Below are 111,915 nucleotides of genomic sequence, written 5' to 3'. Positions count from 1 at the left end.
CCTGGATATTACCATAATATCCAGCGGGTAACTCTATGATTGTAGAATATACTACTCTACCATTACTCACGAGTATAAGCGAGCATGTCCTACTCAAATTATCCCAAGTGTGCGGGTAGCTAATTTCCGCTAAGCCTACTTCGTAAAAACCCTGTAATTTTACGGGTTCGGGGAGGTACGTCCTGAAGTTACTTCTCGTATTGTCGGGGAAATACCTCATCGACGAGTCAGAAGGTAAAGTGATGTAAAAGATCATACTATATCTATTTCCTGAACCCATCTGTCAAAAGACGGAGAGTATCCTTTCCAACGTACTAGCTTCTCTAGCGTCCCGTCGGGTCTGCGACGTTTCCTCAATATCTTTTCTATTTTAAACACGCTAGAATTTAGGTCTTTACCCACTTTCTGTAATTGTTCCTTGTAAGAAATACCAGTAATTGGTTCCGAATTAAAATCCTGGATCCTATACACCGGTGGACCACGAGGTAATCTCTCCACCACTTTGAAAAGTCCCTCCGACCACGTGGGCAAGTAACCCTTCTCGAAAATATTCTTATGTTTACTTATCTGGACTATGTCACCAATATCGAAAGGAAACTTTAATGGTGGAAAGAAGTCTATATCGCCGTAAAGGTTTTCCCATACCCGTCTCGATGTTTCGGGTGTGACTTCAAAAGGTTTACACTTTATGGATCGATGATAATTGTTATTATAAGCTTGAACCATGTCTTTAAGAGCGTCAATGTACTTATAGGTATTGTTTTCCGTGAAATACCGATACATGCGACTTTTTAAAGTTCTGTTGAACCTTTCAACTATCGTAGCTTTCTGTTAGGAATCCGGAGCAAAGAACTCAATCCCCCTTCTTTTCAACTCTCTCTGAACATCCCTGCATATGAATTCATTACCGTGGTCACTTTGCACTCGCTTCGGTGAGCGACCAGACTCGAGAATAGCCTTAAAAGCCCTAAGGATGGTTGGTTCTTTCTTGTCCTTGGTAGCCGCCACAAAGGCGTATTTACTGAAAACGTCAATGCAGCACAGGAGGTATCTGAACCCTTTATTGTGACGAGTTAGGTTCTTCAAATCGGCTAAATCAATCTGCCACTGCTCATCGATCCCATAAACTATTGTCCTATTTCTCTTAAAGTTTTTTCTAGCATTCCTGTGTAATATATACGTATCTTGGGTTTTTAAAAATGTCTCCACGTCTTTAACCCGACCTCTTTAGCTGCTCGGTATAATCCGAGAACACTTCCATATGAATCTGGGTCAGAAACATTAGAATAAATCTCTTTTAGTCTATCCATTAAGGGTACAGTTGGTTACACTATGATGTCTGAAGGAAAAATCGCTAACCTCTATAATTAGGAATATGGTAATTACTAAAACCACAGTTAAAATTTTAGGAGATTTAAAAAATGTGTCTACTAGGTTGGCTAACACCACAACAGTACCCACCTGATTATCACAACCTTACATATCGGAATACTTAAAATGAATGAAACGTGGAATGTAAATGAATCGTATTTTATTAACAACAAGTGCTACAAGTTTATCCAATTTCCGAAACCTTCACCAGTCTGAGCGGGGAAATAATAATCCCCCTTCACTTCTTCTTCTTTCTCCACTTTTTCTTTCTTCGCTTCACTTTTTTCAGGCGGGGGTAGGTCTGTTTTTCTAATTTTAATTAATGATCTTGGTACATTAACCGTATACAAAAGTTGGTAAATCTGTGGGGCGCCAATGACGGACGACCGTTTTTTAGAACTCGTCGCAGTATAAGCTAATAAATCAATTATATTTGAACCGATGATTTTACGGTTCTCATATATTAACTCTCCCGCGTGTGTCCATCTTATTTTTGATATACGGTCAATCCATTTGTACAAGTTCAAACAATCAGCTGCGCTATAGGAAGGAACCGAAGAGACTATTTCAGGACTCCAATTCCGGTTTTTCGCAGGTTTTGCTTTCACCCTTTTCACCGTTTTATTAATTTCCCTCGAAAGTACGTGGTTATATCTTAATAATTTATCGGTATCGTTTAATTTAGCATCGTTTATGATGGATTTCAACTTGTCTTCCTTATCCAACTCCATTGAAGTGTCGACTTTTAAACCACTATTTGAATTTAACCTATTATACGTTTCTTCGGAAATTAATAACATTTTTCGCGCCATTTTTACTTTATAGCTCGACTTATAGCCGCTCCTGCTACTGAACTAATGATAGATAGTAACGGACCGAGAAGTAAAGGGATGAAACCTCCGTTTTGAATTAATAGTTTCCTTTTCTTTGAAGGGCGGATGTTAGACGAAACTCTTCTTATAACGTGTCGATGTTTCTTCAAATGCTCCTTCTCCTCCTCTGAAAGAGGGACATTGCCCCGTAGGATATTTATACAACACTCGACAATAGATTTAATCGCATCTTAATTGGCAAATTTTATTGCGGCATTTCTTTGGCAAGAGTTACAATTTGAAATATATTTTAAAAAATTTAAATGATCGTCGACTCGTTTTGACGGAGCCATTCCGCTAGTTTGGACGCCTTCACCAGGGTACAGTTGTTGCTGTCCCTATGAAATGTACAGGCCCTGGGGGTATCGCACTCGATACTTGATAATCTCGGGCAACCGTAGTCTTCGGCGTTGATAACTTCGCACCCCAAGAACTTTGATAGGGTTTCGGCCTTCTCCGCTCCTTTCGTCACGTATGACGATGCTCTTGCTCGGATGTAGTCGGCGGCCTTCTGCGTCGTTTCGTATGGGTAATCGCCCTCCTCGAATGCCAGATCGCAAGTGTTCCGTGAGAGCCACCTGCACTGTCTTTTATCCTTGGTGGATAACTCTGAGAACTTGCATGGGGATTGGAAGATCCAGACTTCGTGGACGTCGGTCTCCTTCAGGATCATCGTCAGCTCTTTGATTATCCATTGCCCCTTAATCCGGAAAAAGTTCGCTTCAAGGATGGCCGTCATTTCGGTATGAACAGTGCTGCTTGTTGACCTGGAAGTATACCTGTTCTTAGACGGTGGTTATCTAGGGTGTTAGCCTTAAGGTCTACAAATAGATAGCCGTAAGGTTCCAACGTCGCCTGTCTAAAGGAGTCTACCACGTATTTACTATTTCCCGGCGAAATTTCTTTCGCAAGATGGATAATGGCAGACTGATCACGTGGTGTTTTAAATATAACCAAGTAATGGGCATTTAAGTTTAAGGTACGAATTTCCTTCCCGGGGTAATAAAGATTCTGCATTAAAATTAAAACTGAGGTGTTCCTATGGTGCGAGCCCCTAATGAAAAGATTCGTCACGTCCTTATTATTCGCTATTTCACATAGTAAGTCGTCTAATATAACGAAGTTCCTCACACTAGCATCTAGGGTGTTAACATCTAATAAGCCCTCGTGAAATTCTACACTCGGAGTATGGGATAGTATAGCACCGTATAGTTTCGACTGATACTCCGTGTAACACCAAATTATTCTTTCGGGGGTGGGTGAAATACATATATCCTTATGCTTAATTAATTCTCCTACGAAAACATTTTTCCCACAGCCGGTGACTCCGGCTACTAGTCCGGTAAAGGGGTGTTGCATACTTAAATCGATATCGATAAATGCTGGAGGAATTAACTACCATAAACTTATATTTAAAGAAATTTATACTTACATTTTTCGGATCTGGATCGGTACTTCAAGGAAGGATGTAGAATGTCTTATCTTTAAACCGTCCTCGTCTTTTATACTTTAATGTCACGTGACTTTCTGACCATGTAAACATGGCGCTCTTTTTAGACCAATCACGTTCTTATAGTGAACACGACGTGTATGACAGGGGCTATTTACCACTGTTGACGCTTAAGCCTAACATTGACGCCATGATTGATTCACTGACACCATACACGTCATGTACGTCACAACAAGATTGGGTGAAAAAGGTTTGATTCGCTGGCGCCATAAGAAGAAAAATGATGTGGGCGCCCATTGACGCCATATTTACCGGTGCCATCTGGCACTGTCTGACGCCAGTGGGCCAGCTCGCACACTTTCTATCTACTAAAGGCGACCTGTAATGTAGGACAATATGACGTAAGATAGGAGTGTACCTTTCCTAGTACGTAAATCGTGCGCTAGCGTCTAGTTCGCAATTGCATGTGGAAGGTACGGTCCAGTGGGGGCCGAATAGGTTTACCGCATTCTATGGGTTTAGGTTTGACCATCGGGGTTACCCGATCCACTTGGTCACGCTCATTGTAGAGCTTAAGTTCCCGTAAGTGGAATGTCCCTTTTAAAACCACGCTACTACCCTGTGGGCGGAGAGTGTAGGAATAGGGTGATAATTTGGAGCTTATTATAAACGGACCTTCCCAGGATGGTGCTAACTTGGCGGAAAACCTATTCCCAGCGGATGATTGGTAGGGTTTTCTTTAAAACTAAATCTCCCTCTACAAATTCGAACTCTCGCTTCTTTTCATCATAAATAGCCTTATTCCTTTGCTGGCTATTTACTAAATTAGCCTGGGCTTTTTTATGGCGCTACTAATTAATTCTGCCTTACGAAGGGGTTATCTCTCTACCAAAATTTAAAAACGAAGGTGAAAATCCTGTTGATTCGTTTTTCGACGCGCGCAATGCCATGACGAACTGTTGAAGGCCTTCATCCCAATATTGGTGGCTTTCTTTGACGTAGCATTTTATCATAATTCCTAAGGTTTTATTAGCTCGCTCGGTTTGATTACTTTGAGGGCTATAGAATGATGTGAATCTCTGCTTGATGTTAAAGAGACTACAAACCTCGCGCATTAGGTTTGACACAAATTGTGACCCATTGTCTGAGACTATTCTTTTCGGAACGCCAAATCGAGAAAATACTTGATTCACCAGGATGTTAGCTATGTTTTTCGTTGTTGCTTTTTTTTAAAGCAAAAGCTTCAACCCACTTGGTGGAATAGTCTACTACTACTAAAATATGAGTGTTCCCCTTCTTACTTAAGATTGGGGATTGATGCTGTTCAACAAACTACCGAGGAAACTACGACCGACAAATGCACCACTCCAAACCCCAATGATAAATCAGGGTTGCCACGGGTCAGGGAGAACCTGGAAAAGTCAGGGAATTTGAAAATGGTCCAAAAAGGTCAGGGAAAAGTTAGGAAATTTATTTTAGTAGGTAAAATTTCTGGGGATAAGTCATTATTGAAAGAGTAATGAAAGTTTCTCATCCTCTCATAACACAGAAAACTCTAGAGCAATCCTAAAAAATGTCTAGAATTGTTTTTGTAAAGTTAATGCTCTCTAAAGAAATCTACCAGACTGTTATTTATAGTTAAAATGTTTCTTAATCATTTTGGTGAAAAATGTTTCTTAATCGTTTTGGTGTGAAAAATACATTGGAAAACTTAAATGTAGAGACTTTATTTAATTATAAGCACTTAAAACGTGCTGTAAACATTTACACTTTCGGCCTAAAAGGTCAGGGAAAATCTCAGAAAAAGGTCACGGAAAACCTGGAAAAGTCAGGGAATTTGGTTTTGAATATTCCGTGGCAACCCTGTAAATGCATTATGGTCAACACCTTGGAAAATCATACATGTTATGTTAATGCTTCTAATGGAATATTGAATGCCACCTCTATAATTTCATTAACAGGATTACAAAGTACTGGTCTATTTGATGCGATCATTAAAAATATTAACAGTAAATTCATACCCCTTTTTCATGGACAAATAATGTAGAGAGGGCCAAGAATGGGGGAAACTACGAGTCTCGAGATAGGGTATTTTTGACACTAAAACTTGGCATTTCATTCACCGCACTATCAGCTTTGTTTGGAATAAGTAAAGTTCAGACCTCAAATCATTTTAAATTAACTCTTACGCAGTTCCCAAGCTTGTTAAAACCCGTTAAAAAAATGCAAATAAATAATGAACCAAGACTCCTGACATTTTGTAAAACAATTTTATTTAAAAAATTTATAAGATTCTATCACATTTTAAGAAACTTAGAAATATCTCTTCAGCCTTATTTGCGCCATTACATTCCGTACTTTTTATTCCATTTCAAATAATTTGGAATGTAGTAATTAAAATAAGTAATTTATAATCTTGGTAAAAGATTGTTAATAAATTTTTGGTCTTTAGGCACATAAATAACAAAACAGTCATCTTCCAGTTCAGAATAAATTCCAAAATGACAACTTTGAAGTCCTAAAGGGCCCAAACTAAGTTGCACTTGCCCATAATACATTTGTTAGGGTTTCAAAGAAAATGTTCTGTCCTTCTTGATTACGTAAGGAGTTTTCTTGAGGACTGTTTCTAAGTTTCCTTTTTCACCAATGACTGGACACTTCATTTCGACCAAATTATCGTTGACTAGACCGTCAGGGGAACACCCCAAGAATGGATAACAAGGGTTGACTTCAAAGCCAATCTTCGGTACAGACTGTTAAATAAGTCTTTGCGCGTTGCAGTTTTCGCTCATATTTTACTATATTTCTAAAACTATTCAAGCTAATGCTCTGGAATAAAGTGCGTTATAGAAGTTTTGCATTTATCTTTCATATTTTACCCGTTTCACAGTTATCCTTTGCATACTTATACCGGAAACCGGAAATGTCAAAATTATCAACTTTGAAAATATTGGATTCTCGAGGATATAAATGCGATTTTCGGATTCCTTGGGGTCGATTCATATTTGAAAAATTTTCACCAAATTCAATTCGGATGAATAGGTCACGAGTAATCAGCCTTTATTCAAAATCTGGCAACTTCGATTTAAATGGCGATAATTCATAATCGGGAATCGAATCTTTGTCGTAATAATGCTTGTTAGATGTTATGGCGCTTTATGCATATATATATGATTGGTCTTGTGGCGCGATACTTTGGAACACTTCAGACGCTCATTAAAGAGATGGTGAAGTTGAAAATTAAGTAATTTTTTACTGATTCTTCTATAAGACCAATCTGCATAGTGAATTATCCAAGAAATAACACCGAAGGATTTTTATACGTCAATTAGTTTGAAATTTCATGGATAATTTTAAATAAGGATCTCCGACCAATCACGTAGAGCCCTGTCCTTTTATAAACAATTTTCTCGTGGCACGTTCCGTGTTGAATCAATTTATCGCGAGATTTGAAAAAATTTGCGTGATGTGACAATTGTGGCGCGAGACATGGAGCGTGCCACGATAATTTTGTTAACAAAAAGGCACGGCGTTACGCGATTGGTCGGAGGTCCTTATTTAAAATTATTCTTAAAATCTTAGCCTAATTTGAATATTAAAATCAATGGGAGGTATTTCCTAAATTTTTCATTATGCAGACTGGTCTTATAAGAACCGATAAAAAATCACTTTAATTTCCACTTCCCCCTCCCTTTAAGAGAAAACTCGCGTCTTTTGAAGAGGAGAAGCGGTTTGAAAATATTGTTATTTGGGCCATGATATCATAATATTTAGAACTCATATTAATTACGTCTAGGTGTTCAGCCCGACTCATTGCAGCCTAGTGAAAATCTCATTCATGATGGCATATGCCCTTCACGAGATCCTTTCAAATAGACATATTCGACTATTCCATTTAAGAAACAACATCAGAGGAGATGGCTTCTATGCCAGGAAGGTTGGCTACGCGATTGAGCTTCGCTAAACGGAGCCTGGGGTTGCTTATAGCCTCCCGCGCATAGAGCAAATGTCGGGCCATTGAAAGATTTTATTTTAGAGGTAGGAATAGGGAACAGAGTAATCTAGGCGCGCGTCAAAGTCCCGGACCCCCTTCCTCGAGACGGTGGGATATGAAAGAAGAGGCGTGTCATAGCGACAGAGGTAAATAGGAATTACGTATTTTTCGCCGTCCCAGTCAGTAACGTCATAAAAACCTAGTTTAAGTGAGCCAATCTGAAATTTTAAACTTTTAATTACGTGTTGGAGGGAGGGGCTCTATACTGGGCTATGAGTCGGACTGAATTAAACACTAACCGTTCTCTATTCCTACTTCTAAAATTAAATATATCTCTGGTAAGGCTTAATAATAAAGCCGACCACAACCAAAGCATGGGAAAGGCGTATTTCACAACTGACATTCAAAGCTACCGATGGAAAAGCCTAAAAATTAAATGAAAAGAATTAAAGCCGGTAACAATGATCACAACTAAAAATAACAGCTAACAGCTAAACCGAGCCCGAACGGTAAATCTTGAAGTTAGTCTCTGCGCTGCTGGTCTGCTACTCCTTTTGTTTATTTTCTATGGCAAAAACACTAACTTAGGGAGGTATTGGGATATTAGGGCATTTTGTGTTTTAAAAAATTTATTGTGAAGGAAAGAAAACAAGCCTGTTTAAAGATATTTCGAATAACTTTTAATATCTTTAAAAGTCGAAAAATATCTGTAAAATTATTTGGACGAAAATTTTCAAATAACAAGACTTCCTTCGAGTTTCAAATTGAAGAATGTTCGTGTGCTTTATTGAACTTTTTTTTACAAACAAGGCAGTCACTTTCAGTTTTAATTGTTGCTCTATTTTTTATTGGACCTCCCCTAGTCTTTAAATGGAGGATTTAGAGCGGGCAACGGAAATTTTGTTAACAGGAAGGCAGGGTGTTAAGCGATTGGTCAGACTTGCTTATTTCCAATTATCTATAAAATCTGAGCCTAATTTGTATTTTAAAATCATTCGGAGACATTATTTCCTGGAAGTTTCACTATGCAAAATGGACTTATAATTAGAAGAAGAATCGGTAAAAAATCACTTTATTTTCCTCTTCATCCTCCATTTAAAGACTAGGGGAGGTCCAATGAAAAATAGAGCAACAATTAAAACTGAAAGTGACTGCCTTGTTTGTAAAAAAAAGTTCAATAAAGCACACGAACATTCTTCAATTTGAAACTCGAAGGAAGTCTTGTTATTTGAAAATTTTCGTCCAAATAATTTTACAGATATTTTTCGACTTTTAAAGATATTAAAAGTTATTCGAAATATCTTTAAACAGGCTTGTTTTCTTTCCTTCACAATAAATTTTTTAAAACACAAAATGCCTTAATATCCCAATACCTCCCTAAGTTAGTGTTTTTGCCATAGAAAATAAACAAAAGGAGTAGCAGACCAGCAGCGCAGAGACTAACTTCAAGATTTACCGTTCGGGCTCGGTTTAGCTGTTAGCTGTTATTTTTAGTTGTGATCATTGTTACCGGCTTTAATTCTTTTCATTTAATTTTTAGGCTTTTCCATCGGTAGCTTTGAATGTCAGTTGTGAAATACGCCTTTCCCATGCTTTGGTTGTGGTCGGCTTTATTATTAAGCCTTACCAGAGATATATTTAATTTTAGAAGTAGGAATAGAGAACGGTTAGTGTTTAATTCAGTCCGACTCATAGCCCAGTATAGAGCCCCTCCCTCCAACACGTAATTAAAAGTTTAAAATTTCAGATTGGCTCACTTAAACTAGGTTTTTATGACGTTACTGACTGGGACGGCGAAAAATACGTAATTCCTATTTACCTCTGTCGCTATGACACGCCTCTTCTTTCATATCCCACCGTCTCGAGGAAGGGGGTCCGGGACTTTGACGCGCGCCTAGATTACTCTGTTCCCTATTCCTACCTCTAAAATAAAATCTTTCAATGGCCCGACATTTGCTCTATGCGCGGGAGGCTATAAGCAACCCCAGGCTCCGTTTAGCGAAGCTCAATCGCGTAGCCAACCTTCCTGGCATAGAAGCCATCTCCTCTGATGTTGTTTCTTAAATGGAATAGTCGAATATGTCTATTTGAAAGGATCTCGTGAAGGGCATATGCCATCATGAATGAGATTTTCACTAGGCTGCAATGAGTCGGGCTGAACACCTAGACGTAATTAATATGAGTTCTAAATATTATGATATCATGGCCCAAATAACAATATTTTCAAACCGCTTCTCCTCTTCAAAAGACGCGAGTTTTCTCTTAAAGGGAGGGGGAAGTGGAAATTAAAGTGATTTTTTATCGGTTCTTATAAGACCAGTCTGCATAATGAAAAATTTAGGAAATACCTCCCATTGATTTTAATATTCAAATTAGGCTAAGATTTTAAGAATAATTTTAAATAAGGACCTCCGACCAATCGCGTAACGCCGTGCCTTTTGGTTAACAAAATTATCGTGGCACGCTCCATGTCTCGCGCCACAATTGTCACATCACGCAAATTTTTTCAAATCTCGCGATAAATTGATTCAACACGGAACGTGCCACGAGAAAATTGTTTATAAAAGGACAGGGCTCTACGTGATTGGTCGGAGATCCTTATTTAAAATTATCCATGAAATTTCAAACTAATTGACGTATAAAAATCCTTCGGTGTTATTTCTTGGATAATTCACTATGCAGATTGGTCTTATAGAAGAATCAGTAAAAAATTACTTAATTTTCAACTTCACCATCTCTTTAATGAGCGTCTGAAGTGTTCCAAAGTATCGCGCCACAAGACCAATCATATATATATGCATAAAGCGCCATAACATCTAACAAGCATTATTACGACAAAGATTCGATTCCCGATTATGAATTATCGCCATTTAAATCGAAGTTGCCAGATTTTGAATAAAGGCTGATTACTCGTGACCTATTCATCCGAATTGAATTTGGTGAAAATTTTTCAAATATGAATCGACCCCAAGGAATCCGAAAATCGCATTTATATCCTCGAGAATCCAATATTTTCAAAGTTGATAATTTTGACATTTCCGGTTTCCGGTATAAGTATGAAAAGGACAACTGTGGAACGGGTAAAATATGAAAGAGAAATGCAAAACTTTTATAACGCACTTTATTCCAGAGCGCTAGCTTGAATAGTTTTTGAAATATAGTAAAATATGTGCGAAAAACGCAACGCGCAAAGACTTTTTTAACAGTCTGTACAAGTAGAGATCATCGTTAAAATAAATCCTTTTAGACTAAAACCGCGAAATGGTGATACCGTGGGTTGAACCCGGGACTTCTCACATGCAAAGCGAGCGCTCTTCCACTGAGCTATATCCCCTTCGGATATACAAGTAGAGGTCATCGTAAAAATAAATACTCTTAGACTATAACCGCGAAATGGAGATACCGGGATCGAACCCGGGACATCTCACATGTAAAGCGAGCGCTCTTCCACTGAGCTATATCCCCTTCGGATGTACGAGTGGAGATTTTCAGAAAAGAATACATATTTTGTTAAAACCGCGAAATGGAGAAACCGGGGGTTGAACCCTGGACTTCTCACATGCAAAGCCAGCGCTCTTCCACTGAGCTCTATCCCCTTCGGATGGATGAGTGGAGATTTTCAGAAAAGAATACATATCTTGTTAAAACCGCGAATTGGAGATACCGGGGGTTGAACCCTGGACTTCTCACATGCAAAGCAAGCGCTCTTCCACTGAGCTATATCCCCTTCGGATGTACAAGTAGAGATCATCTCAAAAATTCAATTCAATTCAATCAAGTGTTTTGTAATTCAAATAAATACTTTTAGACTAAAACCGCGCAATGGAGATACCGGGGGTTGATCCCGGGACTTCTCACTTGCAAAGCGCGCGCTCTTCCACTGAGCTATATCCCCTTCGGATGTACAAGTAGAGATCATCGTTAAAATAAATCCTTTTAGACTAAAACCGCGAAATGGTGATACCGGGGGTTGAACCCGTGACTTCTCACATGCAAAGCGAGCGCTCTTCCACTGAGCTATATCCCCTTCGGATGTACAAGTAGAGATCATCGTAAAAATAAATACTCTTAGACTAAAACCGCGAAATGGAGATACCAGGGTCGAACCCTGGACTTCTCACATGCAAAGCGAGCGCTCATCCACTGAGCTATATCCCCTTCGGATGGATGAGTGGAGATTTTCAGAAAAGAATACATATTTTGTTAAAACCGCGAAATGGAGATACCGGGGGTTGGACCCTGGACTTCTCACATGCATAGCGAGCGCTCATCCACTGAGCTATATCCCCTTCGGATGTACAAGTAGAGATCATCTTAAAAATTCAATTCAATTCAATCAAGTGTTTTGTAATTCAAATAAATACTTTTAGACTAAAACCGCGAAATGGAGATACCGGGGGTTCATCCCGGGACTTCTCACATGCAAAGCAAGCGCTCTTCCACTTAGCTATATCCCTTTCGGATGTACAAGTAGAGATCATCGTTAAAATAAATCCTTTTAGACTAAAACCGCGAAATGGTGATACCGGGGATTGAACCCGTGACTTCTCACATGCAAAGCGAGCGCTCTTCCACTGAGCTATATCCCCTTCGGATGTACAAGTAGAGATCATCGTAAAAATAAATACTCTTAGACTAAAACCGCGAAATGGAGATACCAGGGTCGAACCCGGGACTTCTCACATGCAAAGCGAGCACTCATCCACTGAGCTATATCCCCTTCGGCGGGATCAGTGGAGATTTTCAGAAAAGAATACATATTTTGTTAAAATCGCGAAATGGAGATACCAGGGTTGAACCCGGGACTTCTCACATGCAAAGCGAGCGCTCATCCACTGAGCTATATCCCCTTCGGATGGATGTGTGGAGATTTTCAGAAAAGAATACATATTTGGTTAAAACCGCGAAATGGAGATACCGGGGGTTGAACCCGTGACTTCTCACATGCAAAGCGAGCGCTCTTCCACTGAGCTATATCCCCTTCGGATGCATGAGTGGAGATTTTCAGAAAAGAATACATATTTTGTTAAAACCGCGAAATGGAGATACCGTGGGTTGAACCCGGGACTTCTCACATGCAAAGCGAGCGCTCTTCCACTGAGCTATATCCCCTTCGGATATACAAGTAGAGGTCATCGTAAAAATAAATACTCTTAGACTAAAACCGCGAAATGGAGATACCGGGGGTTGAACCCGGGACTTCTCACATGCAAAGCGAGCGCTCTTCCACTGAGCTATATCCCCTTCGGATATACAAGTAGAGATCATCGTAAAAATAAATACTCTTAGACTAAAACCGCGAAATGGAGATACCAGGGTCGAACCCGGGACTTCTCACATGCAAAGCGAGCGCTCATCCACTGAGCTATATCCCCTTCGGATGGATGAGTGGAGATTTTCAGAAAAGAATACATATTTTGTTAAAACCGCGAAATGGAGATACCGGGGGTTGAACCCTGGACTTCTCACATGCAAAGCCAGCGCTCTTCCACTGAGCTCTATCCCCTTCGGATGGATGAGTGGAGATTTTCAGAAAAGAATACATATTTTGTTAAAACCGCGAAATGGAGATACCGGGGGTTGAACCCTGGACTTCTCACATGCAAAGCAAGCGCTCTTCCACTGAGCTATATCCCCTTCGGATGTACAAGTAGAGATCATCTTAAAAATTCAATTCAATTCAATCAAGTGTTTTGTAATTCAAATAAATACTTTTAGACTAAAACCGCGAAATGGAGATACCGGGGGTTGAACCCTGGACTTCTTACATGCAAAGCAAGCGCTCTTCCACTTAGCTATATCCCCTTCGGATGTACAAGTAGAGATCATCGTTAAAATAAATCCTTTTAGACTAAAACCGCGAAATGGTGATACCGCGATCGAACCCGGGACATCTCACATGTAAAGCGAGCGCTCTTCCACTGAGCTATATCCCCTTCGGATGTACAAGTAGAGATCATCGTTAAAATAAATCCTTTTAGACTAAAACCGCGAAATGGTGATACCGGGGGTTGAACCCGTGACTTCTCACATGCAAAGCGAGCGCTCATCCACTGAGCTATATCCCCTTCGGATGCATGAGTGGAGATTTTCAGAAAAGAATACATATTTTGTTAAAACCGCGAAATGGAGATACCGTGGGTTGAACCCGGGACTTCTCACATGCAAAGCGAGCGCTCTTCCACTGAGCTATATCCCCTTCGGATATACAAGTAGAGGTCATAGTAAAAATAAATACTCTTAGACTATAACCGCGAAATGGAGATACCGGGATCGAACCCGGGACATCTCACATGTAAAGCGAGCGCTCTTCCACTGAGCTATATCCCCTTCGGATGTACGAGTGGAGATTTTCAGAAAAGAATACATATTTTGTTAAAACCGCGAAATGGAGAAACCGGGGGTTGAACCCTGGACTTCTCACATGCAAAGCCAGCGCTCTTCCACTGAGCTCTATCCCCTTCGGATGGATGAGTGGACATTTTCAGGAAAGAATACATATCTTGTTAAAACCGCGAATTGGAGATACCGGGGGTTGAACCATGGACTTCTCACATGCAAAGCAAGCGCTCTTCCACTGAGCTATATCCCCTTCGGATGTACAAGTAGAGATCATCTCAAAAATTCAATTCAATTCAATCAAGTGTTTTGTAATTCAAATAAATACTTTTAGACTAAAACCGCGCAATGGAGATACCGGGGGTTGATCCCGGGACTTCTCACTTGCAAAGCGCGCGCTCTTCCACTGAGCTATATCCCCTTCGGATGTACAAGTAGAGATCATCGTTAAAATAAATCCTTTTAGACTAAAACCGCGAAATGGTGATACCGGGGGTTGAACCCGTGACTTCTCACATGCAAAGCGAGCGCTCTTCCACTGAGCTATATCCCCTTCGGATGTACAAGTAGAGATCATCGTAAAAATAAATACTCTTAGACTAAAACCGCGAAATGGAGATACCAGGGTCGAACCCGGGACTTCTCACATGCAAAGCGAGCACTCATCCACTGAGCTATATCCCCTTCGGCGGGATCAGTGGAGATTTTCAGAAAAGAATACATATTTTGTTAAAACCGCGAAATGGAGATACCGGGGGTTGAACCCATGACTTCTCACATGCAAAGCAAGCGCTCTTCCACTGAGCTATATCCCCTTCGAATGCATGAGTGGAGATTTTCAGAAAAGAATACATATTTTGTTAAAACCGCGAAATGGAGATACCGTGGGTTGAACCCGGGACTTCTCACATGCAAAGCGAGCGCTCTTCCACTGAGCTATATCCCCTTCGGATATACAAGTAGAGGTCATCGTAAAAATAAATACTCTTAGACTAAAACCGCGAAATGGAGATACCGGGGGTTGAACCCGGGACTTCTCACATGCAAAGCGAGCGCTCTTCCACTGAGCTATATCCCCTTCGGATATACAAGTAGAGATCATCGTAAAAATAAATACTCTTAGACTAAAACCGCGAAATGGAGATACCAGGGTCGAACCCGGGACTTCTCACATGCAAAGCGAGCGCTCATCCACTGAGCTATATCCCCTTCGGATGGATGAGTGGAGATTTTCAGAAAAGAATACATATTTTGTTAAAACCGCGAAATGGAGATACCGGGGGTTGAACCCGTGACTTCTCACATGCAAAGCGAGCGCTCTTCCACTGAGCTATATCCCCTTCGGATGCATGAGTGGAGATTTTCAGAAAAGAATACATATTTTGTTAAAACCGCGAAATGGAGATACCGTGGGTTGAACCCGGGACTTCTCACATGCAAAGCGAGCGCTCTTCCACTGAGCTATATCCCCTTCGGATATACAAGTAGAGGTCATCGTAAAAATAAATACTCTTAGACTATAACCGCGAAATGGAGATACCGGGATCGAACCCGGGACATCTCACATGTAAAGCGAGCGCTCTTCCACTGAGCTATATCCCCTTCGGATGTACGAGTGGAGATTTTCAGAAAAGAATACATATTTTGTTAAAACCGCGAAATGGAGAAACCGGGGGTTGAACCCTGGACTTCTCACATGCAAAGCCAGCGCTCTTCCACTGAGCTCTATCCCCTTCGGATGGATGAGTGGACATTTTCAGGAAAGAATACATATCTTGTTAAAACCGCGAATTGGAGATACCGGTGGTTGAACCCTGGACTTCTCACATGCAAAGCAAGCGCTCTTCCACTGAGCTATATCCCCTTCGGATGTACAAGTAGAGATCATCTCAAAAATTCAATTCAATTCAATCAAGTGTTTTGTAATTCAAATAAATACTTTTAGACTAAAACCGCGCAATGGAGATACCGGGGGTTGATCCCGGGACTTCTCACTTGCAAAGCGCGCGCTCTTCCACTGAGCTATATCCCCTTCGGATGTACAAGTAGAGATCATCGTTAAAATAAATCCTTTTAGACTAAAACCGCGAAATGGTGATACCGGGGGTTGAACCCGTGACTTCTCACATGCAAAGCGAGCGCTCTTCCACTGAGCTATATCCCCTTCGGATGTACAAGTAGAGATCATCGTAAAAATAAATACTCTTAGACTAAAACCGCGAAATGGAGATACCAGGGTCGAACCCGGGACTTCTCACATGCAAAGCGAGCACTCATCCACTGAGCTATATCCCCTTCGGCGGGATCAGTGGAGATTTTCAGAAAAGAATACATATTTTGTTAAAACCGCGAAATGGAGATACCGGGGGTTGAACCCATGACTTCTCACATGCAAAGCAAGCGCTCTTCCACTGAGCTATATCCCCTTCGAATGCATGAGTGGAGATTTTCAGAAAAGAATACATATTTTGTTAAAACCGCGAAATGGAGATACCGTGGGTTGAACCCGGGACTTCTCACATGCAAAGCGAGCGCTCTTCCACTGAGCTATATCCCCTTCGGATATACAAGTAGAGGTCATCGTAAAAATAAATACTCTTAGACTAAAACCGCGAAATGGAGATACCGGGGGTTGAACCCGGGACTTCTCACATGCAAAGCGAGCGCTCTTCCACTGAGCTATATCCCCTTCGGATATACAAGTAGAGATCATCGTAAAAATAAATACTCTTAGACTAAAACCGCGAAATGGAGATACCAGGGTCGAACCCGGGACTGCTCACATGCAAAGCGAGCGCTCATCCACTGAGCTATATCCCCTTCGGATGGATGAGTGGAGATTTTCAGAAAAGAATACATATTTTGTTAAAACCGCGAAATGGAGATACCGGGGGTTGAACCCGTGACTTCTCACATGCAAAGCGAGCGCTCTTCCACTGAGCTATATCCCCTTCGGATGCATGAGTGGAGATTTTCAGAAAAGAATACATATTTTGTTAAAACCGCGAAATGGAGATACCGTGGGTTGAACCCGGGACTTCTCACATGCAAAGCGAGCGCTCTTCCACTTAGCTATATCCCCTTCGGATATACAAGTAGAGGTCATCGTAAAAATAAATACTCTTAGACTAAAACCGCGAAATGGAGATACCAGGGTCGAACCCGGGACTTCTCACATGCAAAGCGAGCGCTCATCCACTGAGCTATATCCCCTTCGGATGGATGAGTGGAGATTTTCAGAAAAGAATACATATTTTGTTAAAACCGCGAAATGGAGATACCGGGGGTTGAACCCGTGACTTCTCACATGCAAAGCGAGCGCTCTTCCACTGAGCTATATCCCCTTCGGATGCATGAGTGGAGATTTTCAGAAAAGAATACATATTTTGTTAAAACCGCGAAATGGAGAAACCGGGGGTTGAACCCTGGACTTCTCACATGCAAAGCCAGCGCTCTTCCACTGAGCTCTATCCCCTTCGGATGGATGAGTGGAGATTTTCAGGAAAGAATACATATCTTGTTAAAACCGCGAATTGGAGATACCGGGGTTGAACCCTGGACTTCTCACATGCAAAGCAAGCGCTCTTCCACTGAGCTATATCCCCTTCGGATATACAAGTAGAGGTCATCGTAAAAATAAATACTCTTAGACTATAACCGCGAAATGGAGATACCGGGATCGAACCCGGGACATCTCACATGTAAAGCGAGCGCTCTTCCACTGAGCTATATCCCCTTCGGATGTACGAGTGGAGATTTTCAGAAAAGAATACATATTTTGTTAAAACCGCGAAATGGAGAAACCGGGGGTTGAACCCTGGACTTCTCACATGCAAAGCCAGCGCTCTTCCACTGAGCTCTATCCCCTTCGGATGGATGAGTGGACATTTTCAGGAAAGAATACATATCTTGTTAAAACCGCGAATTGGAGATACCGGGGGTTGAACCCTGGACTTCTCACATGCAAAGCAAGCGCTCTTCCACTGAGCTATATCCCCTTCGGATGTACAAGTAGAGATCATCTCAAAAATTCAATTCAATTCAATCAAGTGTTTTGTAATTCAAATAAATACTTTTAGACTAAAACCGCGCAATGGAGATACCGGGGGTTGATCCCGGGACTTCTCACTTGCAAAGCGCGCGCTCTTCCACTGAGCTATATCCCCTTCGGATGTACAAGTAGAGATCATCGTTAAAATAAATCCTTTTAGACTAAAACCGCGAAATGGTGATACCGGGGGTTGAACCCGTGACTTCTCACATGCAAAGCGAGCGCTCTTCCACTGAGCTATATCCCCTTCGGATGTACAAGTAGAGATCATCGTAAAAATAAATACTCTTAGACTAAAACCGCGAAATGGAGATACCAGGGTCGAACCCGGGACTTCTCACATGCAAAGCGAGCACTCATCCACTGAGCTATATCCCCTTCGGCGGGATCAGTGGAGATTTTCAGAAAAGAATACATATTTTGTTAAAACCGCGAAATGGAGATACCGGGGGTTGAACCCATGACTTCTCACATGCAAAGCAAGCGCTCTTCCACTGAGCTATATCCCCTTCGAATGCATGAGTGGAGATTTTCAGAAAAGAATACATATTTTGTTAAAACCGCGAAATGGAGATACCGTGGGTTGAACCCGGGACTTCTCACATGCAAAGCGAGCGCTCTTCCACTGAGCTATATCCCCTTCGGATATACAAGTAGAGGTCATCGTAAAAATAAATACTCTTAGACTAAAACCGCGAAATGGAGATACCGGGGGTTGAACCCGGGACTTCTCACATGCAAAGCGAGCGCTCTTCCACTGAGCTATATCCCCTTCGGATATACAAGTAGAGATCATCGTAAAAATAAATACTCTTAGACTAAAACCGCGAAATGGAGATACCAGGGTCGAACCCGGGACTTCTCACATGCAAAGCGAGCGCTCATCCACTGAGCTATATCCCCTTCGGATGGATGAGTGGAGATTTTCAGAAAAGAATACATATTTTGTTAAAACCGCGAAATGGAGATACCGGGGGTTGAACCCGTGACTTCTCACATGCAAAGCGAGCGCTCTTCCACTGAGCTATATCCCCTTCGGATGCATGAGTGGAGATTTTCAGAAAAGAATACATATTTTGTTAAAACCGCGAAATGGAGATACCGTGGGTTGAACCCGGGACTTCTCACATGCAAAGCGAGCGCTCTTCCACTTAGCTATATCCCCTTCGGATATACAAGTAGAGGTCATCGTAAAAATAAATACTCTTAGACTAAAACCGCGAAATGGAGATACCAGGGTCGAACCCGGGACTTCTCACATGCAAAGCGAGCGCTCATCCACTGAGCTATATCCCCTTCGGATGGATGAGTGGAGATTTTCAGAAAAGAATACATATTTTGTTAAAACCGCGAAATGGAGATACCGGGGGTTGAACCCGTGACTTCTCACATGCAAAGCGAGCGCTCTTCCACTGAGCTATATCCCCTTCGGATGCATGAGTGGAGATTTTCAGAAAAGAATACATATTTTGTTAAAACCGCGAAATGGAGATACCGTGGGTTGAACCCGGGACTTCTCACATGCAAAGCGAGCGCTCTTCCACTGAGCTATATCCCCTTCGGATGTACGAGTGGAGATTTTCAGAAAAGAATACATATTTTGTTAAAACCGCGAAATGGAGAAACCGGGGGTTGAACCCTGGACTTCTCACATGCAAAGCCAGCGCTCTTCCACTGAGCTCTATCCCCTTCGGATGGATGAGTGGAGATTTTCAGGAAAGAATACATATCTTGTTAAAACCGCGAATTGGAGATACCGGGGTTGAACCCTGGACTTCTCACATGCAAAGCAAGCGCTCTTCCACTGAGCTATATCCCCTTCGGATGTACAAGTAGAGATCATCTCAAAAATTCAATTCAATTCAATCAAGTGTTTTGTAATTCAAATAAATACTTTTAGACTAAAACCGCGCAATGGAGATACCGGGGGTTGATCCCGGGACTTCTCACTTGCAAAGCGCGCGCTCTTCCACTGAGCTATATCCCCTTCGGATGTACAAGTAGAGATCATCGTAAAAATAAATACTCTTAGACTAAAACCGCGAAATGGAGATACCAGGGTCGCACCCGGGACTTCTCACATGCAAAGCGAGCACTCATCCACTGAGCTATATCCCCTTCGGCGGGATCAGTGGAGATTTTCAGAAAAGAATACATATTTTGTTAAAACCGCGAAATGGAGATACCGGGGGTTGAACCCATGACTTCTCACATGCAAAGCAAGCGCTCTTAAACTGAGCTATATCCCCTTCGAATGCATGAGTGGAGATTTTCAGAAAAGAATACATATTTTGTTAAAACCGCGAAATGGAGATACCGTGGGTTGAACCCGGGACTTCTCACATGCAAAGCGAGCGCTCTTCCACTGAGCTATATCCCCTTCGGATATACAAGTAGAGGTCATCGTAAAAATAAATACTCTTAGACTAAAACCGCGAAATGGAGATACCGGGGGTTGAACCCGGGACTTCTCACATGCAAAGCGAGCGCTCTTCCACTGAGCTATATCCCCTTCGGATATACAAGTAGAGATCATAGTAAAAATAAATACTCTTAGACTAAAACCGCGAAATGGAGATACCAGGGTCGAACCCGGGACTTCTCACATGCAAAGCGAGCGCTCATCCACTGAGCTATATCCCTTTCGGATGGATGAGTGGAGATTTTCAGAAAAGAATACATATTTTGTTAAAACCGCGAAATGGAGATACCGGGGGTTGAACCCGTGACTTCTCACATGCAAAGCGAGCGCTCTTCCACTGAGCTATATCCCCTTCGGATGTACAAGTAGAGATCATCTTAAAAATTCAATTCAATTCAATCAAGTGTTTTGTAATTCAAATAAATACTTTTAGACTAAAACCGCGAAATGGAGATACCGGGGGTTGATCCCGGGACTTCTCACATGCAAAGCGAGCGCTCTTCCACTGAGCTATATCCCCTTCGGATATACAAGTAGAGGTCATCGTAAAAATAAATACTCTTAGACTAAAACCGCGAAATGGAGATACCGGGGGTTGAACCCGGGACTTCTCACATGCAAAGCGAGCGCTCTTCCACTGAGCTATATCCCCTTCGGATATACAAGTAGAGATCATCGTAAAAATAAATACTCTTAGACTAAAACCGCGAAATGGAGATACCAGGGTCGAACCCGGGACTTCTCACATGCAAAGCGAGCGCTCATCCACTGAGCTATATCCCTTTCGGATGGATGAGTGGAGATTTTCAGAAAAGAATACATATTTTGTTAAAACCGCGAAATGGAGATACCGGGGGTTGAACCCGTGACTTCTCACATGCAAAGCGAGCGCTCTTCCACTGAGCTATATCCCCTTCGGATGCATGAGTGGAGATTTTCAGAAAAGAATACATATTTTGTTAAAACCGCGAAATGGAGATACCGTGGGTTGAACCCGGGACTTCTCACATGCAAAGCGAGCGCTCTTCCACTGAGCTATATCCCCTTCGGATATACAAGTAGAGGTCATCGTAAAAATAAATACTCTTAGACTAAAACCGCGAAATGGAGATACCGGGGGTTGAACCCGGGACTTCTCACATGCAAAGCGAGCGCTCTTCCACTGAGCTATATCCCCTTCGGATATACAAGTAGAGATCATCGTAAAAATAAATACTCTTAGACTAAAACCGCGAAATGGAGATACCAGGGTCGAACCCGGGACTTCTCACATGCAAAGCGAGCGCTCATCCACTGAGCTATATCCCCTTCGGATGGATGAGTGGAGATTTTCAGAAAAGATTACATATTTTGTTAAAACCGCGAAATGGAGATACCGGGGGTTGAACCCGTGACTTCTCACATGCAAAGCGAGCGCTCTTCCACTGAGCTATATCCCCTTCGGATGCATGAGTGGAGATTTTAAGAAAAGAATACATATTTTGTTAAAACCGCGAAATGGAGATACCGGGGGTTGAACCCTGGACTTCTCACATGCAAAGCAAGCGCTCTTCCACTGAGCTATATCCCCTCCGGATGCATGAGTGGAGATTTTCAGAAAAGAATACATATTTTGTTAAAACCGCGAAATGGAGATACCGTGGGTTGAACCCGGGACTTCTCACATGCAAAGCGAGCGCTCTTCCACTGAGTTATATCCCCTTCGGATATACAAGTAGAGGTCATCGTAAAAATAAATACTCTTAGACTAAAACCGCGAAATGGAGATACCGGGGGTTGAACCCGGGACTTCTCACATGCAAAGCGAGCGCTCTTCCACTGAGCTATATCCCCTTCGGATATACAAGTAGAGATCATCGTAAAAATAAATACTCTTAGACTAAAACCGCGAAATGGAGACACCAGGGTCGAACCCGGGACTTCTCACATGCAAAGCGAGCGCTCATCCACTGAGCTATATCCCCTTCGGATGGATGAGTGGAGATTTTCAGAAAAGAATACATATTTTGTTAAAACCGCGAAATGGAGATACCGGGGGTTGAACCCGTGACTTCTCACATGCAAAGCGAGCGCTCTTCCACTGAGCTATATCCCCTTCGGATGCATGAGTGGAGATTTTAAGAAAAGAATACATATTTTGTTAAAACCGCGAAATGGAGATACCGGGGGTTGAACCCTGGACTTCTCACATGCAAAGCAAGCGCTCTTCCACTGAGCTATATCCCCTTCGGATGTACAAGTAGAGATCATCTTAAAAATTCAATTCAATTCAATCAAGTGTTTTGTAATTCAAATAAATACTTTTAGACTAAAACCGCGAAATGGAGATACCGGGGGTTGATCCCGGGACTTCTCACATGCAAAGCAAGCGCTCTTCCACTTAGCTATATCCCCTTCGGATGTACAAGTAGAGATCATCGTTAAAATAAATCCTTTTAGACTAAAACCGCGAAATGGTGATACCGGGATCGAACCCGGGACATCTCACATGTAAAGCGAGCGCTCTTCCACTGAGCTATATCCCCTTCGGATGTACAAGTAGAGATCATCGTTAAAATAAATCCTTTTAGACTAAAACCGCGAAACGGAGATACCGTGGGTTGAACCCGGGAATTCTCACATGCAAAGCGAGCGCTCTTCCACTGAGCTATATCCCCTTCGGATATACAAGTAGAGGTCATCGTAAAAATAAATACTCTTAGACTATAACCGCGAAATGGAGATACCGGGATCGAACCCGGGACATCTCACATGTAAAGCGAGCGCTCTTCCACTGAGCTATATCCCCTTCGGATGTACGAGTGGAGATTTTCAGAAAAGAATACATATTTTGTTAAAACCGCGAAATGGAGAAACCGGGGGTTGAACCCTGGACTTCTCACATGCAAAGCCAGCGCTCTTCCACTGAGCTCTATCCCCTTCGGATGGATGAGTGGAGATTTTCAGAAAAGAATACATATCTTGTTAAAACCGCGAATTGGAGATACCGGGGGTTGAACCCTGGACTTCTCACATGCAAAGCAAGCGCTCTTCCACTGAGCTATATCCCCTTCGGATGTACAAGTAGAGATCATCTCAAAAATTCAATTCAATTCAATCAAGTGTTTTGTAATTCAAATAAATACTTTTAGACTAAAACCGCGCAATGGAGATACCGGGGGTTGATCCCGGGACTTCTCACTTGCAAAGCGCGCGCTCTTCCACTGAGCTATATCCCCTTCGGATGTACAAGTAGAGATCATCGTTAAAATAAATCCTTTTAGACTAAAACCGCGAAATGGTGATACCGGGGGTTGAACCCGTGACTTCTCACATGCAAAGCGAGCGCTCATCCACTGAGCTATATCCCCTTCGGATGCATGAGTGGAGATTTTCAGAAAAGAATACATATTTTGTTAAAACCGCGAAATGGAGATACCGTGGGTTGAACCCGGGACTTCTCACATGCAAAGCGAGCGCTCTTCCACTGAGCTATATCCCCTTCGGATATACAAGTAGAGGTCATCGTAAAAATAAATACTCTTAGACTATAACCGCGAAATGGAGATACCGGGATCGAACCCGGGACTTCTCACATGCAAAGCGAGCGCTCATCCACTGAGCTATATCCCCTTCGGATGGATGTGTGGAGATTTTCAGAAAAGAATACATATTTTGTTAAAACCGCGAAATGGAGATACCAGGGTCGAACCCGGGACTTCCCACATGCAAAGCGAGCGCTCATCCACTGAGCTATATCCCCTTCGGATGGATGAGTGGAGATTTTCAGAAAAGAATACATATTTTGTTAAAACCGCGAAATGGAGATACCGTGGGTTGAACCCGGGACTTCTCACATGCAAAGCGAGCGCTTTTCCACTGAGCTATATCCCCTTCGGATATGCAAGTAGAGGTCATCGTAAAAATAAATACTCTTAGACTAAAACCGCGAAATGGAGATACCGGGGGTTGAACCCGGGACTTCTCACATGCAAAGCGAGCGCTCTTCCACTGAGCTATATCCCCTTCGGATATACAAGTAGAGATCATCGTAAAAATAAATACTCTTAGACTAAAACCGCGAAATGGAGATACCAGGGTCGAACCCGGGACTTCTCACATGCAAAGCGAGCGCTCATCCACTGAGCTATATCCCCTTCGGATGGATGAGTGGAGATTTTCAGAAAAGAATACATATTTTGTTAAAACCGCGAAATGGAGATACCGGGGGTTGAACCCGTGACTTCTCACATGCAAAGCGAGCGCTCTTCCACTGAGCTATATCCCCTTCGGATGCATGAGTGGAGATTTTCAGAAAAGAATACATATTTTGTTAAAACCGCGAAATGGAGATACCGTGGGTTGAACCCGGGACTTCTCACATGCAAAGCGAGCGCTCTTCCACTGAGCTATATCCCCTTCGGATGTACGAGTGGAGATTTTCAGAAAAGAATACATATTTTGTTAAAACCGCGAAATGGAGAAAGCGGGGGTTGAACCCTGGACTTCTCACATGCAAAGCCAGCGCTCTTCCACTGAGCTCTATCCCCTTCGGATGGATGAGTGGAGATTTTCAGGAAAGAATACATATCTTGTTAAAACCGCGAATTGGAGATACCGGGGGTTGAACCCTGGACTTCTCACATGCAAAGCAAGCGCTCTTCCACTGAGCTATATCCCCTTCGGATGTACAAGTAGAGATCATCTCAAAAATTCAATTCAATTCAATCAAGTGTTTTGTAATTCAAATAAATACTTTTAGACTAAAACCGCGCAATGGAGATACCGGGGGTTGATCCCGGGACTTCTCACTTGCAAAGCGCGCGCTCTTCCACTGAGCTATATCCCCTTCGGATGTACAAGTAGAGATCATCGTAAAAATAAATACTCTTAGACTAAAACCGCGAAATGGAGATACCAGGGTCGAACCCGGGACTTCTCACATGCAAAGCGAGCACTCATCCACTGAGCTATATCCCCTTCGGCGGGATCAGTGGAGATTTTCAGAAAAGAATACATATTTTGTTAAAACCGCGAAATGGAGATACCGGGGGTTGAACCCATGACTTCTCACATGCAAAGCAAGCGCTCTTCCACTGAGCTATATCCCCTTCGAATGCATGAGTGGAGATTTTCAGAAAAGAATACATATTTTGTTAAAACCGCGAAATGGAGATACCGTGGGTTGAACCCGGGACTTCTCACATGCAAAGCGAGCGCTCTTCCACTTAGCTATATCCCCTTCGGATATACAAGTAGAGGTCATCGTAAAAATAAATACTCTTAGACTAAAACCGCGAAATGGAGATACCAGGGTCGAACCCGGGACTTCTCACATGCAAAGCGAGCGCTCATCCACTGAGCTATATCCCCTTCGGATGGATGAGTGGAGATTTTCAGAAAAGAATACATATTTTGTTAAAACCGCGAAATGGAGATACCGGGGGTTGAACCCGTGACTTCTCACATGCAAAGCGAGCGCTCTTCCACTGAGCTATATCCCCTTCGGATGCATGAGTGGAGATTTTCAGAAAAGAATACATATTTTGTTAAAACCGCGAAATGGAGATACCGTGGGTTGAACCCGGGACTTCTCACATGCAAAGCGAGCGCTCTTCCACTGAGCTATATCCCCTTCGGATATACAAGTAGAGATCATCGTAAAAATAAATACTCTTAGACTAAAACCGCGAAATGGAGATACCAGGGTCGAACCCGGGACTTCTCACATGCAAAGCGAGCGCTCATCCACTGAGCTATATCCCCTTCGGATGGATGAGTGGAGATTTTCAGAAAAGAATACATATTTTGTTAAAACCGCGAAATGGAGATACCGGGGGTTGAACCCGTGACTTCTCACATGCAAAGCGAGCGCTCTTCCACTGAGCTATATCCCCTTCGGATGCATGAGTGGAGATTTTCAGAAAAGAATACATATTTTGTTAAAACCGCGAAATGGAGATACCGTGGGTTGAACCCGGGACTTCTCACATGCAAAGCGAGCGCTCTTCCACTGAGCTATATCCCCTTCGGATGTACGAGTGGAGATTTTCAGAAAAGAATACATATTTTGTTAAAACCGCGAAATGGAGAAACCGGGGGTTGAACCCTGGACTTCTCACATGCAAAGCCAGCGCTCTTCCACTGAGCTCTATCCCCTTCGGATGGATGAGTGGAGATTTTCAGGAAAGAATACATATCTTGTTAAAACCGCGAATTGGAGATACCGGGGTTGAACCCTGGACTTCTCACATGCAAAGCAAGCGCTCTTCCACTGAGCTATATCCCCTTCGGATGTACAAGTAGAGATCATCTCAAAAATTCAATTCAATTCAATCAAGTGTTTTGTAATTCAAATAAATACTTTTAGACTAAAACCGCGCAATGGAGATACCGGGGGTTGATCCCGGGACTTCTCACTTGCAAAGCGCGCGCTCTTCCACTGAGCTATATCCCCTTCGGATGTACAAGTAGAGATCATCGTAAAAATAAATACTCTTAGACTAAATCCGCGAAATGGAGATACCAGGGTCGAACCCGGGACTTCTCACATGCAAAGCGAGCACTCATCCACTGAGCTATATCCCCTTCGGCGGGATCAGTGGAGATTTTCAGAAAAGAATACATATTTTGTTAAAACCGCGAAATGGAGATACCGGGGGTTGAACCCATGACTTCTCACATGCAAAGCAAGCGCTCTTCCACTGAGCTATATCCCCTTCGAATGCATGAGTGGAGATTTTCAGAAAAGAATACATATTTTGTTAAAACCGCGAAATGGAGATACCGTGGGTTGAACACGGGACTTCTCACATGCAAAGCGAGCGCTCTTCCACTGAGCTATATCCCCTTCGGATATACAAGTAGAGGTCATCGTAAAAATAAATACTCTTAGACTAAAACCGCGAAATGGAGATACCGGGGGTTGAACCCGGGACTTCTCACATGCAAAGCGAGCGCTCTTCCACTGAGCTATATCCCCTTCGGATATACAAGTAGAGATCATCGAAAAAATAAATACTCTTAGACTAAAACCGCGAAATGGAGATACCAGGGTCGAACCCGGGACTTCTCACATGCAAAGCGAGCGCTCATCCACTGAGCTATATCCCTTTCGGATGGATGAGTGGAGATTTTCAGAAAAGAATACATATTTTGTTAAAACCGCGAAATGGAGATACCGGGGGTTGAACCCGTGACTTCTCACATGCAAAGCGAGCGCTCTTCCACTGAGCTTTATCCCCTTCGGATGCATGAGTGGAGATTTTCAGAAAAGAATACATATTTTGTTAAAACCGCGAAATGGAGATACCGTGGGTTGAACCCGGGACTTCTCACATGCAAAGCGAGCGCTCTTCCACTGAGCTATATCCCCTTCGGATATACAAGTAGAGGTCATCGTAAAAATAAATACTCTTAGACTAAAACCGCGAAATGGAGATACCGGGGGTTGAACCCGGGACTTCTCACATGCAAAGCGAGCGCTCTTCCACTGAGCTATATCCCCTTCGGATATACAAGTAGAGATCATCGTAAAAATAAATACTCTTAGACTAAAACCGCGAAATGGAGATACCAGGGTCGAACCCGGGACTTCTCACATGCAAAGCGAGCGCTCATCCACTGAGCTATATCCCCTTCGGATGGATGAGTGGAGATTTTCAGAAAAGATTACATATTTTGTTAAAACCGCGAAATGGAGATACCGGGGGTTGAACCCGTGACTTCTCACATGCAAAGCGAGCGCTCTTCCACTGAGCTATATCCCCTTCGGATGCATGAGTGGAGATTTTAAGAAAAGAATACATATTTTGTTAAAACCGCGAAATGGAGATACCGGGGGTTGAACCCTGGACTTCTCACATGCAAAGCAAGCGCTCTTCCACTGAGCTATATCCCCTTCGGATGCATGAGTGGAGATTTTCAGAAAAGAATACATATTTTGTTAAAACCGCGAAATGGAGATACCGTGGGTTGAACCCGGGACTTCTCACATGCAAAGCGAGCGCTCTTCCACTGAGCTATATCCCCTTCGGATATACAAGTAGAGGTCATCGTAAAAATAAATACTCTTAGACTAAAACCGCGAAATGGAGATACCGGGGGTTGAACCCGGGACTTCTCACATGCAAAGCGAGCGCTCTTCCACTGAGCTATATCCCCTTCGGATATAAAAGTAGAGATCATCGTAAAAATAAATACTCTTAGACTAAAACCGCGAAATGGAGATACCAGGGTCGAACCCGGGACTTCTCACATGCAAAGCGAGCGCTCATCCACTGAGCTATATCCCCTTCGGATGGATGAGTGGAGATTTTCAGAAAAGAATACATATTTTGTTAAAACCGCGAAATGGAGATACCGGGGGTTGAACCCGTGACTTCTCACATGCAAAGCGAGCGCTCTTCCACTGAGCTATATCCCCTTCGGATGCATGAGTGGAGATTTTAAGAAAAGAATACATATTTTGTTAAAACCGCGAAATGGAGATACCGGGGGTTGAACCCTGGACTTCTCACATGCAAAGCAAGCGCTCTTCCACTGAGCTATATCCCCTTCGGATGTACAAGTAGAGATCATCTTAAAAATTCAATTCAATTCAATCAAGTGTTTTGTAATTCAAATAAATACTTTTAGACTAAAACCGCGAAATGGAGATACCGGGGGTTGATCCCGGGACTTCTCACATGCAAAGCAAGCGCTCTTCCACTTAGCTATATCCCCTTCGGATGTACAAGTAGAGATCATCGTTAAAATAAATCCTTTTAGACTAAAACCGCGAAATGGTGATACCGGGATCGAACCCGGGACATCTCACATGTAAAGCGAGCGCTCTTCCACTGAGCTATATCCCCTTCGGATGTACAAGTAGAGATCATCGTTAAAATAAATCCTTTTAGACTAAAACCGCGAAATGGTGATACCGGGGGTTGAACCCGTGACTTCTCACATGCAAAGCGAGCGCTCATCCACTGAGCTATATCCCCTTCGGATGCATGAGTGGAGATTTTCAGAAAAGAATACATATTTTGTTAAAACCGCGAAATGGAGATACCGTGGGTTGAACCCGGGACTTCTCACATGCAAGTAGTGAACCACCTAAAATATGGAGAGTTAATTAGGTCATTTAAGTGTGCCGCCAGCCTTCTAGCGCGCTAGACTCGCGCGTGTATACTCGCGTGAGTTTAAAATGGGGGAACACCGTTTTTTTATCCGGGGGGGTTTCTCTGAGTTCGTTTATTGGTCGAGAGTGGGGGTCGCCAATTGATCAGGTCTTTGTTAATTGGTTAAGGGCGGGAACTTCTTTAGTCGTGACGTAATGGCCAGACTTTGATAAGAGGGTGTTAGCTTATGCGACGTATGTTAGACATCTGTTAACGTCTCGAATTTCACTGGAGACGGTTTTCTTTACGCCTACATGTTATCCGCTACTCGGTCATTGCGCTAGAAAGATATTACTATCAGAAAAGTGACTAAACAAGATGTCGCGAATACGTTTCATGGTATTGACAGCGCTGTGTTGAAGAGATTTTTAGGACGTGTCTATACTTGTCTTTAGTCGTGACGTAATTGCTAGACAGAGTTTTGTCTGATAAGAGAATGCTCTCTTTATCTCGCTTATTCGCCTTGAAGAGAGCATTGATTTCTAATGGAGATCTTCTTACACAGTATGCGTTATATAGTGACGTATCAACGATTCAAAATCTGTTAACGTCTCGAATTTCACTCGAGACGATTTTATTTACGCCTACATACTATCCGCTACTCGGTCATTGCGCTAGAAAGATATTACTATCAGAAAATTGACTAAACAAGATGTCGCGAATACGTTTAATGGTATTAACAGCGCTGTGTTGAAGAGAATCCCTATTCATCATATATAATAACGTAAATAAAGGTCTTTGTCGGCGATAGGACAAGTTAGTTATAAATTAACAAAATTTAGCCCTATGGTTATAAATGAACAAGTTGGATAAAATAAAACAGATGTGGTTGAAGACTTTAAAAGATGAAATTTAATATCACTGTATATGTACAGATATAATGATGAAAAAATAAAGGCGTTCATCGGCAATGGGAAAATTTTATGAATTGTTTATAACTAAGTTTAATCTTGACCCAAGGTTTCACTCGAACTAGTTGGATAAAACTAAAGAGAAGCAGATGTGGTTGAAGGTTTAAAAAAATTAATATTATTGAATCCATACACATAGTAACGATAATAAGTAATATGACTCCGCTTAAGTGTAATCAGAAAGAGCTATTCATACCCTTACATTAAAGGATAGATATCTTTGACTTAAAGCTAGAAAAGAAAACGCTCATTTAGTATAAAGATCAGACTTAAAGGACGAGATTCATTCGTACCGAAAAAATACTTTACTAACAATTTGCGATAACACATTTCTATAAAAAGGTGAGTACTTTGTACTTTTCAAATGGACTGGAAAATTTAGTAAAAGGGAAATAGTTATTTTATACAGCGAATCAAAGTAAGAGACCGAAATGGAAGAAGAAAATATAATAGAATCCCCGAGAAAAAAACAAAAAATAGAAGACGTTAAAGTAACATCTTTACAAGATATAGCTATAAATAATTTAATGCATGTTTTTAAATATAAGTTTCATAATGAAAGATATTTTAATTTTAACGATGTAAAAAATTTCATACCGAAAACCTTTTGGGGACACATAGAATCAGTCTTTTTTAAAGCCGCCGAAGTAGATAAACATCGAGCACCTGGAACTTTCGAAGATTTGGATATAAGTATATCAAAATCGTCTATAGAGAGAGAAATAGTGTTCGACGAATTCAGTCCCTTAACGTTCGAAGAATTTGAACTAGTGCATCGGAACCGGATAGAAACGCCACCATTTATCTTATCAAATGAACAAAATCATTTACATTACCAATATTACGTAAAAATATGCTATTGTGGTTGCCCGCAAAATTATAGACGAATATGTCCCGCTTGCTATTTTCATCATAGTTTAAACGATTGTTTAAACGCTAAATATGAACAAGTATCTGATCACTATCAGGTTAATAGTAAAGACGTGCTACGCAATTATATCTGGAACTATAATAAAAGCTGGTGTTCCAACTGCATTTTACAACCATTATTCTCATTAAAAGATGCTGACGATTGCGAACAAACTACTGATTGGCATAGTCCCTCAAATAATTATCCCTTCGAACACGGTTTTATCGGGGAAGACATTAACCGTAACACTGTTCCAAGACCTACAATAGAAGATGCGTTCTAACAGTTAATCACTCCAACATGGTGCTATTTAAATATCTTAACAATGGATTCATTTTTACGGTTCGAGCCTCGTAACCAGAAAAGGTTCCATTGAGGAGAAGGAAAAGGCCTGGGTTTTATTATTGGTTAGTAACGCCCATGCCTTTTCCTTTTCCCATACGGTTCTATAATCATCTCTTCGAAAACGGTTTTATCGGGGAAGATATTAATCGTAACATTGTTCCAAGATCTAAATAGAAGGTGAGTTCTAACGGTTAAAATATATAAAAGCACGGCATTAACGGATGAAATTCATTCGTGTCGAAATAACGATACTATCAACTAGTTTTTAAGATTGGTGAGTACTAAATATTTATCATTGGATCATTAAATTTCTGGGAAAATTGGTATTCATTTGCTTTCGGAAAGAAATATAGATTTGAAGTTTTTTCCCGCTAAAAAATGTCGGACACTTCATCGTCGGACACTTCAGGGTCAGACGATGAGGTTAAACCAGTCGATTTAGCTACTAAATTTCGACCAGAGCTATATTATACGATAGATAAAACATCAAACCGTGTATCTAGGAAATATAGATGCGTTACAACCGAATATAACGTTAAATTCCGCAACTTAGAAGAACTTAAATTAATAAATATTCACGATCAAATTTCCCAAATTTTGAGTTCTCTCATAACTCATGTTACGCGAAATGCTGAAGAATATAATTTAATAAGATTCGCCCTGAGCTCTGACGCTTTAGAGAACCCTATCAATTTAAGATTCATGGCTATAAATGAATTAACTTCTGATCGGTTACTAGCTAGTATTGAAAAGGTGGCGCAGTCTAAGCGTAATCTTATACTTGAGGGTACCCTAAAAATTGATGTTATTCTTCTAAAATGTAAAGTTCCAATGGCAAGTACCTTCCTTATCTAGTTTTTGGGCTTATATGTTAAAGATATTTAAATCATCAAGACCCGTCTGCCACGTCAAATGAGAAAACGGACCACTAAACATCGGGTCACGTTTTCCCACCTTGTTAAAGTGAGAGTGATACCGTACGAAGATCGAGTCAACTACGAATTCATAGACGATATTAGAGAACGTTTTAAAAATGGAGAACGGGTTAGAGTATCGCCTCCGCTTAGAAACACCGATGACCATTTTACTGGCTGGTCCAAGTAGCTCGGGGAAAACAACGTGGGTAATAAATTTACTCAAATATAAAGACATTATCATGGACAAACCTCCTGATAGAATAGTCTATTGCTATAGCGTTTATCAGGACATTTTTGATGAACTGAAACTCTTTTTACCTATTGAATTCCACGAAGGACTAATTCCTAATGATCCTGATTTTTTTGATAAACGAATAAATAATCTTTTAATCCTAGACGATCTAGCTAACACCTGTACCAAACAGGAGTTTATAAGTAATCTTTTTTGTGTCGGGAGTCATCATTTATCTTTAAGCATCGTGCTGCTGTCTCAAAATGTCTTTAACCCAGGTAAATATTCTAGAAATATATCATTGAACTGTTCTTATATCGTTATGTTTAAAAATCCTAGGGATAATAACCAGGTTCGCTATTTAAGTCGTCAGCTTTTTCCTACAGACACCAAACGCCTAACGGAAGCGTACGAAGAGTGTACCGAAAAAGCGTATTCTTATATCTTAATAGATCTAAAACAAAGTACCGATAATAGTTTAAGACTTAGGTCCAATATATTCCCCAATGAAGGACCGATGGTAATCTACGTTAGAAAATAATAATCCATAAAATATAAATCTCAATTTATTTAACCTCATTTCGAGACATGCCTTTACCCGTGTCGGTTAGGAACCAATTACCCTTTTTAAATCTCTTGCGTAAAAGCGGTGTGAAACAAAGAAAACTTTTAATATCAAAGTGTACGCGACCCCAATTGGATTGTATAAGCGGTATTTGTTATAATTTGAAGAACGGCGGTATTCCATTGAATCGTCATAAAAAGAAAAGACTTCAACGTTACAAAAACGTAATAAGGTATTTATCCAAGAGAGGTTTAAGCGACAAAAAGAGGCGACAGGTGTTAATTAAACAGGTAGGAGGATTCTGGCCGGCGTTGCTTTCAATGTTAATACCGACAATAGCTTCGGTCTTTACTAGATAATGAAAAAGTGCGTTTTAGTACCAGCGGCTTTACTGACGGACAATCAAAAGGAAGTTAACAGTTTAGACAACGCCATTAAAGAGGTACTGAGAAAGCCTGGTTCTGCCGAGGAAAAATTGAAGGAGTACCTTTTAACTCTTCAAAAATATTTATCTTTAAAGAGTTTAGCGGAGCCACCAAGCGTTACTATCTTGCCACCTACAACGAGTTCGTCTTTTCCAGCACCCGGAGTGTCGAGTAAAATACAGCCTCTAAGTCCTTCATCCTCGTCTTGGATTCCTCCATCGTGGCCTACCCCTATCCAGAATATACCTATTAATATCTCTACCCCCTCCCAAATTGTCCCTACTAATGTCGCTACCCCTCCCCAAAGTATCCCTTTTAATATCTCCTCGAGTCTGACTACCCCACAGCCTATAATGAGTAGTACAGCAATGGGTCAAACACCGGCGATGTCGTTTACTACGCCAGCGTCTCTCTCTCGAACGACCAGTATGCCTATTTTAACACCCATGGGACCCGTGGTACCGAAACAGCCCGGGACGTCTCAAACGCCTAGTATACCAGTTTTAACACCCATGGTACCGAATCAGCCCGTGACGTCTCAACAGGCCTTATCAACGAAGGGCGCTTCTGGTTCAAAGTTCCGGAAACTTAACCCTAACGATGAGACTTCGCCGAAAAAAAGACTCGCGAAAATTCCATCTACGAAACCAAAACCGTACCCTACACAAGCCAAAATAAAAAAAGATCGCGAAGCTAGCTTGAAAGAGCTTCAAAAGCCCGAATCTAAGATCGAATGGGTAACTTATAGAAAGGCAAAAAAATAACCTTAATAATGATTATTACATTAAAAGCATCTAACTCATTATATTGAAAAACACGTATCTGATTATATAAAAGCATGTATTTGAGTATATATAAAAGCATGATAATTACAATTTATATAAAAGCATGATAATTACAATTTATATAAAAAATTATAATCGAATAATAAATATTTTTATTCTCGCATTCAATACAAGTGTATCTGATTATTAAACATTACAACTTTAATATTTTATTGGTTACATTTTTCATATCTATGTCTTAACAAGTGAAGGCAGATATTCCATAAAGATAAGGCGTCGTTAATTTCCGTTTTATTTTCATACATTTTCAGAACTCTATGAAACGAATTTCCTAGACATCTTTGAATAAGGAAGAATATACAATGAGGTCCGCAACAAAGGGAGAACATATCTTGAATTAATTTATCGTTATAGATCCATCTGGACGCGTATTTGGCCAGGTTAATTTTATACGTCTCCGGGCTCTGCCCGTAGCTGCAGAAAAAATTACCTTCATTGTTTTCAACGTAAATGGCTACCCAATGAAGTCCAGGATCCTCGGCTCTCTCCGTGTTCAGAACAAAACAAAATTTCTTCTTTCTAGGTTTCCTGGGAAGCATGTCTCTAGGAAAAGTACCTAGGTAGTAGGGTTTTGTCCTCTGGTCGCATGATAATATTTGATTTATTTGTAACGTATTCATATCACTTTAGATAGTTCGTATTCGTAAAACGTTCCTTTAATTATCTCGTTATTTTTGTCTTTAACGACGTATACTGGAGGATTACGGTATAAAACCTTATCAATAATAAAGATCTCTTTTGTAAAGTAGCCTTTATATCCCTTTGAAAAGGTTTTTTCAAATTTACTCAACCTTACTAAATCACCTTCTTTTAGCTTTGGTTTTGTCCCAGGTTTAATGGTACCGAAAAGACGGTACCACACCTTATGCTCATTTTGTAGATTAACATTGACTGGCGCGATACCAGTTGAGCGGTGTATCGAGTGATTGTAAGCCTTAACTATTTTTGGTAACGCACTCAGATAGCTACGAGTATCAGCGCTAGTTATGAATTTGTGTATTTTCTCTTGAACCGTTCTGTTAAATCTCTCGCAGATCGCAATTTTTTTATTCCCGTAAGCTACGTAGTGGTGAATACCTTTCTCTTTAAAATATTGCTGAACTGGTTTAGCTAAAAATTCAGAGCCAGCGTCCGTATTTATATTCGTGGGTACAACATCTTTATGTATTATTTTAAAAGCTCTTATAACTTCCGCGGAAGTCTTGTTTTTAATAGGTATAACGTAGGCGTATTTACTCAAAACATCTATATTACTTAACAAATATTTCATACCCTTGTTGTATCTGGAAAGTTTATCTAAAACTATTAAATCAGCCTGATGAGTCTCATCCATAGATGTCACTGTAATTTTATTGCGAGGAAACTTTAATCGACGATAACGATGAATAGTATAAGTGGGTTGTTTTAATAGAAAACTCTCAACTTCTTTCCTCGAAGACTGAGGAACTCCTTTCGTTAATTTATCCAATCCGGAAAAAGAGGAGGGATTTTCGGGGTCGTAGTACGCGTTTGAGAGAGACATTTTTTCTAAACAAGATCGAAAATGATATCTGATAATATAACGTAGTTGTAGGGTATTATATAAGAGGGAGAGATACAATTTTCTGGAATATTTTCTAAATAAGGAAAAAAATTGATATATAACGTAGGTATAGGAAACGCAACAATAAGAGTAATTTATATTTTATTCGGTTACTTAAAAATTAACAATACATTGTTTTTAGACCGACAAAATTTCCAAGAATATATTTTAAATAGATACGTCATTAAACACTGGATCATTTAGGACATTAGCTTCGGTAGTGGTTGTTCTCTGGCGAATATCTCCTGGTCCCTTGGCACCGTTTATCGAGTAATTTCGATATTAAATTCATTTTGCTCTTCTCCGAGGTAACGCATTCCAACGATTTCAAATCCTCTCGGAATATTTTCAGACGCCTTAGAGTAATCCATGACCCAATACACGCGAGATAAGAGTGACATATATTTTAACCGTACATTAGTTCAGTTTTTAGACCGACAAAGTTTCCGAGAATATCGTTAAATAAAATTGAGACGTCGTCTTCGTAATCTCCGTATTCCTCGACAAAGGATTCTAGAATTCTTTCATAGTTAAGCAACGGAATAGCTCTAATTAGGTTTTTCTCCACTCTCTCGCTCCAATTAGTATCCGTGGGTAAACAAGTGATATCGTGGGCGATTTCGTTGTGACAGCTGATATTTTCGCACGAATCAGTGAAATTAAATAAAATATTGGTCAAACTGTCCAAGATAATTTTCTTCATTATTTCTCTGGCCTCTTCTTTTCGCTTTAATTCGCTACCAATAACATTTTTCAAGTTCTTTAACCTTAACCAACTGTCTTTATTTAATGAAAATCCTTTCGATGTTGAGAATAGAATATTATATCTATTATTCGATCCTCTAATATATTGACGAATATCAACTATTTTTCCTCTCTGACATACGAAGCATTCTAGCTTAACTCTCTGAGTACCGTCAACTAACCAAGTCAGAAATCGTCCCGTTATTCCGTTAAAGAAAGCGTCAATATCCGCTTCGAAAGTCCATATACTATTCCAAATACAACTGTCGAAAGACGCTTCGGTTTTAGTATCGAGTCGTTTGACATTGAAGACGGGAAGAATTCCGCTTCCAACGTAAATGTTTTGCTTCTCCGATAGGTAGTGTACTTGATTCATCTCTAACCGGTTATGAGAGAATGCTTCTTAAATCAGAGGTTATATAGAGCCTTTTTACTCGGGATTAAATAACACCGAGCGATCCCTAGTTATCATGATAGAATTTTCAAATTCGGAATAAATTATGCACGTGACATTGTGTGGTAAATTGTTTTTAAATTTCGTATTGATACGTAGATTTCCTTGTCGGGGCAAAGAAAGATGACTAGCCCCCGCATTTTCATCCGGGCTTAAATCTAGGCAATACAAAGCGTAACCTTTTTTGTACTCTTCGTACGTGATAAAATTTCCCTTGTTTTTTCTGTATGTGTTTAGAGAGGTGAATAACGACATGTACTCTCGAGTGTATAGATTGTTTTCGTAATCAGGCGTAAAGGCTTCCGAAGGATAGGTATCGGTACCGACGTTGACGGATAGGTAATTAAGATCAAAGGTTTCAAAATTAAAGGGGTTTAAAGAATGATTACCATTAAAGGCCGAGGTTCGAACTAGACCTATGATTACTCTTTGAGGTATTTTACCTAAGAAGACGTTTTCTCGATTAACGTCGTTCATTCCAGCTGGAATTGAAAAGGTTTTCACGACTGTTTGATTCAAAGGATAGATGGCGCTGGTTTGCTCTAATACCGTAGCGTGGGCTAACATTATTTCGGGATTTATTTTTAGTCTTTTAACGTACAATGAGGCATTATCGATAACCACTTTATATTTCTTATCAGCGGCTTCTTTCGATATTACGCAAAACTCTGGTTTAGATCGAATAAGCCTAAATCTAACGTCTACATTATTCAATAGGAAACGATTTAAGCGACAAATATCAACGTGTAACGGGGCGTATAAATCTATCGTACTCGATACCTTGGCTCTCTCGGCTCTTCTTAATATCCCATTGGTAGTAAGATTTTTATTGGCTGCCACCCAGGCGGTATCGGGATCGATCGGATTATCCTTATAATACAACCCTAGATTTAGTTGGCTTTCTTTAGCATCTATACCGTAATTTAATAAATTCTCGAGATAAGCGATATAAGGGGCTCCTTGGTTAGGGGACTGAACGCTCGTGTTTCCTAAAAAGACGTCTATTTGGGAAAAGAGGGCGGCGTGTAAAAGATTAACCGGAGCTACTTTGGTTTCAGCGGCTGGTACTTCGGTGCCGTCCAAATGAAGCACCCTGACCTTCAGCCTTAACCTAGTTTTAGAAAGGTCGACATAATGTTCGCTCGTGCCAGGGACAAAAAATTCCAAAGGTCCACTATCCGTTACGGAACTTAAAGGTTGATAACTTTCGTCGCTACTAGTTATAATATTAGCGTTCAAAGGGGGTGTCGCGAATAGGTCTAATTCCCCCATCATCCCTTCGAATTGGGCCATCTTGTTTTATGATAAAAAATCGGCCTTTGATCTACTTTTCTTCTTGCGTATCTTCTGACGTTTCCGTCGAATACCAGACCCGTACTGAGAATTAGCCAGACTATCACCCGCTTTATGAATTAAATTTGAGCCGGCTATTTTTAGATTCCTTTTGAACGCTCTCTTGGGTTCTTCTCCAGCGCTTAAATCTTGAATAAACCTACCACCGAGTCCTAAAGCTTCTTTACCCACGCTCTTAGCTATCGGTTTCGCTAGAGGAGTTAACATTCTCATCAAAGCTTTAAAAATTCCGCCCAACCCAGATCCCTTTTGCACTAATACACCTGGTGGAGATCCGAGGAACTGTTCCTGATAGTAGGACACGTACCTATTAGGTCGAGACATGTCGTCTAAAGTGAATTTTGATAATGATGCGATCCGATATAAAGGATATAGGAGCGTCGGCCTCGTCTCTAATATCAATTTTGATAGTTTCTATTTCGTTGGATCTTATAGGATAATAGTCTATAGTATCGTATGTGATAATTTTCTCCGACGTATCGTTTTTAGTGGGAATGACGCGTAGAAGAGGTTTGAAACCAGAGCCTATAAACTGGGGGTATATCAGATCAGTGTAAACGTATAAATATTGACTGACTAAATCCGGTTTGAAGTTGGCGTTTGCAGACCCTAATAGACGATTAGTTTGGTCACCGAATCCTAACATAGAACCTAATTTGTTACGAACGCCTCTAAAAAGCACGGTGCACTCCTTATCAGTCGTTATTCGAACGGTACCGTTATCGTTTAATGAGAAATTAAACCGAGATTGATGAGCTTCGGGTATCGCTCTATTCATAGCTTCCAATAGGGCGTCGACGCTATAGGGTCCCTCAGGAATCTTTACCGTTACCATACGATTTTGAAGTTTTAAAGTTTTTTTCAATTTTATCTCGATATAATTATTGGTGTAGTTTATCGTAATATTTCTAGCTTGTTGAGACAATGGAATGGGACAAATGTATTCCCCAGTAATGTACTCGTCCGTTTCGAATCCTAAAACCTGAGCCAGAGGGCCAGGAGCTAGCCTGGCCTGGTGACCGGCATCGACTGATAATTTAACTCTCTTGATAGGAGGCCCAGTCGGGACTGACATATCTATAACCTGTATTTTCACGGGAAAATTCTGTTTTTCAAGCTGAACGGTTAAGTCACGCACCAGTTTATTCTGCATTGAAAAAAATACGGCGTTTCCATTTTTATCTTTCGAACCTTCGTACTTTTGCGGTATTAACTCCACTCTTCTAACGTCCCAGCCATCATTCGTTAAATATCGTTCAGGTACCTGTATTTCGAAAGAGTTACAGGTATTGTCTATTACGGTTGAAATTTTCGGTGTTAATATTTCCGATAAACCAATTTCCCATTCGTTTGAAAGAATAATTGGTTTACCTAATTTGACCGTGAAAGACGATTGTGAATTATCGGGATATTCATCAGTTTTATCACTTAACAGAGTAACGAAAAAAGAATTGACCGACATAATTGATATTTTATTTAAAAATGAATGAGGATTTACACGTTATCCAATTTTATTTAGAAATAAAAGGTTGAACTCGATGTGATGGTTAGAGCGGGGTTCGATCTCGCGATCTATTGATTGGCGAACAAACGCGCTAACCACTACACCGAGAGCAACCTTAATCGCTTCCTACGTTTTAGAGAAGATTACATTAACATATACTTGGAAATAAAACGGGTAAATGTTCATGATAAAAACTATCGGGAGTACCGAATTTACTCATTTGTTCCTGTATGTATTTTATAAAGTCATTTCCGTAAAATTCAGCTTTTTCTTCTAAACACAATGGCGCCGGTGAATCCGTTTCCGGGGCTTTGGCTCTTGGTTGATTTATACCGTGACCCAATCGGGTAAATAACAGTCCGTCATCTAATTCCTCCAAAATAATGGTACTCCTAGGTAATATGAATCGTTTCAAAATTTCCGTCTGATTCTGGTACTCGATATCTTTTTCTTGAGGCTCTCTATCTTTAAACATCGGGCATTTCTTCGTAACACGAGCGATTTTTCCATTTTCAGATACTCGGTGTTCGAAACATATTGTATACATAGCGCATTGATCTAAAAGATACGCGACCATATATTGGAAATCCTCGCGCCCTTTGAATCGTTGATACGTCACTATATAACGCATTTTGTAAGATCTCCCTCGGAAGTCACTGCTCTCTTCAAGGCGTTCGTCGAATAACCGAGATAAAGAGAGATCGCTCTCTTATCAAACAAACTCTTATTTAAGTCTGGCGATTACGTCACGACTAAAGACAAGTACAGACACGTCCAAAAACCGTTTAAGCATATAGAGGGGAACTTTTTAAAATTATTTCCAAATTTTTGGATTCATTATCGCAGAATTTAACCATGATGTAATCAGTACATTGTTTTTAACATTTTATTTCAAAATTTGATTGGTTTTTTACACCATTGACATATTCGTTTGTTTATATATATGTCAGGAAATAGTGAATATGGTAAAATCAAAGGATAGAGACCAAAAAGCGCAACTACTGGGTTCATCGTCAACATTCCCAAAATAATTCCTACAGGTACAGTTATAGGAAGTAGAATAATATATGTTCCAGCTATAAAAGAATATTTGATTCCAACCTGTATAACCCGCAATATACAACATCTATTATTACAATATTCTTTAGTCTTGGGTTTGTTTGCACTTGAAACGTATTTCTCCGTTACTGACACATCTCTCCCAGACTCGTCGTTAGAACAATTTATAGGTATATTACATGTTGAAAACCCTTTAACAAGCGGACATTCCGGGGAATATTTTCGATGCTCCTTATTCTCCATTAGAAGTCACTGCTCTCTTCAAGGCGAATAACCGAGATAAAGAGAGTAATGTCTTATCAGACAAACTCTAACTGACGATTACGTCACGACTAAACAAGTTCACGCCCTTAACCAGTTAAAAAAGACCTAATCAATTGGCGAACCCACTCTCGACCAATAAACGAACTCAGAGAAACCCCCCCGGATAAAAAACCGGTGTTCCCCCATTCTAAACTCACGCGAGTATACACGCGCGAGTCTAGCGCGCTAGAAGGCTGGCGACCCAATTAAATGACCTAATTAACTCTCCATATTTTAGGTGGTTCACTACTCATGCAAAGCGAGCGCTCTTCCACTGAGCTATATACCCTTCGGATATACAAGTAGAGGTCATCGTAAAAATAAATACTCTTAGACTATAACCGCGAAATGGAGATACCGGGATCGAACCCGGGACATCTCACATGTAAAGCGAGCGCTCTTCCACTGAGCTATATCCCCTTCGGATGTACGAGTGGAGATTTTCAGAAAAGAATACATATTTTGTTAAAACCGCGAAATGGAGAAACCGGGGGTTGAACCCTGGACTTCTCACATGCAAAGCCAGCGCTCTTCCACTGAGCTCTATCCCCTTCGGATGGATGAGTGGAGATTTTCAGAAAAGAATACATATCTTGTTAAAACCGCGAATTGTAGATACCGGGGGTTGAACCCTGGACTTCTCACATGCAAAGCAAGCGCTCTTCCACTGAGCTATATCCCCTTCGGATGTACAAGTAGAGATCATCTCAAAAATTCAATTCAATTCAATCAAGTGTTTTGTAATTCAAATAAATACTTTTAGACTAAAACCGCGCAATGGAGATACCGGGGGTTGATCCCGGGACTTCTCACTTGCAAAGCGCGCGCTCTTCCACTGAGCTATATCCCCTTCGGATGTACAAGTAGAGATCATCGTTAAAATAAATCCTTTTAGACTAAAACCGCGAAATGGTGATACCGGGGGTTGAACCCGTGACTTCTCACATGCAAAGCGAGCGCTCATCCACTGAGCTATATCCCCTTCGGATGCATGAGTGGAGATTTTCAGAAAAGAATACATATTTTGTTAAAACCGCGAAATGGAGATACCGTGGGTTGAACCCGGGACTTCTCACATGCAAAGCGAGCGCTCTTCCACTGAGCTATATCCCCTTCGGATATACAAGTAGAGGTCATCGTAAAAATAAATACTCTTAGACTATAACCGCGAAATGGAGATACCGGGATCGAACCCGGGACTTCTCACATGCAAAGCGAGCGCTCATCCACTGAGCTATATCCCCTTCGGATGGATGTGTGGAGATTTTCAGAAAAGAATACATATTTTGTTAAAACCGCGAAATGGAGATACCAGGGTCGAACCCGGGACTTCCCACATGCAAAGCGAGCGCTCATCCACTGAGCTATATCCCCTTCGGATGGATGAGTGGAGATTTTCAGAAAAGAATACATATTTTGTTAAAACCGCGAAATGGAGATACCGGGGGTTGAACCCTGGACTTCTCACATGCAAAGCAAGCGCTCTTCCACTGAGCTATATCCCCTTCGGATGTACAAGTAGAGATCATCTTAAAAATTCAATTCAATTCAATCAAGTGTTTTGTAATTCAAATAAATTATTTTAGACTAAAACCGCGAAATGGAGATACCGGGGGTTGATCCCGAAACTTCTCACATGCAAAGCAAGCGCTCTTCCACTGATCTATATCCCCTTCGGATGTACAAGTAGAGATCATCGTAAAAATAAATACTCTTAGACTAAAACCGCGAATTGGAGATACCAGGGTCGAACCCGGGACTTCTCACATGCAAAGCGAGCGCTCATCCACTGAGCTATATCCCCTTCGGCGGGATCAGTGGAGATTTTCAGAAAAGAATACATAGTTTGTTAAAACCGCGAAATGGAGATACCGGGGGTTGAACCCAGGACTTCTCACATGCAAAGCAAGCGCTCTTCCACTGAGCTATATCCCCTTCGAATGCATGAGTGGAGATTTTCAGAAAAGAATACATATTTTGTTAAAACCGCGAAACGGAGATACCGTGGGTTGAACCCGGGACTTCTCACATGCAAAGCGAGCGCTCTTCCACTGAGCTATATCCCCTTCGGATATACAAGAAGAGGTCATCGTAAAAATAAATACTCTTAGACTAAAACCGCGAAATGGAGATACCGGGGGTTGAACCCGGGACTTCTCACATGCAAAGCGAGCGCTCTTCCACTGAGCTATATCCCCTTCGGATATACAAGAAGAGGTCATCGTAAAAATAAATACTCTTAGACTAAAACCGCGAAATGGAGACACCGGGGGTTGAACCCGGGACTTCTCACATGCAAAGCGAGCGCTCTTCCACTGAGCTATATCCCCTTCGGATATACAAGTAGAGATCATCGTAAAAATAAATACTCTTAGACTAAAACCGCGAATTGGAGATACCAAGGTCGAACCCGGCACTTCTCACATGCAAAGTGAGCGCTCATCCACTGAGCTATATCCCCTTCGGATGGATGAGTGGAGATTTTCAGAAAAAAATACATATTTTGTTAAAACCGCGAAATGGAGATACCGGGGGTTGATCCCGGGACTTCTCACATGCAAAGCAAGCGCTCTTCCACTGAGCTATATCCCCTTCGGATGGATGAGTGGAGATTTTCAGAAAAGAATACATATTTTGTTAAAACAGCGAAATGGAGATACCGGGGGTTGAACCCTGGACTTCTCACATGCAAAGCAAGCGCTCTTCCACTGAGCTATATCCCCTTCGGATGTACCAGTAGAGATCATCTTAAAAATTCAATTCAATTCAATCAAGTGTTTTGTAATTCAAATTAATACTTTTAGACTAAAACCGCGAATTGGAGATACCGGGGGTTGATCCCGGGACTTCTCACATGCAAAGCAAGCGCTCTTCCACTTAGCTATATCCCCTTCGGATGTACAAGTAGAGATCATCGTTAAAATAAATCCTTTTAGACTAAAACCGCGAAATGGTGATACCGGGGGTTGAACCCGTGACTTCTCACATGCAAAGCGAGCGCTCTTCCACTGAGCTATATCCCCTTCGGATGTACAAGTAGAGATCATCGTAAAAATAAATACTCTTAGACTAAAACCGCGAAATGGAGAAACCAGGGTCGAACCCGGGACATCTCACATGCAAAGCGAGCGCTCATCCACTGAGCTATATCCCCTTCGGCTGGATCAGTGGAGATTTTCAGAAAAGAATACATATTTTGTTAAAACCGCGAAATGGAGATACCGGGGGTTGAACCCAGGACTTCTCACATTCAAAGCAAGCGCTCTTCCACTGAGCTATATCCCCTTCGGATGCATGAGTGAAGATTTTCAGAAAAGAATACATATTTTGTTAAAACCGCGAAATGGAGATACCGGGGGTTGAACCCTGGACTTCTCACATGCAAAGCAAGCGCTCTTCCACTGAGCTATATCCCCTTCGGATATACAAGTAGAGATCATCGTAAAAATAAATACTCTTAGACAAAAACCGCGAAATGGAGACACCGGGGGTTGAACCCGGGACTTCTCACATGCAAAGCGAGCGCTCTTCCACTGAGCTATATCCCCTTCGGATATACAAGTAGAGATCATCGTAAAAATAAATACTCTTAGACAAAAACCGCGAAATGGAGACACCAAGGTCGAACCCGGCACTTCTCACATGCAAAGTGAGCGCTCATCCACTGAGCTATATCCCCTTCGGATGGATGAGTGGAGATTTTCAGAAAAAAATACATATTTTGTTAAAACCGCGAAATGGAGACACCGGGGGTTGAACCCGGGACTTCTCACATGCAAAGCGAGCGCTCTTCCACTGAGCTATATCCCCTTCGGATATACAAGTAGAGATCATCGTAAAAATAAATACTCTTAGACAAAAACCGCGAAATGGAGACACCAAGGTCGAACCCGGCACTTCTCACATGCAAAGTGAGCGCTCATCCACTGAGCTATATCCCCTTCGGATGGATGAGTGGAGATTTTCAGAAAAGAATACATATTTTGTTAAAACAGCGAAATGGAGATACCGGGGGTTGAACCCTGGACTTCTCACATGCAAAGCAAGCGCTCTTCCACTGAGCTATATCCCCTTCGGATGTACCAGTAGAGATCATCTTAAAAATTCAATTCAATTCAATCAAGTGTTTTGTAATTCAAATAAATTATTTTAGACTAAAACCGCGAAATGGAGATACCGGGGGTTGATCCCGGGACTTCTCTCATGCAAAGCAAGCGCTCTTCCACTGAGCTATATCCCCTTCGGATGTACAAGTAGAGATCATCGTAAAAATAAATACTCTTAGACTAAAACCGCGAATTGGAGATACCAGGGTCGAACCCGGGACTTCTCACATGCAAAGCGAGCGCTCATCCACTGAGCTATATCCCCTTCGGCGGGATCAGTGGAGATTTTCAGAAAAGAATACATATTTTGTTAAAACCGCGAAATGGAGATACCGGGGGTTGAACCCAGGACTTCTCACATGCAAAGCAAGCGCTCTTCCACTGAGCTATATCCCCTTCGAATGCATGAGTGGAGATTTTCAGAAAAGAATACATATTTTGTTAAAACCGCGAAACGGAGATACCGTGGGTTGAACCCGGGACTTCTCACATGCAAAGCGAGCGCTCTTCCACTGAGCTATATCCCCTTCGGATATACAAGTAGAGGTCATCGTAAAAATAAATACTCTTAGACTAAAACCGCGAAATGGAGATACCGGGGGTTGAACCCGGGACTTCTCACATGCAAAGCGAGCGCTCTTCCACTGAGCTATATCCCCTTCGGATATACAAGTAGAGATCATCGTAAAAATAAATACTCTTAGACTAAAACCGCGAAATGGAGACACCAAGGTCGAACCCGGCACTTCTCACATGCAAAGCGAGCGCTCATCCACTGAGCTATATCCCCTTCGGATGGATGAGTGGAGATTTTCAGAAAAAAATACATATTTTGTTAAAACCGCGAAATGGAGATACCGGGGGTTGATCCCGGGACTTCTCACATGCAAAGCGAGCGCTCATCCACTGAGCTATATCCCCTTCGGATGGATGAGTGGAGATTTTCAGAAAAGAATACATATTTTGTTAAAACCGCGAAATGGAGATACCGGGGGTTGAACCCTGGACTTCTGACATGCAAAGCAAGCGCTCTTCCACTGAGCTATATCCACTTCGAATGCATGAGTGGAGATTTTCAGAAAAGAATACATATTTTGTTAAGACCGCGAAATGGAGATACCGTGGGTTGAACCCGGGACTTCTCACATGCAAAGCGAGCGCTCTTCCACTGAGCTATATCCCCTTCGGATATACAAGTAGAGGTCATCGTAAAAATAAATACTCTTAGACTAAAACCGTGAAATGGAGATACCGGGGGTTGAACCCGGGACTTCTCACATGCAAAGCGAGCGCTCTTCCACTGAGCTATATCCCCTTCGGATATACAAGTAGAGATCATCTTAAAAATTCAATTCAATTCAATCAAGTGTTTTGTAATTCAAATAAATTATTTTAGACTAAAACCGCGAAATGGAGATACCGGGGGTTGATCCCGGGACTTCTCACATGCAAAGCAAGCGCTCTTCCACTGAGCTATATCCCCTTCGGATGTACAAGTAGAGATCATCGTAAAAATAAATACTCTTAGACTAAAACCGCGAATTGGAGATACCAGGGTCGAACCCGGGACTTCTCACATGCAAAGCGAGCGCTCTTCCACTGAGCTATATCCCCTTCGGATGCATGAGTGGAGATTTTCAGAAAAGAATACATATTTTGTTAAAACCGCGAAATGGAGATACCGTGGGTTGAACCCGGGACTTCTCACATGCAAAGCGAGCGCTCTTCCACTGAGCTATATCCCCTTCGGATATACAAGTAGAGATCATCGTAAAAATAAATACTCTTAGACTAAAACCGCGAAATGGAGATACCAGGGTCGAACCCGGGACTTCTCACATGCAAAGCGAGCGCTCATCCACTGAGCTATATCCCCTTCGGATGGATGAGTGGAGATTTTCAGAAAAGAATACATATTTTGTTAAAACCGCGAAATGGAGATACCGGGGGTTGAACCCGTGACTTCTCACATGCAAAGCGAGCGCTCTTCCACTGAGCTATATCCCCTTCGGATGCATGAGTGGAGATTTTCAGAAAAGAATACATATTTTGTTAAAACCGCGAAATGGAGATACCGTGGGTTGAACCCGGGACTTCTCACATGCAAAGCGAGCGCTCTTCCACTGAGCTATATCCCCTTCGGATGTACGAGTGGAGATTTTCAGAAAAGAATACATATTTTGTTAAAACCGCGAAATGGAGAAACCGGGGGTTGAACCCTGGACTTCTCACATGCAAAGCCAGCGCTCTTCCACTGAGCTCTATCCCCTTCGGATGGATGAGTGGAGATTTTCAGGAAAGAATACATATCTTGTTAAAACCGCGAATTGGAGATACCGGGGTTGAACCCTGGACTTCTCACATGCAAAGCAAGCGCTCTTCCACTGAGCTATATCCCCTTCGGATGTACAAGTAGAGATCATCTCAAAAATTCAATTCAATTCAATCAAGTGTTTTGTAATTCAAATAAATACTTTTAGACTAAAACCGCGCAATGGAGATACCGGGGGTTGATCCCGGGACTTCTCACTTGCAAAGCGCGCGCTCTTCCACTGAGCTATATCCCCTTCGGATGTACAAGTAGAGATCATCGTAAAAATAAATACTCTTAGACTAAATCCGCGAAATGGAGATACCAGGGTCGAACCCGGGACTTCTCACATGCAAAGCGAGCACTCATCCACTGAGCTATATCCCCTTCGGCGGGATCAGTGGAGATTTTCAGAAAAGAATACATATTTTGTTAAAACCGCGAAATGGAGATACCGGGGGTTGAACCCATGACTTCTCACATGCAAAGCAAGCGCTCTTCCACTGAGCTATATCCCCTTCGAATGCATGAGTGGAGATTTTCAGAAAAGAATACATATTTTGTTAAAACCGCGAAATGGAGATACCGTGGGTTGAACACGGGACTTCTCACATGCAAAGCGAGCGCTCTTCCACTGAGCTATATCCCCTTCGGATATACAAGTAGAGGTCATCGTAAAAATAAATACTCTTAGACTAAAACCGCGAAATGGAGATACCGGGGGTTGAACCCGGGACTTCTCACATGCAAAGCGAGCGCTCTTCCACTGAGCTATATCCCCTTCGGATATACAAGTAGAGATCATCGAAAAAATAAATACTCTTAGACTAAAACCGCGAAATGGAGATACCAGGGTCGAACCCGGGACTTCTCACATGCAAAGCGAGCGCTCATCCACTGAGCTATATCCCTTTCGGATGGATGAGTGGAGATTTTCAGAAAAGAATACATATTTTGTTAAAACCGCGAAATGGAGATACCGGGGGTTGAACCCGTGACTTCTCACATGCAAAGCGAGCGCTCTTCCACTGAGCTTTATCCCCTTCGGATGCATGAGTGGAGATTTTCAGAAAAGAATACATATTTTGTTAAAACCGCGAAATGGAGATACCGTGGGTTGAACCCGGGACTTCTCACATGCAAAGCGAGCGCTCTTCCACTGAGCTATATCCCCTTCGGATATACAAGTAGAGGTCATCGTAAAAATAAATACTCTTAGACTAAAACCGCGAAATGGAGATACCGGGGGTTGAACCCGGGACTTCTCACATGCAAAGCGAGCGCTCTTCCACTGAGCTATATCCCCTTCGGATATACAAGTAGAGATCATCGTAAAAATAAATACTCTTAGACTAAAACCGCGAAATGGAGATACCAGGGTCGAACCCGGGACTTCTCACATGCAAAGCGAGCGCTCATCCACTGAGCTATATCCCCTTCGGATGGATGAGTGGAGATTTTCAGAAAAGATTACATATTTTGTTAAAACCGCGAAATGGAGATACCGGGGGTTGAACCCGTGACTTCTCACATGCAAAGCGAGCGCTCTTCCACTGAGCTATATCCCCTTCGGATGCATGAGTGGAGATTTTAAGAAAAGAATACATATTTTGTTAAAACCGCGAAATGGAGATACCGGGGGTTGAACCCTGGACTTCTCACATGCAAAGCAAGCGCTCTTCCACTGAGCTATATCCCCTTCGGATGCATGAGTGGAGATTTTCAGAAAAGAATACATATTTTGTTAAAACCGCGAAATGGAGATACCGTGGGTTGAACCCGGGACTTCTCACATGCAAAGCGAGCGCTCTTCCACTGAGCTATATCCCCTTCGGATATACAAGTAGAGGTCATCGTAAAAATAAATACTCTTAGACTAAAACCGCGAAATGGAGATACCGGGGGTTGAACCCGGGACTTCTCACATGCAAAGCGAGCGCTCTTCCACTGAGCTATATCCCCTTCGGATATACAAGTAGAGATCATCGTAAAAATAAATACTCTTAGACTAAAACCGCGAAATGGAGATACCAGGGTCGAACCCGGGACTTCTCACATGCAAAGCGAGCGCTCATCCACTGAGCTATATCCCCTTCGGATGGATGAGTGGAGATTTTCAGAAAAGAATACATATTTTGTTAAAACCGCGAAATGGAGATACCGGGGGTTGAACCCGTGACTTCTCACATGCAAAGCGAGCGCTCTTCCACTGAGCTATATCCCCTTCGGATGCATGAGTGGAGATTTTAAGAAAAGAATACATATTTTGTTAAAACCGCGAAATGGAGATACCGGGGGTTGAACCCTGGACTTCTCACATGCAAAGCAAGCGCTCTTCCACTGAGCTATATCCCCTTCGGATGTACAAGTAGAGATCATCTTAAAAATTCAATTCAATTCAATCAAGTGTTTTGTAATTCAAATAAATACTTTTAGACTAAAACCGCGAAATGGAGATACCGGGGGTTGATCCCGGGACTTCTCACATGCAAAGCAAGCGCTCTTCCACTTAGCTATATCCCCTTCGGATGTACAAGTAGAGATCATCGTTAAAATAAATCCTTTTAGACTAAAACCGCGAAATGGTGATACCGGGATCGAACCCGGGACATCTCACATGTAAAGCGAGCGCTCTTCCACTGAGCTATATCCCCTTCGGATGTACAAGTAGAGATCATCGTTAAAATAAATCCTTTTAGACTAAAACCGCGAAATGGTGATACCGGGGGTTGAACCCGTGACTTCTCACATGCAAAGCGAGCGCTCATCCACTGAGCTATATCCCCTTCGGATGCATGAGTGGAGATTTTCAGAAAAGAATACATATTTTGTTAAAACCGCGAAATGGAGATACCGTGGGTTGAACCCGGGACTTCTCACATGCAAAGCGAGCGCTCTTCCACTGAGCTATATACCCTTCGGATATACAAGTAGAGGTCATCGTAAAAATAAATACTCTTAGACTATAACCGCGAAATGGAGATACCGGGATCGAACCCGGGACATCTCACATGTAAAGCGAGCGCTCTTCCACTGAGCTATATCCCCTTCGGATGTACGAGTGGAGATTTTCAGAAAAGAATACATATTTTGTTAAAACCGCGAAATGGAGAAACCGGGGGTTGAACCCTGGACTTCTCACATGCAAAGCCAGCGCTCTTCCACTGAGCTCTATCCCCTTCGGATGGATGAGTGGAGATTTTCAGAAAAGAATACATATCTTGTTAAAACCGCGAATTGTAGATACCGGGGGTTGAACCCTGGACTTCTCACATGCAAAGCAAGCGCTCTTCCACTGAGCTATATCCCCTTCGGATGTACAAGTAGAGATCATCTCAAAAATTCAATTCAATTCAATCAAGTGTTTTGTAATTCAAATAAATACTTTTAGACTAAAACCGCGCAATGGAGATACCGGGGGTTGATCCCGGGACTTCTCACTTGCAAAGCGCGCGCTCTTCCACTGAGCTATATCCCCTTCGGATGTACAAGTAGAGATCATCGTTAAAATAAATCCTTTTAGACTAAAACCGCGAAATGGTGATACCGGGGGTTGAACCCGTGACTTCTCACATGCAAAGCGAGCGCTCATCCACTGAGCTATATCCCCTTCGGATGCATGAGTGGAGATTTTCAGAAAAGAATACATATTTTGTTAAAACCGCGAAATGGAGATACCGTGGGTTGAACCCGGGACTTCTCACATGCAAAGCGAGCGCTCTTCCACTGAGCTATATCCCCTTCGGATATACAAGTAGAGGTCATCGTAAAAATAAATACTCTTAGACTATAACCGCGAAATGGAGATACCGGGATCGAACCCGGGACTTCTCACATGCAAAGCGAGCGCTCATCCACTGAGCTATATCCCCTTCGGATGGATGTGTGGAGATTTTCAGAAAAGAATACATATTTTGTTAAAACCGCGAAATGGAGATACCAGGGTCGAACCCGGGACTTCCCACATGCAAAGCGAGCGCTCATCCACTGAGCTATATCCCCTTCGGATGGATGAGTGGAGATTTTCAGAAAAGAATACATATTTTGTTAAAACCGCGAAATGGAGATACCGGGGGTTGAACCCTGGACTTCTCACATGCAAAGCAAGCGCTCTTCCACTGAGCTATATCCCCTTCGGATGTACAAGTAGAGATCATCTTAAAAATTCAATTCAATTCAATCAAGTGTTTTGTAATTCAAATAAATTATTTTAGACTAAAACCGCGAAATGGAGATACCGGGGGTTGATCCCGAAACTTCTCACATGCAAAGCAAGCGCTCTTCCACTGATCTATATCCCCTTCGGATGTACAAGTAGAGATCATCGTAAAAATAAATACTCTTAGACTAAAACCGCGAATTGGAGATACCAGGGTCGAACCCGGGACTTCTCACATGCAAAGCGAGCGCTCATCCACTGAGCTATATCCCCTTCGGCGGGATCAGTGGAGATTTTCAGAAAAGAATACATAGTTTGTTAAAACCGCGAAATGGAGATACCGGGGGTTGAACCCAGGACTTCTCACATGCAAAGCAAGCGCTCTTCCACTGAGCTATATCCCCTTCGAATGCATGAGTGGAGATTTTCAGAAAAGAATACATATTTTGTTAAAACCGCGAAACGGAGATACCGTGGGTTGAACCCGGGACTTCTCACATGCAAAGCGAGCGCTCTTCCACTGAGCTATATCCCCTTCGGATATACAAGAAGAGGTCATCATAAAAATAAATACTCTTAGACTAAAACCGCGAAATGGAGATACCGGGGGTTGAACCCGGGACTTCTCACATGCAAAGCGAGCGCTCTTCCACTGAGCTATATCCCCTTCGGATATACAAGAAGAGGTCATCGTAAAAATAAATACTCTTAGACTAAAACCGCGAAATGGAGACACCGGGGGTTGAACCCGGGACTTCTCACATGCAAAGCGAGCGCTCTTCCACTGAGCTATATCCCCTTCGGATATACAAGTAGAGATCATCGTAAAAATAAATACTCTTAGACTAAAACCGCGAATTGGAGATACCAAGGTCGAACCCGGCACTTCTCACATGCAAAGTGAGCGCTCATCCACTGAGCTATATCCCCTTCGGATGGATGAGTGGAGATTTTCAGAAAAAAATACATATTTTGTTAAAACCGCGAAATGGAGATACCGGGGGTTGATCCCGGGACTTCTCACATGCAAAGCAAGCGCTCTTCCACTGAGCTATATCCCCTTCGGATGGATGAGTGGAGATTTTCAGAAAAGAATACATATTTTGTTAAAACAGCGAAATGGAGATACCGGGGGTTGAACCCTGGACTTCTCACATGCAAAGCAAGCGCTCTTCCACTGAGCTATATCCCCTTCGGATGTACCAGTAGAGATCATCTTAAAAATTCAATTCAATTCAATCAAGTGTTTTGTAATTCAAATTAATACTTTTAGACTAAAACCGCGAATTGGAGATACCGGGGGTTGATCCCGGGACTTCTCACATGCAAAGCAAGCGCTCTTCCACTTAGCTATATCCCCTTCGGATGTACAAGTAGAGATCATCGTTAAAATAAATCCTTTTAGACTAAAACCGCGAAATGGTGATACCGGGGGTTGAACCCGTGACTTCTCACATGCAAAGCGAGCGCTCTTCCACTGAGCTATATCCCCTTCGGATGTACAAGTAGAGATCATCGTAAAAATAAATACTCTTAGACTAAAACCGCGAAATGGAGAAACCAGGGTCGAACCCGGGACATCTCACATGCAAAGCGAGCGCTCATCCACTGAGCTATATCCCCTTCGGCTGGATCAGTGGAGATTTTCAGAAAAGAATACATATTTTGTTAAAACCGCGAAATGGAGATACCGGGGGTTGAACCCAGGACTTCTCACATTCAAAGCAAGCGCTCTTCCACTGAGCTATATCCCCTTCGGATGCATGAGTGAAGATTTTCAGAAAAGAATACATATTTTGTTAAAACCGCGAAATGGAGATACCGGGGGTTGAACCCTGGACTTCTCACATGCAAAGCAAGCGCTCTTCCACTGAGCTATATCCCCTTCGGATATACAAGTAGAGATCATCGTAAAAATAAATACTCTTAGACAAAAACCGCGAAATGGAGACACCGGGGGTTGAACCCGGGACTTCTCACATGCAAAGCGAGCGCTCTTCCACTGAGCTATATCCCCTTCGGATATACAAGTAGAGATCATCGTAAAAATAAATACTCTTAGACAAAAACCGCGAAATGGAGACACCAAGGTCGAACCCGGCACTTCTCACATGCAAAGTGAGCGCTCATCCACTGAGCTATATCCCCTTCGGATGGATGAGTGGAGATTTTCAGAAAAAAATACATATTTTGTTAAAACCGCGAAATGGAGACACCGGGGGTTGAACCCGGGACTTCTCACATGCAAAGCGAGCGCTCTTCCACTGAGCTATATCCCCTTCGGATATACAAGTAGAGATCATCGTAAAAATAAATACTCTTAGACAAAAACCGCGAAATGGAGACACCAAGGTCGAACCCGGCACTTCTCACATGCAAAGTGAGCGCTCATCCACTGAGCTATATCCCCTTCGGATGGATGAGTGGAGATTTTCAGAAAAGAATACATATTTTGTTAAAACAGCGAAATGGAGATACCGGGGGTTGAACCCTGGACTTCTCACATGCAAAGCAAGCGCTCTTCCACTGAGCTATATCCCCTTCGGATGTACCAGTAGAGATCATCTTAAAAATTCAATTCAATTCAATCAAGTGTTTTGTAATTCAAATAAATTATTTTAGACTAAAACCGCGAAATGGAGATACCGGGGGTTGATCCCGGGACTTCTCTCATGCAAAGCAAGCGCTCTTCCACTGAGCTATATCCCCTTCGGATGTACAAGTAGAGATCATCGTAAAAATAAATACTCTTAGACTAAAACCGCGAATTGGAGATACCAGGGTCGAACCCGGGACTTCTCACATGCAAAGCGAGCGCTCATCCACTGAGCTATATCCCCTTCGGCGGGATCAGTGGAGATTTTCAGAAAAGAATACATATTTTGTTAAAACCGCGAAATGGAGATACCGGGGGTTGAACCCAGGACTTCTCACATGCAAAGCAAGCGCTCTTCCACTGAGCTATATCCCCTTCGAATGCATGAGTGGAGATTTTCAGAAAAGAATACATATTTTGTTAAAACCGCGAAACGGAGATACCGTGGGTTGAACCCGGGACTTCTCACATGCAAAGCGAGCGCTCTTCCACTGAGCTATATCCCCTTCGGATATACAAGTAGAGGTCATCGTAAAAATAAATACTCTTAGACTAAAACCGCGAAATGGAGATACCGGGGGTTGAACCCGGGACTTCTCACATGCAAAGCGAGCGCTCTTCCACTGAGCTATATCCCCTTCGGATATACAAGTAGAGATCATCGTAAAAATAAATACTCTTAGACTAAAACCGCGAAATGGAGACACCAAGGTCGAACCCGGCACTTCTCACATGCAAAGCGAGCGCTCATCCACTGAGCTATATCCCCTTCGGATGGATGAGTGGAGATTTTCAGAAAAAAATACATATTTTGTTAAAACCGCGAAATGGAGATACCGGGGGTTGATCCCGGGACTTCTCACATGCAAAGCGAGCGCTCATCCACTGAGCTATATCCCCTTCGGATGGATGAGTGGAGATTTTCAGAAAAGAATACATATTTTGTTAAAACCGCGAAATGGAGATACCGGGGGTTGAACCCTGGACTTCTGACATGCAAAGCAAGCGCTCTTCCACTGAGCTATATCCACTTCGAATGCATGAGTGGAGATTTTCAGAAAAGAATACATATTTTGTTAAGACCGCGAAATGGAGATACCGTGGGTTGAACCCGGGACTTCTCACATGCAAAGCGAGCGCTCTTCCACTGAGCTATATCCCCTTCGGATATACAAGTAGAGGTCATCGTAAAAATAAATACTCTTAGACTAAAACCGTGAAATGGAGATACCGGGGTTGAACCCGGGACTTCTCACATGCAAAGCGAGCGCTCTTCCACTGAGCTATATCCCCTTCGGATATACAAGTAGAGATCATCTTAAAAATTCAATTCAATTCAATCAAGTGTTTTGTAATTCAAATAAATTATTTTAGACTAAAACCGCGAAATGGAGATACCGGGGGTTGATCCCGGGACTTCTCACATGCAAAGCAAGCGCTCTTCCACTGAGCTATATCCCCTTCGGATGTACAAGTAGAGATCATCGTAAAAATAAATACTCTTAGACTAAAACCGCGAATTGGAGATACCAGGGTCGAACCCGGGACTTCTCACATGCAAAGCGAGCGCTCTTCCACTGAGCTATATCCCCTTCGGATGCATGAGTGGAGATTTTCAGAAAAGAATACATATTTTGTTAAAACCGCGAAATGGAGATACCGTGGGTTGAACCCGGGACTTCTCACATGCAAAGCGAGCGCTCTTCCACTGAGCTATATCCCCTTCGGATATACAAGTAGAGATCATCGTAAAAATAAATACTCTTAGACTAAAACCGCGAAATGGAGATACCAGGGTCGAACCCGGGACTTCTCACATGCAAAGCGAGCGCTCATCCACTGAGCTATATCCCCTTCGGATGGATGAGTGGAGATTTTCAGAAAAGAATACATATTTTGTTAAAACCGCGAAATGGAGATACCGGGGGTTGAACCCGTGACTTCTCACATGCAAAGCGAGCGCTCTTCCACTGAGCTATATCCCCTTCGGATGCATGAGTGGAGATTTTCAGAAAAGAATACATATTTTGTTAAAACCGCGAAATGGAGATACCGTGGGTTGAACCCGGGACTTCTCACATGCAAAGCGAGCGCTCTTCCACTGAGCTATATCCCCTTCGGATGTACGAGTGGAGATTTTCAGAAAAGAATACATATTTTGTTAAAACCGCGAAATGGAGAAACCGGGGGTTGAACCCTGGACTTCTCACATGCAAAGCCAGCGCTCTTCCACTGAGCTCTATCCCCTTCGGATGGATGAGTGGAGATTTTCAGGAAAGAATACATATCTTGTTAAAACCGCGAATTGGAGATACCGGGGTTGAACCCTGGACTTCTCACATGCAAAGCAAGCGCTCTTCCACTGAGCTATATCCCCTTCGGATGTACAAGTAGAGATCATCTCAAAAATTCAATTCAATTCAATCAAGTGTTTTGTAATTCAAATAAATACTTTTAGACTAAAACCGCGCAATGGAGATACCGGGGGTTGATCCCGGGACTTCTCACTTGCAAAGCGCGCGCTCTTCCACTGAGCTATATCCCCTTCGGATGTACAAGTAGAGATCATCGTAAAAATAAATACTCTTAGACTAAATCCGCGAAATGGAGATACCAGGGTCGAACCCGGGACTTCTCACATGCAAAGCGAGCACTCATCCACTGAGCTATATCCCCTTCGGCGGGATCAGTGGAGATTTTCAGAAAAGAATACATATTTTGTTAAAACCGCGAAATGGAGATACCGGGGGTTGAACCCATGACTTCTCACATGCAAAGCAAGCGCTCTTCCACTGAGCTATATCCCCTTCGAATGCATGAGTGGAGATTTTCAGAAAAGAATACATATTTTGTTAAAACCGCGAAATGGAGATACCGTGGGTTGAACACGGGACTTCTCACATGCAAAGCGAGCGCTCTTCCACTGAGCTATATCCCCTTCGGATATACAAGTAGAGGTCATCGTAAAAATAAATACTCTTAGACTAAAACCGCGAAATGGAGATACCGGGGGTTGAACCCGGGACTTCTCACATGCAAAGCGAGCGCTCTTCCACTGAGCTATATCCCCTTCGGATATACAAGTAGAGATCATCGAAAAAATAAATACTCTTAGACTAAAACCGCGAAATGGAGATACCAGGGTCGAACCCGGGACTTCTCACATGCAAAGCGAGCGCTCATCCACTGAGCTATATCCCTTTCGGATGGATGAGTGGAGATTTTCAGAAAAGAATACATATTTTGTTAAAACCGCGAAATGGAGATACCGGGGGTTGAACCCGTGACTTCTCACATGCAAAGCGAGCGCTCTTCCACTGAGCTTTATCCCCTTCGGATGCATGAGTGGAGATTTTCAGAAAAGAATACATATTTTGTTAAAACCGCGAAATGGAGATACCGTGGGTTGAACCCGGGACTTCTCACATGCAAAGCGAGCGCTCTTCCACTGAGCTATATCCCCTTCGGATATACAAGTAGAGGTCATCGTAAAAATAAATACTCTTAGACTAAAACCGCGAAATGGAGATACCGGGGGTTGAACCCGGGACTTCTCACATGCAAAGCGAGCGCTCTTCCACTGAGCTATATCCCCTTCGGATATACAAGTAGAGATCATCGTAAAAATAAATACTCTTAGACTAAAACCGCGAAATGGAGATACCAGGGTCGAACCCGGGACTTCTCACATGCAAAGCGAGCGCTCATCCACTGAGCTATATCCCCTTCGGATGGATGAGTGGAGATTTTCAGAAAAGATTACATATTTTGTTAAAACCGCGAAATGGAGATACCGGGGGTTGAACCCGTGACTTCTCACATGCAAAGCGAGCGCTCTTCCACTGAGCTATATCCCCTTCGGATGCATGAGTGGAGATTTTAAGAAAAGAATACATATTTTGTTAAAACCGCGAAATGGAGATACCGGGGGTTGAACCCTGGACTTCTCACATGCAAAGCAAGCGCTCTTCCACTGAGCTATATCCCCTTCGGATGCATGAGTGGAGATTTTCAGAAAAGAATACATATTTTGTTAAAACCGCGAAATGGAGATACCGTGGGTTGAACCCGGGACTTCTCACATGCAAAGCGAGCGCTCTTCCACTGAGCTATATCCCCTTCGGATATACAAGTAGAGGTCATCGTAAAAATAAATACTCTTAGACTAAAACCGCGAAATGGAGATACCGGGGGTTGAACCCGGGACTTCTCACATGCAAAGCGAGCGCTCTTCCACTGAGCTATATCCCCTTCGGATATACAAGTAGAGATCATCGTAAAAATAAATACTCTTAGACTAAAACCGCGAAATGGAGATACCAGGGTCGAACCCGGGACTTCTCACATGCAAAGCGAGCGCTCATCCACTGAGCTATATCCCCTTCGGATGGATGAGTGGAGATTTTCAGAAAAGAATACATATTTTGTTAAAACCGCGAAATGGAGATACCGGGGGTTGAACCCGTGACTTCTCACATGCAAAGCGAGCGCTCTTCCACTGAGCTATATCCCCTTCGGATGCATGAGTGGAGATTTTAAGAAAAGAATACATATTTTGTTAAAACCGCGAAATGGAGATACCGGGGGTTGAACCCTGGACTTCTCACATGCAAAGCAAGCGCTCTTCCACTGAGCTATATCCCCTTCGGATGTACAAGTAGAGATCATCTTAAAAATTCAATTCAATTCAATCAAGTGTTTTGTAATTCAAATAAATACTTTTAGACTAAAACCGCGAAATGGAGATACCGGGGGTTGATCCCGGGACTTCTCACATGCAAAGCAAGCGCTCTTCCACTTAGCTATATCCCCTTCGGATGTACAAGTAGAGATCATCGTTAAAATAAATCCTTTTAGACTAAAACCGCGAAATGGTGATACCGGGATCGAACCCGGGACATCTCACATGTAAAGCGAGCGCTCTTCCACTGAGCTATATCCCCTTCGGATGTACAAGTAGAGATCATCGTTAAAATAAATCCTTTTAGACTAAAACCGCGAAATGGTGATACCGGGGGTTGAACCCGTGACTTCTCACATGCAAAGCGAGCGCTCATCCACTGAGCTATATCCCCTTCGGATGCATGAGTGGAGATTTTCAGAAAAGAATACATATTTTGTTAAAACCGCGAAATGGAGATACCGTGGGTTGAACCCGGGACTTCTCACATGCAAAGCGAGCGCTCTTCCACTGAGCTATATACCCTTCGGATATACAAGTAGAGGTCATCGTAAAAATAAATACTCTTAGACTATAACCGCGAAATGGAGATACCGGGATCGAACCCGGGACATCTCACATGTAAAGCGAGCGCTCTTCCACTGAGCTATATCCCCTTCGTATGTACGAGTGGAGATTTTCAGAAAAGAATACATATTTTGTTAAAACCGCGAAATGGAGAAACCGGGGGTTGAACCCTGGACTTCTCACATGCAAAGCCAGCGCTCTTCCACTGAGCTCTATCCCCTTCGGATGGATGAGTGGAGATTTTCAGAAAAGAATACATATCTTGTTAAAACCGCGAATTGTAGATACCGGGGGTTGAACCCTGGACTTCTCACATGCAAAGCAAGCGCTCTTCCACTGAGCTATATCCCCTTCGGATGTACAAGTAGAGATCATCTCAAAAATTCAATTCAATTCAATCAAGTGTTTTGTAATTCAAATAAATACTTTTAGACTAAAACCGCGCAATGGAGATACCGGGGGTTGATCCCGGGACTTCTCACTTGCAAAGCGCGCGCTCTTCCACTGAGCTATATCCCCTTCGGATGTACAAGTAGAGATCATCGTTAAAATAAATCCTTTTAGACTAAAACCGCGAAATGGTGATACCGGGGGTTGAACCCGTGACTTCTCACATGCAAAGCGAGCGCTCATCCACTGAGCTATATCCCCTTCGGATGCATGAGTGGAGATTTTCAGAAAAGAATACATATTTTGTTAAAACCGCGAAATGGAGATACCGTGGGTTGAACCCGGGACTTCTCACATGCAAAGCGAGCGCTCTTCCACTGAGCTATATCCCCTTCGGATATACAAGTAGAGGTCATCGTAAAAATAAATACTCTTAGACTATAACCGCGAAATGGAGATACCGGGATCGAACCCGGGACTTCTCACATGCAAAGCGAGCGCTCATCCACTGAGCTATATCCCCTTCGGATGGATGTGTGGAGATTTTCAGAAAAGATTACATATTTTGTTAAAACCGCGAAATGGAGATACCGGGGGTTGAACCCGTGACTTCTCACATGCAAAGCGAGCGCTCTTCCACTGAGCTATATCCCCTTCGGATGCATGAGTGGAGATTTTAAGAAAAGAATACATATTTTGTTAAAACCGCGAAATGGAGATACCGGGGGTTGAACCCTGGACTTCTCACATGCAAAGCAAGCGCTCTTCCACTGAGCTATATCCCCTTCGGATGCATGAGTGGAGATTTTCAGAAAAGAATACATATTTTGTTAAAACCGCGAAATGGAGATACCGTGGGTTGAACCCGGGACTTCTCACATGCAAAGCGAGCGCTCTTCCACTGAGCTATATCCCCTTCGGATATACAAGTAGAGGTCATCGTAAAAATAAATACTCTTAGACTAAAACCGCGAAATGGAGATACCGGGGGTTGAACCCGGGACTTCTCACATGCAAAGCGAGCGCTCTTCCACTGAGCTATATCCCCTTCGGATATACAAGTAGAGATCATCGTAAAAATAAATACTCTTAGACTAAAACCGCGAAATGGAGATACCAGGGTCGAACCCGGGACTTCTCACATGCAAAGCGAGCGCTCATCCACTGAGCTATATCCCCTTCGGATGGATGAGTGGAGATTTTCAGAAAAGAATACATATTTTGTTAAAACCGCGAAATGGAGATACCGGGGGTTGAACCCGTGACTTCTCACATGCAAAGCGAGCGCTCTTCCACTGAGCTATATCCCCTTCGGATGCATGAGTGGAGATTTTAAGAAAAGAATACATATTTTGTTAAAACCGCGAAATGGAGATACCGGGGGTTGAACCCTGGACTTCTCACATGCAAAGCAAGCGCTCTTCCACTGAGCTATATCCCCTTCGGATGTACAAGTAGAGATCATCTTAAAAATTCAATTCAATTCAATCAAGTGTTTTGTAATTCAAATAAATACTTTTAGACTAAAACCGCGAAATGGAGATACCGGGGGTTGATCCCGGGACTTCTCACATGCAAAGCAAGCGCTCTTCCACTTAGCTATATCCCCTTCGGATGTACAAGTAGAGATCATCGTTAAAATAAATCCTTTTAGACTAAAACCGCGAAATGGTGATACCGGGATCGAACCCGGGACATCTCACATGTAAAGCGAGCGCTCTTCCACTGAGCTATATCCCCTTCGGATGTACAAGTAGAGATCATCGTTAAAATAAATCCTTTTAGACTAAAACCGCGAAATGGTGATACCGGGGGTTGAACCCGTGACTTCTCACATGCAAAGCGAGCGCTCATCCACTGAGCTATATCCCCTTCGGATGCATGAGTGGAGATTTTCAGAAAAGAATACATATTTTGTTAAAACCGCGAAATGGAGATACCGTGGGTTGAACCCGGGACTTCTCACATGCAAAGCGAGCGCTCTTCCACTGAGCTATATACCCTTCGGATATACAAGTAGAGGTCATCGTAAAAATAAATACTCTTAGACTATAACCGCGAAATGGAGATACCGGGATCGAACCCGGGACATCTCACATGTAAAGCGAGCGCTCTTCCACTGAGCTATATCCCCTTCGTATGTACGAGTGGAGATTTTCAGAAAAGAATACATATTTTGTTAAAACCGCGAAATGGAGAAACCGGGGGTTGAACCCTGGACTTCTCACATGCAAAGCCAGCGCTCTTCCACTGAGCTCTATCCCCTTCGGATGGATGAGTGGAGATTTTCAGAAAAGAATACATATCTTGTTAAAACCGCGAATTGTAGATACCGGGGGTTGAACCCTGGACTTCTCACATGCAAAGCAAGCGCTCTTCCACTGAGCTATATCCCCTTCGGATGTACAAGTAGAGATCATCTCAAAAATTCAATTCAATTCAATCAAGTGTTTTGTAATTCAAATAAATACTTTTAGACTAAAACCGCGCAATGGAGATACCGGGGGTTGATCCCGGGACTTCTCACTTGCAAAGCGCGCGCTCTTCCACTGAGCTATATCCCCTTCGGATGTACAAGTAGAGATCATCGTTAAAATAAATCCTTTTAGACTAAAACCGCGAAATGGTGATACCGGGGGTTGAACCCGTGACTTCTCACATGCAAAGCGAGCGCTCATCCACTGAGCTATATCCCCTTCGGATGCATGAGTGGAGATTTTCAGAAAAGAATACATATTTTGTTAAAACCGCGAAATGGAGATACCGTGGGTTGAACCCGGGACTTCTCACATGCAAAGCGAGCGCTCTTCCACTGAGCTATATCCCCTTCGGATATACAAGTAGAGGTCATCGTAAAAATAAATACTCTTAGACTATAACCGCGAAATGGAGATACCGGGATCGAACCCGGGACTTCTCACATGCAAAGCGAGCGCTCATCCACTGAGCTATATCCCCTTCGGATGGATGTGTGGAGATTTTCAGAAAAGAATACATATTTTGTTAAAACCGCGAAATGGAGATACCAGGGTCGAACCCGGGACTTCCCACATGCAAAGCGAGCGCTCATCCACTGAGCTATATCCCCTTCGGATGGATGAGTGGAGATTTTCAGAAAAGAATACATATTTTGTTAAAACCGCGAAATGGAGATACCGGGGGTTGAACCCTGGACTTCTCACATGCAAAGCAAGCGCTCTTCCACTGAGCTATATCCCCTTCGGATGTACAAGTAGAGATCATCTTAAAAATTCAATTCAATTCAATCAAGTGTTTTGTAATTCAAATAAATTATTTTAGACTAAAACCGCGAAATGGAGATACCGGGGGTTGATCCCGAAACTTCTCACATGCAAAGCAAGCGCTCTTCCACTGATCTATATCCCCTTCGGATGTACAAGTAGAGATCATCGTAAAAATAAATACTCTTAGACTAAAACCGCGAATTGGAGATACCAGGGTCGAACCCGGGACTTCTCACATGCAAAGCGAGCGCTCATCCACTGAGCTATATCCCCTTCGGCGGGATCAGTGGAGATTTTCAGAAAAGAATACATAGTTTGTTAAAACCGCGAAATGGAGATACCGGGGGTTGAACCCAGGACTTCTCACATGCAAAGCAAGCGCTCTTCCACTGAGCTATATCCCCTTCGAATGCATGAGTGGAGATTTTCAGAAAAGAATACATATTTTGTTAAAACCGCGAAACGGAGATACCGTGGGTTGAACCCGGGACTTCTCACATGCAAAGCGAGCGCTCTTCCACTGAGCTATATCCCCTTCGGATATACAAGAAGAGGTCATCGTAAAAATAAATACTCTTAGACTAAAACCGCGAAATGGAGATACCGGGGGTTGAACCCGGGACTTCTCACATGCAAAGCGAGCGCTCTTCCACTGAGCTATATCCCCTTCGGATATACAAGAAGAGGTCATCGTAAAAATAAATACTCTTAGACTAAAACCGCGAAATGGAGACACCGGGGGTTGAACCCGGGACTTCTCACATGCAAAGCGAGCGCTCTTCCACTGAGCTATATCCCCTTCGGATATACAAGTAGAGATCATCGTAAAAATAAATACTCTTAGACTAAAACCGCGAATTGGAGATACCAAGGTCGAACCCGGCACTTCTCACATGCAAAGTGAGCGCTCATCCACTGAGCTATATCCCCTTCGGATGGATGAGTGGAGATTTTCAGAAAAAAATACATATTTTGTTAAAACCGCGAAATGGAGATACCGGGGGTTGATCCCGGGACTTCTCACATGCAAAGCAAGCGCTCTTCCACTGAGCTATATCCCCTTCGGATGGATGAGTGGAGATTTTCAGAAAAGAATACATATTTTGTTAAAACAGCGAAATGGAGATACCGGGGGTTGAACCCTGGACTTCTCACATGCAAAGCAAGCGCTCTTCCACTGAGCTATATCCCCTTCGGATGTACCAGTAGAGATCATCTTAAAAATTCAATTCAATTCAATCAAGTGTTTTGTAATTCAAATTAATACTTTTAGACTAAAACCGCGAATTGGAGATACCGGGGGTTGATCCCGGGACTTCTCACATGCAAAGCAAGCGCTCTTCCACTTAGCTATATCCCCTTCGGATGTACAAGTAGAGATCATCGTTAAAATAAATCCTTTTAGACTAAAACCGCGAAATGGTGATACCGGGGGTTGAACCCGTGACTTCTCACATGCAAAGCGAGCGCTCTTCCACTGAGCTATATCCCCTTCGGATGTACAAGTAGAGATCATCGTAAAAATAAATACTCTTAGACTAAAACCGCGAAATGGAGAAACCAGGGTCGAACCCGGGACATCTCACATGCAAAGCGAGCGCTCATCCACTGAGCTATATCCCCTTCGGCTGGATCAGTGGAGATTTTCAGAAAAGAATACATATTTTGTTAAAACCGCGAAATGGAGATACCGGGGGTTGAACCCAGGACTTCTCACATTCAAAGCAAGCGCTCTTCCACTGAGCTATATCCCCTTCGGATGCATGAGTGAAGATTTTCAGAAAAGAATACATATTTTGTTAAAACCGCGAAATGGAGATACCGGGGGTTGAACCCTGGACTTCTCACATGCAAAGCAAGCGCTCTTCCACTGAGCTATATCCCCTTCGGATATACAAGTAGAGATCATCGTAAAAATAAATACTCTTAGACAAAAACCGCGAAATGGAGACACCGGGGGTTGAACCCGGGACTTCTCACATGCAAAGCGAGCGCTCTTCCACTGAGCTATATCCCCTTCGGATATACAAGTAGAGATCATCGTAAAAATAAATACTCTTAGACAAAAACCGCGAAATGGAGACACCAAGGTCGAACCCGGCACTTCTCACATGCAAAGTGAGCGCTCATCCACTGAGCTATATCCCCTTCGGATGGATGAGTGGAGATTTTCAGAAAAAAATACATATTTTGTTAAAACCGCGAAATGGAGACACCGGGGGTTGAACCCGGGACTTCTCACATGCAAAGCGAGCGCTCTTCCACTGAGCTATATCCCCTTCGGATATACAAGTAGAGATCATCGTAAAAATAAATACTCTTAGACAAAAACCGCGAAATGGAGACACCAAGGTCGAACCCGGCACTTCTCACATGCAAAGTGAGCGCTCATCCACTGAGCTATATCCCCTTCGGATGGATGAGTGGAGATTTTCAGAAAAGAATACATATTTTGTTAAAACAGCGAAATGGAGATACCGGGGGTTGAACCCTGGACTTCTCACATGCAAAGCAAGCGCTCTTCCACTGAGCTATATCCCCTTCGGATGTACCAGTAGAGATCATCTTAAAAATTCAATTCAATTCAATCAAGTGTTTTGTAATTCAAATAAATTATTTTAGACTAAAACCGCGAAATGGAGATACCGGGGGTTGATCCCGGGACTTCTCTCATGCAAAGCAAGCGCTCTTCCACTGAGCTATATCCCCTTCGGATGTACAAGTAGAGATCATCGTAAAAATAAATACTCTTAGACTAAAACCGCGAATTGGAGATACCAGGGTCGAACCCGGGACTTCTCACATGCAAAGCGAGCGCTCATCCACTGAGCTATATCCCCTTCGGCGGGATCAGTGGAGATTTTCAGAAAAGAATACATATTTTGTTAAAACCGCGAAATGGAGATACCGGGGGTTGAACCCAGGACTTCTCACATGCAAAGCAAGCGCTCTTCCACTGAGCTATATCCCCTTCGAATGCATGAGTGGAGATTTTCAGAAAAGAATACATATTTTGTTAAAACCGCGAAACGGAGATACCGTGGGTTGAACCCGGGACTTCTCACATGCAAAGCGAGCGCTCTTCCACTGAGCTATATCCCCTTCGGATATACAAGTAGAGGTCATCGTAAAAATAAATACTCTTAGACTAAAACCGCGAAATGGAGATACCGGGGGTTGAACCCGGGACTTCTCACATGCAAAGCGAGCGCTCATCCACTGAGCTATATCCCCTTCGGATGGATGAGTGGAGATTTTCAGAAAAAAATACATATTTTGTTAAAACCGCGAAATGGAGATACCGGGGGTTGATCCCGGGACTTCTCACATGCAAAGCGAGCGCTCATCCACTGAGCTATATCCCCTTCGGATGGATGAGTGGAGATTTTCAGAAAAGAATACATATTTTGTTAAAACCGCGAAATGGAGATACCGGGGGTTGAACCCTGGACTTCTCACATGCAAAGCAAGCGCTCTTCCACTGAGCTATATCCACTTCGAATGCATGAGTGGAGATTTTCAGAAAAGAATACATATTTTGTTAAGACCGCGAAATGGAGATACCGTGGGTTGAACCCGGGACTTCTCACATGCAAAGCGAGCGCTCTTCCACTGAGCTATATCCCCTTCGGATATACAAGTAGAGGTCATCGTAAAAATAAATACTCTTAGACTAAAACCGTGAAATGGAGATACCGGGGGTTGAACCCGGGACTTCTCACATGCAAAGCGAGCGCTCATCCACTGAGCTATATCCCCTTCGGATGGATGAGTGGAGATTTTCAGAAAAAAATACATATTTTGTTAAAACCGCGAAATGGAGATACCGGGGGTTGATCCCGGGACTTCTCACATGCAAAGCGAGCGCTCTTCCACTGAGCTATATCCCCTTCGGATGTACAAGTAGAGATCATCATTAAAGTAAATCCTTTTAGACTAAAACCGCGAAATGGAGATACCGGGGGCTGAACCCGGGACTTCTCACATGCAAAGCAAGCGCTCTTCCACTGAGCTATATCCCCTTCGGATGGATGAGTGGAGATTTTCAGAAAAGAATACATATTTTGTTAAAACCGCGAAATGGAGAAACCGGGGGTTGAACCCTGGACTTCTCACATGCAAAGCAAGCGCTCTTCCACTGAGCTATATCCACTTCGAATGCATGAGTGGAGATTTTCAGAAAAGAATACATATTTTGTTAAGACCGCGAAATGGAGATACCGTGGGTTGAACCCGGGACTTCTCACATGCAAAGCGAGCGCTCTTCCACTGAGCTATATCCCCTTCGGATATAAAAGTAGAGATCATCGTAAAAATAAATACTCTTAGACTAAAACCGCGAAATGGAGATACCAGGGTCGAACCCGGGACTTCTCACATGCAAATCGAGCGCTCATCCACTGAGCTATATCCCCTTCGGATGGATCAGTGGAGATTTTCAGAAAAGAATACATATTTTGTTAAAACCGCGAAATGGAGATACCGGGGGTTGAACCCTGTACTTCTCACATGCAAAGCAAGCGCTCTTCCACTGAGCTATATCCCCTTCGGATGTACAAGTAGAGATCATCTTAAAAATTCAATTCAATTCAATCAAGTGTTTTGTAATTCAAATAAATTATTTTAGACTAAAACCGCGAAATGGAGATACCGGGGGTTGATCCCGGGACTTCTCACATGCAAAGCAAGCGCTCTTCCACTGAGCTATATCCCCTTCGGATGTACAAGTAGAGATCATCGTAAAAATAAATACTCTTAGACTAAAACCGCGAATTGGAGATACCAGGGTCGAACCCGGGACTTCTCACATGCAAAGCGAGCGCTCATCCACTGAGCTATATCCCCTTCGGCGGGATCAGTGGAGATTTTCAGAAAAGAATACATATTTTGTTAAAACCGCGAAATGGAGATACCGGGGGTTGAACCCAGGACTTCTCACATGCAAAGCAAGCGCTCTTCCACTGAGCTATATCCCCTTCGAATGCATGAGTGGAGATTTTCAGAAAAGAATACATATTTTGTTAAAACCGCGAAACGGAGATACCGTGGGTTGAACCCGGGACTTCTCACATGCAAAGCGAGCGCTCTTCCACTGAGCTATATCCCCTTCGGATATACAAGTAGAGGTCATCGTAAAAATAAATACTCTTAGACTAAAACCGCGAAATGGAGATACCGGGGGTTGAACCCGGGACTTCTCACATGCAAAGCGAGCGCTCTTCCACTGAGCTATATCCCCTTCGGATATACAAGTAGAGATCATCGTAAAAATAAATACTCTTAGACTAAAACCGCGAAATGGAGACACCAAGGTCGAACCCGGCACTTCTCACATGCAAAGCGAGCGCTCATCCACTGAGCTATATCCCCTTCGGATGGATGAGTGGAGATTTTCAGAAAAAAATACATATTTTGTTAAAACCGCGAAATGGAGATACCGGGGGTTGATCCCGGGACTTCTCACATGCAAAGCGAGCGCTCTTCCACTGAGCTATATCCCCTTCGGATGTACAAGTAGAGATCATCATTAAAGTAAATCCTTTTAGACTAAAACCGCGAAATGGAGATACCGGGGGCTGAACCCGGGACTTCTCACATGCAAAGCAAGCGCTCTTCCACTGAGCTATATCCCCTTCGGATGGATGAGTGGAGATTTTCAGAAAAGAATACATATTTTGTTAAAACAGCGAAATGGAGATACCGGGGGTTGAACCCTGGACTTCTCACATGCAAAGCAAGCGCTCTTCCACTGAGCTATATCCCCTTCGGATGTACCAGTAGAGATCATCTTAAAAATTCAATTCAATTCAATCAAGTGTTTTGTAATTCAAATTAATACTTTTAGACTAAAACCGCGAAATGGAGATACCGGGGGTTGATCCCGGGACTTCTCACATGCAAAGCAAGCGCTCTTCCACTTAGCTATATCCCCTTCGGATGTACTAGTAGAGATCATCGTTAAAATAAATCTTTTTAGACTAAAACCGCGAAATGGTGATACCGGGGGTTGAACCCGTGACTTCTCACATGCAAAGCGAGCGCTCTTCCACTGAGCTATATCCCCTTCGGATGTATAAGTAGAGATCATCGTAAAAATAAATACTCTTAGACTAAAACCCGAAATGGAGATACCAGGGTCGAACCCGGGACATCTCACATGCAAAGCGAGCGCTCATCCACTGAGCTATATCCCCTTCGGCTGGATCAGTGGAGATTTTCAGAAAAGAATACATATTTTGTTAAAACCGCGAAATGGAGATACCGGGGGTTGAACCCAGGACTTCTCACATTCAAAGCAAGCGCTCTTCCACTGAGCTATATCCCCTTCGGATGCATGAGTGAAGATTTTCAGAAAAGAATACATATTTTGTTAAAACCGCGAAATGGAGATACCGGGGGTTGAACCCTGGACTTCTCACATGCAAAGCAAGCGCTCTTCCACTGAGCTATATCCCCTTCGGATGTACAAGTAGAGATCATCTTAAAAATTCAATTCAATTCAATCAAGTGTTTTGTAATTCAAATAAATTATTTTAGACTAAAACCGCGAAATGGAGATCCCGGGGGTTGATCCCGGGACTTCTCACATGCAAAGCAAGCGCTCTTCCACTGAGCTATATCCCCTTCGGATGTACAAGTAGAGATCATCGTAAAAATAAATACTCTTAGACTAAAACCGCGAATTGGAGATACCAGGGTCGAACCCGGGACTTCTCACATGCAAAGCGAGCGCTCATCCACTGAGCTATATCCCCTTCGGCGGGATCAGTGGAGATTTTCAGAAAAGAATACATATTTTGTTAAAACCGCGAAATGGAGATACCGGGGGTTGAACCCTGGACTTCTCACATGCAAAGCAAGCGCTCTTCCACTGAGCTATATCCCCTTCGAATGCATGAGTGGAGATTTTCAGAAAAGAATACATATTTTGTTAAAACCGCGAAACGGAGATACCGTGGGTTGAACCCGGGACTTCTCACATGCAAAGCGAGCGCTCTTCCACTGAGCTATATCCCCTTCGGATATACAAGTAGAGGTCATCGTAAAAATAAATACTCTTAGACTAAAACCGCGAAATGGAGATACCGGGGGTTGAACCCGGGACTTCTCACATGCAAAGCGAGCGCTCTTCCACTGAGCTATATCCCCTTCGGATATACAAGTAGAGATCATCGTAAAAATAAATACTCTTAGACTAAAACCGCGAAATGGAGACACCAAGGTCGAACCCGGCACTTCTCACATGCAAAGCGAGCGCTCATCCACTGAGCTATATCCCCTTCGGATGGATGAGTGGAGATTTTCAGAAAAAAATACATATTTTGTTAAAACCGCGAAATGGAGATACCGGGGGTTGATCCCGGGACTTCTCACATGCAAAGCGAGCGCTCTTCCACTGAGCTATATCCCCTTCGGATGTACAAGTAGAGATCATCATTAAAGTAAATCCTTTTAGACTAAAACCGCGAAATGGAGATACCGGGGGCTGAACCCGGGACTTCTCACATGCAAAGCAAGCGCTCTTCCACTGAGCTATATCCCCTTCGGATGGATGAGTGGAGATTTTCAGAAAAGAATACATATTTTGTTAAAACAGCGAAATGGAGATACCGGGGGTTGAACCCTGGACTTCTCACATGCAAAGCAAGCGCTCTTCCACTGAGCTATATCCCCTTCGGATGTACCAGTAGAGATCATCTTAAAAATTCAATTCAATTCAATCAAGTGTTTTGTAATTAAAATTAATACTTTTAGACTAAAACCGCGAAATGGAGATACCGGGGGTTGATCCCGGGACTTCTCACATGCAAAGCAAGCGCTCTTCCACTTAGCTATATCCCCTTCGGATGTACAAGTAGAGATCATCGTTAAAATAAATCCTTTTAGACTAAAACCGCGAAATGGTGATACCGGGGGTTGAACCCGTGACTTCTCACATGCAAAGCGAGCGCTCTTCCACTGAGCTATATCCCCTTCGGATGCATGAGTGGAGATTTTCAGAAAAGAATACATATTTTGTTAAAACCGCGAAATGGAGATACCGTGGGTTGAACCCGGGACTTCTCACATGCAAAGCGAGCGCTCTTCCACTGAGCTATATCCCCTTCGGATATACAAGTAGAGGTCATCGTAAAAATAAATACTCTTAGACTATAACCGCGAAATGGAGATACCGGGATCGAACCCGGGACTTCTCACATGCAAAGCGAGCGCTCATCCACTGAGCTATATCCCCTTCGGATGGATGTGTGGAGATTTTCAGAAAAGAATACATATTTTGTTAAAACCGCGAAATGGAGATACCAGGGTCGAACCCGGGACTTCCCACATGCAAAGCGAGCGCTCATCCACTGAGCTATATCCCCTTCGGATGGATGAGTGGAGATTTTCAGAAAAGAATACATATTTTGTTAAAACCGCGAAATGGAGATACCGGGGGTTGAACCCTGGACTTCTCACATGCAAAGCAAGCGCTCTTCCACTGAGCTATATCCCCTTCGGATGTACAAGTAGAGATCATCTTAAAAATTCAATTCAATTCAATCAAGTGTTTTGTAATTCAAATAAATTATTTTAGACTAAAACCGCGAAATGGAGATACCGGGGGTTGATCCCGAAACTTCTCACATGCAAAGCAAGCGCTCTTCCACTGATCTATATCCCCTTCGGATGTACAAGTAGAGATCATCGTAAAAATAAATACTCTTAGTCTAAAACCGCGAATTGGAGATACCAGGGTCGAACCCGGGATGTCTCACATGCAAAGCGAGCGCTCATCCACTGAGCTATATCCCCTTCGGCGGGATCAGTGGAGATTTTCAGAAAAGAATACATATTTTGTTAAAACCGCGAAATGGAGATACCGGGGGTTGAACCCAGGACTTCTCACATGCAAAGCAAGCGCTCTTCCACTGAGCTATATCCCCTTCGAATGCATGAGTGGAGATTTTCAGAAAAGAATACATATTTTGTTAAAACCGCGAAACGGAGATACCGTGGGTTGAACCCGGGACTTCTCACATGCAAAGCGAGCGCTCTTCCACTGAGCTATATCCCCTTCGTATATACAAGAAGAGGTCATCGTAAAAATAAATACTCTTAGACTAAAACCGCGAAATGGAGATACCGGGGGTTGAACCCGGGACTTCTCACATGCAAAGCGAGCGCTCTTCCACTGAGCTATATCCCCTTCGGATATACAAGAAGAGGTCATCGTAAAAATAAATACTCTTAGACTAAAACCGCGAAATGGAGATACCGGGGGTTGAACCCGGGACTTCTCACATGCAAAGCGAGCGCTCTTCCACTGAGCTATATCCCCTTCGGATATACAAGTAGAGATCATCGTAAAAATAAATACTCTTAGACAAAAACCGCGAAATGGAGACACCGGGGGTTGAACCCGGGACTTCTCACATGCAAAGCGAGCGCTCTTCCACTGAGCTATATCCCCTTCGGATATACAAGTAGAGATCATCGTAAAAATAAATACTCTTAGACAAAAACCGCGAAATGGAGACACCAAGGTCGAACCCGGCACTTCTCACATGCAAAGTGAGCGCTCATCCACTGAGCTATATCCCCTTCGGATGGATGAGTGGAGATTTTCAGAAAAAAATACATATTTTGTTAAAACCGCGAAATGGAGATACCGGGGGTTGATCCCGGGACTTCTCACATGCAAAGCGAGCGCTCTTCCACTGAGCCATATCCCCTTCGGATGTACAAGTAGAGATCATCATTAAAGTAAATCCTTTTAGACTAAAACCGCGAATTGGAGATACCGGGGGTTGATCCCGGGACTTCTCACATGCAAAGCAAGCGCTCTTCCACTTAGCTATATCCCCTTCGGATGTACAAGTAGAGATCATCGTTAAAATAAATCCTTTTAGACTAAAACCGCGAAATGGTGATACCGGGGGTTGAACCCGTGACTTCTCACATGCAAAGCGAGCGCTCTTCCACTGAGCTATATCCCCTTCGGATGTACAAGTAGAGATCATCGTAAAAATAAATACTCTTAGACTAAAACCGCGAAATGGAGAAACCAGGGTCGAACCCGGGACATCTCACATGCAAAGCGAGCGCTCATCCACTGAGCTATATCCCCTTCGGCTGGATCAGTGGAGATTTTCAGAAAAGAATACATATTTTGTTAAAACCGCGAAATGGAGATACCGGGGGTTGAACCCAGGACTTCTCACATTCAAAGCAAGCGCTCTTCCACTGAGCTATATCCCCTTCGGATGCATGAGTGAAGATTTTCAGAAAAGAATACATATTTTGTTAAAACCGCGAAATGGAGATACCGGGGGTTGAACCCTGGACTTCTCACATGCAAAGCAAGCGCTATTCCACTGAGCTATATCCCCTTCGGATATACAAGTAGAGATCATCGTAAAAATAAATACTCTTAGACAAAAACCGCGAAATGGAGACACCGGGGGTTGAACCCGGGACTTCTCACATGCAAAGCGAGCGCTCTTCCACTGAGCTATATCCCCTTCGGATATACAAGTAGAGATCATCGTAAAAATAAATACTCTTAGACAAAAACCGCGAAATGGAGACACCAAGGTCGAACCCGGCACTTCTCACATGCAAAGTGAGCGCTCATCCACTGAGCTATATCCCCTTCGGATGGATGAGTGGAGATTTTCAGAAAAAAATACATATTTTGTTAAAACCGCGAAATGGAGATACCGGGGGTTGATCCCGGGACTTCTCACATGCAAAGCGAGCGCTCTTCCACTGAGCCATATCCCCTTCGGATGTACAAGTAGAGATCATCATTAAAGTAAATCCTTTTAGACTAAAACCGCGAAATGGAGATACCGGGGGCTGAACCCGGGACTTCTCACATGCAAAGCAAGCGCTCTTCCACTGAGCTATATCCCCTTCGGATGGATGAGTGGAGATTTTCAGAAAAGAATACATATTTTGTTAAAACAGCGAAATGGAGATACCGGGGGTTGAACCCTGGACTTCTCACATGCAAAGCAAGCGCTCTTCCACTGAGCTATATCCCCTTCGGATGTACCAGTAGAGATCATCTTAAAAATTCAATTCAATTCAATCAAGTGTTTTGTAATTCAAATTAATACTTTTAGACTAAAACCGCGAATTGGAGATACCGGGGGTTGATCCCGGGACTTCTCACATGCAAAGCAAGCGCTCTTCCACTTAGCTATATCCCCTTCGGATGTACAAGTAGAGATCATCGTTAAAATAAATCCTTTTAGACTAAAACCGCGAAATGGTGATACCGGGGGTTGAACCCGTGACTTCTCACATGCAAAGCGAGCGCTCTTCCACTGAGCTATATCCCCTTCGGATGTACAAGTAGAGATCATCGTAAAAATAAATACTCTTAGACTAAAACCGCGAAATGGAGAAACCAGGGTCGAACCCGGGACATCTCACATGCAAAGCGAGCGCTCATCCACTGAGCTATATCCCCTTCGGCTGGATCAGTGGAGATTTTCAGAAAAGAATACATATTTTGTTAAAACCGCGAAATGGAGATACCGGGGGTTGAACCCAGGACTTCTCACATTCAAAGCAAGCGCTCTTCCACTGAGCTATATCCCCTTCGGATGCATGAGTGAAGATTTTCAGAAAAGAATACATATTTTGTTAAAACCGCGAAATGGAGATACCGGGGGTTGAACCCTGGACTTCTCACATGCAAAGCAAGCGCTCTTCCACTGAGCTATATCCCCTTCGGATGGATGAGTGGAGATTTTCAGAAAAAAATACATATTTTGTTAAAACCGCGAAATGGAGATACCGGGGGTTGATCCCGGGACTTCTCACATGCAAAGCGAGCGCTCTTCCACTGAGCCATATCCCCTTCGGATGTACAAGTAGAGATCATCATTAAAGTAAATCCTTTTAGACTAAAACCGCGAATTGGAGATACCGGGGGTTGATCCCGGGACTTCTCACATGCAAAGCAAGCGCTCTTCCACTTAGCTATATCCCCTTCGGATGTACAAGTAGAGATCATCGTTAAAATAAATCCTTTTAGACTAAAACCGCGAAATGGTGATACCGGGGGTTGAACCCGTGACTTCTCACATGCAAAGCGAGCGCTCTTCCACTGAGCTATATCCCCTTCGGATGTACAAGTAGAGATCATCGTAAAAATAAATACTCTTAGACTAAAACCGCGAAATGGAGAAACCAGGGTCGAACCCGGGACATCTCACATGCAAAGCGAGCGCTCATCCACTGAGCTATATCCCCTTCGGCTGGATCAGTGGAGATTTTCAGAAAAGAATACATATTTTGTTAAAACCGCGAAATGGAGATACCGGGGGTTGAACCCAGGACTTCTCACATTCAAAGCAAGCGCTCTTCCACTGAGCTATATCCCCTTCGGATGCATGAGTGAAGATTTTCAGAAAAGAATACATATTTTGTTAAAACCGCGAAATGGAGATACCGGGGGTTGAACCCTGGACTTCTCACATGCAAAGCAAGCGCTCTTCCACTGAGCTATATCCCCTTCGGATATACAAGTAGAGATCATCGTAAAAATAAATACTCTTAGACAAAAACCGCGAAATGGAGACACCGGGGGTTGAACCCGGGACTTCTCACATGCAAAGCGAGCGCTCTTCCACTGAGCTATATCCCCTTCGGATATACAAGTAGAGATCATCGTAAAAATAAATACTCTTAGACAAAAACCGCGAAATGGAGACACCAAGGTCGAACCCGGCACTTCTCACATGCAAAGTGAGCGCTCATCCACTGAGCTATATCCCCTTCGGATGGATGAGTGGAGATTTTCAGAAAAAAATACATATTTTGTTAAAACCGCGAAATGGAGATACCGGGGGTTGATCCCGGGACTTCTCACATGCAAAGCGAGCGCTCTTCCACTGAGCCATATCCCCTTCGGATGTACAAGTAGAGATCATCATTAAAGTAAATCCTTTTAGACTAAAACCGCGAAATGGAGATACCGGGGGCTGAACCCGGGACTTCTCACATGCAAAGCAAGCGCTCTTCCACTGAGCTATATCCCCTTCGGATGGATGAGTGGAGATTTTCAGAAAAGAATACATATTTTGTTAAAACAGCGAAATGGAGATACCGGGGGTTGAACCCTGGACTTCTCACATGCAAAGCAAGCGCTCTTCCACTGAGCTATATCCCCTTCGGATGTACCAGTAGAGATCATCTTAAAAATTCAATTCAATTCAATCAAGTGTTTTGTAATTCAAATTAATACTTTTAGACTAAAACCGCGAATTGGAGATACCGGGGGTTGATCCCGGGACTTCTCACATGCAAAGCAAGCGCTCTTCCACTTAGCTATATCCCCTTCGGATGTACAAGTAGAGATCATCGTTAAAATAAATCCTTTTAGACTAAAACCGCGAAATGGTGATACCGGGGGTTGAACCCGTGACTTCTCACATGCAAAGCGAGCGCTCTTCCACTGAGCTATATCCCCTTCGGATGTACAATAGAGATCATCGTAAAAATAAATACTCTTAGACTAAAACCGCGAAATGGAGAAACCAGGGTCGAACCCGGGACATCTCACATGCAAAGCGAGCGCTCATCCACTGAGCTATATCCCCTTCGGATGCATGAGTGAAGATTTTCAGAAAAGAATACATATTTTGTTAAAACCGCGAAATGGAGATACCGGGGGTTGAACCCTGGACTTCTCACATGCAAAGCAAGCGCTCTTCCACTGAGCTATATCCCCTTCGGATATACAAGTAGAGATCATCGTAAAAATAAATACTCTTAGACAAAAACCGCGAAATGGAGACACCGGGGGTTGAACCCGGGACTTCTCACATGCAAAGCGAGCGCTCTTCCACTGAGCTATATCCCCTTCGGATATACAAGTAGAGATCATCGTAAAAATAAATACTCTTAGACAAAAACCGCGAAATGGAGACACCAAGGTCGAACCCGGCACTTCTCACATGCAAAGTGAGCGCTCATCCACTGAGCTATATCCCCTTCGGATGGATGAGTGGAGATTTTCAGAAAAAAATACATATTTTGTTAAAACCGCGAAATGGAGATACCGGGGGTTGATCCCGGGACTTCTCACATGCAAAGCGAGCGCTCTTCCACTGAGCCATATCCCCTTCGGATGTACAAGTAGAGATCATCATTAAAGTAAATCCTTTTAGACTAAAACCGCGAAATGGAGATACCGGGGGCTGAACCCGGGACTTCTCACATGCAAAGCAAGCGCTCTTCCACTGAGCTATATCCCCTTCGGATGGATGAGTGGAGATTTTCAGAAAAGAATACATATTTTGTTAAAACAGCGAAATGGAGATACCGGGGGTTGAACCCTGGACTTCTCACATGCAAAGCAAGCGCTCTTCCACTGAGCTATATCCCCTTCGGATGTACCAGTAGAGATCATCTTAAAAATTCAATTCAATTCAATCAAGTGTTTTGTAATTCAAATTAATACTTTTAGACTAAAACCGCGAATTGGAGATACCGGGGGTTGATCCCGGGACTTCTCACATGCAAAGCAAGCGCTCTTCCACTTAGCTATATCCCCTTCGGATGTACAAGTAGAGATCATCGTTAAAATAAATCCTTTTAGACTAAAACCGCGAAATGGTGATACCGGGGGTTGAACCCGTGACTTCTCACATGCAAAGCGAGCGCTCTTCCACTGAGCTATATCCCCTTCGGATGTACAAGTAGAGATCATCGTAAAAATAAATACTCTTAGACTAAAACCGCGAAATGGAGAAACCAGGGTCGAACCCGGGACATCTCACATGCAAAGCGAGCGCTCATCCACTGAGCTATATCCCCTTCGGCTGGATCAGTGGAGATTTTCAGAAAAGAATACATATTTTGTTAAAACCGCGAAATGGAGATACCGGGGGTTGAACCCTGGACTTCTCACATGCAAAGCAAGCGCTCTTCCACTGAGCTATATCCCCTTCGGATGGATGAGTGGAGATTTTCAGAAAAGAATACATATTTTGTTAAAACCGCGAAACGGAGATACCGTGGGTTGAACCCGGGACTTCTCACATGCAAAGCGAGCGCTCTTCCACTGAGCTATATCCCCTTCGGATATACAAGTAGAGGTCATCGTAAAAATAAATACTCTTAGACTAAAACCGCGAAATGGAGATACCGGGGGTTGAACCCGGGACTTCTCACATGCAAAGCGAGCGCTCTTCCACTGAGCTATATCCCCTTCGGATATACAAGTAGAGATCATCGTAAAAATAAATACTCTTAGACTAAAACCGCGAAATGGAGACACCAAGGTCGAACCCGGCACTTCTCACATGCAAAGCGAGCGCTCATCCACTGAGCTATATCCCCTTCGGATGGATGTGTGGAGATTTTCAGAAAAGAATACATATTTTGTTAAAACCGCGAAATGGAGATACCAGGGTCGAACCCGGGACTTCCCACATGCAAAGCGAGCGCTCATCCACTGAGCTATATCCCCTTCGGATGGATGAGTGGAGATTTTCAGAAAAGAATACATATTTTGTTAAAACCGCGAAATGGAGATACCGGGGGTTGAACCCTGGACTTCTCACATGCAAAGCAAGCGCTCTTCCACTGAGCTATATCCCCTTCGGATGTACAAGTAGAGATCATCTTAAAAATTCAATTCAATTCAATCAAGTGTTTTGTAATTCAAATAAATTATTTTAGACTAAAACCGCGAAATGGAGATACCGGGGGTTGATCCCGAAACTTCTCACATGCAAAGCAAGCGCTCTTCCACTGATCTATATCCCCTTCGGATGTACAAGTAGAGATCATCGTAAAAATAAATACTCTTAGTCTAAAACCGCGAATTGGAGATACCAGGGTCGAACCCGGGATGTCTCACATGCAAAGCGAGCGCTCATCCACTGAGCTATATCCCCTTCGGCGGGATCAGTGGAGATTTTCAGAAAAGAATACATATTTTGTTAAAACCGCGAAATGGAGATACCGGGGGTTGAACCCAGGACTTCTCACATGCAAAGCAAGCGCTCTTCCACTGAGCTATATCCCCTTCGAATGCATGAGTGGAGATTTTCAGAAAAGAATACATATTTTGTTAAAACCGCGAAACGGAGATACCGTGGGTTGAACCCGGGACTTCTCACATGCAAAGCGAGCGCTCTTCCACTGAGCTATATCCCCTTCGTATATACAAGAAGAGGTCATCGTAAAAATAAATACTCTTAGACTAAAACCGCGAAATGGAGATACCGGGGGTTGAACCCGGGACTTCTCACATGCAAAGCGAGCGCTCTTCCACTGAGCTATATCCCCTTCGGATATACAAGAAGAGGTCATCGTAAAAATAAATACTCTTAGACTAAAACCGCGAAATGGAGATACCGGGGGTTGAACCCGGGACTTCTCACATGCAAAGCGAGCGCTCTTCCACTGAGCTATATCCCCTTCGGATATACAAGTAGAGATCATCGTAAAAATAAATACTCTTAGACAAAAACCGCGAAATGGAGACACCGGGGGTTGAACCCGGGACTTCTCACATGCAAAGCGAGCGCTCTTCCACTGAGCTATATCCCCTTCGGATATACAAGTAGAGATCATCGTAAAAATAAATACTCTTAGACAAAAACCGCGAAATGGAGACACCAAGGTCGAACCCGGCACTTCTCACATGCAAAGTGAGCGCTCATCCACTGAGCTATATCCCCTTCGGATGGATGAGTGGAGATTTTCAGAAAAAAATACATATTTTGTTAAAACCGCGAAATGGAGATACCGGGGGTTGATCCCGGGACTTCTCACATGCAAAGCGAGCGCTCTTCCACTGAGCCATATCCCCTTCGGATGTACAAGTAGAGATCATCATTAAAGTAAATCCTTTTAGACTAAAACCGCGAATTGGAGATACCGGGGGTTGATCCCGGGACTTCTCACATGCAAAGCAAGCGCTCTTCCACTTAGCTATATCCCCTTCGGATGTACAAGTAGAGATCATCGTTAAAATAAATCCTTTTAGACTAAAACCGCGAAATGGTGATACCGGGGGTTGAACCCGTGACTTCTCACATGCAAAGCGAGCGCTCTTCCACTGAGCTATATCCCCTTCGGATGTACAAGTAGAGATCATCTTAAAAATTCAATTCAATTCAATCAAGTGTTTTGTAATTCAAATAAATTATTTTAGACTAAAACCGCGAAATGGAGATACCGGGGGTTGATCCCGAAACTTCTCACATGCAAAGCAAGCGCTCTTCCACTGATCTATATCCCCTTCGGATGTACAAGTAGAGATCATCGTAAAAATAAATACTCTTAGTCTAAAACCGCGAATTGGAGATACCAGGGTCGAACCCGGGATGTCTCACATGCAAAGCGAGCGCTCATCCACTGAGCTATATCCCCTTCGGCGGGATCAGTGGAGATTTTCAGAAAAGAATACATATTTTGTTAAAACCGCGAAATGGAGATACCGGGGGTTGAACCCAGGACTTCTCACATGCAAAGCAAGCGCTCTTCCACTGAGCTATATCCCCTTCGAATGCATGAGTGGAGATTTTCAGAAAAGAATACATATTTTGTTAAAACCGCGAAACGGAGATACCGTGGGTTGAACCCGGGACTTCTCACATGCAAAGCGAGCGCTCTTCCACTGAGCTATATCCCCTTCGTATATACAAGAAGAGGTCATCGTAAAAATAAATACTCTTAGACTAAAACCGCGAAATGGAGATACCGGGGGTTGAACCCGGGACTTCTCACATGCAAAGCGAGCGCTCTTCCACTGAGCTATATCCCCTTCGGATATACAAGAAGAGGTCATCGTAAAAATAAATACTCTTAGACTAAAACCGCGAAATGGAGATACCGGGGGTTGAACCCGGGACTTCTCACATGCAAAGCGAGCGCTCTTCCACTGAGCTATATCCCCTTCGGATATACAAGTAGAGATCATCGTAAAAATAAATACTCTTAGACAAAAACCGCGAAATGGAGACACCGGGGGTTGAACCCGGGACTTCTCACATGCAAAGCGAGCGCTCTTCCACTGAGCTATATCCCCTTCGGATATACAAGTAGAGATCATCGTAAAAATAAATACTCTTAGACAAAAACCGCGAAATGGAGACACCAAGGTCGAACCCGGCACTTCTCACATGCAAAGTGAGCGCTCATCCACTGAGCTATATCCCCTTCGGATGGATGAGTGGAGATTTTCAGAAAAAAATACATATTTTGTTAAAACCGCGAAATGGAGATACCGGGGGTTGATCCCGGGACTTCTCACATGCAAAGCGAGCGCTCTTCCACTGAGCCATATCCCCTTCGGATGTACAAGTAGAGATCATCATTAAAGTAAATCCTTTTAGACTAAAACCGCGAATTGGAGATACCGGGGGTTGATCCCGGGACTTCTCACATGCAAAGCAAGCGCTCTTCCACTTAGCTATATCCCCTTCGGATGTACAAGTAGAGATCATCGTTAAAATAAATCCTTTTAGACTAAAACCGCGAAATGGTGATACCGGGGGTTGAACCCGTGACTTCTCACATGCAAAGCGAGCGCTCTTCCACTGAGCTATATCCCCTTCGGATGTACAAGTAGAGATCATCGTAAAAATAAATACTCTTAGACTAAAACCGCGAAATGGAGAAACCAGGGTCGAACCCGGGACATCTCACATGCAAAGCGAGCGCTCATCCACTGAGCTATATCCCCTTCGGCTGGATCAGTGGAGATTTTCAGAAAAGAATACATATTTTGTTAAAACCGCGAAATGGAGATACCGGGGGTTGAACCCAGGACTTCTCACATTCAAAGCAAGCGCTCTTCCACTGAGCTATATCCCCTTCGGATGCATGAGTGAAGATTTTCAGAAAAGAATACATATTTTGTTAAAACCGCGAAATGGAGATACCGGGGGTTGAACCCTGGACTTCTCACATGCAAAGCAAGCGCTCTTCCACTGAGCTATATCCCCTTCGGATATACAAGTAGAGATCATCGTAAAAATAAATACTCTTAGACAAAAACCGCGAAATGGAGACACCGGGGGTTGAACCCGGGACTTCTCACATGCAAAGCGAGCGCTCTTCCACTGAGCTATATCCCCTTCGGATATACAAGTAGAGATCATCGTAAAAATAAATACTCTTAGACAAAAACCGCGAAATGGAGACACCAAGGTCGAACCCGGCACTTCTCACATGCAAAGTGAGCGCTCATCCACTGAGCTATATCCCCTTCGGATGGATGAGTGGAGATTTTCAGAAAAAAATACATATTTTGTTAAAACCGCGAAATGGAGATACCGGGGGTTGATCCCGGGACTTCTCACATGCAAAGCGAGCGCTCTTCCACTGAGCCATATCCCCTTCGGATGTACAAGTAGAGATCATCATTAAAGTAAATCCTTTTAGACTAAAACCGCGAAATGGAGATACCGGGGGCTGAACCCGGGACTTCTCACATGCAAAGCAAGCGCTCTTCCACTGAGCTATATCCCCTTCGGATGGATGAGTGGAGATTTTCAGAAAAGAATACATATTTTGTTAAAACAGCGAAATGGAGATACCGGGGGTTGAACCCTGGACTTCTCACATGCAAAGCAAGCGCTCTTCCACTGAGCTATATCCCCTTCGGATGTACCAGTAGAGATCATCTTAAAAATTCAATTCAATTCAATCAAGTGTTTTGTAATTCAAATTAATACTTTTAGACTAAAACCGCGAATTGGAGATACCGGGGGTTGATCCCGGGACTTCTCACATGCAAAGCAAGCGCTCTTCCACTTAGCTATATCCCCTTCGGATGTACAAGTAGAGATCATCGTTAAAATAAATCCTTTTAGACTAAAACCGCGAAATGGTGATACCGGGGGTTGAACCCGTGACTTCTCACATGCAAAGCGAGCGCTCTTCCACTGAGCTATATCCCCTTCGGATGTACAAGTAGAGATCATCGTAAAAATAAATACTCTTAGACTAAAACCGCGAAATGGAGAAACCAGGGTCGAACCCGGGACATCTCACATGCAAAGCGAGCGCTCATCCACTGAGCTATATCCCCTTCGGCTGGATCAGTGGAGATTTTCAGAAAAGAATACATATTTTGTTAAAACCGCGAAATGGAGATACCGGGGGTTGAACCCAGGACTTCTCACATTCAAAGCAAGCGCTCTTCCACTGAGCTATATCCCCTTCGGATGCATGAGTGAAGATTTTCAGAAAAGAATACATATTTTGTTAAAACCGCGAAATGGAGATACCGGGGGTTGAACCCTGGACTTCTCACATGCAAAGCAAGCGCTCTTCCACTGAGCTATATCCCCTTCGGATGGATGAGTGGAGATTTTCAGAAAAGAATACATATTTTGTTAAAACCGCGAAACGGAGATACCGTGGGTTGAACCCGGGACTTCTCACATGCAAAGCGAGCGCTCTTCCACTGAGCTATATCCCCTTCGGATATACAAGTAGAGGTCATCGTAAAAATAAATACTCTTAGACTAAAACCGCGAAATGGAGATACCGGGGGTTGAACCCGGGACTTCTCACATGCAAAGCGAGCGCTCTTCCACTGAGCTATATCCCCTTCGGATATACAAGTAGAGATCATCGTAAAAATAAATACTCTTAGACTAAAACCGCGAAACGGAGACACCAAGGTCGAACCCGGCACTTCTCACATGCAAAGCGAGCGCTCATCCACTGAGCTATATCCCCTTCGGATGGATGTGTGGAGATTTTCAGAAAAGAATACATATTTTGTTAAAACCGCGAAATGGAGATACCAGGGTCGAACCCGGGACTTCCCACATGCAAAGCGAGCGCTCATCCACTGAGCTATATCCCCTTCGGATGGATGAGTGGAGATTTTCAGAAAAGAATACATATTTTGTTAAAACCGCGAAATGGAGATACCGGGGGTTGAACCCTGGACTTCTCACATGCAAAGCAAGCGCTCTTCCACTGAGCTATATCCCCTTCGGATGTACAAGTAGAGATCATCTTAAAAATTCAATTCAATTCAATCAAGTGTTTTGTAATTCAAATAAATTATTTTAGACTAAAACCGCGAAATGGAGATACCGGGGGTTGATCCCGAAACTTCTCACATGCAAAGCAAGCGCTCTTCCACTGATCTATATCCCCTTCGGATGTACAAGTAGAGATCATCGTAAAAATAAGTACTCTTAGTCTAAAACCGCGAATTGGAGATACCAGGGTCGAACCCGGGATGTCTCACATGCAAAGCGAGCGCTCATCCACTGAGCTATATCCCCTTCGGCGGGATCAGTGGAGATTTTCAGAAAAGAATACATATTTTGTTAAAACCGCGAAATGGAGATACCGGGGGTTGAACCCAGGACTTCTCACATGCAAAGCAAGCGCTCTTCCACTGAGCTATATCCCCTTCGAATGCATGAGTGGAGATTTTCAGAAAAGAATACATATTTTGTTAAATCCGCGAAACGGAGATACCGTGGGTTGAACCCGGGACTTCTCACATGCAAAGCGAGCGCTCTTCCACTGAGCTATATCCCCTTCGTATATACAAGAAGAGGTCATCGTAAAAATAAATACTCTTAGACTAAAACCGCGAAATGGAGATACCGGGGGTTGAACCCGGGACTTCTCACATGCAAAGCGAGCGCTCTTCCACTGAGCTATATCCCCTTCGGATATACAAGAAGAGGTCATCGTAAAAATAAATACTCTTAGACTAAAACCGCGAAATGGAGATACCGGGGGTTGAACCCGGGACTTCTCACATGCAAAGCGAGCGCTCTTCCACTGAGCTATATCCCCTTCGGATATACAAGTAGAGATCATCGTAAAAATAAATACTCTTAGACAAAAACCGCGAAATGGAGACACCGGGGGTTGAACCCGGGACTTCTCACATGCAAAGCGAGCGCTCTTCCACTGAGCTATATCCCCTTCGGATATACAAGTAGAGATCATCGTAAAAATAAATACTCTTAGACAAAAACCGCGAAATGGAGACACCAAGGTCGAACCCGGCACTTCTCACATGCAAAGTGAGCGCTCATCCACTGAGCTATATCCCCTTCGGATGGATGAGTGGAGATTTTCAGAAAAAAATACATATTTTGTTAAAACCGCGAAATGGAGATACCGGGGGTTGATCCCGGGACTTCTCACATGCAAAGCGAGCGCTCTTCCACTGAGCCATATCCCCTTCGGATGTACAAGTAGAGATCATCATTAAAGTAAATCCTTTTAGACTAAAACCGCGAATTGGAGATACCGGGGGTTGATCCCGGGACTTCTCACATGCAAAGCAAGCGCTCTTCCACTGAGCTATATCCCCTTCGGATATACAAGAAGAGATCATCGTAAAAATAAATACTCTTAGACTAAAACCGCGAAATGGAGATACCGGGGGTTGAACCCGGGACTTCTCACATGCAAAGCGAGCGCTCTTCCACTGAGCTATATCCCCTTCGGATATACAAGTAGAGATCATCGTAAAAATAAATACTCTTAGACAAAAACCGCGAAATGGAGACACCAAGGTCGAACCCGGCACTTCTCACATGCAAAGTGAGCGCTCATCCACTGAGCTATATCCCCTTCGGATGGATGAGTGGAGATTTTCAGAAAAAAATACATATTTTGTTAAAACCGCGAAATGGAGATACCGGGGGTTGATCCCGGGACTTCTCACATGCAAAGCGAGCGCTCTTCCACTGAGCCATATCCCCTTCGGATGTACAAGTAGAGATCATCATTAAAGTAAATCCTTTTAGACTAAAACCGCGAAATGGAGATACCGGGGGCTGAACCCGGGACTTCTCACATGCAAAGCAAGCGCTCTTCCACTGAGCTATATCCCCTTCGGATGGATGAGTGGAGATTTTCAGAAAAGAATACATATTTTGTTAAAACAGCGAAATGGAGATACCGGGGGTTGAACCCTGGACTTCTCACATGCAAAGCAAGCGCTCTTCCACTGAGCTATATCCCCTTCGGATGTACCAGTAGAGATCATCTTAAAAATTCAATTCAATTCAATCAAGTGTTTTGTAATTCAAATTAATACTTTTAGACTAAAACCGCGAATTGGAGATACCGGGGGTTGATCCCGGGACTTCTCACATGCAAAGCAAGCGCTCTTCCACTTAGCTATATCCCCTTCGGATGTACAAGTAGAGATCATCGTTAAAATAAATCCTTTTAGACTAAAACCGCGAAATGGTGATACCGGGGGTTGAACCCGTGACTTCTCACATGCAAAGCGAGCGCTCTTCCACTGAGCTATATCCCCTTCGGATGTACAAGTAGAGATCATCGTAAAAATAAATACTCTTAGACTAAAACCGCGAATTGGAGAAACCAGGGTCGAACCCGGGACATCTCACATGCAAAGCGAGCGCTCATCCACTGAGCTATATCCCCTTCGGCTGGATCAGTGGAGATTTTCAGAAAAGAATACATATTTTGTTAAAACCGCGAAATGGAGATACCGGGGGTTGAACCCAGGACTTCTCACATTCAAAGCAAGCGCTCTTCCACTGAGCTATATCCCCTTCGGATGCATGAGTGAAGATTTTCAGAAAAGAATACATATTTTGTTAAAACCGCGAAATGGAGATACCGGGGGTTGAACCCTGGACTTCTCACATGCAAAGCAAGCGCTCTTCCACTGAGCTATATCCCCTTCGGATGGATGAGTGGAGATTTTCAGAAAAGAATACATATTTTGTTAAAACCGCGAAACGGAGATACCGTGGGTTGAACCCGGGACTTCTCACATGCAAAGCGAGCGCTCTTCCACTGAGCTATATCCCCTTCGGATATACAAGTAGAGGTCATCGTAAAAATAAATACTCTTAGACTAAAACCGCGAAATGGAGATACCGGGGGTTGAACCCGGGACTTCTCACATGCAAAGCGAGCGCTCTTCCACTGAGCTATATCCCCTTCGGATATACAAGTAGAGATCATCGTAAAAATAAATACTCTTAGACTAAAACCGCGAAATGGAGACACCAAGGTCGAACCCGGCACTTCTCACATGCAAAGCGAGCGCTCATCCACTGAGCTATATCCCCTTCGGATGGATGAGTGGAGATTTTCAGAAAAAAATACATATTTTGTTAAAACCGCGAAATGGAGATACCGGGGGTTGATCCCGGGACTTCTCACATGCAAAGCGAGCGCTCATCCACTGAGCTATATCCCCTTCGGATGGATGAGTGGAGATTTTCAGAAAAAAATACATATTTTGTTAAAACCGCGAAATGGAGATACCGGGGGTTGAACCCTGGACTTCTCACATGCAAAGCAAGCGCTCTTCCACTGAGCTATATCCACTTCGAATGCATGAGTGGAGATTTTCAGAAAAGAATACATATTTTGTTAAGACCGCGAAATGGAGATACCGTGGGTTGAACCCGGGACTTCTCACATGCAAAGCGAGCGCTCTTCCACTGAGCTATATCCCCTTCGGATATACAAGTAGAGGTCATCGTAAAAATAAATACTCTTAGACTAAAACCGCGAAATGGAGATACCGGGGGTTGAACCCGGGACTTCTCACATGCAAAGCGAGCGCTCTTCCACTGAGCTATATCCCCTTCGGATATACAAGTAGAGATCATCTTAAAAATTCAATTCAATTCAATCAAGTGTTTTGTAATTCAAATAAATTATTTTAGACTAAAACCGCGAAATGGAGATACCGGGGGTTGATCCCGGGACTTCTCACATGCAAAGCAAGCGCTCTTCCACTGAGCTATATCCCCTTCGGATGTACAAGTAGAGATCATCGTAAAAATAAATACTCTTAGACTAAAACCGCGAATTGGAGATACCAGGGTCGAACCCGGGACTTCTCACATGCAAAGCGAGCGCTCATCCACTGAGCTATATCCCCTTCGGCGGGATCAGTGGAGATTTTCAGAAAAGAATACATATTTTGTTAAAACCGCGAAATGGAGATACCGGGGGTTGAACCCAGGACTTCTCACATGCAAAGCAAGCGCTCTTCCACTGAGCTATATCCCCTTCGAATGCATGAGTGGAGATTTTCAGAAAAGAATACATATTTTGTTAAAACCGCGAAACGGAGATACCGTGGGTTGAACCCGGGACTTCTCACATGCAAAGCGAGCGCTCTTCCACTGAGCTATATCCCCTTCGGATATACAAGTAGAGGTCATCGTAAAAATAAATACTCTTAGACTAAAACCGCGAAATGGAGATACCGGGGGTTGAACCCGGGACTTCTCACATGCAAAGCGAGCGCTCTTCCACTGAGCTATATCCCCTTCGGATATACAAGTAGAGATCATCGTAAAAATAAATACTCTTAGACTAAAACCGCGAAATGGAGACACCAAGGTCGAACCCGGCACTTCTCACATGCAAAGCGAGCGCTCATCCACTGAGCTATATCCCCTTCGGATGGATGAGTGGAGATTTTCAGAAAAAAATACATATTTTGTTAAAACCGCGAAATGGAGATACCGGGGGTTGATCCCGGGACTTCTCACATGCAAAGCGAGCGCTCTTCCACTGAGCTATATCCCCTTCGGATGTACAAGTAGAGATCATCATTAAAGTAAATCCTTTTAGACTAAAACCGCGAAATGGAGATACCGGGGGCTGAACCCGGGACTTCTCACATGCAAAGCAAGCGCTCCTCCACTGAGCTATATCCCCTTCGGATGGATGAGTGGAGATTTTCAGAAAAGAATACATATTTTGTTAAAACCGCGAAATGGAGATACCGGGGGTTGAACCCTGGACTTCTCACATGCAAAGCAAGCGCTCTTCCACTGAGCTATATCCACTTCGAATGCATGAGTGGAGATTTTCAGAAAAGAATACATATTTTGTTAAGACCGCGAAATGGAGATACCGTGGGTTGAACCCGGGACTTCTCACATGCAAAGCGAGCGCTCTTCCACTGAGCTATATCCCCTTCGGATATACAAGTAGAGATCATCGTAAAAATAAATACTCTTAGACTAAAACCGCGAAATGGAGATACCAGGGTCGAACCCGGGACTTCTCACATGCAAATCGAGCGCTCATCCACTGAGCTATATCCCCTTCGGATGGATCAGTGGAGATTTTCAGAAAAGAATACATATTTTGTTAAAACCGCGAAATGGAGATACCGGGGGTTGAACCCTGTACTTCTCACATGCAAAGCAAGCGCTCTTCCACTGAGCTATATCCCCTTCGGATGTACAAGTAGAGATCATCTTAAAAATTCAATTCAATTCAATCAAGTGTTTTGTAATTCAAATAAATTATTTTAGACTAAAACCGCGAAATGGAGATACCGGGGGTTGATCCCGGGACTTCTCACATGCAAAGCAAGCGCTCTTCCACTGAGCTATATCCCCTTCGGATGTACAAGTAGAGATCATCGTAAAAATAAATACTCTTAGACTAAAACCGCGAATTGGAGATACCAGGGTCGAACCCGGGACTTCTCACATGCAAAGCGAGCGCTCATCCACTGAGCTATATCCCCTTCGGCGGGATCAGTGGAGATTTTCAAAAAAGAATACATATTTTGTTAAAACCGCGAAATGGAGATACCGGGGGTTGAACCCAGGACTTCTCACATGCAAAGCAAGCGCTCTTCCACTAAGCTATATCCCCTTCGAATGCATGAGTGGAGATTTTCAGAAAAGAATACATATTTTGTTAAAACCGCGAAACGGAGATACCGTGGGTTGAACCCGGGACTTCTCACATGCAAAGCAAGCGCTCTTCCACTTAGCTATATCCCCTTCGGATGTACAAGTAGAGATCATTGTTAAAATAAATCCTTTTAGACTAAAACCGCGAAATGGTGATACCGGGGGTTGAACCCGTGACTTCTCACATGCAAAGCGAGCGCTCTTCCACTGAGCTAAATCCCCTTCGGATGTACAAGTAGAGATCATCGTAAAAATAAATACTCTTAGACTAAAACCGCGAAATGGAGATACCAGGGTCGAACCCGGGACATCTCACATGCAAAGCGAGCGCTCATCCACTGAGCTATATCCCCTTCGGTTGGATCAGTGGAGATTTTCAGAAAAGAATACATATTTTGTTAAAACCGCGAAATGGAGATACCGGGGGTTGAACCCAGGACTTCTCACATTCAAAGCAAGCGCTCTTCCACTGAGCTATATCCCCTTCGGATGCATGAGTGAAGATTTTCAGAAAAGAATACATATTTTGTTAAAACCGCGAAATGGAGATACCGTGGGTTGAACCCGGGACTTCTCACATGCAAAGCGAGCGCTCTTCCACTGAGCTATATCCCCTTCGGATATACAAGTAGAGGTCATCGTAAAAATAAATACTCTTAGACTAAAACCGCGAAATGGAGATACCGGGATCGAACCCGGGACTTCTCACATGCGAAGCGAGCGCTCTCCACTGAGCTATATCCCCTTCGGATGGATGAGTGGAGATTTTCAGAAAAGAATACATATTTTGTTAAAACGGCGAAATTGAGATATCGGGGGTTGAACCCGGGACTTCTCACATGCAAAGCGAGCGCTCCTCCACCACCTGTGCTACGGTCGTGAATGTAATCATACGCAGAGGGGGGTTGGCACTATTTTGAAATGAAGCGGGGATTCTCATATTACACGGCGCGAGGAAGAACCTATTAACTGTACTTTTTGTTTATATATATATATAAATATATACTTTTGGTAATCTTTGTTGTATTTTAAAATAATTTCAATTGTTGCACTCAAACAAACTCGATTTAAAAAGCAAAAGCTGGGAAATTTCAAAATACGATGTTAATTATATTGATGAAGTCTTAATAAAGTGGGCTTGTACTTTCAATTTTCTCAATCTTTTAGCCAATACATTCATTATTAAATGTTTTTGAAGTGACCCTAGTAGAAATGATTTGCCTTGATTATATGTCAGGAATGAAATTTTAATTTAAAAATACACATTTCTGTAACTTATTGCTCATTTCTAGGGCAATATTCGAAAGTCATAAGCTGGACTTTTTAGAAACTTAAAATTTTTAATGAACCTAATTTAGCAAACGTAAGTGAATTTTCGGCCAATAAAGAAGTACCAAATGCATTTCTCTCTTACGACATTTCACCCCGATTTAGAAAGTTCATTGTGTCATGACTCCCACGCCGCTCTCAATTTTCGACGGCCGACAGGAATATTTCAGTCCGTCTTCGCCCTTTGGAGCGTCCAGAACTATTATCGTGTCCGCCGCCCCGAAAAGGGTCGTGTCAACTTCGCTATCTTTCCTAAATATGGCTTTGCCAGTAAATTTCAGTCAATTACAATCCAGTACCCAATCATAAATTCGTTTTTGATTTCATAAGGTCGTGACATTAATGGCTTTAACAGTAGTCCTTCTTGCGGTTTTACTCGTCATTCATTCGGTAGTAACGGACAAATATAAACATATGTCCAAAACTAAAATTGTTAAGAAATTGGTCCGAGAAACGCTGGAAAATGTCTGGGATAACACGTCGCTCTTGTGTGCTGAACGTAAGGAAGTTTTTTATCATTTCGTGCCACTGGTTTTGGAGGAAAAATAATTCTGATCGTGGTTGGGGCATAACACCTTTGACACGAGACTGGTGGGCTCCTAAAAAGGTTTTCGCTCTACGATTCTTAGACTTGGAAAATATTTTCTATAGCGATTTCCACCGTTCTACCCCACATTACTTGTCGTCTGCTGGCTTCGTCGTGGCTTATCGGAGTGACTTTCATTCTGTTTTTCTTGGGTTGTTTCTTGCGAACCGAGTTCACGACAGAAAGTTACAATAGCATTGACAACCTATCGGACTTGATCAAATCGGGAATTCCATCTGTTATGATCGAAGGAACTGGAACATTCGAATATCTTTTGGTGAATATCCACGTTAATATTAAGTCCTCTATTCACTCGACGTCATTGGTTCGTATTTAGGCTGCCAAGGATACAGTTGTTCAGGAATGGCTAGACGCAGGGCCGGATTAAGGGGGGGCAGAGGGGGCACCTGCCCCCGGGCGCCAGACAAATAGGGGCGCCCAAGAAGTCTGGTGATACCCAAATCTGAGCGATTGTTTTATTAAATTTTCGAAAACCTCAAAAACACGACGTTAGTTTTGAATGATTACGGGACTGTTTTTCGTTTTTAAATAGCGTGAGCGTATGAAAAGTTTTGAATTTCGATGGTTGTCTATCGTGATTCGTATTACGTGTATAGGCTACATTCTTGCTTAGAGAAAAAAGAGTTTAGAAGTAGTTTTTGTCTTTTATTCCCACGCTTTTGCTTAGGATCCACTTCTAGTCTATTTTCGCCTACTTTCCCACAATTTCCATTTCCCAACTTTCCATGCTGTTCCCACGCTACTGTTGCTACAGACTAGAGTGTTGCAACGAGCAAGGGCTAACGGAATTTCGTGAATCATAGATTCGCTGGTTTTTCTTTCAGTCAGTCGCAAGTCGTACGTCGGTTCTAAAATATAATTAAAATAATTAAATTAGGTAAAGGCTTAAGGTTAATTAACTTGATTCGGGCTCTTGTAGTTATTTTGTTAACAATGAGTGAACCAGGAAAAACAAGAAGCTAAGTGGAGCCCAAAGCCGAAAAAGAGAAGCTGAAAGTTCTATGAGAGAAAAGGAACTTCTCGAAAAAGTACCAAAAACTAATTCTTTCTTTACAACATTATCGACGAGGGAAACTCCGGAAAATGAAATATCAGAAACGGAAGCCGACATCAAAGACTCTATCGAGACATCTTTTATTACCAAATCCAAGGATGCAGCGGATGATATTGATAAAAATCACGGCAATGTACATGTTTCAGCTGAATCAAGTTCACTTTCAATATCAAAAGAAAATGAGAAAATTCTCGAAAAGGAATTAAAGGAGGATAGTTGTGATAGTTTGGGAAGCGATCCAGCTCTTTGGAGTTTAAATGATAATACACGAAACCAAGTTGCAGCTAATCCTGTTATTCAAAATATTGAAGATATAGACTTTTTAAAGACGGAGCGCAAAATCGGTAACATTTACAGGCATTTATCTAAAGATGCTTTCACACGAACCTTAGTTGTACTGTGTTCCGTGTTTATTGTTTTCCGATAAAAGGGCTTCTAATTCCATAGATGGGCACTATCATATCATTTGATAGTTTTACCACTTGATACGATAGAAAACTAAATCTGCCCCTATCAAAGTATCAATTTTGATAGTTATTTTCGAGAAAAATTTGAATTATAATGATCGATTGAGTTTGATAGCTTAGAAAGTGCACTCGAAGTTGATATGATTCATTGATTCGTTGAAATCTTCTAGAGAAAAATATCGATTCTCAACGTGATCTGGCTACTAACCCCATCTTTTAGAAATCATAAAAAATGATAGGCATTATTCCTTGAGAAATAAATTGATTCTTTGAGTGAGTTTATTTGGCGACATCTGTTTTCTGATTTCATTTTAAAAAATTATGTGCTAATCTTTGATAGGCAATTTTGATAGTTATGAAAATTTCTGGAAAGATAAGTCGTTTTTTGAATGATATCGAAGTTTTTAATATATTTGAACGTTAGCAACTGTAGGTTTATTCTATAAGAAGATTCTGTACTTGGTGGTCGTTATAACCCTCTCAAACAAATAAATAAAAATAAAATAAACGATGGTTCAACAGTTCAAACTGTGAAGACGGAGCTTCTTGTATATAGAAGCTCCGTGCTGTCACTGATGTGAACGACTACTCGAGGAGGAAGAACGATTCCACGAAATCATCCAAACGTAGAAGTAGATAAATTAAAGTGTAGATTTTCTGATTTTTATTACCCACAGTTTTAATTGCAATTTTTGCCTTTAATTATTATTAGTTAACCGTTTATAGTAGATGGTTTAGATTAAATCAAGGGCGAATAATTTGAAAAAGTTTGGATAGTAGCTTTTGAACTATAGACAGTTAAAAGTCAAACTTGAGAAATGAGATTATGGAAATTATATGAATATATGAAAATATTAGAAATTCTACAAAATCAGGAAATATCAGGAATCGATTAAACAGAGTAAAAGTAGGTAGAGCCCAAATCAGTTTGATCGAAAACAATCAAATTTAAAGTCCGGAAATTAAATAATCGATTAATTTAGTCGTTCCTAAAGATTTCAATTTGATTTGATAGGCAAAAAATCTATCTAACAATGAGAGCCAATCTAACATATTGAAGGAAGATTTGATAGTTTCACCATCTATGATTTGTTGAGAGGGAAAAAATCTATCTAACAAATAATGCCAGTCTAAAATATAGCTAGAAGAATTGATAGTTTCGCCAAATATGATAGTTTGAGAGGAAAAATATCTATCTAACCAGCAATGTCAGTCTAAAATATAGTCAGAAGAGTTGATAGTTTCGCTATCTATGATAGTTTGAGAGGAAAAATATCTATCTAACCAGCAATGTCAGTCTAAAATATAGTCAGAAGAGTTGATAGTTCCGCCATCTATGATAGTTTGAGAGGAAAAAAATCTATCTAAGAAGGAGTTCCACTCTAAAATATAGCCAGAAGAATTGATAGTTTCGCCATCTATGATAGTTTGATAGGAAAAAAATCTATCTAAGGAGGAGTGCCCAACTCTGTCTAATTCTGCTTTCGCGACTGATGGATTTACAAATTGGAAGAAAACAAGCGAAAAGATTTTCTCGCATGCAAAAAGTACTGTTCACAAGACTTCTCAAAGTCAGATAGTATTACGATCTAACCAGAAATCATCCGTACATAATTATTTAAGTCTCCAACTTGAATCGGAAGTACAATATTGGAGGAATGTTTTGCAGAGAGTGGTTGCAACCATAAAGTTTTTAGCTTCTAGAGGCCTAGCCTTTAGGGGAGAAAACGAGAATATTGGGTCTAAACATAACGGTAATTTTCTTGGATCTCTCGAATTAATCGCCGAGTTTGATCCTTTCTTGGCTAAGCATTTGGCTGAACATGCAATTAAGGGAAAGGGACACGTGTCGTACTTGTCTTCTACGATATGTAACGAGTTTATAGAAATCATGGGTACTCGTGTTCGTCAAGAGATTCTACGTGAGATGAAAATTGCGAAATACTTCGCAATCAGTGTGGATTCTACTCCAGACATTACCAAAGTTGATCAGCTTACACTTATTTTTCGGTATGTTCTCCAAGATGGTACTCCAGTTGAGCGGTATTTTAAATTCCTGTCATCAGTCGGGCATAAAGGCCTTGAAATGTTCGAAGCAATTCTCTCAGAATTTAAAGAAAACGACATAGATATTAGAAACTGTAGGGGCCAATCTTATGACAACGCTGCCAATATGTCAGGGTTATATAAAGGATTGCAGGGACGTATTCGAGGAGAGGCTCATTATGCTGATTACGTGCCATGTTCAGCACATTCTCTTAACCTAATTGGAAATTGTGCCGCCGACTGCGCATCAGTGTCAACCGATTTTTTCATTTTTCTCCAAGGCATATACGTTTTTTTTTCGGCATCAACGAATCGATGGGAAATACTTGCCACTCATTTAAAAACAAACGTCCATTCTCAAACCGTAAAATCCCTTTCGGAAACCAGATGGTCAGCCAGAGACGATGCATGCGCAGCTCTTTTAAAAGGATACAATGAAATTAAAAACGCTTTGGATGAAATCTCTAACGATGCTTCACAAAAAGCCGCCGTTTGCCATGAAGGTAAGTGCCTCTACGTAAAATTATCTTCCTTGGAAATATCCTTCATGCTTGTGTTGTGGAATCCAATTTTAAAACGATTTAACGCTAGCAGTAAGATTTTACAAAGCGAAAAAGTAGAACTCTCAACAGTAGTGCATGTTTATAAGTCACTAGAAGAATTTGTTAGTTTACAAAGGGATGAATTTGATCAGTTCCAAAAAGATGCTGAAGCGCTTAGTGGAAAAACTGAATATAAATGGGAATCTAGGAGGAAAATAAGTCGGAGGAAAGCGAGCGTTGAAGGCGCAGCAATTCACACTGAATTTTGTGGCAAAGATAAAATGCGAGTAGAGACATTCCTTGTCATTATTGATAAATTACGAAGTGAGCTTCAAAAACGAGGACAATTTTACAAGACACTACAGGAACGTTTCAGTATCATTTTTGACCTTCCCAAACTGGGAGTGGGAAACGAAGAAATAAAATCTGGTTCAAAAATTATAACAGACTATTACCCCGAAGATATTGAACCCGATCTTGTACATGAACTATTCCAGTTAAAAGGATTACTTTCTTCTTTATTAGAAGAATTTAACACTGGTCACCCAAATGCACCAAATGCTCAAGATCTGTTAAACATATTAAGAGACAAGAAATTAGATAGTACATTTCCCAACGTCGAAATAGCCTTACGGAAATATCTTTGCTTACCTTGTTCAAACTGTTCTGGAGAGAGGTCTTTTTCGACTCTTAAAAGAGTTAAAAACTACCTACGCTCGACAATTTCTCAGGAAAGACTCCATTCCTTAGGTATATTAGCTATCGAGACCGATTTATTAAACCAAATTAGTTGGGAGGAGACGATAAATAGATTTTCCGAGTCTAAATCTAGAAAAGCCTATTCAAAGACATAGGGGTAATCTTCACTTTTACAAAATTACAATATTTCTAATAAAAACTAAATTGTTAAACTTTCTAACTGATTTTTATAAATTATGGGGCTAAGAGAGGGGGCGCCCATCGAGCCACTGCCCCCGGGCGAAAATCTTCTTAATCCGGCCCAGGCTAGACGCACTCGATATGGAAAACATTTTCAAAAGTATTGTGGATTATATTGTGATTGACGGATACATTCCGACAATTTCTGGGAAAAAAGCTCTAATCATATCAGAAAGATACCTGACTTGGTTCTTGGGAGAAGTCTTGGCCGCTGAAGCTGAGGCTAAAGAGCTCTTTGCGAACCAAGGAGGACTTTACTTTTCGCAGGAAGAAATGGGTTTCGAATTCTTACACATTGTTCACAATACATCTTGGATGAGTGGCAGTCCAATAGTACACGAGTTAGGACAACAGAGGTCAGTAAGAATTTGGTCATAAAGTGAAAGGGGCTGACGATTATTTATTGCAGTCTGGGACCAATATTCGAAACGCAAGTTTTCAACTATATGGAGTTCGTCTACGATCACCCTTTGGAATACATCACTTGGAAGAGACCATTGAAAAGCTCTTCGGACTTGGACCTCAGTAGCGTCACCGCTCCTTTCTACTTGTTTTTCATTCTGATATCAGTATCAGTTGTCGTCGTTCTAACCGAAATATACTTCAACGAAGTTTCTAAACGTTGAAATTAAGCCATGGTCTTTCAATAGTTTTATCGTACCATAAATCAATTAGTCAAAAATGTCTTGATTAGAATCAAGACTTAAAAAAGTATCGATAAGACTGAGGTTATCACTTGACTGAAGGATCAGATATTAACTTTTCTTTTTAATTGAAACTTAAAGGCATGCTTAAGAAAAAACAACGTTCCATTACCGTTTTCCGTTGAAATAACTTATTTTACAGGTAATCAATTTCAAAAATTTACTTATCTCGGGTTTTCGGGCACAATCCCATTCCCCCAAAACATTTTATCATTACATAAATCACTTTTGAGAGAGTACGTGTATGACATTCCCTCATTTGTGCCCGGCATGCTTCGCAGTGGATACGTTTTAAAACAATGGCGGAAAATTAAGTAGGGACAGTTAGATTTTTACTCGTGGTTATGAAAAATGATGTAATGTCTAGTGTACTTCAGTCAACAGTCATACTGTTCATTCTCATAGCTCAGGACATGATTAATGCTGCTCACTATTTCCCTCTCTAGTTTCAAACAATGGTTAGAGACCATTCAGTGCCGCAGGTCGCACATGAATATATTTCAACTACAGTTTACATCAATTCTCTGTGGTCGTACTATTAGCGGGTTAAGCACTAATTTGTTCAGAACATGTCTCGAAAGTGTGCTTGTTGTAAGTTTTTAAAGCAGTGTTGCCAATGTGTGGGTAATTTCCCACATCGTGGGAGATTTAGGTTTGGTTTTAGGCTCTGTGGGGAAAAAGTAATATTTTTCCGAAATCAATCAAATGTCGGAATTTTCCTGTTCAAGGGTTAATAGTGCGAAATTTTCAAAAATGCACTAATTTTAACTGCACAGTTAAAATTAGTGCATTTTCGAAAATTTTATCCGGTTTAATAATTTCAAGCGACATTTTGAAATAAATTCGGTGATTTTAAGTTTGGCACTGAAAAAAAAAGAAAGCATATTTTGAGAATTTTAAAGCTTTATAGCATTTGTACATATTGTCAAAGCCATGCGGAGTGATATTCCATATTAAACTTAGTATGATAAAATAGTCCAGATAAATATGACTGTAAAAAAGGCGGTGTGGGAAATGCGGCAAATTTTTTAAAATGGAAGTGGGAAAATCCACTTTCTAACATTAGCAACACTGATTTGAAGGTTTTGGTCATGGCTAAACAGACCGCTCATTCAGTTTTCTATTGTTTTAAAGCTTATTTTGACACGTTATCTCTCAAAAGTAATGTAATGATAAAATGTTTTGGGGGAATGGAATTGTGCCCGAAAACCCGAGATAAGTAAATTTTTGAAATTGATTACCTGTAAAATAAGTTATTTCAACGGAAAACGGTAATGGAACGTTGTTTTTTCTTAAGCATGCCTTTAAGTTTCAATTAAAAAGAAAAGTTAATATCTGATCCTTCAGTCAAGTGATAACCTCAGTCTTATCGATACTTTTTAGGACTTGATTCTAATCAAGACATTTTTGATTAATATCTGCTCCTTCAGTCTTCATTTTAATTAAGATTGTTAAGAAACTGTTTTACATTTTCAAAATCTACACTAAGCAGAAACATATAAAAAGGGGACCGTAACTTTAGCTCAATCAGTCATTTATTTATAATGATACTCCAAAAAATAAAAACGTAACTCATTGAAAGTTTGTATTCTTATTGTAATTAACATAATACAATTTTTTACAACCCTTTATTGAAACGCGAGGCGCTCCCCTAAAAATTCCACAAATAGGACCAAATTGACAGTTTTACACAATTTTTTAAAACGCTGATTTAGCCTATGTCTGTTTAACCTTTAGCTCAAACTTTTCATAAGCGCAATATGAAATTCGGATGTCCTTAAAACTTCTCAACGACGATCCGAGATTTTCAATTTCGAACTTTTTTGTAGCATTAACTAACATCTGATTGATATTAAGCTTATAAACCTTAAACACAATATAGTCAGGGCAATGCCGACTCAATTTTTAAGGGCTACCCTAAAAGTCCACAAAGGTGATCCAAGATTGTTAATAAATACGCCTAAAAAGTGCCCTCTTCAAAATATGTAGCCGGGGAAAAGAGAGCGTGATCGAGTGTGCTATGCTAGTGGGTATTTTGGTAGTAAGTAACGGGGGTTGGGACTCCAGGCATAGCCCGCTCCATCACGCACTCGACAACGCAAAGCAACTCGCGCCAGCGTGGGAAATAAGGCGGTAACACAGGGCAAATGACGAGTTTAAAAATTGCCTGGTACAGTTCAAAAATTAAATCGGAGGGGGGTCAGTGGTCCACGAGACTACTAAACAAGTTGGGAAACCAAAATGAATCTCTCCGAGCCGAGACGAATTTACTTTCTAAACACAGGTCCACCAGCCAATGAGATAAACCGGGAGTACATAGTTCAAATTGGCGAAATATTGCCAAGGTCTTTAGCAAAGGCTTAAGCGTTTAACAATTTCCTTTGTATCCTCAATAATTCTAATGAGGACCTAAAATGTATCAGTGAAGGGTGTATTTAACTTTCGGCTCACTCTGAACCGTTAACACCTCCTATAAGATGAGGTGAAACAAGGTCATTTCTAGTATAAATCTAGGGTATCTTATTTCACAGACCCAATCGTTTCAACACTTGTGGATAGATGAAGAATTAACATCCATATTATCTATTGAATATAAAAAATGCGTTTACACTATATATAAATGTAGTAAAGCTGAATTAAAAAGTAAACACCAAATTTGAAATGTTAATATCAAAAGATGTTCTTGGAATATAAAGATGAAACAGAGCTTTATAGCTACACAACTACTTAAAGAATCGTAATGCCGAAAAATATTTAAAATATTTCCGTATAATATTCTGCAAAAAGGAAATGTTATCGTTTTGTAAGAGATCTTATCATCCTACTCGCTTTATATTAACTTTGATGTGCGTGTAGTGTTTCGATTCGGATGCAATCTTCATTACTCGTTCTATATAAACTCTCACTTGTGTCATTACATAGAAATAAGTTTATCTTAAATAATTAATTAAATATTAATGATATTAATTATTTTAATCGCCAGTAAATAACTTTAAAAATAGTTAAATCGTTTTAAATAAAGTTGTTCCTATTATCTTTCGAAACTTTGCTAATATTGACGTTTAAAGTGAAGAGTACCCCTCTTGCCCGATTTCTTCAAATTTTGGGGTATATATACGATTCGTTTCCATTATAATAATAGATAAAAACGCATTCGCGTGAACCGATGGTGGAAGCCCTGCCATTGGGAGGCTAGACGTTTCTCGTAACCCTAGCCGATCGCCGCGTATATCTTGAAACCAAACGATGACGAAGGCAAAGAAGCCAGAATGGACTGACTGGCGTCCATGTGGAATGGACAAAGACCTGAAGATGGTGGTGCATAGAAGCTGGTGTCAATGTGGAATTGACGAAGAACAGAAGATGGTGGTGCATAGAAGCTGGTGTCAATGTGGAATTGACGAAGAACAGAAGATGGTGGTGCATAGAAGCTGGTGTCAAGGTGAAATTGACGAAGAACAGAAGATGGTTGTGCTTGGAAGCTAGCAAGTACAGACTAGTGTCCATGTGGGATGGACAAAGACTAGCAGATTTTGGTCCTTAGAAGCCAGTTAGTAAAGACTGGTGTTGGTAGATGATTGGCCAAATTTCCGTGAACCGCGAACGCATTCCGGAAATCGGGTATTTGTTTGCTCCGATTTGTAAACTGCGAACGCGGTCACGTGGGGTCTGACAGACAGACAGACACACAGACAGACACACACACAGACAGACACGTCCAGTGCAATACCTCTCCGTGACGTCATCGTCACTCGGAGAGGTAAAAATTCAAGGGTAACCAGAGTCCACACATTAAAATTCTAATATTTTAATTATCCACTTCCTTAGCTTAGCAGACGACGTGCTCTGGCCAATGGTCACGGACCAGTTTATTTATTCCAAGTCAGGAGGGTCTCTGGCCTAATGTCCAGTTTAAAAAAATCCTTATTTCCCACCCTGACTCGCGCTGTAGGGCAAGCAGCTTGCGACGTGTTGCGCGTGATCGAGTAGGCTATGGTCCGGTCAAAAGAAATCTTCAGTTCAGCGTTGTAAATAAGGGAAAATGACCAGTTTAAAAATTAAATCGGAGGGGGAGCAGTGGACCACAGGACCACTAAGGAAATTCTAGGGTAACCAGGGTCCAGACATTATCTCAACTATTTTAATTACCCACTTCTTTAGTTTAGCAAACGCCGCGCCCTGGTCAATGGTCATGGACCAGTTCATTTATTCCTGGGCAGGGGGGTCGCTGGCCCAATGTCTAGTTTTAAAAAAATCCCTATTTCCCACCCTGCTTCAGTTGGGAGTCTGACTCCTGGAGCTCCTAAAGTCCAGAGATGCATATGACAAGGATTCATTTCTCATAAGCGAGAATGGCCAACTCTGTTGTGTTAGAGACAGCCTGGCAGCCTGGTATTTTTTTACTTCTAAAGTTCTAAGTCAGCTGGGTTTTCACCTTTAAAGTTAATACAGCCCTTTAAAAATGTAATTAAATGAATGAATCTATACGGTTGCAGTTATGTCGAAATGAGAGCAATTAAATATGTGTCTTTGATATTTAGCTCTGATAATTTCAGAAAATTAATAAAAAGTAGTGTTATGTATTTAACCAGAATTTATTTTATTGAAATTTATTAATAATTATTTAATTAAAAAAATTGTAATACTATTTTATGTTTTAAATTTTACAAATAAAATTCAAAACAGTAAACATAGGGCAAAGGTTATATTGTATTATAAATAGCCTGTGGGATTGATTTTAGCTATATCGCAATTAGAGCTCGACATTTTCTATCCATTATCCACAAATTAGTAATTAATTTGAATGAAAATAGGTGGATATCTTTTATTAATTGGGAAATAATGCACACACTTTACATTTAAATTTTAGAAGTTAATTTATTATTTACTTTTTGTATGTAATATTCAGCATTAATTTGACTAAGACAATTAACTAATTACCTACGAGGAATTAACTAGTATATATGCTTAAAATTATAATTTAATCGTTTCAAAACTAATATGATTTTGAACCGGTTTTAATAATTTAGTTATTAAAATTTGTGATTATCGATTGGTCAATATTGAAAATTAACCAATGGTGGAACTAATTTTTTTTAAACTCAATGAAACTGAAATATCAATGAATCATCTACTGAAAGAGGTATCAACCTATTATTTTTTTTCAAAAGAAGGTAAATAAGGATTAGATGGCAGCTTGCTGCTTCAAACAAGATTTTTAACCATGAATAGAATATTTTTTTAATTTTAGTCAAATTTAGATATTCGGTAATCGAGTTGATATGAATAAAGCTGTTTTTGCTCATGTCTATTTTAAACTTTAATCACAGATTTCGCTTACCATTTCACAAGCATAATAAACACTACTGAAGGGCGCAAATCTATCTGTGATCGGTAACGGTGACCAATATAGCAATTTGCCCAATTAATCGGTTTGAACTTCATTTGAACATTTCTATCTGTTAATTTGAAATGTTGCGAGAAATTTGAATGGAATATAAGTAGATATCTCTTTCAGAAGATAATTGTTAATGTTGATATTAAAGATTCATTGATTTAAAAAAAATTGGTATCGGTATTTCAATTAAGCTTTAATATCAACATCGGTATGGGCTCATGATGTTAGTCTGTTTATAAGATTAAATCGTTACTTCAAGTGTCACAAGACAGTATCTACCTCCAAAATCGAGTGTCATTAGTAACTTTAAAACCATCTCCTCGTCACAGGATATCCGAGGTTGAATTTATTATATCATTGATAGGTGATAATATGACAAGGCGCAATAGCTCAGTCAAGTTTTGGCAAGGCCTAATACCGTTTTGCTTGACTGCATGGCGCCGTCAAATTCCTTTTAAAGCATAGATCATATAGTATCCACCCTTGATTTTCATTTCGCAACACACATTGGATTCGTAAACCTCGACGCGCACCACGATTAGAAGAATTAAAATGCAAACACAACAACATACTGAGTGCATACATTTTTAATAAATAACATTTCTAAATTCTCACTACAGCTGTTTTCGGGCTGAAGCGACCGAAAGACGGTGATAAATAAAAATTCTTCGGGGGGTAGTTTCGAGGGAACGAAATTCAAATGCAAGGCGCGTCCCATCAACAAACAACATTGAATTCGTTTTACGCAATTATAATATTGAAATTTTATACAATTAAGTAATATTTAAGAAAACAAAGCACTACTTTCAAAGTCTAAACTTTAAAAGTACGACGATACGAGAAGGCGAAGTAACGGGCAACGAGAAATAAACATTTTTTTAAACGGCAAAAATTAACGGAAAGCCAAGGCTTAGCGCAATTTCACCGCCTTAAAAAAAGTGCCAAGTTTAGAAATAGATTGTGGGATAATAAAAAGGTGGAAAATTATGAAATTAGGCTTATATTAAAGCTTGAAACCTACTTTATATTATATTTAAAATCCATCCATGAGCAAATCCTCAAAACATATGAAAATGACAACGAAAAAGGACCCACTCTCAAATATTTTGGCCTTAAAAAAATGGCGGCCACAAACGGGGTGAAAAAGGGGAAAAGAGCTCCTTCCTGAAGTTATTAAACAGGCTTATCTCACTATCGATAGGCCATTTCAACCAAAAGGTTTAAGAATAAACAATCGGATTATTATGAGGCAACTATACGTAACAAAAGGCCAATATTGGTCGCGCTGATATCTACTAATAAAACAGTGTATCCATGCTAAAATATCGCAGATTGGGGTAGTTTTTAAAATTTTAAATTAAACATACTTAAAATTAACTTTTCTTAATAACAAGAAAAATGATCCTAGAATATAGTTTAAAGTTTAATTTAAGACCGTTCCCAAAACTAACCAACGTATAGTTTTTCTAAGTCACGAGACACAATTTTTTTTTTTCGAAAAATTTCCCATGTTATTTCTATGGGAAAAATTCCAGTTTTTCATCAAAAGGTGTGATTAATTTCATGGAAATGAAAACCACCCTTAGCAACTTTATTTTTTGTAAAATAAACTAATTAATGGATCTCTTTGAAATTTTAACCACATATTAAGGGCCCAAATTGTAGTTCTTTGGAATTATTTCAAAACAGTTAATACAATACAAAAAAAACTACATCCAAACAAAAAACCCTCCTTATACATTAAGAGCAGTATGAAGTCTTATCTAAGAGAGCGACCGCTCTCTCAGAATACCACGAGCCTAGCTGCTCAATACAATTTCAAGATATATTTTTTTATAAAGCTCGCGCATGCGTATCAGATTCATGGTTACACCTGTACACCAAAACTTCAGCGCAACACCGCCGGTATTCCACGGGGGAATTTTTCATCCTTTCCCTCTCGTGGGCCCGTATATTTCCATTAACACTGGAGCGTGCTCGACGGGCTTAGGTCTTTCGTTTATAAAAATATAACTTTTGAATGCCATCTATTGATGGCGTGCAAAAGTAAAAAGGCAGGGCGTTACGCGATTGGTCGGAGGACCTTTAAAATTATCTTTAAAATCTGAACCTAATTTGAATTTTAAAATCATTCGGATATATTTCCTATGCAGACTGGTCTTATGATTAGTAGAAGAATCGATAAAAAATCACTTGATTTTCTACTTCACCCTCCCTTTAAATGCCGTTTCAGCGAAATCACGTTTGACCAGAATCCAAAATGGCGGAGATCGCTTCGCAATGTTTTACGTTCAATATTCAAAAAGGCGATCGTTTAGTTATTTAGGTTAATGATAATTGGGCCTAAACATGTCCTGGAAAATCGTAATAAAAGTCAGACAAAACCTGAAAATGTCAGGAAATTTAAATCTAAAAATTTCGTTCTAAAAAGTTCCTGAGATTTAAGATAATTAAACGAAAAATGTAAGGTAGTTAACTATAAAAGTTTCATGGTAAATAAATTAATTACTACACTATTACCTACTAGTCCAAAGTAGATTAAATAATGATCATATTTTTATAAATATGCATAAAAGTTCTAGTCTACTCTCTAATGTATAATTTACTTCCTGTAAAACTCCAATAATTCCTTATTTTAAACGTATAAAATATACATAAGTTTGAACCTATAAATATCCTATAATTTTGGCTTTTTAGACCTATAATACCTGTAGGGTTGTAAATAGACGTAAAATAGGTAATGCAATAATAGGTCAATAATAGACAAACAAACATGTAAAAAGATTAGCCGAGATAAGAGACTGTATAAATAAGGAGTTGGGGACGACACTCTTGGCAGAGTGGAACACGCGAGGACGACGACTGTTACTTGACGACAGATCAGATATTGACTGAATAAAGTAAATTATAATAAGTACGAAATGTCTTCTATATGCCTAGTATTAAGCCTAACAATGGCGACGGAGGCTAACGCGACCGCTACGGAAGTTTACGTGCCTCAAGATTAAATACCGGGACTTACGCGCAATAGTATAGTTAAAGTACGGGAGGATCAACATCGCGAAGTATCGAACAATCGGTTACCCTTAGTCAACGCGCAACGTGACCGCTCAAAGAATGGCCCCAGGTGCGGGACAATTCCCTCCCTTCGACTCCTTGACCGATCAATGGAATATATATGCTGAACGCTTAGACCAGTACCTTTTGGCCAACAGAATAAAGGAGTCCACTGCGGTGGGGGCTGATAACACCGTGGTCCAGGAATTGAAACGGGCAACTTTACTCACGGTAGTAGGCACAACCACGTACACGCTCTTGAGAAATTTAATAGCGCCGGACAAATTAGCCGATAAGACGTACGAACAATTGGTTTCAACACTAACCAAGCACTACAACCCTGCGCCGCTGGAGATAGTGGAACGCGTGAAGTTTTATAGACGCGATCGGGCGGACGGCGAGTCGGCATCATCCTTCGTAGCGGCTATACGCAAAATGACTGAATTCTGTAACTTCGGTGCAACCCTAAATGACATGTTACGTGATAAATTCATTGCCGGTATCAATAACGACCCAGTGCAACGCGAGCTACTCAACATTCCTAACGTAACTTTTGACACCGCGGTGAACAAAGCCTTATCAATAGAGACGATAGAACGAGAATCTCAATCAATAAATACCCACAGCCGTCACGACTCAGACAACATTCACAGTATTCAACGACGCCAGCAATGACAGCACGACTTGGCCACGAGAGCGCAGACAAGGGTATTCATCGACCAGTTCATACCCACGATCATCAAGGACAACTACAATTCAACCGAGGCCCAGACCTTGTTTTAGATGCGACAGTACACGTCACTCAGACAAAGAGTGTCCCTTCATCGACGCAGAATGTTACTCATGCCGCAAGAATGGCCATATAGCAGCCGCATGCCGAAGATTTCCATCTCCATCGTTGAGATGGATACGATCGCGAAACCCTCGGTCTAACAACTATGCAGCACATTACGTCACACCCTATGTCGAAGGACATCAGACGCGGCGGGATACCATACAAGCCACGACATCACCCGGGGAAAACGCACAGACTATGCACCACAATGAATATGGATGTTTCTACGTTGGGCATGTATCCGACAGCAACGCATACAGCGACATCTTACGGCCGGTGCATATAACGTGCCAAATCAACAACACCGATGTACGATTCGAGTTGGATACGGGCTCAGCATACACTCTTATATCCGAAGGGTATCAGACCATTCTTCCCGGATTGAATCAGTTGACAGCGCCACCATCGTCCTTATCATCGTTCACAGGCCATACCGTAAATCTAAAAGGGCAAGCACGTGTTCGAGCGACCTACAGGGGAAAAACACTGGATTTACCTATACTGGTATACAAAGGTCGCGGTCCAACCCTTTTGGGGCGCCAGTGGATATTCTCCGATTTCAACATCTTAACTAGACCGCAAAATCACGTCGGACACATCGAGGCATCGAGAGAAAAACTAGAAGAAATCATTCGTCGACACGAAACATTTTTTCTCCGGGCTGCCTTAAGGGAGTTAAAGTCAAATTACATATCAAACCAGATGCGGTGCCACGCTTCTTCAAGGCACGTTCATTACCATACCATTTCAAGGACAAGGTGGAAAAGGAGTTAGCTCGATTACGCGAGGAAGGTATCATGACATCAATACCGTATGCCGAGTCAGCTGCAACGATCGTATCCTTACTGAAGGCCAACAAGGACGTGCGAATAAGCGGGGACTTCAAGATCACAACTAACAAAATGATCGACACAGCCAAATACCCGTTGCCCCGAGTGGAAGACATATTTGCAAAATTGGCGGGATGTACGGTATTTTCGCGACTCGATATGCGCAACGCCTATAATCAACTCGAATTGGCCGAAGAATTCTGGAAATACGTAGTGATAAACACAACGAAAGGACTATTTCAATACAACAAGTTACCATTTGGAATATCATCAGCGTCGGCCATATTCCAAAGGCATATGGAATCATTACTTCAAAAACACCCTTCCTGCCTCCCGTTCCAAGATGACAACATAGTCGGAGGAAAAGATGTAGAAGATCACAACCGGAAGTTGGACGACATTCTGACAACGCTTGAAGATGCCGGTCTCAAGCTCAACAGAGACAAATGTCGATTTCTACAGTCGTCCATAGATTTCCTCGGATACCGTCTGGACGCCCAGGGACTTCACCCGCAGGAAGGCAAGCTAGACGCAATAAAAAACGCACCACAACCGCAATCCGTAGAAGAGCTCCGGTCGTTCTTAGGGCTAATAAATTATTATTCGAGATTCTTGCCAAATTCAGCCACACTGTTGGAACCATTGTACACGCTACTCAGCAAGTCTACCAAGTGGTAGTGGGACAAGAAGCACCAGGAGACCTTCGACAAGGCCAAAGAAGCCATTCAAGCATCGGACTTGCTCATTCATTTTGACCCCACTCAGGAAATCATACTGGCATGCGACGCTTCACCAGTAGGAGTGGGTGCGGTTATATCACATAGGATGGGAAATGAAGAACGACCAATTGCCTTTGCCTCAAGGTCCCTTAAACAAGCCGAACGCAAGTATCCGCAGATCGAGAGGGAAGCGTTGGCGTTGGTATTTGGAGTGACGCGCTTTCGAATACACGATTGAGTACAAGAAGGGTTTTACTCATAACAACGCCGACGCCCTTAGCCGACTTCCGTCAGATCAACCGGAAGGAGAACCACCGCTACCCTCTGAATTGGTCTTATTACTACGCACGAGAACAAATGGCTTGCTGGATGTCGTGGGGTTACGCCGAGCGACGCAAAAGGACCCCATACTATCACAGATTATGACGTATACCGGAGAGGGCTGGCCACGCAACACATCCAGGATCACAAAGGAGTTCCAGAGATACCATCATAGACGCTACGAAATATCAATATCCGATGACGTACTATTGATGGGAAATAGAGTAATCATACCGAGGGACGAATGATCTAAGATACTGGCGGAATTAAACAGTAGCCACAAAGGTGTCCGGTCAATGAAAGAGCTGGAACGCTCAAAAGTATGGTGGCCAGGCTTGGATCAGGATATAGAAGACGTGTCGCATTCATGTAAAACCTGCCGATTGCTAGCACCATTGCCCAAGCAAAAGTATTCGCCGTGGCCGACAGAAGATAAACCCTGGCACAGAGTACACATAGACTTCGCAGGTCCCATAAAAGGACATTATTTGCTGATTACTGTGGACTCGATTTCCAAATGGTTGGAAGTGGACATCACAAAAAATACCACGTCAGCGACGGTAATAGATTGCCTCAGAGGGCACATAGCGCGCTTCGGAATCATGATTCAGTTGGTTAGCGACAACGGCCCGTGCTTTACAAGTGGCGAGTTCAAACAGTTCATGGAGGAGATGGGGATTAATCACACCACAACGGCACCATACCATCCAGCGTCAAATGGTCAAGCGGAGAGATCACTTAGGACTGGTTGCCAACGCTCTGGCCAACTGCAACGAAGGTTCCCTCAAATTGAAACTATCGCGCTTTCTACTCAACTATCGTAGAACACCGGTAAATGGGGGAAAATCACCGGCAGAAGTGATGTGCAACGGAACAATAGTAACGGCTTTAGACTTATGTCATAATAGCAATGCGACAACGTCAGGAACAGTAACACGCGAACCGGGCGAAAATAGGCAACGTATCTTAGCAAGGAATTTCGGGCGGGGTCCAAAGTGGATCGAAGGAACCGTTGTGAGACGTATGGGCAAAATGATGATGGAAATCGAGACCACCGATGGAGTCATACGAAGACATCGCAACCAGACTCGAAGCGTTTGGATAAAGAGGAACGCGGCAGCAGACTCGGCGTCATCACCGGAAAACCGATCAAGCGTTCCAAAGAAATAAAATCCCGAATCGATGCCTGGCAAGGATCTGGACCCGGAAAACTACCCGATTGTCACCTTTGGAAGGTGGCAAGAAGACACGCCAACAAGTTGTCACCCACGAAACCAGAGTCCAACCACAGCTATTTTACCTCGAATACCTATTTCACCAACGGAGCCACATGCAACCAGTACATCCGAAGAACGTCCAGATCAACCAGCAACCGCACGTCATCATCATCAATGCCCGCGCAGGAGCAACAGACAACGCCAACCACCAGACAGATTAGGATTGTAACAAAAAAAAGGGGGGAAAGTAATGTAGGGTTGTAAATAGACGTAAAATAGGTAATGCAATAATAGGTCAATAATAGACAAACAAACATGTAAAAAGATAAGCCGAGATAAGAGAATGTATAAATAAGGAGTTGGGGCCGACACTCTTGGCAGAGTGGAACACGCGAGGACGACGACTGTTACTTGACGACAGATCAGATATTGACTGAATAAAGTAAATTATAATAAGTACGGGATGTCTTCTATATGCCTAGTATTAAGCCTAACAATACCTATTATTTTTTGTGCACTAAACCCTTTGAGCCCTGTATAAGGAATTTAAATTTATGAATGGCGCCCAGCGAATGTGTTTTTTAATTAGTTACAAATAAATGTTCGTAGAACTTCGAAATTACTAAGAAAAATTGGGAATAACATGGAATCTGGATATTTATTGTATTTATTTAGGCCTAGCTTAATTAGTTTCGAGTTGAATGAGAATGGTTTACGCTAATTTTAGTTAAAAGGTAATTTTTGGCATTTTAGTTAGGGCCGCTTATATTTGGGAGGATAATGGCGGCTACGGCGGCTATATAGTTGGAGATGAGCGCCATATTTTTCTAACTCGAGAAGAAAGAGATTTGTGGAGCGAAAGGCAGGAAGGGGAAAAGGGCCATGATAATATAGCACGTGACCCAGAGAGAGCCAAAGCTGCTGGCAAATCCGGCTTAGGGGATAGAGGAGGAAGAAATGAAATCGACCAACCGCGCATTCGGAATTAGCTGCCACCTTTTCCAAAATACTCTCCTAATAATTAGCTGCCACCTTTTCCAAAAACATTCTCCTATTAATTAGCGGCCATCTTTTCCAAAATATTCTCCAATTAAATAGCTGCCACCTTTTCAAAAACATTCTCCCATTGATTAGCTGCCACCTTTTCCAAAATATTCTCTTATTTATTAGCTGCCACCTTTTCCAAAAACATTCTCCTATTAATTAGCGGCCATCTTTTCCAAAATATTCTCCTATTAATTAGCTGCAACCTTTTCAAAAACATTCTCCCATTGATTAGCTGCCACCTTTTCCAAAATATTCTCCTATTAATTAGCTGCCACCTTTTCCAAAAAC

The 111,915-nt window shown here is 42.1% G+C and overlaps 2 protein-coding genes and 264 non-coding genes across 266 annotated transcripts; 2 read left to right on the top strand and 264 right to left on the bottom strand.

The window, feature by feature from the left end:
- Positions 1-10,949: 10,949 nt before the first annotated feature.
- On the bottom strand, positions 10,950-11,021 carry TRNAA-UGC (transfer RNA alanine (anticodon UGC)). Its single transcript has one exon. It is a non-coding gene; the product is annotated as a tRNA-Ala (tRNA).
- A 321-nt stretch (positions 11,022-11,342) lies between these two features.
- Positions 11,343-11,414, bottom strand: TRNAA-UGC (transfer RNA alanine (anticodon UGC)). Its single transcript has one exon. It is a non-coding gene; the product is annotated as a tRNA-Ala (tRNA).
- Positions 11,415-11,642: 228 nt separating this feature from the next.
- On the bottom strand, positions 11,643-11,714 carry TRNAA-UGC (transfer RNA alanine (anticodon UGC)). The gene has a single exon. It is a non-coding gene; the product is annotated as a tRNA-Ala (tRNA).
- Positions 11,715-12,204: 490 nt separating this feature from the next.
- Positions 12,205-12,276, bottom strand: TRNAA-UGC (transfer RNA alanine (anticodon UGC)). The gene has a single exon. It is a non-coding gene; the product is annotated as a tRNA-Ala (tRNA).
- A 320-nt stretch (positions 12,277-12,596) lies between these two features.
- Positions 12,597-12,668, bottom strand: TRNAA-UGC (transfer RNA alanine (anticodon UGC)). The gene has a single exon. It is a non-coding gene; the product is annotated as a tRNA-Ala (tRNA).
- Positions 12,669-12,727: 59 nt separating this feature from the next.
- On the bottom strand, positions 12,728-12,799 carry TRNAA-UGC (transfer RNA alanine (anticodon UGC)). Its single transcript has one exon. It is a non-coding gene; the product is annotated as a tRNA-Ala (tRNA).
- A 60-nt stretch (positions 12,800-12,859) lies between these two features.
- TRNAA-UGC (transfer RNA alanine (anticodon UGC)) lies at positions 12,860-12,931 on the bottom strand. Its single transcript has one exon. It is a non-coding gene; the product is annotated as a tRNA-Ala (tRNA).
- Positions 12,932-13,252: 321 nt separating this feature from the next.
- TRNAA-UGC (transfer RNA alanine (anticodon UGC)) lies at positions 13,253-13,324 on the bottom strand. The gene has a single exon. It is a non-coding gene; the product is annotated as a tRNA-Ala (tRNA).
- A 490-nt stretch (positions 13,325-13,814) lies between these two features.
- Positions 13,815-13,886, bottom strand: TRNAA-UGC (transfer RNA alanine (anticodon UGC)). Its single transcript has one exon. It is a non-coding gene; the product is annotated as a tRNA-Ala (tRNA).
- A 621-nt stretch (positions 13,887-14,507) lies between these two features.
- Positions 14,508-14,579, bottom strand: TRNAA-UGC (transfer RNA alanine (anticodon UGC)). Its single transcript has one exon. It is a non-coding gene; the product is annotated as a tRNA-Ala (tRNA).
- Positions 14,580-14,900: 321 nt separating this feature from the next.
- TRNAA-UGC (transfer RNA alanine (anticodon UGC)) lies at positions 14,901-14,972 on the bottom strand. Its single transcript has one exon. It is a non-coding gene; the product is annotated as a tRNA-Ala (tRNA).
- Positions 14,973-15,032: 60 nt separating this feature from the next.
- TRNAA-UGC (transfer RNA alanine (anticodon UGC)) lies at positions 15,033-15,104 on the bottom strand. Its single transcript has one exon. It is a non-coding gene; the product is annotated as a tRNA-Ala (tRNA).
- A 190-nt stretch (positions 15,105-15,294) lies between these two features.
- TRNAA-UGC (transfer RNA alanine (anticodon UGC)) lies at positions 15,295-15,366 on the bottom strand. Its single transcript has one exon. It is a non-coding gene; the product is annotated as a tRNA-Ala (tRNA).
- A 59-nt stretch (positions 15,367-15,425) lies between these two features.
- TRNAA-UGC (transfer RNA alanine (anticodon UGC)) lies at positions 15,426-15,497 on the bottom strand. The gene has a single exon. It is a non-coding gene; the product is annotated as a tRNA-Ala (tRNA).
- A 621-nt stretch (positions 15,498-16,118) lies between these two features.
- TRNAA-UGC (transfer RNA alanine (anticodon UGC)) lies at positions 16,119-16,190 on the bottom strand. Its single transcript has one exon. It is a non-coding gene; the product is annotated as a tRNA-Ala (tRNA).
- Positions 16,191-16,511: 321 nt separating this feature from the next.
- On the bottom strand, positions 16,512-16,583 carry TRNAA-UGC (transfer RNA alanine (anticodon UGC)). The gene has a single exon. It is a non-coding gene; the product is annotated as a tRNA-Ala (tRNA).
- A 60-nt stretch (positions 16,584-16,643) lies between these two features.
- Positions 16,644-16,715, bottom strand: TRNAA-UGC (transfer RNA alanine (anticodon UGC)). Its single transcript has one exon. It is a non-coding gene; the product is annotated as a tRNA-Ala (tRNA).
- Positions 16,716-16,905: 190 nt separating this feature from the next.
- TRNAA-UGC (transfer RNA alanine (anticodon UGC)) lies at positions 16,906-16,977 on the bottom strand. The gene has a single exon. It is a non-coding gene; the product is annotated as a tRNA-Ala (tRNA).
- A 321-nt stretch (positions 16,978-17,298) lies between these two features.
- On the bottom strand, positions 17,299-17,370 carry TRNAA-UGC (transfer RNA alanine (anticodon UGC)). Its single transcript has one exon. It is a non-coding gene; the product is annotated as a tRNA-Ala (tRNA).
- Positions 17,371-17,952: 582 nt separating this feature from the next.
- On the bottom strand, positions 17,953-18,024 carry TRNAA-UGC (transfer RNA alanine (anticodon UGC)). The gene has a single exon. It is a non-coding gene; the product is annotated as a tRNA-Ala (tRNA).
- Positions 18,025-18,252: 228 nt separating this feature from the next.
- Positions 18,253-18,324, bottom strand: TRNAA-UGC (transfer RNA alanine (anticodon UGC)). Its single transcript has one exon. It is a non-coding gene; the product is annotated as a tRNA-Ala (tRNA).
- Positions 18,325-18,645: 321 nt separating this feature from the next.
- TRNAA-UGC (transfer RNA alanine (anticodon UGC)) lies at positions 18,646-18,717 on the bottom strand. Its single transcript has one exon. It is a non-coding gene; the product is annotated as a tRNA-Ala (tRNA).
- Positions 18,718-18,777: 60 nt separating this feature from the next.
- On the bottom strand, positions 18,778-18,849 carry TRNAA-UGC (transfer RNA alanine (anticodon UGC)). Its single transcript has one exon. It is a non-coding gene; the product is annotated as a tRNA-Ala (tRNA).
- A 190-nt stretch (positions 18,850-19,039) lies between these two features.
- TRNAA-UGC (transfer RNA alanine (anticodon UGC)) lies at positions 19,040-19,111 on the bottom strand. The gene has a single exon. It is a non-coding gene; the product is annotated as a tRNA-Ala (tRNA).
- Positions 19,112-19,432: 321 nt separating this feature from the next.
- On the bottom strand, positions 19,433-19,504 carry TRNAA-UGC (transfer RNA alanine (anticodon UGC)). Its single transcript has one exon. It is a non-coding gene; the product is annotated as a tRNA-Ala (tRNA).
- A 59-nt stretch (positions 19,505-19,563) lies between these two features.
- On the bottom strand, positions 19,564-19,635 carry TRNAA-UGC (transfer RNA alanine (anticodon UGC)). Its single transcript has one exon. It is a non-coding gene; the product is annotated as a tRNA-Ala (tRNA).
- Positions 19,636-20,385: 750 nt separating this feature from the next.
- TRNAA-UGC (transfer RNA alanine (anticodon UGC)) lies at positions 20,386-20,457 on the bottom strand. Its single transcript has one exon. It is a non-coding gene; the product is annotated as a tRNA-Ala (tRNA).
- A 60-nt stretch (positions 20,458-20,517) lies between these two features.
- Positions 20,518-20,589, bottom strand: TRNAA-UGC (transfer RNA alanine (anticodon UGC)). The gene has a single exon. It is a non-coding gene; the product is annotated as a tRNA-Ala (tRNA).
- A 190-nt stretch (positions 20,590-20,779) lies between these two features.
- TRNAA-UGC (transfer RNA alanine (anticodon UGC)) lies at positions 20,780-20,851 on the bottom strand. The gene has a single exon. It is a non-coding gene; the product is annotated as a tRNA-Ala (tRNA).
- A 96-nt stretch (positions 20,852-20,947) lies between these two features.
- Positions 20,948-21,019, bottom strand: TRNAA-UGC (transfer RNA alanine (anticodon UGC)). Its single transcript has one exon. It is a non-coding gene; the product is annotated as a tRNA-Ala (tRNA).
- Positions 21,020-21,079: 60 nt separating this feature from the next.
- Positions 21,080-21,151, bottom strand: TRNAA-UGC (transfer RNA alanine (anticodon UGC)). The gene has a single exon. It is a non-coding gene; the product is annotated as a tRNA-Ala (tRNA).
- A 190-nt stretch (positions 21,152-21,341) lies between these two features.
- Positions 21,342-21,413, bottom strand: TRNAA-UGC (transfer RNA alanine (anticodon UGC)). The gene has a single exon. It is a non-coding gene; the product is annotated as a tRNA-Ala (tRNA).
- A 59-nt stretch (positions 21,414-21,472) lies between these two features.
- Positions 21,473-21,544, bottom strand: TRNAA-UGC (transfer RNA alanine (anticodon UGC)). The gene has a single exon. It is a non-coding gene; the product is annotated as a tRNA-Ala (tRNA).
- A 60-nt stretch (positions 21,545-21,604) lies between these two features.
- TRNAA-UGC (transfer RNA alanine (anticodon UGC)) lies at positions 21,605-21,676 on the bottom strand. Its single transcript has one exon. It is a non-coding gene; the product is annotated as a tRNA-Ala (tRNA).
- Positions 21,677-21,866: 190 nt separating this feature from the next.
- On the bottom strand, positions 21,867-21,938 carry TRNAA-UGC (transfer RNA alanine (anticodon UGC)). The gene has a single exon. It is a non-coding gene; the product is annotated as a tRNA-Ala (tRNA).
- A 59-nt stretch (positions 21,939-21,997) lies between these two features.
- Positions 21,998-22,069, bottom strand: TRNAA-UGC (transfer RNA alanine (anticodon UGC)). The gene has a single exon. It is a non-coding gene; the product is annotated as a tRNA-Ala (tRNA).
- Positions 22,070-22,260: 191 nt separating this feature from the next.
- TRNAA-UGC (transfer RNA alanine (anticodon UGC)) lies at positions 22,261-22,332 on the bottom strand. The gene has a single exon. It is a non-coding gene; the product is annotated as a tRNA-Ala (tRNA).
- Positions 22,333-22,522: 190 nt separating this feature from the next.
- TRNAA-UGC (transfer RNA alanine (anticodon UGC)) lies at positions 22,523-22,594 on the bottom strand. Its single transcript has one exon. It is a non-coding gene; the product is annotated as a tRNA-Ala (tRNA).
- Positions 22,595-22,653: 59 nt separating this feature from the next.
- Positions 22,654-22,725, bottom strand: TRNAA-UGC (transfer RNA alanine (anticodon UGC)). Its single transcript has one exon. It is a non-coding gene; the product is annotated as a tRNA-Ala (tRNA).
- A 752-nt stretch (positions 22,726-23,477) lies between these two features.
- TRNAA-UGC (transfer RNA alanine (anticodon UGC)) lies at positions 23,478-23,549 on the bottom strand. The gene has a single exon. It is a non-coding gene; the product is annotated as a tRNA-Ala (tRNA).
- Positions 23,550-23,908: 359 nt separating this feature from the next.
- TRNAA-UGC (transfer RNA alanine (anticodon UGC)) lies at positions 23,909-23,980 on the bottom strand. The gene has a single exon. It is a non-coding gene; the product is annotated as a tRNA-Ala (tRNA).
- Positions 23,981-24,040: 60 nt separating this feature from the next.
- Positions 24,041-24,111, bottom strand: TRNAA-UGC (transfer RNA alanine (anticodon UGC)). Its single transcript has one exon. It is a non-coding gene; the product is annotated as a tRNA-Ala (tRNA).
- A 189-nt stretch (positions 24,112-24,300) lies between these two features.
- On the bottom strand, positions 24,301-24,372 carry TRNAA-UGC (transfer RNA alanine (anticodon UGC)). The gene has a single exon. It is a non-coding gene; the product is annotated as a tRNA-Ala (tRNA).
- A 60-nt stretch (positions 24,373-24,432) lies between these two features.
- Positions 24,433-24,504, bottom strand: TRNAA-UGC (transfer RNA alanine (anticodon UGC)). The gene has a single exon. It is a non-coding gene; the product is annotated as a tRNA-Ala (tRNA).
- Positions 24,505-24,694: 190 nt separating this feature from the next.
- On the bottom strand, positions 24,695-24,766 carry TRNAA-UGC (transfer RNA alanine (anticodon UGC)). The gene has a single exon. It is a non-coding gene; the product is annotated as a tRNA-Ala (tRNA).
- Positions 24,767-24,825: 59 nt separating this feature from the next.
- On the bottom strand, positions 24,826-24,897 carry TRNAA-UGC (transfer RNA alanine (anticodon UGC)). Its single transcript has one exon. It is a non-coding gene; the product is annotated as a tRNA-Ala (tRNA).
- A 190-nt stretch (positions 24,898-25,087) lies between these two features.
- Positions 25,088-25,159, bottom strand: TRNAA-UGC (transfer RNA alanine (anticodon UGC)). Its single transcript has one exon. It is a non-coding gene; the product is annotated as a tRNA-Ala (tRNA).
- Positions 25,160-25,910: 751 nt separating this feature from the next.
- Positions 25,911-25,982, bottom strand: TRNAA-UGC (transfer RNA alanine (anticodon UGC)). The gene has a single exon. It is a non-coding gene; the product is annotated as a tRNA-Ala (tRNA).
- A 59-nt stretch (positions 25,983-26,041) lies between these two features.
- Positions 26,042-26,113, bottom strand: TRNAA-UGC (transfer RNA alanine (anticodon UGC)). The gene has a single exon. It is a non-coding gene; the product is annotated as a tRNA-Ala (tRNA).
- A 190-nt stretch (positions 26,114-26,303) lies between these two features.
- Positions 26,304-26,375, bottom strand: TRNAA-UGC (transfer RNA alanine (anticodon UGC)). The gene has a single exon. It is a non-coding gene; the product is annotated as a tRNA-Ala (tRNA).
- Positions 26,376-26,434: 59 nt separating this feature from the next.
- Positions 26,435-26,506, bottom strand: TRNAA-UGC (transfer RNA alanine (anticodon UGC)). Its single transcript has one exon. It is a non-coding gene; the product is annotated as a tRNA-Ala (tRNA).
- Positions 26,507-27,256: 750 nt separating this feature from the next.
- TRNAA-UGC (transfer RNA alanine (anticodon UGC)) lies at positions 27,257-27,328 on the bottom strand. The gene has a single exon. It is a non-coding gene; the product is annotated as a tRNA-Ala (tRNA).
- A 60-nt stretch (positions 27,329-27,388) lies between these two features.
- Positions 27,389-27,460, bottom strand: TRNAA-UGC (transfer RNA alanine (anticodon UGC)). Its single transcript has one exon. It is a non-coding gene; the product is annotated as a tRNA-Ala (tRNA).
- Positions 27,461-27,781: 321 nt separating this feature from the next.
- On the bottom strand, positions 27,782-27,853 carry TRNAA-UGC (transfer RNA alanine (anticodon UGC)). The gene has a single exon. It is a non-coding gene; the product is annotated as a tRNA-Ala (tRNA).
- Positions 27,854-27,913: 60 nt separating this feature from the next.
- On the bottom strand, positions 27,914-27,985 carry TRNAA-UGC (transfer RNA alanine (anticodon UGC)). The gene has a single exon. It is a non-coding gene; the product is annotated as a tRNA-Ala (tRNA).
- A 190-nt stretch (positions 27,986-28,175) lies between these two features.
- Positions 28,176-28,247, bottom strand: TRNAA-UGC (transfer RNA alanine (anticodon UGC)). Its single transcript has one exon. It is a non-coding gene; the product is annotated as a tRNA-Ala (tRNA).
- Positions 28,248-28,306: 59 nt separating this feature from the next.
- On the bottom strand, positions 28,307-28,378 carry TRNAA-UGC (transfer RNA alanine (anticodon UGC)). Its single transcript has one exon. It is a non-coding gene; the product is annotated as a tRNA-Ala (tRNA).
- A 59-nt stretch (positions 28,379-28,437) lies between these two features.
- TRNAA-UGC (transfer RNA alanine (anticodon UGC)) lies at positions 28,438-28,509 on the bottom strand. The gene has a single exon. It is a non-coding gene; the product is annotated as a tRNA-Ala (tRNA).
- A 60-nt stretch (positions 28,510-28,569) lies between these two features.
- Positions 28,570-28,641, bottom strand: TRNAA-UGC (transfer RNA alanine (anticodon UGC)). Its single transcript has one exon. It is a non-coding gene; the product is annotated as a tRNA-Ala (tRNA).
- Positions 28,642-28,831: 190 nt separating this feature from the next.
- TRNAA-UGC (transfer RNA alanine (anticodon UGC)) lies at positions 28,832-28,903 on the bottom strand. The gene has a single exon. It is a non-coding gene; the product is annotated as a tRNA-Ala (tRNA).
- Positions 28,904-28,962: 59 nt separating this feature from the next.
- Positions 28,963-29,034, bottom strand: TRNAA-UGC (transfer RNA alanine (anticodon UGC)). The gene has a single exon. It is a non-coding gene; the product is annotated as a tRNA-Ala (tRNA).
- Positions 29,035-33,104: 4,070 nt separating this feature from the next.
- Positions 33,105-35,053, top strand: LOC149649404 (uncharacterized). The gene is made up of 4 exons (XM_089849458.1): positions 33,105-33,812; positions 33,878-33,964; positions 34,043-34,524; positions 35,044-35,053. Exons 1-4 carry the CDS (start codon positions 33,546-33,548, stop codon positions 35,051-35,053), a joined length of 846 nt encoding a protein of 281 aa, XP_089705584.1. The 5' UTR covers positions 33,105-33,545.
- A 7,779-nt stretch (positions 35,054-42,832) lies between these two features.
- Positions 42,833-42,904, bottom strand: TRNAA-UGC (transfer RNA alanine (anticodon UGC)). The gene has a single exon. It is a non-coding gene; the product is annotated as a tRNA-Ala (tRNA).
- Positions 42,905-42,964: 60 nt separating this feature from the next.
- On the bottom strand, positions 42,965-43,035 carry TRNAA-UGC (transfer RNA alanine (anticodon UGC)). Its single transcript has one exon. It is a non-coding gene; the product is annotated as a tRNA-Ala (tRNA).
- A 189-nt stretch (positions 43,036-43,224) lies between these two features.
- On the bottom strand, positions 43,225-43,296 carry TRNAA-UGC (transfer RNA alanine (anticodon UGC)). The gene has a single exon. It is a non-coding gene; the product is annotated as a tRNA-Ala (tRNA).
- Positions 43,297-43,654: 358 nt separating this feature from the next.
- TRNAA-UGC (transfer RNA alanine (anticodon UGC)) lies at positions 43,655-43,726 on the bottom strand. The gene has a single exon. It is a non-coding gene; the product is annotated as a tRNA-Ala (tRNA).
- A 59-nt stretch (positions 43,727-43,785) lies between these two features.
- TRNAA-UGC (transfer RNA alanine (anticodon UGC)) lies at positions 43,786-43,857 on the bottom strand. The gene has a single exon. It is a non-coding gene; the product is annotated as a tRNA-Ala (tRNA).
- Positions 43,858-43,917: 60 nt separating this feature from the next.
- Positions 43,918-43,989, bottom strand: TRNAA-UGC (transfer RNA alanine (anticodon UGC)). Its single transcript has one exon. It is a non-coding gene; the product is annotated as a tRNA-Ala (tRNA).
- A 60-nt stretch (positions 43,990-44,049) lies between these two features.
- On the bottom strand, positions 44,050-44,121 carry TRNAA-UGC (transfer RNA alanine (anticodon UGC)). The gene has a single exon. It is a non-coding gene; the product is annotated as a tRNA-Ala (tRNA).
- Positions 44,122-44,311: 190 nt separating this feature from the next.
- TRNAA-UGC (transfer RNA alanine (anticodon UGC)) lies at positions 44,312-44,383 on the bottom strand. Its single transcript has one exon. It is a non-coding gene; the product is annotated as a tRNA-Ala (tRNA).
- Positions 44,384-44,442: 59 nt separating this feature from the next.
- TRNAA-UGC (transfer RNA alanine (anticodon UGC)) lies at positions 44,443-44,514 on the bottom strand. Its single transcript has one exon. It is a non-coding gene; the product is annotated as a tRNA-Ala (tRNA).
- A 228-nt stretch (positions 44,515-44,742) lies between these two features.
- TRNAA-UGC (transfer RNA alanine (anticodon UGC)) lies at positions 44,743-44,814 on the bottom strand. Its single transcript has one exon. It is a non-coding gene; the product is annotated as a tRNA-Ala (tRNA).
- A 190-nt stretch (positions 44,815-45,004) lies between these two features.
- TRNAS-UGA (transfer RNA serine (anticodon UGA)) lies at positions 45,005-45,076 on the bottom strand. Its single transcript has one exon. It is a non-coding gene; the product is annotated as a tRNA-Ser (tRNA).
- A 59-nt stretch (positions 45,077-45,135) lies between these two features.
- TRNAA-UGC (transfer RNA alanine (anticodon UGC)) lies at positions 45,136-45,207 on the bottom strand. Its single transcript has one exon. It is a non-coding gene; the product is annotated as a tRNA-Ala (tRNA).
- Positions 45,208-45,267: 60 nt separating this feature from the next.
- Positions 45,268-45,339, bottom strand: TRNAA-UGC (transfer RNA alanine (anticodon UGC)). Its single transcript has one exon. It is a non-coding gene; the product is annotated as a tRNA-Ala (tRNA).
- A 190-nt stretch (positions 45,340-45,529) lies between these two features.
- TRNAA-UGC (transfer RNA alanine (anticodon UGC)) lies at positions 45,530-45,601 on the bottom strand. The gene has a single exon. It is a non-coding gene; the product is annotated as a tRNA-Ala (tRNA).
- Positions 45,602-45,791: 190 nt separating this feature from the next.
- TRNAA-UGC (transfer RNA alanine (anticodon UGC)) lies at positions 45,792-45,863 on the bottom strand. Its single transcript has one exon. It is a non-coding gene; the product is annotated as a tRNA-Ala (tRNA).
- A 358-nt stretch (positions 45,864-46,221) lies between these two features.
- Positions 46,222-46,293, bottom strand: TRNAA-UGC (transfer RNA alanine (anticodon UGC)). The gene has a single exon. It is a non-coding gene; the product is annotated as a tRNA-Ala (tRNA).
- Positions 46,294-46,352: 59 nt separating this feature from the next.
- On the bottom strand, positions 46,353-46,424 carry TRNAA-UGC (transfer RNA alanine (anticodon UGC)). The gene has a single exon. It is a non-coding gene; the product is annotated as a tRNA-Ala (tRNA).
- A 60-nt stretch (positions 46,425-46,484) lies between these two features.
- TRNAA-UGC (transfer RNA alanine (anticodon UGC)) lies at positions 46,485-46,556 on the bottom strand. Its single transcript has one exon. It is a non-coding gene; the product is annotated as a tRNA-Ala (tRNA).
- Positions 46,557-46,746: 190 nt separating this feature from the next.
- Positions 46,747-46,818, bottom strand: TRNAA-UGC (transfer RNA alanine (anticodon UGC)). Its single transcript has one exon. It is a non-coding gene; the product is annotated as a tRNA-Ala (tRNA).
- Positions 46,819-47,008: 190 nt separating this feature from the next.
- Positions 47,009-47,080, bottom strand: TRNAA-UGC (transfer RNA alanine (anticodon UGC)). Its single transcript has one exon. It is a non-coding gene; the product is annotated as a tRNA-Ala (tRNA).
- A 60-nt stretch (positions 47,081-47,140) lies between these two features.
- On the bottom strand, positions 47,141-47,212 carry TRNAA-UGC (transfer RNA alanine (anticodon UGC)). Its single transcript has one exon. It is a non-coding gene; the product is annotated as a tRNA-Ala (tRNA).
- A 96-nt stretch (positions 47,213-47,308) lies between these two features.
- On the bottom strand, positions 47,309-47,380 carry TRNAA-UGC (transfer RNA alanine (anticodon UGC)). The gene has a single exon. It is a non-coding gene; the product is annotated as a tRNA-Ala (tRNA).
- Positions 47,381-47,570: 190 nt separating this feature from the next.
- On the bottom strand, positions 47,571-47,642 carry TRNAA-UGC (transfer RNA alanine (anticodon UGC)). The gene has a single exon. It is a non-coding gene; the product is annotated as a tRNA-Ala (tRNA).
- Positions 47,643-47,832: 190 nt separating this feature from the next.
- On the bottom strand, positions 47,833-47,904 carry TRNAA-UGC (transfer RNA alanine (anticodon UGC)). Its single transcript has one exon. It is a non-coding gene; the product is annotated as a tRNA-Ala (tRNA).
- A 59-nt stretch (positions 47,905-47,963) lies between these two features.
- Positions 47,964-48,035, bottom strand: TRNAA-UGC (transfer RNA alanine (anticodon UGC)). Its single transcript has one exon. It is a non-coding gene; the product is annotated as a tRNA-Ala (tRNA).
- Positions 48,036-48,785: 750 nt separating this feature from the next.
- Positions 48,786-48,857, bottom strand: TRNAA-UGC (transfer RNA alanine (anticodon UGC)). The gene has a single exon. It is a non-coding gene; the product is annotated as a tRNA-Ala (tRNA).
- Positions 48,858-48,917: 60 nt separating this feature from the next.
- Positions 48,918-48,989, bottom strand: TRNAA-UGC (transfer RNA alanine (anticodon UGC)). The gene has a single exon. It is a non-coding gene; the product is annotated as a tRNA-Ala (tRNA).
- A 321-nt stretch (positions 48,990-49,310) lies between these two features.
- Positions 49,311-49,382, bottom strand: TRNAA-UGC (transfer RNA alanine (anticodon UGC)). Its single transcript has one exon. It is a non-coding gene; the product is annotated as a tRNA-Ala (tRNA).
- Positions 49,383-49,442: 60 nt separating this feature from the next.
- On the bottom strand, positions 49,443-49,514 carry TRNAA-UGC (transfer RNA alanine (anticodon UGC)). The gene has a single exon. It is a non-coding gene; the product is annotated as a tRNA-Ala (tRNA).
- A 190-nt stretch (positions 49,515-49,704) lies between these two features.
- TRNAA-UGC (transfer RNA alanine (anticodon UGC)) lies at positions 49,705-49,776 on the bottom strand. Its single transcript has one exon. It is a non-coding gene; the product is annotated as a tRNA-Ala (tRNA).
- A 59-nt stretch (positions 49,777-49,835) lies between these two features.
- On the bottom strand, positions 49,836-49,907 carry TRNAA-UGC (transfer RNA alanine (anticodon UGC)). Its single transcript has one exon. It is a non-coding gene; the product is annotated as a tRNA-Ala (tRNA).
- Positions 49,908-49,966: 59 nt separating this feature from the next.
- Positions 49,967-50,038, bottom strand: TRNAA-UGC (transfer RNA alanine (anticodon UGC)). The gene has a single exon. It is a non-coding gene; the product is annotated as a tRNA-Ala (tRNA).
- A 60-nt stretch (positions 50,039-50,098) lies between these two features.
- Positions 50,099-50,170, bottom strand: TRNAA-UGC (transfer RNA alanine (anticodon UGC)). Its single transcript has one exon. It is a non-coding gene; the product is annotated as a tRNA-Ala (tRNA).
- Positions 50,171-50,360: 190 nt separating this feature from the next.
- On the bottom strand, positions 50,361-50,432 carry TRNAA-UGC (transfer RNA alanine (anticodon UGC)). Its single transcript has one exon. It is a non-coding gene; the product is annotated as a tRNA-Ala (tRNA).
- A 59-nt stretch (positions 50,433-50,491) lies between these two features.
- On the bottom strand, positions 50,492-50,563 carry TRNAA-UGC (transfer RNA alanine (anticodon UGC)). Its single transcript has one exon. It is a non-coding gene; the product is annotated as a tRNA-Ala (tRNA).
- Positions 50,564-51,877: 1,314 nt separating this feature from the next.
- TRNAA-UGC (transfer RNA alanine (anticodon UGC)) lies at positions 51,878-51,949 on the bottom strand. The gene has a single exon. It is a non-coding gene; the product is annotated as a tRNA-Ala (tRNA).
- A 60-nt stretch (positions 51,950-52,009) lies between these two features.
- Positions 52,010-52,080, bottom strand: TRNAA-UGC (transfer RNA alanine (anticodon UGC)). Its single transcript has one exon. It is a non-coding gene; the product is annotated as a tRNA-Ala (tRNA).
- Positions 52,081-52,269: 189 nt separating this feature from the next.
- On the bottom strand, positions 52,270-52,341 carry TRNAA-UGC (transfer RNA alanine (anticodon UGC)). The gene has a single exon. It is a non-coding gene; the product is annotated as a tRNA-Ala (tRNA).
- Positions 52,342-52,699: 358 nt separating this feature from the next.
- TRNAA-UGC (transfer RNA alanine (anticodon UGC)) lies at positions 52,700-52,771 on the bottom strand. Its single transcript has one exon. It is a non-coding gene; the product is annotated as a tRNA-Ala (tRNA).
- A 59-nt stretch (positions 52,772-52,830) lies between these two features.
- Positions 52,831-52,902, bottom strand: TRNAA-UGC (transfer RNA alanine (anticodon UGC)). The gene has a single exon. It is a non-coding gene; the product is annotated as a tRNA-Ala (tRNA).
- A 60-nt stretch (positions 52,903-52,962) lies between these two features.
- Positions 52,963-53,034, bottom strand: TRNAA-UGC (transfer RNA alanine (anticodon UGC)). The gene has a single exon. It is a non-coding gene; the product is annotated as a tRNA-Ala (tRNA).
- Positions 53,035-53,094: 60 nt separating this feature from the next.
- Positions 53,095-53,166, bottom strand: TRNAA-UGC (transfer RNA alanine (anticodon UGC)). Its single transcript has one exon. It is a non-coding gene; the product is annotated as a tRNA-Ala (tRNA).
- A 190-nt stretch (positions 53,167-53,356) lies between these two features.
- Positions 53,357-53,428, bottom strand: TRNAA-UGC (transfer RNA alanine (anticodon UGC)). The gene has a single exon. It is a non-coding gene; the product is annotated as a tRNA-Ala (tRNA).
- Positions 53,429-53,487: 59 nt separating this feature from the next.
- TRNAA-UGC (transfer RNA alanine (anticodon UGC)) lies at positions 53,488-53,559 on the bottom strand. The gene has a single exon. It is a non-coding gene; the product is annotated as a tRNA-Ala (tRNA).
- A 228-nt stretch (positions 53,560-53,787) lies between these two features.
- On the bottom strand, positions 53,788-53,859 carry TRNAA-UGC (transfer RNA alanine (anticodon UGC)). Its single transcript has one exon. It is a non-coding gene; the product is annotated as a tRNA-Ala (tRNA).
- Positions 53,860-54,049: 190 nt separating this feature from the next.
- Positions 54,050-54,121, bottom strand: TRNAS-UGA (transfer RNA serine (anticodon UGA)). Its single transcript has one exon. It is a non-coding gene; the product is annotated as a tRNA-Ser (tRNA).
- Positions 54,122-54,180: 59 nt separating this feature from the next.
- TRNAA-UGC (transfer RNA alanine (anticodon UGC)) lies at positions 54,181-54,252 on the bottom strand. Its single transcript has one exon. It is a non-coding gene; the product is annotated as a tRNA-Ala (tRNA).
- A 60-nt stretch (positions 54,253-54,312) lies between these two features.
- On the bottom strand, positions 54,313-54,384 carry TRNAA-UGC (transfer RNA alanine (anticodon UGC)). Its single transcript has one exon. It is a non-coding gene; the product is annotated as a tRNA-Ala (tRNA).
- A 190-nt stretch (positions 54,385-54,574) lies between these two features.
- Positions 54,575-54,646, bottom strand: TRNAA-UGC (transfer RNA alanine (anticodon UGC)). The gene has a single exon. It is a non-coding gene; the product is annotated as a tRNA-Ala (tRNA).
- Positions 54,647-54,836: 190 nt separating this feature from the next.
- TRNAA-UGC (transfer RNA alanine (anticodon UGC)) lies at positions 54,837-54,908 on the bottom strand. Its single transcript has one exon. It is a non-coding gene; the product is annotated as a tRNA-Ala (tRNA).
- A 358-nt stretch (positions 54,909-55,266) lies between these two features.
- TRNAA-UGC (transfer RNA alanine (anticodon UGC)) lies at positions 55,267-55,338 on the bottom strand. Its single transcript has one exon. It is a non-coding gene; the product is annotated as a tRNA-Ala (tRNA).
- A 59-nt stretch (positions 55,339-55,397) lies between these two features.
- On the bottom strand, positions 55,398-55,469 carry TRNAA-UGC (transfer RNA alanine (anticodon UGC)). The gene has a single exon. It is a non-coding gene; the product is annotated as a tRNA-Ala (tRNA).
- A 60-nt stretch (positions 55,470-55,529) lies between these two features.
- On the bottom strand, positions 55,530-55,601 carry TRNAA-UGC (transfer RNA alanine (anticodon UGC)). The gene has a single exon. It is a non-coding gene; the product is annotated as a tRNA-Ala (tRNA).
- Positions 55,602-55,791: 190 nt separating this feature from the next.
- TRNAA-UGC (transfer RNA alanine (anticodon UGC)) lies at positions 55,792-55,863 on the bottom strand. The gene has a single exon. It is a non-coding gene; the product is annotated as a tRNA-Ala (tRNA).
- A 190-nt stretch (positions 55,864-56,053) lies between these two features.
- On the bottom strand, positions 56,054-56,125 carry TRNAA-UGC (transfer RNA alanine (anticodon UGC)). Its single transcript has one exon. It is a non-coding gene; the product is annotated as a tRNA-Ala (tRNA).
- Positions 56,126-56,185: 60 nt separating this feature from the next.
- TRNAA-UGC (transfer RNA alanine (anticodon UGC)) lies at positions 56,186-56,256 on the bottom strand. The gene has a single exon. It is a non-coding gene; the product is annotated as a tRNA-Ala (tRNA).
- A 96-nt stretch (positions 56,257-56,352) lies between these two features.
- Positions 56,353-56,424, bottom strand: TRNAA-UGC (transfer RNA alanine (anticodon UGC)). Its single transcript has one exon. It is a non-coding gene; the product is annotated as a tRNA-Ala (tRNA).
- A 190-nt stretch (positions 56,425-56,614) lies between these two features.
- On the bottom strand, positions 56,615-56,686 carry TRNAA-UGC (transfer RNA alanine (anticodon UGC)). The gene has a single exon. It is a non-coding gene; the product is annotated as a tRNA-Ala (tRNA).
- A 190-nt stretch (positions 56,687-56,876) lies between these two features.
- On the bottom strand, positions 56,877-56,948 carry TRNAA-UGC (transfer RNA alanine (anticodon UGC)). Its single transcript has one exon. It is a non-coding gene; the product is annotated as a tRNA-Ala (tRNA).
- A 59-nt stretch (positions 56,949-57,007) lies between these two features.
- On the bottom strand, positions 57,008-57,079 carry TRNAA-UGC (transfer RNA alanine (anticodon UGC)). Its single transcript has one exon. It is a non-coding gene; the product is annotated as a tRNA-Ala (tRNA).
- A 750-nt stretch (positions 57,080-57,829) lies between these two features.
- On the bottom strand, positions 57,830-57,901 carry TRNAA-UGC (transfer RNA alanine (anticodon UGC)). The gene has a single exon. It is a non-coding gene; the product is annotated as a tRNA-Ala (tRNA).
- A 60-nt stretch (positions 57,902-57,961) lies between these two features.
- Positions 57,962-58,033, bottom strand: TRNAA-UGC (transfer RNA alanine (anticodon UGC)). Its single transcript has one exon. It is a non-coding gene; the product is annotated as a tRNA-Ala (tRNA).
- Positions 58,034-58,354: 321 nt separating this feature from the next.
- On the bottom strand, positions 58,355-58,426 carry TRNAA-UGC (transfer RNA alanine (anticodon UGC)). The gene has a single exon. It is a non-coding gene; the product is annotated as a tRNA-Ala (tRNA).
- Positions 58,427-58,486: 60 nt separating this feature from the next.
- Positions 58,487-58,558, bottom strand: TRNAA-UGC (transfer RNA alanine (anticodon UGC)). The gene has a single exon. It is a non-coding gene; the product is annotated as a tRNA-Ala (tRNA).
- A 190-nt stretch (positions 58,559-58,748) lies between these two features.
- TRNAA-UGC (transfer RNA alanine (anticodon UGC)) lies at positions 58,749-58,820 on the bottom strand. The gene has a single exon. It is a non-coding gene; the product is annotated as a tRNA-Ala (tRNA).
- Positions 58,821-58,879: 59 nt separating this feature from the next.
- Positions 58,880-58,951, bottom strand: TRNAA-UGC (transfer RNA alanine (anticodon UGC)). The gene has a single exon. It is a non-coding gene; the product is annotated as a tRNA-Ala (tRNA).
- Positions 58,952-59,010: 59 nt separating this feature from the next.
- On the bottom strand, positions 59,011-59,082 carry TRNAA-UGC (transfer RNA alanine (anticodon UGC)). The gene has a single exon. It is a non-coding gene; the product is annotated as a tRNA-Ala (tRNA).
- A 60-nt stretch (positions 59,083-59,142) lies between these two features.
- TRNAA-UGC (transfer RNA alanine (anticodon UGC)) lies at positions 59,143-59,214 on the bottom strand. Its single transcript has one exon. It is a non-coding gene; the product is annotated as a tRNA-Ala (tRNA).
- A 190-nt stretch (positions 59,215-59,404) lies between these two features.
- TRNAA-UGC (transfer RNA alanine (anticodon UGC)) lies at positions 59,405-59,476 on the bottom strand. The gene has a single exon. It is a non-coding gene; the product is annotated as a tRNA-Ala (tRNA).
- A 59-nt stretch (positions 59,477-59,535) lies between these two features.
- On the bottom strand, positions 59,536-59,607 carry TRNAA-UGC (transfer RNA alanine (anticodon UGC)). The gene has a single exon. It is a non-coding gene; the product is annotated as a tRNA-Ala (tRNA).
- Positions 59,608-60,921: 1,314 nt separating this feature from the next.
- On the bottom strand, positions 60,922-60,993 carry TRNAA-UGC (transfer RNA alanine (anticodon UGC)). Its single transcript has one exon. It is a non-coding gene; the product is annotated as a tRNA-Ala (tRNA).
- A 60-nt stretch (positions 60,994-61,053) lies between these two features.
- Positions 61,054-61,124, bottom strand: TRNAA-UGC (transfer RNA alanine (anticodon UGC)). Its single transcript has one exon. It is a non-coding gene; the product is annotated as a tRNA-Ala (tRNA).
- Positions 61,125-61,183: 59 nt separating this feature from the next.
- TRNAA-UGC (transfer RNA alanine (anticodon UGC)) lies at positions 61,184-61,255 on the bottom strand. Its single transcript has one exon. It is a non-coding gene; the product is annotated as a tRNA-Ala (tRNA).
- Positions 61,256-61,314: 59 nt separating this feature from the next.
- On the bottom strand, positions 61,315-61,386 carry TRNAA-UGC (transfer RNA alanine (anticodon UGC)). The gene has a single exon. It is a non-coding gene; the product is annotated as a tRNA-Ala (tRNA).
- Positions 61,387-61,445: 59 nt separating this feature from the next.
- TRNAA-UGC (transfer RNA alanine (anticodon UGC)) lies at positions 61,446-61,517 on the bottom strand. Its single transcript has one exon. It is a non-coding gene; the product is annotated as a tRNA-Ala (tRNA).
- Positions 61,518-61,577: 60 nt separating this feature from the next.
- Positions 61,578-61,649, bottom strand: TRNAA-UGC (transfer RNA alanine (anticodon UGC)). Its single transcript has one exon. It is a non-coding gene; the product is annotated as a tRNA-Ala (tRNA).
- A 190-nt stretch (positions 61,650-61,839) lies between these two features.
- TRNAA-UGC (transfer RNA alanine (anticodon UGC)) lies at positions 61,840-61,911 on the bottom strand. The gene has a single exon. It is a non-coding gene; the product is annotated as a tRNA-Ala (tRNA).
- Positions 61,912-61,970: 59 nt separating this feature from the next.
- On the bottom strand, positions 61,971-62,042 carry TRNAA-UGC (transfer RNA alanine (anticodon UGC)). Its single transcript has one exon. It is a non-coding gene; the product is annotated as a tRNA-Ala (tRNA).
- Positions 62,043-63,356: 1,314 nt separating this feature from the next.
- TRNAA-UGC (transfer RNA alanine (anticodon UGC)) lies at positions 63,357-63,428 on the bottom strand. The gene has a single exon. It is a non-coding gene; the product is annotated as a tRNA-Ala (tRNA).
- A 60-nt stretch (positions 63,429-63,488) lies between these two features.
- On the bottom strand, positions 63,489-63,559 carry TRNAA-UGC (transfer RNA alanine (anticodon UGC)). The gene has a single exon. It is a non-coding gene; the product is annotated as a tRNA-Ala (tRNA).
- Positions 63,560-63,748: 189 nt separating this feature from the next.
- TRNAA-UGC (transfer RNA alanine (anticodon UGC)) lies at positions 63,749-63,820 on the bottom strand. The gene has a single exon. It is a non-coding gene; the product is annotated as a tRNA-Ala (tRNA).
- A 358-nt stretch (positions 63,821-64,178) lies between these two features.
- On the bottom strand, positions 64,179-64,250 carry TRNAA-UGC (transfer RNA alanine (anticodon UGC)). Its single transcript has one exon. It is a non-coding gene; the product is annotated as a tRNA-Ala (tRNA).
- A 59-nt stretch (positions 64,251-64,309) lies between these two features.
- TRNAA-UGC (transfer RNA alanine (anticodon UGC)) lies at positions 64,310-64,381 on the bottom strand. The gene has a single exon. It is a non-coding gene; the product is annotated as a tRNA-Ala (tRNA).
- A 60-nt stretch (positions 64,382-64,441) lies between these two features.
- Positions 64,442-64,513, bottom strand: TRNAA-UGC (transfer RNA alanine (anticodon UGC)). The gene has a single exon. It is a non-coding gene; the product is annotated as a tRNA-Ala (tRNA).
- A 60-nt stretch (positions 64,514-64,573) lies between these two features.
- TRNAA-UGC (transfer RNA alanine (anticodon UGC)) lies at positions 64,574-64,645 on the bottom strand. Its single transcript has one exon. It is a non-coding gene; the product is annotated as a tRNA-Ala (tRNA).
- A 190-nt stretch (positions 64,646-64,835) lies between these two features.
- TRNAA-UGC (transfer RNA alanine (anticodon UGC)) lies at positions 64,836-64,907 on the bottom strand. The gene has a single exon. It is a non-coding gene; the product is annotated as a tRNA-Ala (tRNA).
- A 59-nt stretch (positions 64,908-64,966) lies between these two features.
- Positions 64,967-65,038, bottom strand: TRNAA-UGC (transfer RNA alanine (anticodon UGC)). Its single transcript has one exon. It is a non-coding gene; the product is annotated as a tRNA-Ala (tRNA).
- Positions 65,039-65,266: 228 nt separating this feature from the next.
- TRNAA-UGC (transfer RNA alanine (anticodon UGC)) lies at positions 65,267-65,338 on the bottom strand. Its single transcript has one exon. It is a non-coding gene; the product is annotated as a tRNA-Ala (tRNA).
- Positions 65,339-65,528: 190 nt separating this feature from the next.
- TRNAS-UGA (transfer RNA serine (anticodon UGA)) lies at positions 65,529-65,600 on the bottom strand. Its single transcript has one exon. It is a non-coding gene; the product is annotated as a tRNA-Ser (tRNA).
- Positions 65,601-65,659: 59 nt separating this feature from the next.
- Positions 65,660-65,731, bottom strand: TRNAA-UGC (transfer RNA alanine (anticodon UGC)). Its single transcript has one exon. It is a non-coding gene; the product is annotated as a tRNA-Ala (tRNA).
- Positions 65,732-65,791: 60 nt separating this feature from the next.
- Positions 65,792-65,863, bottom strand: TRNAA-UGC (transfer RNA alanine (anticodon UGC)). The gene has a single exon. It is a non-coding gene; the product is annotated as a tRNA-Ala (tRNA).
- A 190-nt stretch (positions 65,864-66,053) lies between these two features.
- TRNAA-UGC (transfer RNA alanine (anticodon UGC)) lies at positions 66,054-66,125 on the bottom strand. Its single transcript has one exon. It is a non-coding gene; the product is annotated as a tRNA-Ala (tRNA).
- Positions 66,126-66,315: 190 nt separating this feature from the next.
- On the bottom strand, positions 66,316-66,387 carry TRNAA-UGC (transfer RNA alanine (anticodon UGC)). Its single transcript has one exon. It is a non-coding gene; the product is annotated as a tRNA-Ala (tRNA).
- Positions 66,388-66,745: 358 nt separating this feature from the next.
- On the bottom strand, positions 66,746-66,817 carry TRNAA-UGC (transfer RNA alanine (anticodon UGC)). Its single transcript has one exon. It is a non-coding gene; the product is annotated as a tRNA-Ala (tRNA).
- Positions 66,818-66,876: 59 nt separating this feature from the next.
- On the bottom strand, positions 66,877-66,948 carry TRNAA-UGC (transfer RNA alanine (anticodon UGC)). The gene has a single exon. It is a non-coding gene; the product is annotated as a tRNA-Ala (tRNA).
- Positions 66,949-67,008: 60 nt separating this feature from the next.
- Positions 67,009-67,080, bottom strand: TRNAA-UGC (transfer RNA alanine (anticodon UGC)). The gene has a single exon. It is a non-coding gene; the product is annotated as a tRNA-Ala (tRNA).
- A 59-nt stretch (positions 67,081-67,139) lies between these two features.
- On the bottom strand, positions 67,140-67,211 carry TRNAA-UGC (transfer RNA alanine (anticodon UGC)). Its single transcript has one exon. It is a non-coding gene; the product is annotated as a tRNA-Ala (tRNA).
- A 190-nt stretch (positions 67,212-67,401) lies between these two features.
- TRNAA-UGC (transfer RNA alanine (anticodon UGC)) lies at positions 67,402-67,473 on the bottom strand. Its single transcript has one exon. It is a non-coding gene; the product is annotated as a tRNA-Ala (tRNA).
- A 60-nt stretch (positions 67,474-67,533) lies between these two features.
- TRNAA-UGC (transfer RNA alanine (anticodon UGC)) lies at positions 67,534-67,605 on the bottom strand. The gene has a single exon. It is a non-coding gene; the product is annotated as a tRNA-Ala (tRNA).
- A 59-nt stretch (positions 67,606-67,664) lies between these two features.
- TRNAA-UGC (transfer RNA alanine (anticodon UGC)) lies at positions 67,665-67,736 on the bottom strand. Its single transcript has one exon. It is a non-coding gene; the product is annotated as a tRNA-Ala (tRNA).
- Positions 67,737-68,058: 322 nt separating this feature from the next.
- On the bottom strand, positions 68,059-68,130 carry TRNAA-UGC (transfer RNA alanine (anticodon UGC)). The gene has a single exon. It is a non-coding gene; the product is annotated as a tRNA-Ala (tRNA).
- A 358-nt stretch (positions 68,131-68,488) lies between these two features.
- On the bottom strand, positions 68,489-68,560 carry TRNAA-UGC (transfer RNA alanine (anticodon UGC)). Its single transcript has one exon. It is a non-coding gene; the product is annotated as a tRNA-Ala (tRNA).
- A 190-nt stretch (positions 68,561-68,750) lies between these two features.
- On the bottom strand, positions 68,751-68,822 carry TRNAA-UGC (transfer RNA alanine (anticodon UGC)). The gene has a single exon. It is a non-coding gene; the product is annotated as a tRNA-Ala (tRNA).
- Positions 68,823-68,881: 59 nt separating this feature from the next.
- Positions 68,882-68,953, bottom strand: TRNAA-UGC (transfer RNA alanine (anticodon UGC)). The gene has a single exon. It is a non-coding gene; the product is annotated as a tRNA-Ala (tRNA).
- Positions 68,954-69,013: 60 nt separating this feature from the next.
- On the bottom strand, positions 69,014-69,085 carry TRNAA-UGC (transfer RNA alanine (anticodon UGC)). The gene has a single exon. It is a non-coding gene; the product is annotated as a tRNA-Ala (tRNA).
- A 190-nt stretch (positions 69,086-69,275) lies between these two features.
- Positions 69,276-69,347, bottom strand: TRNAA-UGC (transfer RNA alanine (anticodon UGC)). The gene has a single exon. It is a non-coding gene; the product is annotated as a tRNA-Ala (tRNA).
- A 191-nt stretch (positions 69,348-69,538) lies between these two features.
- Positions 69,539-69,610, bottom strand: TRNAA-UGC (transfer RNA alanine (anticodon UGC)). The gene has a single exon. It is a non-coding gene; the product is annotated as a tRNA-Ala (tRNA).
- A 228-nt stretch (positions 69,611-69,838) lies between these two features.
- Positions 69,839-69,910, bottom strand: TRNAA-UGC (transfer RNA alanine (anticodon UGC)). The gene has a single exon. It is a non-coding gene; the product is annotated as a tRNA-Ala (tRNA).
- Positions 69,911-70,099: 189 nt separating this feature from the next.
- On the bottom strand, positions 70,100-70,171 carry TRNAS-UGA (transfer RNA serine (anticodon UGA)). Its single transcript has one exon. It is a non-coding gene; the product is annotated as a tRNA-Ser (tRNA).
- A 59-nt stretch (positions 70,172-70,230) lies between these two features.
- Positions 70,231-70,302, bottom strand: TRNAA-UGC (transfer RNA alanine (anticodon UGC)). The gene has a single exon. It is a non-coding gene; the product is annotated as a tRNA-Ala (tRNA).
- Positions 70,303-70,660: 358 nt separating this feature from the next.
- TRNAA-UGC (transfer RNA alanine (anticodon UGC)) lies at positions 70,661-70,732 on the bottom strand. Its single transcript has one exon. It is a non-coding gene; the product is annotated as a tRNA-Ala (tRNA).
- Positions 70,733-70,791: 59 nt separating this feature from the next.
- Positions 70,792-70,863, bottom strand: TRNAA-UGC (transfer RNA alanine (anticodon UGC)). The gene has a single exon. It is a non-coding gene; the product is annotated as a tRNA-Ala (tRNA).
- A 60-nt stretch (positions 70,864-70,923) lies between these two features.
- Positions 70,924-70,995, bottom strand: TRNAA-UGC (transfer RNA alanine (anticodon UGC)). The gene has a single exon. It is a non-coding gene; the product is annotated as a tRNA-Ala (tRNA).
- Positions 70,996-71,185: 190 nt separating this feature from the next.
- On the bottom strand, positions 71,186-71,257 carry TRNAA-UGC (transfer RNA alanine (anticodon UGC)). Its single transcript has one exon. It is a non-coding gene; the product is annotated as a tRNA-Ala (tRNA).
- A 191-nt stretch (positions 71,258-71,448) lies between these two features.
- Positions 71,449-71,520, bottom strand: TRNAA-UGC (transfer RNA alanine (anticodon UGC)). Its single transcript has one exon. It is a non-coding gene; the product is annotated as a tRNA-Ala (tRNA).
- Positions 71,521-71,748: 228 nt separating this feature from the next.
- TRNAA-UGC (transfer RNA alanine (anticodon UGC)) lies at positions 71,749-71,820 on the bottom strand. The gene has a single exon. It is a non-coding gene; the product is annotated as a tRNA-Ala (tRNA).
- A 59-nt stretch (positions 71,821-71,879) lies between these two features.
- On the bottom strand, positions 71,880-71,951 carry TRNAA-UGC (transfer RNA alanine (anticodon UGC)). Its single transcript has one exon. It is a non-coding gene; the product is annotated as a tRNA-Ala (tRNA).
- A 60-nt stretch (positions 71,952-72,011) lies between these two features.
- Positions 72,012-72,082, bottom strand: TRNAA-UGC (transfer RNA alanine (anticodon UGC)). The gene has a single exon. It is a non-coding gene; the product is annotated as a tRNA-Ala (tRNA).
- Positions 72,083-72,271: 189 nt separating this feature from the next.
- Positions 72,272-72,343, bottom strand: TRNAA-UGC (transfer RNA alanine (anticodon UGC)). The gene has a single exon. It is a non-coding gene; the product is annotated as a tRNA-Ala (tRNA).
- Positions 72,344-72,701: 358 nt separating this feature from the next.
- On the bottom strand, positions 72,702-72,773 carry TRNAA-UGC (transfer RNA alanine (anticodon UGC)). The gene has a single exon. It is a non-coding gene; the product is annotated as a tRNA-Ala (tRNA).
- Positions 72,774-72,832: 59 nt separating this feature from the next.
- Positions 72,833-72,904, bottom strand: TRNAA-UGC (transfer RNA alanine (anticodon UGC)). Its single transcript has one exon. It is a non-coding gene; the product is annotated as a tRNA-Ala (tRNA).
- A 60-nt stretch (positions 72,905-72,964) lies between these two features.
- Positions 72,965-73,036, bottom strand: TRNAA-UGC (transfer RNA alanine (anticodon UGC)). The gene has a single exon. It is a non-coding gene; the product is annotated as a tRNA-Ala (tRNA).
- Positions 73,037-73,096: 60 nt separating this feature from the next.
- On the bottom strand, positions 73,097-73,168 carry TRNAA-UGC (transfer RNA alanine (anticodon UGC)). The gene has a single exon. It is a non-coding gene; the product is annotated as a tRNA-Ala (tRNA).
- A 60-nt stretch (positions 73,169-73,228) lies between these two features.
- TRNAA-UGC (transfer RNA alanine (anticodon UGC)) lies at positions 73,229-73,300 on the bottom strand. Its single transcript has one exon. It is a non-coding gene; the product is annotated as a tRNA-Ala (tRNA).
- Positions 73,301-73,490: 190 nt separating this feature from the next.
- TRNAA-UGC (transfer RNA alanine (anticodon UGC)) lies at positions 73,491-73,562 on the bottom strand. The gene has a single exon. It is a non-coding gene; the product is annotated as a tRNA-Ala (tRNA).
- A 192-nt stretch (positions 73,563-73,754) lies between these two features.
- On the bottom strand, positions 73,755-73,826 carry TRNAA-UGC (transfer RNA alanine (anticodon UGC)). Its single transcript has one exon. It is a non-coding gene; the product is annotated as a tRNA-Ala (tRNA).
- Positions 73,827-74,016: 190 nt separating this feature from the next.
- TRNAS-UGA (transfer RNA serine (anticodon UGA)) lies at positions 74,017-74,088 on the bottom strand. The gene has a single exon. It is a non-coding gene; the product is annotated as a tRNA-Ser (tRNA).
- Positions 74,089-74,279: 191 nt separating this feature from the next.
- TRNAA-UGC (transfer RNA alanine (anticodon UGC)) lies at positions 74,280-74,351 on the bottom strand. Its single transcript has one exon. It is a non-coding gene; the product is annotated as a tRNA-Ala (tRNA).
- Positions 74,352-74,541: 190 nt separating this feature from the next.
- Positions 74,542-74,613, bottom strand: TRNAA-UGC (transfer RNA alanine (anticodon UGC)). Its single transcript has one exon. It is a non-coding gene; the product is annotated as a tRNA-Ala (tRNA).
- Positions 74,614-74,804: 191 nt separating this feature from the next.
- Positions 74,805-74,876, bottom strand: TRNAA-UGC (transfer RNA alanine (anticodon UGC)). Its single transcript has one exon. It is a non-coding gene; the product is annotated as a tRNA-Ala (tRNA).
- A 228-nt stretch (positions 74,877-75,104) lies between these two features.
- TRNAA-UGC (transfer RNA alanine (anticodon UGC)) lies at positions 75,105-75,176 on the bottom strand. The gene has a single exon. It is a non-coding gene; the product is annotated as a tRNA-Ala (tRNA).
- A 190-nt stretch (positions 75,177-75,366) lies between these two features.
- Positions 75,367-75,438, bottom strand: TRNAS-UGA (transfer RNA serine (anticodon UGA)). The gene has a single exon. It is a non-coding gene; the product is annotated as a tRNA-Ser (tRNA).
- Positions 75,439-75,497: 59 nt separating this feature from the next.
- On the bottom strand, positions 75,498-75,569 carry TRNAA-UGC (transfer RNA alanine (anticodon UGC)). The gene has a single exon. It is a non-coding gene; the product is annotated as a tRNA-Ala (tRNA).
- A 59-nt stretch (positions 75,570-75,628) lies between these two features.
- Positions 75,629-75,700, bottom strand: TRNAA-UGC (transfer RNA alanine (anticodon UGC)). Its single transcript has one exon. It is a non-coding gene; the product is annotated as a tRNA-Ala (tRNA).
- A 192-nt stretch (positions 75,701-75,892) lies between these two features.
- Positions 75,893-75,964, bottom strand: TRNAA-UGC (transfer RNA alanine (anticodon UGC)). Its single transcript has one exon. It is a non-coding gene; the product is annotated as a tRNA-Ala (tRNA).
- Positions 75,965-76,154: 190 nt separating this feature from the next.
- TRNAS-UGA (transfer RNA serine (anticodon UGA)) lies at positions 76,155-76,226 on the bottom strand. The gene has a single exon. It is a non-coding gene; the product is annotated as a tRNA-Ser (tRNA).
- A 59-nt stretch (positions 76,227-76,285) lies between these two features.
- TRNAA-UGC (transfer RNA alanine (anticodon UGC)) lies at positions 76,286-76,357 on the bottom strand. The gene has a single exon. It is a non-coding gene; the product is annotated as a tRNA-Ala (tRNA).
- A 60-nt stretch (positions 76,358-76,417) lies between these two features.
- On the bottom strand, positions 76,418-76,489 carry TRNAA-UGC (transfer RNA alanine (anticodon UGC)). The gene has a single exon. It is a non-coding gene; the product is annotated as a tRNA-Ala (tRNA).
- Positions 76,490-76,679: 190 nt separating this feature from the next.
- TRNAA-UGC (transfer RNA alanine (anticodon UGC)) lies at positions 76,680-76,751 on the bottom strand. Its single transcript has one exon. It is a non-coding gene; the product is annotated as a tRNA-Ala (tRNA).
- Positions 76,752-76,942: 191 nt separating this feature from the next.
- TRNAA-UGC (transfer RNA alanine (anticodon UGC)) lies at positions 76,943-77,014 on the bottom strand. Its single transcript has one exon. It is a non-coding gene; the product is annotated as a tRNA-Ala (tRNA).
- A 228-nt stretch (positions 77,015-77,242) lies between these two features.
- TRNAA-UGC (transfer RNA alanine (anticodon UGC)) lies at positions 77,243-77,314 on the bottom strand. Its single transcript has one exon. It is a non-coding gene; the product is annotated as a tRNA-Ala (tRNA).
- Positions 77,315-77,503: 189 nt separating this feature from the next.
- On the bottom strand, positions 77,504-77,575 carry TRNAA-UGC (transfer RNA alanine (anticodon UGC)). Its single transcript has one exon. It is a non-coding gene; the product is annotated as a tRNA-Ala (tRNA).
- Positions 77,576-77,635: 60 nt separating this feature from the next.
- On the bottom strand, positions 77,636-77,707 carry TRNAA-UGC (transfer RNA alanine (anticodon UGC)). The gene has a single exon. It is a non-coding gene; the product is annotated as a tRNA-Ala (tRNA).
- Positions 77,708-77,897: 190 nt separating this feature from the next.
- On the bottom strand, positions 77,898-77,969 carry TRNAA-UGC (transfer RNA alanine (anticodon UGC)). The gene has a single exon. It is a non-coding gene; the product is annotated as a tRNA-Ala (tRNA).
- Positions 77,970-78,160: 191 nt separating this feature from the next.
- On the bottom strand, positions 78,161-78,232 carry TRNAA-UGC (transfer RNA alanine (anticodon UGC)). The gene has a single exon. It is a non-coding gene; the product is annotated as a tRNA-Ala (tRNA).
- A 228-nt stretch (positions 78,233-78,460) lies between these two features.
- On the bottom strand, positions 78,461-78,532 carry TRNAA-UGC (transfer RNA alanine (anticodon UGC)). The gene has a single exon. It is a non-coding gene; the product is annotated as a tRNA-Ala (tRNA).
- A 190-nt stretch (positions 78,533-78,722) lies between these two features.
- TRNAA-UGC (transfer RNA alanine (anticodon UGC)) lies at positions 78,723-78,794 on the bottom strand. Its single transcript has one exon. It is a non-coding gene; the product is annotated as a tRNA-Ala (tRNA).
- A 59-nt stretch (positions 78,795-78,853) lies between these two features.
- On the bottom strand, positions 78,854-78,925 carry TRNAA-UGC (transfer RNA alanine (anticodon UGC)). The gene has a single exon. It is a non-coding gene; the product is annotated as a tRNA-Ala (tRNA).
- A 60-nt stretch (positions 78,926-78,985) lies between these two features.
- On the bottom strand, positions 78,986-79,057 carry TRNAA-UGC (transfer RNA alanine (anticodon UGC)). The gene has a single exon. It is a non-coding gene; the product is annotated as a tRNA-Ala (tRNA).
- Positions 79,058-79,377: 320 nt separating this feature from the next.
- Positions 79,378-79,449, bottom strand: TRNAA-UGC (transfer RNA alanine (anticodon UGC)). Its single transcript has one exon. It is a non-coding gene; the product is annotated as a tRNA-Ala (tRNA).
- Positions 79,450-79,807: 358 nt separating this feature from the next.
- TRNAA-UGC (transfer RNA alanine (anticodon UGC)) lies at positions 79,808-79,879 on the bottom strand. Its single transcript has one exon. It is a non-coding gene; the product is annotated as a tRNA-Ala (tRNA).
- A 59-nt stretch (positions 79,880-79,938) lies between these two features.
- Positions 79,939-80,010, bottom strand: TRNAA-UGC (transfer RNA alanine (anticodon UGC)). Its single transcript has one exon. It is a non-coding gene; the product is annotated as a tRNA-Ala (tRNA).
- A 60-nt stretch (positions 80,011-80,070) lies between these two features.
- On the bottom strand, positions 80,071-80,142 carry TRNAA-UGC (transfer RNA alanine (anticodon UGC)). Its single transcript has one exon. It is a non-coding gene; the product is annotated as a tRNA-Ala (tRNA).
- Positions 80,143-80,202: 60 nt separating this feature from the next.
- TRNAA-UGC (transfer RNA alanine (anticodon UGC)) lies at positions 80,203-80,274 on the bottom strand. The gene has a single exon. It is a non-coding gene; the product is annotated as a tRNA-Ala (tRNA).
- Positions 80,275-80,334: 60 nt separating this feature from the next.
- TRNAA-UGC (transfer RNA alanine (anticodon UGC)) lies at positions 80,335-80,406 on the bottom strand. Its single transcript has one exon. It is a non-coding gene; the product is annotated as a tRNA-Ala (tRNA).
- A 190-nt stretch (positions 80,407-80,596) lies between these two features.
- TRNAA-UGC (transfer RNA alanine (anticodon UGC)) lies at positions 80,597-80,668 on the bottom strand. The gene has a single exon. It is a non-coding gene; the product is annotated as a tRNA-Ala (tRNA).
- A 192-nt stretch (positions 80,669-80,860) lies between these two features.
- On the bottom strand, positions 80,861-80,932 carry TRNAA-UGC (transfer RNA alanine (anticodon UGC)). Its single transcript has one exon. It is a non-coding gene; the product is annotated as a tRNA-Ala (tRNA).
- Positions 80,933-81,290: 358 nt separating this feature from the next.
- On the bottom strand, positions 81,291-81,362 carry TRNAA-UGC (transfer RNA alanine (anticodon UGC)). Its single transcript has one exon. It is a non-coding gene; the product is annotated as a tRNA-Ala (tRNA).
- A 59-nt stretch (positions 81,363-81,421) lies between these two features.
- On the bottom strand, positions 81,422-81,493 carry TRNAA-UGC (transfer RNA alanine (anticodon UGC)). Its single transcript has one exon. It is a non-coding gene; the product is annotated as a tRNA-Ala (tRNA).
- Positions 81,494-81,553: 60 nt separating this feature from the next.
- TRNAA-UGC (transfer RNA alanine (anticodon UGC)) lies at positions 81,554-81,625 on the bottom strand. Its single transcript has one exon. It is a non-coding gene; the product is annotated as a tRNA-Ala (tRNA).
- A 60-nt stretch (positions 81,626-81,685) lies between these two features.
- On the bottom strand, positions 81,686-81,757 carry TRNAA-UGC (transfer RNA alanine (anticodon UGC)). Its single transcript has one exon. It is a non-coding gene; the product is annotated as a tRNA-Ala (tRNA).
- A 60-nt stretch (positions 81,758-81,817) lies between these two features.
- On the bottom strand, positions 81,818-81,889 carry TRNAA-UGC (transfer RNA alanine (anticodon UGC)). The gene has a single exon. It is a non-coding gene; the product is annotated as a tRNA-Ala (tRNA).
- A 190-nt stretch (positions 81,890-82,079) lies between these two features.
- TRNAA-UGC (transfer RNA alanine (anticodon UGC)) lies at positions 82,080-82,151 on the bottom strand. The gene has a single exon. It is a non-coding gene; the product is annotated as a tRNA-Ala (tRNA).
- A 192-nt stretch (positions 82,152-82,343) lies between these two features.
- Positions 82,344-82,415, bottom strand: TRNAA-UGC (transfer RNA alanine (anticodon UGC)). The gene has a single exon. It is a non-coding gene; the product is annotated as a tRNA-Ala (tRNA).
- Positions 82,416-82,605: 190 nt separating this feature from the next.
- TRNAS-UGA (transfer RNA serine (anticodon UGA)) lies at positions 82,606-82,677 on the bottom strand. The gene has a single exon. It is a non-coding gene; the product is annotated as a tRNA-Ser (tRNA).
- A 59-nt stretch (positions 82,678-82,736) lies between these two features.
- TRNAA-UGC (transfer RNA alanine (anticodon UGC)) lies at positions 82,737-82,808 on the bottom strand. Its single transcript has one exon. It is a non-coding gene; the product is annotated as a tRNA-Ala (tRNA).
- A 60-nt stretch (positions 82,809-82,868) lies between these two features.
- TRNAA-UGC (transfer RNA alanine (anticodon UGC)) lies at positions 82,869-82,940 on the bottom strand. Its single transcript has one exon. It is a non-coding gene; the product is annotated as a tRNA-Ala (tRNA).
- A 190-nt stretch (positions 82,941-83,130) lies between these two features.
- On the bottom strand, positions 83,131-83,202 carry TRNAA-UGC (transfer RNA alanine (anticodon UGC)). Its single transcript has one exon. It is a non-coding gene; the product is annotated as a tRNA-Ala (tRNA).
- A 191-nt stretch (positions 83,203-83,393) lies between these two features.
- Positions 83,394-83,465, bottom strand: TRNAA-UGC (transfer RNA alanine (anticodon UGC)). The gene has a single exon. It is a non-coding gene; the product is annotated as a tRNA-Ala (tRNA).
- Positions 83,466-83,693: 228 nt separating this feature from the next.
- Positions 83,694-83,765, bottom strand: TRNAA-UGC (transfer RNA alanine (anticodon UGC)). The gene has a single exon. It is a non-coding gene; the product is annotated as a tRNA-Ala (tRNA).
- Positions 83,766-83,955: 190 nt separating this feature from the next.
- Positions 83,956-84,027, bottom strand: TRNAS-UGA (transfer RNA serine (anticodon UGA)). Its single transcript has one exon. It is a non-coding gene; the product is annotated as a tRNA-Ser (tRNA).
- Positions 84,028-84,086: 59 nt separating this feature from the next.
- Positions 84,087-84,158, bottom strand: TRNAA-UGC (transfer RNA alanine (anticodon UGC)). The gene has a single exon. It is a non-coding gene; the product is annotated as a tRNA-Ala (tRNA).
- Positions 84,159-84,217: 59 nt separating this feature from the next.
- On the bottom strand, positions 84,218-84,289 carry TRNAA-UGC (transfer RNA alanine (anticodon UGC)). Its single transcript has one exon. It is a non-coding gene; the product is annotated as a tRNA-Ala (tRNA).
- A 60-nt stretch (positions 84,290-84,349) lies between these two features.
- Positions 84,350-84,421, bottom strand: TRNAA-UGC (transfer RNA alanine (anticodon UGC)). Its single transcript has one exon. It is a non-coding gene; the product is annotated as a tRNA-Ala (tRNA).
- A 320-nt stretch (positions 84,422-84,741) lies between these two features.
- Positions 84,742-84,813, bottom strand: TRNAA-UGC (transfer RNA alanine (anticodon UGC)). The gene has a single exon. It is a non-coding gene; the product is annotated as a tRNA-Ala (tRNA).
- A 358-nt stretch (positions 84,814-85,171) lies between these two features.
- TRNAA-UGC (transfer RNA alanine (anticodon UGC)) lies at positions 85,172-85,243 on the bottom strand. The gene has a single exon. It is a non-coding gene; the product is annotated as a tRNA-Ala (tRNA).
- Positions 85,244-85,302: 59 nt separating this feature from the next.
- TRNAA-UGC (transfer RNA alanine (anticodon UGC)) lies at positions 85,303-85,374 on the bottom strand. Its single transcript has one exon. It is a non-coding gene; the product is annotated as a tRNA-Ala (tRNA).
- A 60-nt stretch (positions 85,375-85,434) lies between these two features.
- On the bottom strand, positions 85,435-85,506 carry TRNAA-UGC (transfer RNA alanine (anticodon UGC)). The gene has a single exon. It is a non-coding gene; the product is annotated as a tRNA-Ala (tRNA).
- A 60-nt stretch (positions 85,507-85,566) lies between these two features.
- Positions 85,567-85,638, bottom strand: TRNAA-UGC (transfer RNA alanine (anticodon UGC)). The gene has a single exon. It is a non-coding gene; the product is annotated as a tRNA-Ala (tRNA).
- A 60-nt stretch (positions 85,639-85,698) lies between these two features.
- TRNAA-UGC (transfer RNA alanine (anticodon UGC)) lies at positions 85,699-85,770 on the bottom strand. Its single transcript has one exon. It is a non-coding gene; the product is annotated as a tRNA-Ala (tRNA).
- Positions 85,771-85,960: 190 nt separating this feature from the next.
- TRNAA-UGC (transfer RNA alanine (anticodon UGC)) lies at positions 85,961-86,032 on the bottom strand. The gene has a single exon. It is a non-coding gene; the product is annotated as a tRNA-Ala (tRNA).
- A 60-nt stretch (positions 86,033-86,092) lies between these two features.
- On the bottom strand, positions 86,093-86,164 carry TRNAA-UGC (transfer RNA alanine (anticodon UGC)). Its single transcript has one exon. It is a non-coding gene; the product is annotated as a tRNA-Ala (tRNA).
- Positions 86,165-86,224: 60 nt separating this feature from the next.
- Positions 86,225-86,296, bottom strand: TRNAA-UGC (transfer RNA alanine (anticodon UGC)). The gene has a single exon. It is a non-coding gene; the product is annotated as a tRNA-Ala (tRNA).
- Positions 86,297-86,486: 190 nt separating this feature from the next.
- On the bottom strand, positions 86,487-86,558 carry TRNAA-UGC (transfer RNA alanine (anticodon UGC)). The gene has a single exon. It is a non-coding gene; the product is annotated as a tRNA-Ala (tRNA).
- Positions 86,559-86,749: 191 nt separating this feature from the next.
- Positions 86,750-86,821, bottom strand: TRNAA-UGC (transfer RNA alanine (anticodon UGC)). The gene has a single exon. It is a non-coding gene; the product is annotated as a tRNA-Ala (tRNA).
- Positions 86,822-87,049: 228 nt separating this feature from the next.
- Positions 87,050-87,121, bottom strand: TRNAA-UGC (transfer RNA alanine (anticodon UGC)). The gene has a single exon. It is a non-coding gene; the product is annotated as a tRNA-Ala (tRNA).
- Positions 87,122-87,311: 190 nt separating this feature from the next.
- TRNAS-UGA (transfer RNA serine (anticodon UGA)) lies at positions 87,312-87,383 on the bottom strand. The gene has a single exon. It is a non-coding gene; the product is annotated as a tRNA-Ser (tRNA).
- Positions 87,384-87,442: 59 nt separating this feature from the next.
- On the bottom strand, positions 87,443-87,514 carry TRNAA-UGC (transfer RNA alanine (anticodon UGC)). Its single transcript has one exon. It is a non-coding gene; the product is annotated as a tRNA-Ala (tRNA).
- Positions 87,515-87,573: 59 nt separating this feature from the next.
- TRNAA-UGC (transfer RNA alanine (anticodon UGC)) lies at positions 87,574-87,645 on the bottom strand. The gene has a single exon. It is a non-coding gene; the product is annotated as a tRNA-Ala (tRNA).
- Positions 87,646-87,705: 60 nt separating this feature from the next.
- TRNAA-UGC (transfer RNA alanine (anticodon UGC)) lies at positions 87,706-87,777 on the bottom strand. The gene has a single exon. It is a non-coding gene; the product is annotated as a tRNA-Ala (tRNA).
- Positions 87,778-87,967: 190 nt separating this feature from the next.
- On the bottom strand, positions 87,968-88,039 carry TRNAA-UGC (transfer RNA alanine (anticodon UGC)). The gene has a single exon. It is a non-coding gene; the product is annotated as a tRNA-Ala (tRNA).
- Positions 88,040-88,229: 190 nt separating this feature from the next.
- Positions 88,230-88,301, bottom strand: TRNAA-UGC (transfer RNA alanine (anticodon UGC)). The gene has a single exon. It is a non-coding gene; the product is annotated as a tRNA-Ala (tRNA).
- A 60-nt stretch (positions 88,302-88,361) lies between these two features.
- TRNAA-UGC (transfer RNA alanine (anticodon UGC)) lies at positions 88,362-88,433 on the bottom strand. Its single transcript has one exon. It is a non-coding gene; the product is annotated as a tRNA-Ala (tRNA).
- Positions 88,434-88,529: 96 nt separating this feature from the next.
- TRNAA-UGC (transfer RNA alanine (anticodon UGC)) lies at positions 88,530-88,601 on the bottom strand. Its single transcript has one exon. It is a non-coding gene; the product is annotated as a tRNA-Ala (tRNA).
- Positions 88,602-88,791: 190 nt separating this feature from the next.
- TRNAA-UGC (transfer RNA alanine (anticodon UGC)) lies at positions 88,792-88,863 on the bottom strand. Its single transcript has one exon. It is a non-coding gene; the product is annotated as a tRNA-Ala (tRNA).
- Positions 88,864-88,922: 59 nt separating this feature from the next.
- TRNAA-UGC (transfer RNA alanine (anticodon UGC)) lies at positions 88,923-88,994 on the bottom strand. The gene has a single exon. It is a non-coding gene; the product is annotated as a tRNA-Ala (tRNA).
- A 60-nt stretch (positions 88,995-89,054) lies between these two features.
- Positions 89,055-89,126, bottom strand: TRNAA-UGC (transfer RNA alanine (anticodon UGC)). The gene has a single exon. It is a non-coding gene; the product is annotated as a tRNA-Ala (tRNA).
- A 190-nt stretch (positions 89,127-89,316) lies between these two features.
- On the bottom strand, positions 89,317-89,388 carry TRNAA-UGC (transfer RNA alanine (anticodon UGC)). Its single transcript has one exon. It is a non-coding gene; the product is annotated as a tRNA-Ala (tRNA).
- A 322-nt stretch (positions 89,389-89,710) lies between these two features.
- TRNAA-UGC (transfer RNA alanine (anticodon UGC)) lies at positions 89,711-89,782 on the bottom strand. Its single transcript has one exon. It is a non-coding gene; the product is annotated as a tRNA-Ala (tRNA).
- A 358-nt stretch (positions 89,783-90,140) lies between these two features.
- TRNAA-UGC (transfer RNA alanine (anticodon UGC)) lies at positions 90,141-90,212 on the bottom strand. The gene has a single exon. It is a non-coding gene; the product is annotated as a tRNA-Ala (tRNA).
- Positions 90,213-90,402: 190 nt separating this feature from the next.
- On the bottom strand, positions 90,403-90,474 carry TRNAA-UGC (transfer RNA alanine (anticodon UGC)). The gene has a single exon. It is a non-coding gene; the product is annotated as a tRNA-Ala (tRNA).
- Positions 90,475-90,927: 453 nt separating this feature from the next.
- Positions 90,928-90,999, bottom strand: TRNAS-UGA (transfer RNA serine (anticodon UGA)). The gene has a single exon. It is a non-coding gene; the product is annotated as a tRNA-Ser (tRNA).
- Positions 91,000-91,058: 59 nt separating this feature from the next.
- TRNAA-UGC (transfer RNA alanine (anticodon UGC)) lies at positions 91,059-91,130 on the bottom strand. The gene has a single exon. It is a non-coding gene; the product is annotated as a tRNA-Ala (tRNA).
- A 15,588-nt stretch (positions 91,131-106,718) lies between these two features.
- On the top strand, positions 106,719-109,078 carry LOC149649200 (uncharacterized). Its single transcript, XM_089849457.1, has 4 exons — positions 106,719-107,204; positions 107,299-107,928; positions 108,165-108,898; positions 108,949-109,078. The coding sequence occupies exons 1-4, from the start codon at positions 106,719-106,721 to the stop codon at positions 109,076-109,078; spliced, it is 1,980 nt and encodes a 659-aa protein (XP_089705583.1).
- The last annotated feature ends 2,837 nt before the right edge of the window (positions 109,079-111,915 follow it).

This window comes from Phalangium opilio, unplaced genomic scaffold (assembly GCF_054372755.1).
Source record: "Phalangium opilio isolate 3A_F unplaced genomic scaffold, DU_Popi_V2 ptg000088l_1, whole genome shotgun sequence".
NCBI lineage: Eukaryota > Metazoa > Arthropoda > Arachnida > Opiliones > Phalangiidae > Phalangium > Phalangium opilio.
Note: the sequence above shows the minus strand (reverse complement) of the source record. Positions and strands in the feature narration are given on the sequence as shown.

What these genes read in the sequence shown, in the direction of transcription:
- LOC149649404 (XM_089849458.1), top strand. Translation starts at nt 33,546, where the DNA reads ATGCCTTTACCCGTGTCGGTTAGGAACCAATTACCCTTTTTAAATCTC. An exon ending in GACAGGTGTTAATTAAACAG is followed by an intron (nt 33,813 to 33,877) that starts GTAGGAGGATTC and finishes GGTCTTTACTAG; the next exon opens with ATAATGAAAAAGTGCGTTTT. An exon ending in TAGACAACGCCATTAAAGAG is followed by an intron (nt 33,965 to 34,042) that starts GTACTGAGAAAG and finishes TTATCTTTAAAG; the next exon opens with AGTTTAGCGGAGCCACCAAG.
- LOC149649200 (XM_089849457.1), top strand. Translation starts at nt 106,719, where the DNA reads ATGGCCCCAGGTGCGGGACAATTCCCTCCCTTCGACTCCTTGACCGAT. An exon ending in CATCGTTCACAGGCCATACC is followed by an intron (nt 107,929 to 108,164) that starts GTAAATCTAAAA and finishes GGCTGCCTTAAG; the next exon opens with GGAGTTAAAGTCAAATTACA. An exon ending in CAATCCGTAGAAGAGCTCCG is followed by an intron (nt 108,899 to 108,948) that starts GTCGTTCTTAGG and finishes TGCCAAATTCAG; the next exon opens with CCACACTGTTGGAACCATTG.